The 144179-nt window shown below is 42.1% G+C and overlaps 1 protein-coding gene across 1 annotated transcript; it reads left to right on the plus strand.

Moving 5' to 3' along the window:
• The first annotated feature begins 2381 nt into the window (after positions 1-2381).
• Positions 2382-118236, plus strand: CPLX1 (complexin 1). The gene is made up of 4 exons (XM_037374377.1): positions 2382-2622; positions 3532-3634; positions 73970-74145; positions 113341-118236. Exons 2-4 carry the CDS (start codon positions 3604-3606, stop codon positions 113536-113538), a joined length of 405 nt encoding a protein of 134 aa, XP_037230274.1. The 5' UTR covers positions 2382-2622; positions 3532-3603; the 3' UTR covers positions 113539-118236.
• The last annotated feature ends 25943 nt before the right edge of the window (positions 118237-144179 follow it).

Consider the following 144179-nt stretch of genomic DNA (forward strand, 5'->3'; position numbering starts at 1 on the left):
ATTGTTTTGCCTTGCTTGTGAAAGCCCTGTGGATGACATTGCTTTATTCCCTGCACAAAAGGGAGGACATTTGCCATTGCAAAGCTTGTAAGTAGCTTATGGAGAGGAATGATTACATTTCTCAGCAATCCCACATGGCTGTGCTGACCTTTGACTGCTGCAGGAGTTCCTTGACATAGCATTCTCTAGGATCCCTAAAGCAGGAAGGAAAAACCTGGTCATAGGCATTTAGGTGTTTTAACTACTAGCCCACAACTCTCCGATCCTTGTGTTTGAGGGCATTTGAGTTGTTCTTTCCCAGACTCCAGGATATAAGAGCAAGGTGTGCACCTGGAGGTTTAGTAGCATGGAGCTGGCACAATGCCATCCTCCCCAGGAGCAATCACACAATGAAGAAAGAATGTGAGGTGCTGTATAACAGACTCAAACTACAAGTCCTGCTCAAAATTATATGTGCACTTGGGGAAGGAACACAGACCTGGAAATGGTGTATTAATTGCACAAGAACCTGGGCGCACAATTCCAGCAAGCTTCAATTTCTTGGGCACAGCCATCTATGCTGAGCTACTGCTATGGTATGTATGCAAGTAAGAGAATCAAAAAGCTACCAGTATGCCCTTTGGATTAGAAATGCTGGGGCGTGAGTCAAGGCTTAAAATAAAAGAGTTCCCCATCCCTTCTAGACATTATTTTTTCCTTTCTGAAGTTTGTAAAAATGCAGCACATGCCTACCCAGCTGAGCTTCTTAGGCTGATACTAGTGTATATTGGAAAAGAGGTGTTCTGGGAGCTGAATAGAATAGAATAGAATAGAATAGAATAGAATAGAATAGAATAGAATAGAATAGAATAGAATAGAATAGAATAGAATAGAATAGAATAGAATAGAATAGAATAGAATAGAATAGAATGGGATGGGATGAGATGAGATGAGATGAGATGAGATGAGATGAGATGAGATGAGATGAGATGAGATGAGATGAGATGAGATGAGATGAGATGAGATGAGATGGAACAGAACCGAACTGAACAGAACAGTGGAAAGGACCCACAATGATCATCTAGTCCAACTGCCTGACCACCTCCGGGCTGAAAAACATGTTATTAAGAGCATTGCCCAACTGCCTCTTAGACAGTGACTAGCACGGGGCACCGAGGCAGACCCGGGTGGACGCTCACTGTCCTGAGCACAGAAACACGCCCTCCCGCATCTGAGCTGGCACCCGAGGGCTCCGCAGGCTGCCCGGGCGCGGTGGCCGGCATCGCTGCCCGGGAGGGGCTGGTTCGAGCCCGCCGCGCCTGCTGGAGCTGCAGGACCCTCCCCGCGACGCCATCAGCCGAGGTGGCCCAGCGGGTCGTGCCGGCGCCACCCCGGGATGCCAGCGCCGCCGCTGCCCCACCCCCGGGGCAGCCACTTCTGCCGGCACGATTCCCCTCCTCCCTCCCCCCTCCTTTTAGCCCCGTATCTGTTGCTTTGCGGGCTGCTGTCCCACCTCATTCGCTGGCGACAGAAGGGCGGATCAGCAGTCACAGCCGGTCCCTTCCCCACGAAGCCTCCAGTGCTGCCGGCACCCCCGAGCCGGGTGCCAGTGCCGGTGCCGTCAGGGGTTCTGTTCCGCTTTGCCACGGAGCGCTCGCACCGCGCGTGGCTCCCTCCCCCTCCCCTGCAGACGCCGTCCCGAATCCCGGCTGGACACCGGAACGCTGCACGCGCGCCTTTCAACGGGCAATGGCAGGGAGGGGACTTTCCCCTTCGCCCCCACCCCCCACCCCCCCCCACCCCCCTCTTCCCGCCTCCTCCTGTGCTGAAACACCGCTGGATAGCGATCCGATAGCCGAACAGCTGGCGATCCTTCTCCGGCCACAGTTAAAATCCGAGGCGAAGGAGGAGGGAAGAGAAGGCTGTTCCCTTCCTACCTTCTTCATATGCCTCTCCAACTCCTTCCAGGACCTAGGGGATGAGAGGGGATCTGCGGGAAGGACCAGAACAGAGGACGCGGATAGCTCTCCCACCCTCCCCCCTTTTCAGGAAGCCGTATTTGCAGAGATTCCCCCTGGCACACGCACACACTGACTCCTGAGGAGATGCATGGAAGCAGTTGCAAAATGCAACAGAGGGCTGACAGACTCCCCTCCTTCCCCCAGGCAAAGGGCAAGGACACCTGGCTGCTGCAGACGGCTGGGGATGGGGTGGGGGACGTGCACGCAAAATACACGCACCCATCCGAGGGGCTGGGGACCGCAGGGGGCCTCCTCCGTGGCGAGCATCGGGGGGCGAGGGCGGCGCAGGGAAGGGGCGGGGGAGCCGGAGGCAGGGGGAGGGAGAGAGCCTAGCTCCCGCAACGAGGGGAGGAGGAAGGAGGGACCGTGTTGGTGGGATGGTCCGGAAATCCTGTGATAAAAAGAGGGGCGCGGGGGAAAAGTAGGGAGAAGCTCTGGACAAATTCTCTCTCTCCCACCCCGTACCTGCAACTTCCCCGGCAGCCCTCGGGCACATGGGCGCCGGCCGGAGCCTCTAGGAGCTGTGCGGAGCGGGGAGGAGCGGAGCAGCCGCAGCCACCTGCCGCCGGCCCGGCACAGCACAGACCGGCTCAGCTCAGCACCGCGCCCGCCGCCGAGCGAGGTACCGGCGCCGGGGCGGGCGGGCCGGGCCGAGCCGGCCGGCTTGCGGCGGGGCGGCGGCGTGCGGGCATTCAGGGACGGAGGACGCCCTCGTCCTCCGGGTGCTGGCGGGCCGCGCAGCCCCGCGGCGCGGCCGTGATCCTGTACGAGAGCCGGTACCGGGCGGAGGGCGGCAGCCTGCCCCGGAGCCGAGCCGCCGCTCCCCGCGGCCGGGGCCAGCAGAGGGAAGCAGCAGCCTGCGCGGCGGGGCTGCGGGTCTGCACCTGGGGCCGCCCGGTCTCAACCTTGAGCCATCCCGGGTTTTCCTGAGGAGGCGCAGCCCCCTCCGGCATTGCGCTGAGGGCTCCCCGGGTGAGGGTTCCGCGGGGCTGGCTGGGGGAGCTGGTCGCGCATCCGTGCTCTCCATCCAGCCGCCCCGGCTGCATCCGCACCCGAGTCTCCCGGCTTCCCCCGCTTGCCCGCACGGGCACTTGCGGAGCGCTTCACCTTCAAATGCCCCCTCAGCTGTCCCCAGCGGAGCTGCCGCTCCGGAGCTAGCTCTCCGAAAACCGAGAGGGCGAGAGGCAGGCGGGGAAACGAGAAAGTTCAAAGGTTTAACGCCTTCCTGCCCGCCTGCAGGAGACAAGCCGGGAGAAGCACCTCACTGCTCCCCCAGGCTCACTCCCGGCCACCTGCCCTGCCCGGGGGGGAACCACCGTGTCCCCTTACCTCCTCCTCCTCCCGCCCGTTCCCTGTTCACCAGCATACAGTTCTGCTCCCCAGGTGCCTTGTCCTGGCAGGGATGGGGGGTGGGAAACTTGCCTGCCCTCAGACAAGGGGAGGAAAGCTGCTGGAGAGAGAGCCGAGACCGGGCAGCAGCCTTTTCTGCTCCTGGAGGCACCATTCCTCTTTTGACTGTGCTTCTTTGCAGGCTGCACTCCAAGGATTCCTGGTCTCGGTGCATGTGAGGTGTGAAGGTGGGCAGCACCCCTAAGCCATCACCATGGATTTTGTTATGAAACAAGCTCTAGGAGGTAAGTGTGATTGGCACGTGAAGAGTCTTGCAGCCCTCCCTCCCCTGTGCACCTGGCAAGAGAGGGCATGGACTGCTATGAGGCTCTGGTAGGGTCTGTAGCTGGAAGAGCTGTTTGGGAACATGGAAGAGCACATCTGTTCACTGGCTCATGATCCCAGAGCCAAGTGTTTTGAAGAATCTGAGCGGGAGAGGGCAGCATCAAGCAGAGACCAAAGCCCCGTGTCAGGGGAGAGACCTCCCACACAAAGTGTGCAGGCCCTGGGTTATACCTAATCTTGCACCCTACCAGCTGGCTGCACATCCTGCTGTACAGTGCACAGGTCTTTGCTTTACTTATTGCAATGCTACTGAGGCAGGTATTACAAAGGCTGCAGACAGGTTTAGCTGGAGCAAACACAAAGAAAGAGTAGCATTTTGTGTATGTGTATGAGCCCCCTTTTCATCCTTCCCCCAAATGCTGGCCCGACCTTTACTAAAAACCAGCCAGTGCAGAAATGTTTGTATCTGGTATTTGGAGAGTTATTTTTAATATGAATATTGCTGCAATATGCAGGGAAACAGTAATAAAGAATCCTTCCCCCCGCTCCCCAGGATATGATGGCAACTTCTTACATGGTTTCAATACATTTCCTTCCATGTGTGATGAATTGTTTTAATGGTGGCAAATAGAAAAGGCAGTGGTGTGAGGGGGAGAAATTGAAAACAGTACAAAAGTATTTGGGAATGAGATTCGTTCGTTCTGCCACAGTTGTGCTGCCTTTCTGGGCTGCTTGACCTGAACATTCAGTCAAAACAAGGCTGTCACTGAGACTATACTGAATGCTGCCTACTATTGGGAACTGGAATAGTTGTCATCAGAAGAAGTCAGTGAGGTGGTTCTGCTCATTCTCTTTTGTACTATTATCTTATGTGTTCATTTTCCTTTGATGAAACTGTAGAATCATGGGAATGTAAGAATGTTTCATGCATAGTGTTATTGGTGTCTTATGCGGCTTCAGCATTTACTGCAGGACTCCCTCCCATGGCATGGAAATGTGATTTTCATCTCTGAAAGCAAAGGAACTCTTGTGTGTGTGTCTCTTTTTTTCACCAAAGGAGAAAAATTCTCACAGTTAAGAACAGAAAAAGCAACCCAAGTTTTAGTTGGGCTGTTCTGAATGGGAAGATTGAACTAAAGAAGAAAGAGTCTAATTTGATTGCACAAAATAGCAAGATATGAAGATAACTATGTGAGAAGCTAACATTCTTTATGGTAGTAGTGTTACTCTTCAGTGCCTCTTCTGAAGGACAAATAGATTTGAGAAGAGCAGGTTTTGCAGTTTGCTACAGTGATATAAGGTTGCTTGCACAGAAATGAGAAAGTTTACCTGCAAACTGGAAATACAGCCACTGCAGCTGGAGATCACTGAATCCACTAAAGGGAAATAACTGCTTAAAGACTGCAGTTAGAGGCAGGGGGAGGAAGGTTGCAGCAGAGGAGTAACAGTTGAGATGCATGCCTTTTCTTGCAGCTTAGTGACTAACCTGAGTTGGAAACTGTCTGCTGATGCTTAACAGCATTCACTCCGGGCAGACTTTCATTCTAACATAACGTTGCATGCCAGGGTCAGGGTTTGCGTTATAACAGCAGTTGATGAGAAGGCAAATTCAAGAAGCATCTTTTGGTGATATCTATCAAGATGCTGCCCAGGTCACCAGCTCTTCTCCCAGATGACTTAATGTGTCTGGAACTTGCCCGCTTACTCAATAAAGAAGTCACTGCAGAGTGATAAAATCCAGGAAATGTTAATTCATGGAGACTTATTTTTAAATCAGAAATAGTTTCAAAGAGGATAAACAAGATATCTCAGAGCAAATATAACATGGAAAGTAAAGGTGGTTTTGGATACTTGTTTCCCACTGGAGCTAAAGCTCAAGCTGATGCAAGCATGCCATCTGGCCACACTGGCGCAGCAAACCAAGGACTAAAGGTTACAGTTTGTTTCCTTAATTATGGAGCCAGAACCTTTTTTTGTCTGCCAGTTCTGACATCCAAAGGCAAATGCCCAAACTGAGTAAAGCATTAAAGTTCTGGTGGGTGACAGGCTTGCTTTGGCTAGGATGCAAGGTGTGATCTGCTAGTAAGCTTTTAAATTATTCCTACTTTCAGGGAGATTTTCTTGTGGTTTTCATTATTTTAGTTTAATGTGGCTTTTCTCAGAACACCTCTGAATTAATTCTGCTGTCTGCTTGGGATTTTTTGAATGGTACAAAAGTTCTGCTGGCTGTCATCCTGTTACTGGGATACTTGAGGGCCCAAGGGTCTTAGCCATTTTCATACGGAAAAGGAGAAGGAGAAAGCCCATGGGAAGGTGCAAGGGATTTGTCTGAGGTGGGATCATGATGTGGTTGAAGAGACAGATTTCTTACAGCAGAAACTAGCATTGTGCAGGCCAAAATGCTGTGAAGTTATGGATATACAGAACACACAATAGCTCTGATTCTGTACTACATGGTGTTGTGCAAGCCCCTTTTGATGTGCTTCTTTTATTACCATGCATAGAAGAAATGTCTAGCTGGGATGCCTGCCTTAAATAGTGACTTTTCCTAGTATCAGCCTGTGGATAAATCATGTAATTAATTTCATAAATAATCATAATATATAATTATATAAATAATCATATATAAATAATCAATAATTATGCATATGAATGGTACTGTCTAAATTTCTTCTTTCTGCTACCCCTTGAACTCATTGCACAATGCAAACCCCATCAGGAGGAAGGGTATGTTAGAGTTTCTGGATAGTTAATCACTGTGCTATATTACAGGCATGATTTTCTGTTGTATTGACAGCAGCTTAGAGTGAGGACTGCTGCTTGGCATTCACTTCTTTATCTGTCAAGATTCAGCGGAGACTTGTTTTTGTTCATAAGTATTCTTGAAATACTGTAGGCAGAAGGCAAATGCAACCAGATTGCCATCTGGAATATGTCAGCAGGGGGGGACTGCCTACTTAATGTCCCTTACTGGCAGCTTTGGTTCAGTGAGGTATACGACAAACACAGTCCAGAGGGAGTCCCCTTGTCCTTGAAGGTAGGCAGTGATTTAAACCCTCCTGAAGACAACGGGATATAAGTCACTATCCGTAAGCTCTGAAAAAGCAGCCCCTGTGCTAAGCTTACATTAGTGAAGATGTGTGTGTGAATGCTAGACAAGCCTGAATGGAAACAGTACCAGTGTTTAACAACATCTTAGCAGTGGCCTTCTGTGTGACTTACGGAGTGTGTATTTTGCTGCTGCATTTGCTTCATTTTACTTGCTTGTGATGTGAGGATTACATCCTTGATTTTCCCTGGGGCATTCAGTGAGACTGATTGCAGTTAGAGGAAATACAGACCTGTCCAGGATGGAACAGACAGTGAAATAACCAGTGTTTTCTGCTTCTTCCTTCTCCAATTCAGCCTCTTGTTTCTCACATTTGCAGTTCTCTGCTGAGCCTCTCTCCTGTTCTGGGACCTCATGCATCAGCTAGACTGTGCTCCTCTGGTTATGTTAATGTGTGAAGTCCTGGAGCAGTACAGAAACTGTAATGCAGAACAGCAAGTTGCACTGCCAACAAATAGCACTGGTGTACTTCTGGGGTCTCTTTAGCTTGTAATCCTTGAAACCTGTGACACGTAAGGTCTTTCATTTTGCAGTCAGGTGCTTCCAAATCACAAAGACTTAAGAATCTGAGATGAGACAGAGGTCTCCAGCCCACTGTAGCATGTGGTAGATCTTGCGAGCCTAGCTACCTTTGTTCTCAGATAACATCTGCCTATATGTTGTGCAGTTCTGGGCCCCACAATTTAAAAAGGATGTTAAGGTACTTGAATGCGTCCAGAGGAGGGCAACAAAGCTGGTGGAAGGGCTGAAAGGCATGCCCTGTGAGGAGCAGCAAAGGACTTGGTTTGTCTAGTTTGGAGAGAAGGAGGCTGAGGGTAACCCCATTGCTCCCTACAGCTGCCTGAGGGGGGGAAGTGGAGAGGGAGGTGCTGATCCCGTCACCCTGGGGTCCAGTGACAGGATGCATGGGAATGGCTCAAAGCTTCATTAGGGGAGGTTCAGACTTCTTTACTGGGGGGGCAGTCAAACACTGAAACAGGCTTTGTAGAGAGGTGGTTGATACCCTATGCCACCCATGTCAGTATTTGAGGTGTTTGGACAATGCCCTTAGTAACAGGCTTTAGCTTGTGGTCAGGCAGTTGGACTAGATGATCATTGTAGGTCCCTTCCACTGAACTATACTATTCTAGGCTATTCTATTCTATAAATTTTTGAGTAAGAGTATAAGATGAATTCTGCAGCCTGTTTGTAGTATGGTTGTGTTCTTGATGTTCTTCTGGATCCCTTTTTCCTTGTCTCATGCTTTGAGTATATGCATTTTAATGACATTTTGAAGATGAAGAGGTAGTGTTGGTGTCTGATGGATACATTTTTCACAAGGAATGGTTTTATAGGCCTTTTTTTTTTTTTTTTCCTAATGCATGCTGCTGGCAAAGCTATTTTCTTCAAGAAATTGGATTGAGTGCAGTCTTGATATCTGTTGCCAAGACAAGGATAGAAAGGAAAATCCCATGGAGGTGTCTTAGTGCTTCCAGAAAAACAAAACTAACATAGGTTCTATAGCTGTTCAAGGCTGATTAATCTATATCAGCCTTGGATTTTCCTTGTTAATTTATTTGATGCCAGATCTTCCAATGGAAGCCTATAGTGCTTAGTTTGTTCTTCAGGAATTCCCATTAAAGCCAAGGAGCAAGATATCTTCCAAGGAAGCAAATTGTTGATCGTGGAGATGATACCAGTGAAACAACTACATTGAGGGTCAGCTGATTTATTTCATCCATGATCCAAACCAGAAGGAGGAAAACTGGCCAGGTCCTTTCTTCCTGTGCCTTTCTTGAGAAACCTTCATTTTATGTTTGTTTGCCTCTGTTGGGCCTGTTGTTGGAACCCTACAAATACTCTCACTTGTGTCTGCTGGGATCTTACTTATGTTTGCCTTATTCGTAAGCAGGTGCTGAGAGCAGTATGCTTATTTAGTATTGTTGGAGGAAATGAGCAACCTTCAGCCTGCTGATTGTAAAGGTATGCCACAAAGAGCTTAACTAAGATTTCTCCTGCTGAGCATCTGCTTGCCAGGAGCCTGCTTGGAATAGAATGGCATGGATAAGCAGGAAGTTTTCCCTCTTGGAGAGGAGAGAGAGGAAGAAATAAGGAAGTTTCACATGCACTAAGGAGTTTGTCTAGGATTCCTTCATGACAGAACAAAAGATGCTTCTCTTTGATTCTTTGTTCACTTCAAAGGAAATTCTGCATACTTTTCATTTTGACATCTGTTGTTGTACACCTGAGTATTTCTGGCTTTTTTTTTTGTGTCTTTCATAATTGAAGTTGGTTCTCAAGGGGGGTAGAGTAGAGAAAAATTATGGTTTCTTGCCAGCTACATACTTTTGGCACAAATAGCATTTTTCAATGCTGAGTTTTGTTGTCCTGTGTTGACAGAAAACACTACCTGCAGCAGTGGATTTAGAGCTGGGCAGGAGACTAGTGCATTATGCATTACACTTATTCAGACCTTCCTGGTGAAATGAGACTCTGAAAATGTAAGCTGCTGGTTTGCCTTTGTGTTGGTCCTCAGAGACAGGGAAGTTCAGACTGTAGTTCAGCTGTTAGCTGTGGAGACCTATTCACTCGCTCATGTGCTGGCAAAAGGACAGCCATGAAAGAAGGCAGGTATATTTGAATGCTGGTATACATGGGAGAGCTTCGTGCTTCGATCAGAAGTGAAGATAAAGCTATGAAATCAAATACGTGCAGACCACACGGGTTTAGAAATCTTGCTGAGATAAGTTGAGAGTGAATGGACTGCTTGTGTTTGTTAGTGCTGCAGTAATGTACAGGGCTCCAAATGATCTAATTTATATCTGCAGAGGTTCTCCATTCTTAAGGGAAGAGAGGCACCCTGCCCTTGTGGAGGACAGGAATGACTGTCTCATTTTGGAGCACCTCCAAGGCCAACAGCAGGAAGATATTTGCATGGAAAATTGCAGTATGAATTCTCTGGAAGCTGCATGGAGAACAGAAATCCTCCAGCAGATTTTGAAGGTCACCAGATTGTTGAAGAGGCCTGGAAAAGAAGTGCTAGTAAACAGGAAAGGCTGGCATAAAGAAAGGGACAGATCTCCAGTGTGTGGCCACTGGCTTGTCTCAGGTCAGAGAGCTGCATGAAAATGCATGCTCTTCTGCTTGAATACCATGGTCACTTCTTCAAACCTGACATGATAGTGCTCAAAGGAAAGAGAGGCTGGTGCTGAGGCTGACGGATACAGGTTCTAGTATTTTCTAGGGTGGGAATCCATTGTTTTTCAGGCCCTTGGAAAATGGATATAGTTCATAAAGTGGTGACTATTGGATATTAGTCCCTCAAAGCTGCAGGATTTATACTCCCACTTCCAATAGCTGGAGATGTAGCATGCTGTGGCTCTTCCAGGTTCTCTGACTCTCCTCTTTCAGTGGTGGGACAGAGAACACTCTGCCTTAGCCTTGGGTACTCCTGTTTGAGAACTTGCAACTCTGCACTGCCTTTGTATAGTCATTGCATGTGCTGAAATCAAGTGCTCGCTCAAGGCTACACAGAACTGTAAGCATCTGCTAAGTTATGGCTTTGAGAACTATGTTGGTTGGCATCTTATTTTCCCCCCAACAGCTTGATTGTGAGAGCTTGGATACAGGCAGTTCTGTTTCTTGCAGATTGGCTTTAGTGGCTGGATGACATGTCTCAAAGGGTGTAAGGCTTTGCTGAGAATTTCTACAGGTTGCTGAGCAGATCGTCAGTGTGGTTTGCTAAAGGGTAACAGCTGCAGATACAGACATGGCAAAGGTTACTAGTGATCTTCCTAACACTCCTACAGATCATGGTGCATATTGCAAACAAAATACTTCAAACAAATTGTGTCTCTCTATTAGGGACAAATTGATCATGGTCTGCAATTCAAGAATTTATTAGTTTTTTTACACACATACAGTTTTAAATGAGTTGATTTCAAATTGGGTGGATGATGTCACTGCAGCAATGCATTAGTACAAACAATAAATTTAATCACTAACTTTGATGTGCATCTTTTTACAATTTGAATTTCTCGTTACCTACAGGAATGAAGCTGCTTAGCAGCTACTTACGGTTTTGCAGGATGATTTGAGTCTTGTGGCTTATTTGCAGTGATAGTGACCTTGAAGGAATGTCAAACGTGCAACACAAACAGAAATTCAGGATTCAAAGAGCTGTGAATTATCTTCTGTAGAAAATAAGGAAAGAAATAAAAAACCCTAAGTCTGGAATGGTGCAGCTGTTTTGATAACTCTTTGTCTCTGTAGAGAATAGGAGCAATGAAGAGGGAGGCAGACAACAATTAAAGGAAAAGGGATGGCAAAGATATGTGTGCCAATGCTTAGGCTGGCAGACAGCTGGAGTGCCATGGTTCTGTGTCCCTGGATCCACCTCTTCCTTTTTCCTGGTAAGCACAGGCAAAGCTGACCAGCAGAAAAGAAGTTTGAACCTTTGGTTTAAGGTAACTGGGAAATAATCTCAGCTGCTGGCCTTGTCTGTGGGAGAACCTTGGGCATGCTTGGGAAGGTGAGTTGCTCTCTGGTGTCTCTCCCAGTTCCCTTTGCATAGGAAGCAGTATGTGGCTCCATTACCCCAAGAGCAGGACACAGTTGCATATGACTCACAGGCATCTGAGCACTGCCCTTCTTTTCATGGGAAGGGAATAGCATTCCTTTTGCCTTCTGTCACTCCTTGTTCTGCTTTCAGCAGCTTGCCAGAGTTGAACTTGTGCACGTAATGGACTTGAATGTTTGTACTTGACTTAATATTGGCAATGAAACTTTCTTGTTCATTTTGCCTTCCTCCCACCATGTTATTGCATGCAGTGTAAGACTCTGCATGCCCAGTGAAGGGGCAGAAACTGTGTGGGACTGCCTGGTTTGTCCCTGTTCCAGTGCCTGTCTTAAGTGTACGTGTGCATTAAATTCCTTGAAAATGCAAGTATTAATTAAAATTTTAATTTGCAAGAGGGTTTTGTAAAGGTTTTACTAAAACATGTTTTTTTTCATGAAAAGCTTTTAAATACACAGTTTGCCTTTTCTCAGCAACCAAGAAGAGAAAGACTCATCACAAACCTGAAAGACTGCATGAGACTAAGACATCATATCAAAACAGATGTATTTTTAATCTGTGACAGCCATCTAATTTATGCTGTGGTTAAGTGGATGCATGCCACTCTTCCTTGAATCGATGTATGGCTCTTACTGAGTGCAATGTTTTGTTCTTTGTGAATGAACCAATTTCTCTTTGCGGTTTCCTTCAGATGTATTTTTTCATTAAATGAAAGTCTTTTTATTTAAAAAACCCAAACAAAAAAAATGAGGAGAATGAGAAAATATTCAGAGGTTTTGGTAACTGCCAGCATATCAACATAGCTCCTCCTGTGCACAGTTTTAGCTGGGAATAAAACTTTGGAGAGTGTTTAGAAAAACCTCAGTCCCTGTTAGAAATAGACAGTCTTTTTAATATTTTTTCATTCTGTATATTTAGAACACTTTTCTTGTGACAATTGCAACTTTCTCCTTGGTGTTTTTCTCAGTGCACAATCTAAATTAAATATCAGCAGTTCCTGTTCCATGTCAGCCAAGCTGCACAGTGACAGATTAAAAAGAGCATGAAAAAGTAAATTTATAATTACATGGAGATGCATTAAAATCATGAGGAAAAAGGTTAAGAAGGGACACAACTGCTTTCTCTAAATACATGAGAGAGGTAAACACTTCAGTGAAGGATGAGCTACTTAAAGTGAAGGACAATATTGGTAAAAGAATAATATGAATAAATTGGTCATGAGCATACTCAAGCCAGGAATTAGAAGTGTTTGTGGCTAGAAGAAGAGAAGTGCTGGGGCAGCCTGCTGTTGGGGGAAGCTGGGAGAAATGGAAGCTGAGTCTCAGGTCGGTTTCAAATAATGTATCAGTGTAATTGTGCATGCCCAGAGAGATAGAGCCAGAGAGTCAGGAAATTTCTGTTCTGAGTGCCTCTATAGAAAGCAGACATCTTTGGCTCTGCACTTGTGAGACTGTCCATAATAACAAAATCATCTTTAAAAGAGGCTTAGCTTGTTTGTTACAATATGTGTTACAACATGCCCAGGGGTCTGGCCCAGCTCAGTGGGAACTAGCAGCGTGCCCCTCTGGGTGAGGCTGAAACAGCTGTAGTTAATTTTCCCTTTTCTGAAAACTTTTTAGCCCTTTCATGTCTGTATGAGAGGAGGAGAGGTCTACCAGCTGTATTATCTCACTGCCTCAAGGATGATCTGAAATCAACTATAAGATTGAAAGTGATTTTATTTCAAAGGACTTTGTGGATTTGCAAAGTAATTTCTAGACTAGCTGACCAGATTGCTTCTGAGTAAAGCAAGCTCACAGCTACAGTGGATATTTTTCTACCTGTGGTGTTTAAACACGGGCAGAGGTTTTGAGTTTTGCATAACTTGAAATTCCCTCCATGCTGACTTTGACCTGCAGTTCAGATGGAAGCAGTTGTTTTCAATACATTTGTTCATTTGTTTGTTTTATGCTACAGTTGAGAAATAAATGATTTCAGAATTAGGTGTTTCCCTGGAATTTTCTCCCAGTTTTGAACAGTTGTCTGAGAACAAGCTATTGCTGTTATCTTCTTCAATACCAATATTTACTGTCTTATTTGTGATGGCAGATTACTAGACTCAGTTTATGCTCCTGCTTTCTACCCTGGCAATATCCTGGACTTAGGCTCACATTTTGATGTGGCTTAAATCTCTGCCTAGGAAGGCACTTTAAGAAGGTGCCTTATGCTATCTTAGTACTGAGGAAAAAAGACATGTTTTATATTCATATATGTAGATGTATGAATCCCTTGGGCTTAAATGTCCCCTGTAGCATTAAGAGGCTCTGCCCCCATGGCTGTTAACTTTCCACCCAAAGTCTCCTTAAAACTACCTGATTACTTCAGGAGTGCCTACCCAAACAAAACCTTCTGCAAGGGCACACACGCAGATGGTAGGACACCAGATCACTGCCATAGCAAGATATTGGCTGCTGGAAGAGAAGACGAATCGGCCATCCCTGTCTGCCGACTGTACATCTTCTTGTATTGCCAGCGAGCACTCTGCCAGACAGACATCCCAGTGCAATTCATATCTCTCTGAACACCATGTCAAGGTGCTCCCTTTTCTGGTCATGTGGCTCGAGTTCTCCATTAATGGAGACAATGACTTGCCTCCTGGCTAAGACATTCAATTGGGACTTTTGGTTTTGCCTTTTAACTGTTACCTAGTAAAACTTCTCAGGTGGTACTGCTTCTGCCTGGACTTCAGTTCCCCTGCTCCAAGACAGTGCACATGTGCTCCTGCTATGCTGGCAGCTGCTGTAAGAGTTGCTTAAAATAGATGGGTAAAATGCATCCTCTCGATCACCACCACAGACAAGAATGTTCTGCTTCCACAGCGGCTAAAGTGAAGGCAAAGCGCTACAGCTGTAACTCTGCTTCACATCTTGAATCCCCTCTCTGGGATAAATGCAGGATATGTCAGCTTCAATGTTGTTTTACCTCCAGCTAGCTACCGTGAATTGCCCACTCTGTGTTAAGAATACCAATTATTTTTTGTTTCAACTAATAGACATGCTGTCTTATTGCTAGTTCTTACATGGTTATCTGCCTGATATTTATTTAGGACTCGATTTAATGTGTATTGTGCTTTGTACTGTAGAAGACTAGGTCCTTTTTATGTGCTTAAAAAAGTAGTCCTAATTGAAAGACTGCAATTGACAAGAGGCAAACTCTGAACGGTCAGTGAAACCTGAGGCTTGATTTTGCACAACAGGGCCATGAGCCCTCACAGGCACTGTTCTGATACAGCATAATGTAATTTACAAGTTTCAACTGTTCTAAACATGTCAGTTTTGACAGAGATCTGTCACTCTACAGTAGCAGTTCTACTAATTTCTTGCAGCTGCAAGTAAAATAATCACAGGGGTTTTCTTCCCCTTCTTTTTAAAAACTTACAAAAATCTCCTCAACCTTATGGGTTGGGGTATTTCCTGTTTCCACACAGTCTGAAAATGGTGGGTTAGATCTAACATCTCCAGTGCTGGATGTGCATGGAAGAGGCATTTGTGGCACATAATTAGGGAGGGGCTGACTAAGCCAGAGATGATATTAGTTACATAAGATCTCAATCATATCCCAAGTGCAGTGTGGATGCTTTGGAGTGAAGCAATTATCTATTTTGTTGTCTTAAGAACAGAGTGACCTAGATTCTCTCTGCTTTTTACTCTTTTTTCTTTTTTCTTTTTTTTTTTTTCCTTTTTCCTCACGGGGTGGCCCACTTAGTTGATTAAACTGCAACTCAATTATAACTGGTTGTGTTATAGTTGGGAATAAAGCAGCTGTAAAGAGGCTGGGGTTGATAAAGTAATTCTTTGTTTTGCCTTGTTGGTTAGCTGGAAATTATAGCTGGGATTAAGTGACAAGCATTAGTTTTAGTAGCTTTTGGGTGACAGTCATCTCGCAATAGCCTTGGCTGGTAGTAGGGAATGCAAAAGTGATTCAATGAAAAGTTATGTATTTCATGGTAAGAAGAAAAGGTTATGATCCAATTTATAAAAGATTTGAAATAAGCTTTAAATCCAAAATAAGCCCAAAGTCAGGAAATGCATTAACAGCATGTTAATTAACAATGTGTTTGGGTTTTTTTATGTGAATACATAAAACACATTGACACTTGTACATTATTTATAATTTTAATGCACCTGCAGATTCTCTAATAAATCGTCAGAGACATCAGGAGGGCAAATAAGTCATCCAGGTAGAGTTTGCAAAGCAGGTGACCAAACTCCAGCTGAAAACAACCCATCCTATGCAGTCATTGGTAACCAAGTTATCCTTTAGGTTAAGGACATGACAGCCAGGTAGCATTGGCTCAGTGTCATATTTGTTTCCTCATCTATTTTCTTCTTTTAATTAAAGCTCAGAAAACAGAACAAAACCAAGTCTGTTCAGCACAGGACAACCTGGAAAATAAAATTCCTCTTCCCATGAAGTTCAGGGAGGGAAAGGATCCAATAAGAGGTCTTAATCCCTGAAGATATGTACATTCAAATTACACTCCTAGGTAGATGTCTCTAGGTAGATATCTGCAGCAGGGATGAAGCTGTGGATGGAACCTAGCACTAGATTTATGCATGGACTCCAAGTGGTAGGAGAAGTACCTTCTGTCTCTTTGGACTTGATGTATAGCATGGCTTCTTGCTGTATTACCACATCATCTGCAGCTGAGCAGCATGCCCTCACACTGTTGCCATCTGCACATTCAAGTGTGACAACTTCACCAGGTAAAAAAGCAGCTGGCATTCTGCTCTTGTTCCTGTCTCTGACACTGTGGAAAGCTGATGCTGTAAATATATTTCCTGATGGCAGGAGAGAGCAGGCATACCCATTCCTCCTCTGAAAATCCCATCACCCAGGTTCAGCTGGAGTGCATAGTCTTGCTGCTCACTTACTGCTTCGGTCTCCGGAAGGTGTCTCAGAGCTGCGAGGTCTGTTCTGTACAGTGTGAGGCAGATGGTCTCCTTACCAGCCTGGAGATACATTTGGTTTCAGCAACACATGAAAGAAGTATCCCTCTGTGCCAAAATCTGCCTTTGATACTTCAGGGCTTAAAGAAGTTCCTCGGGGATCAGGGGATATGCAGATGTTCAGGGGGACACTATACGAGGCTGATCGCTGAGCTTATCTGTTATGACATGAGCCAGATTTGCTCCAAGTGCAGCTTGGAGTTCACACTCTAATAATTTCAAACAGTTTGTAAGAAGGAAGTGCTATTCACCTTTGTAGGGAATTTTTTCTCCATTGGGAAGGATTATTCAGAGATACCAAGATACCACAGAAGATAAAGGCCAGTTGTGTAATTCGAGGGCTTTGAAGGCCCTAGAAGGCCTTAAATGTGACTGACATCAAGGGGAAAGGCCATACTTGATTTCAAGTAGTCTGAGTGCCATCTGAAATTTGAAAGCATATAAGACACACTTGCATATGATTTCAGATGCTTTTCCATATCTCCTCCAAGCTGTGCTTTTATATTGACTTTCATGGTTAATTTTCTGTTCTGTCTCAATAGCTAGCATACACAGATATGGACACTGGGCTATCTTACAGTCTTGGTTTTTCGCTCAGTTCATGAACCCTCCTGTCAGGATGTTATTTCTCTTTGTTTTACTTCAATCTTAACAGGGGTCTGAAACCACTTAACAGGAGAGCTTAGGAACCATTGGTTGGAGATGTATCCATCAGGAACAGATATGTGGTATTCCTCATCCGGTATGCGGTGCCTAGCAGAAGGATCTCATTGGCATCCTTTGTATCCTTTTGGCTAGTCCAGGACTGCTGCAGTGCCCCGAGGAGGCACAGAGAGGACCTGTTTGTTTAGTCAGTCCCACAGGGTCAGGAATGCTATACATAGTCCATGTGAGAAAGACAGGCAGGCCTCTGCCCTGATAATTCTTTCTTACCTGTATTCCTTGTCATGCAAGCTCCCATCTAGCTGCTTTGTCAAGGCATCTGATGATTCACACCCATGTTATCACCCTGCACAGAGCAGTAAATCACCCCTGTCTACCTGTATGGCACTGTTGGGGATCCCTTTCTCATATACTCCTTAGGAGCCTACATTTTTTAATAGTGCAGCTGATACAGGGTAACATCATAAATCTAATGACACTTTGCTAATGCTATTTGGTATGGCCAGAGCTGCTGTCAGTGTTTCATAGAAATGCTGGGGTCTATTCTTCCTGGTGACATCTTACCAGGACAAACATGGAAAGGTGAAAATGGAACAGCAAATCTTGTTCGAGGGCTCTGCACTCCAGCTACCCATCAATAAAACTCTTGCCTTTCTTCTTCAGTGCAACCATCTGCCTAGATTCTGGCACTTGCCATTATTTAAAGCCAGGTGCTTCTTGGGCCCAGCAGTGAAGATGAAGAAAACATAAACGATACCCTGTGAATTTACATAGCTCATCATTCTGGATTACAGAGCTAATATCCACATGGTGGTGCTGAAAGAGCTGGTGTGAACTGCTAGTGAAGCATACACCTAGGGGTTAATCTATCAGAGACTTTAGTCCAGTGAGCTTTTGTTCTCTCTGCTAGTGATGGCATGGTAATTTGGTGACAAACTGGACTCACAACAGAATTTAACAATTTGCACTGGGGCAATGTATATGCAGTTCTCCCCCAGAAAGACCTGGCCTTGGCTTGAATGAGAAAGCGTGGTGATCTTTGGCAGAAATTGCATCCTCACCTAGGATGGGGAGAGAATTAGCTCCTTCATGCATGGGGCAAGCTTTGGAGCTTCCAGTGGTAAGCACAGGACCTTATTCATATGTTGACAGGGTACCCTGTACTGCCTCTAGGTGTACTGCACCATGGACCACAGCTGATGGAGCCTGCTCACAATCTCAGTTCCAGCAGATATCTCCTTCCAGAAGGCCCATTGCACCCTTTGAAGCACCACTCTGTGCTAAGAGTACATTTCCTCTCCCTCTCCATCTGTTAGATATGTTCATTGCCACACAGAAAAAACACCAGGCTGGCTTTGCTAAACTGCTAGCCTTTCTGAGAAGGTGACCTCTATGTACCTCCCGCTAGTGCAGGGGTCCTCAAACTACAGCCTGCGGGCTGGATACGGCCCCCCAGGGTCCTCAATCCAGCCTCCGGTATTTACAGACCCACCCCGCCGGGGGTTGGGGGGGAAACGAAGCAGCCGCAGATGGCTGCCTGCCACTGCATCCGCGCCAGCCCCCTGGTTAAAAAGTGTGAGGACCCCTGCACTAGTGTGTACACACAGTTGCAGGGTGCCATTGTACAGGGCATTGAATATAAGCAAGAAGGAATCCTTCCTTGACAGCATTGATTATATAAGAACAGTAGGAGAACAACTCCAGTTATCCACCATTCCCCATTATTATCATTCCACGTTCAAGTTTGTACCAGGATTCCCTGGTACAAGCCGTGATTATATCTGTGACAGTCTCTGAGTAGTTAAATTCAGTTCAGGATTCAGAGAAACTTGGAAGTTCCTTGTGTTCTGGCAAATACTCACTGTGTTTGCTAACCTTTTAATTAGAAACAAACAAAGAAATTTGTAAGAGGTAACTGGCTTGAAACATGGCTGCTCGCAGCTTGGATGGGTGTAGTCTAGACTGGGTTAAAAGCTGGCTGGACAGCTAAGCACAAAGAGTGCTGGTAAATGCTGTTACATCCAGCTGTCAGCTGGTCACAAGTGGTGTTCCCCAGGGTTCAGTATTGGGGACAGTCCTGCTTAATACCTTTATTGACAATCTGGATGAGGGGATTGAGTGCACTCTCAGTCAGTTTGCAGATGACATCAAGTTGAGCACGAGTGTTGATCTGCTGGAGGGCAGGAAGGCTCTGCAAGAGGGATCTGAACAGGCTGGATCGATGGGCCAAGGCCAATTGTATGAGGTTCAACAAGGAGAAGTGCTGGGCCCTGCACTTGGGTCACACCAACCCCACACAGCGCTACAGGCTTGGGGTGGAGTGGCTGGAAAGCTGCCTGGTGGGAAAGGGCCTGGGGGTGCTGGTTGACAGCCAGCTGAATGTGAGCCAGCAGTGTGCCCAGGTGGCCAAGAAGGCCAACAGCATCCTGGCTTGTATCAGAAATGGTGTGGCCAGCAGGACAAGGGAAGTGATTATCCCCCTGTACTCAGCACTGGTGAGGTGTCACCTTGAATACCATGGTCAGTTTTGAGCCCCTCACTTCAAGAGGGATGTAGAGGTGCTGGAGCATGTCCAGAGAGGGTAACAAAACTCGTGAAGGGTCTGGAGCACAAATCTGATGAGGAACATCTGAGGGAACTGGGGTTGTTTATTCTGGAGAAAAAGAGAATCAGTGGGGACCTTATTACTCTCTACAACTGCCTGACAAGAAGCTGCAGGCAGGTGGGGGTAGGTCTCTTCTCCCAGAAACCAAGTGACAGGCCAAGAGGAAACAGCCTCAAGTTATGCCAGGGGAGGTTTCAATTGGATATTAGGAAAACTTTCTTCACTGAAAGGGTGGTGAAGCATTGGAACAGGCTGCTCAGGGAGGTGGTTGAATCACCATCCCTGGAGGTGTTTAAAAAACATGTTAGATGTGGTGCTCAGGGACATGGTGTAGTAATGGACTTGGCAGTCCTGGGTTAATGGTTGGACTTGGTGTTTTCCGAAGGTCTTTTCCAACCTAAATGATTCTATGATTCTATAATTCTACGAAATGTAGAACACTCAACAGCGCATTCATATTAACTAGGTCCATATTCCTATTCCTCTTAACTACAAAGCCTTTATAAGGGAGCCAGCTCAAGAGTCAGTGTTTATTAAGACATGTATTAAAACTGACAGTAACTGCTCTTTAAAAAATAAGAAATTAGTTGCGTTGGACAGATCAGGATTTGTTTGGGTTTTTTTTCTCTCATTCACATCCACTTCCATGCCCTCAAAAACAAGCCAAGACGCACCCTCTGGGGCAGTGAGAGGAGAGAGGAGTACTGGCATAATTTGTGTTCTCCTTGGAGAAGCTGCCCTACCCTTGCAGCCTTAGCTGCTCAAGGACAACTTGTAATCAGCCACTTGGAGACCTGGCTGACTTTTGGCTGACTTTGTGGTCATGAGCACATGCCAGTTTGATAAATGAGGCAGAATTGCCTATCCAGGGATTTTTCTCCCTTTCTGGCCTGTTGGATTACATAATTTTTCAAGGCAATGTGGGAAGTCCTATCAGTTTCACAGCATATTCTGGGGCTCCTGAGGGACACTGGGGAACAGAAACTCCGAGCAGAGAGCTTTCTTCTCCCTGTCCACCATCGCCTTAGCCTGCTATCAGAAGCACAGCTACTTCTCCAGTAGCTCTCGTTCCTGGCATGTCACTGACTTCTGGTCCCAAATGGCAGATAATTTTCAGACATTTTCTCAACACTGTCTATGTACTGTCAGCAGACCTTTGGGTTTTAGCAATCTCAGTCTGGCTTATAACTACACTGACCTTTATGTGTATCAGCATAGTTATATTTAGTCATTTGATGAGTGCAGAGTGTATGCCTGAACCCAATACGCATTTCTTCCAAGACTGTTTCTGTAGCCACAAATGTGTGAGACGAAACCAGCTGGACAGGCAGCGGTGCTGTTGCTGCTTTTTGGGGCATTACCTTTAGTTTTCCAGTGCAGTGTTGTGGCAGAAATAGGCTGGACTTCAGCTGTGATGGTCCATGTGAAAAACAATGGTCTGTGGTTTCACTGCTGCGCATCTGTATCAGACAGATAAGCACAAGCACAGATACACAGCGATGTGTTGCAAACTGGTCAGCCACCATGACATTGAAGGATGCAGAGTGTTGAACTGGTTTTGGCGGAAGAATATATTTGTCATGAAAAGCTCTCCATTGTTATCTAAACTTCAGCATAATTGTGACAGACTCATCTGTGTAACATTCCAGCTGAAGCATTGAGCTCATCACAGCGTTGAAATGGATACACCAGCTTGACAATGGAAGGTAACACAAATAATTTTAATTAGAGCCTGTTTCATTATTTAACACTTAAAAAATGTGCTTTCCTCAAGCAGATCTCAGCACCTCCGAGGAAGATACTACAAATTCTTCCTATGAGTAAGCATGTGTTCTTTCTCTGGTCCAAAAAGTGATAATGAAGTCTTTAACAGGATCTGTGGTAGTTCTTTGGTAGAGAAGGATGAAACACAGCATTGGCATATATGCTGAACACCAATAAAAGGAACGGGGTGAAGGTCATTTAAACATTTTCAGCAGAACACAATCACTTGGAACATTGGGACTATTTGCTGCCCGATACATTTACACTATGTCAGAATGAGAGAGCTGTATTTAGTAGCTCTTCTCTTTACTCTGCAATATGAGCTATTCCCTGGCACATTGCATTGATTTCCATCTCATCCTGATCTTGTAATAATTATAGAGGCAGGACAAAACCTAGTCTCATTTTTCTAGTGTCTTCCATGCCTTAACTGTGACAGTAGTTTAGATCTCTGTTGTCTCTTTTTCAGCAGAACTGCTGGTGAGTCCTCACTCCCTTGCGGGAAGTGTACTTGTGCTTGTGTACTTGAATATTCCTCTTTTGGTAGACAACTTCGGTTTTGCACTCCAAGCATCTGTTGCATGCCAATATTTGAGAGCACTTGTAATGTTAATTTTATTCTGTGTAGCAGCCCCTTTTAGCTTGCCATCATCTAGATAAAGAGCTGCAGAAAAGCTAATGTGCATGAAACCTGTCCTGTTTTTTCCCCTGGTAATGCAAAGTATTCTGTCTCCTAACAAGCTGTGCATCTCTTACTTCCTTACATTATCCAGTTTACACTTACACTACAGCAAAAATGAGATAGGTGTCCGTGTTGTCATTCAAGCAATTGATTAAAATGAGCGATAGACCTTGCAGAACACTCTCACAGCAGCGCATCCTTCCAACCTGACAGTAAATCAATTGTGCATCAGCTTCCAGACTAAACAAAGCAATACAAGTGGGCTTCAGGGGCATTTTCACTGCTTCTGCAAATGTACGGATGAATACAATTAACGCAGCTAACCAGCAGATTCTGAGGCCCCTTCAAAGAAGCAACATTAACTGACCTTCTAAGGGACCTTCCAGAGGCACTGCCTTCCATTTAGAAGAATGGAGAGAACACAGGCAATGTTCCTTTACCATATCTGCTGGATGCCCATATTAGCTGAGATGGATCCCATTAGGGATACCTTCCTGGGAGAAGGCATGGTCACAGCTATAGACCCAATTTACATTGGCTTGAAATGTTTGCAAAAAGAAGAAAGTCCGTCCTTGCTTTCATGTCTGCTAACCAGCAGTCAACTTCATAGCTTCTTTGCAACAATTTACTCTTTTTATTTCTTTGCTTGCCCCTTGGTAAACAAATGGAACAAGGAGAGGTGCTGTGAGACTAGAGAAGGTGTTAGGAGAGGCAAAGAGGTATTCTGCTGGTACAGTATTGAGTCTGTATTATTTGCATGTCATGTATTATTTGCAGCCTTGGAGCTGTAAGTATCCTGGAACTAAGACATGCCCCTAATCTTCTAGAATTTAGATAATAATGCTGGCAAAGCATCAATAAGGTGTGTGATCAGTGTTACACTCAAGCCAATCAACCAAGCTGTTACTTGTGTTATGTATTCTAATGTATTGCATCCTTTATAGGTGCAAGGAAAATGTTATTGCATGTTAGCACTGTTGCTATTACCTCTCTTTGTCTGCTCTTCAGTCTGGTTTGATGGATGTTGGTCTTCTTTTCTTGAGCAAACTAAAGCCTTCTATGAGTAATGCAGTCCTCTCAAAGGATTGCTGTGTTCATAAAGTGTAGCATTTAAAGCAGGAGGCATCTGAGCCTTAATTCAGTATGCAAGAGGCAGCATGAATGTGGTTTCACTTATTTCAGGGACATTGCTTTGTATTTTCATAGAAAGGAAGACATAACCAGCACGAGTAATTTCTATGTGCTGTGGTTCCTTGTAACTTTTTCAGTGCTGCATACATGCTAGTCACCTGGATAAATTACAGCAACAAGCAGGAGAGTTTTTGTTCTGAGACAGTACACAACGTTTCTGCAGTGGAGACATCTTAAGCTGAGGTAGGTGAAGTGGGAGGAAAAGATGTCTCACATAGTTTTCACTTCCAAAGTTGGGAGGAGGTCTTCAGAATGTTGGCCAGATACCAGACAAATCAGATACCACACAAATGCACTCTTTGTGAATAGACTTTTGTGAGGATTGTCTTCCAAAGCCACATCATTCTGCAAACCAGTGATAAAAGCACTGAGATGCAGCAGAATTCCTGCTCCATGACACAATGGAGTTAGAAATGAAGCTGTTAAACTGAATGCAATTCAAGGATATGTTTCCTATGAGTCTGTCTATGGTTTCATTATCCCCACTGCTCTTTCTGGGTACTTACACCTTCCCATTGAGAGTGCAGCCACACAAGGAGACAGTGCAGCACAACTAGAAACTCCGCGCTGGGGAGGAATGCAAATGTGATGTCATATGGTGGACTTCTTTTGGTTCTTTCAGCTCTGTGCATGCAAAGGCAAGTTATCTGGCAAGGTAAGCAGGGTTGATGTTCCTGTAGCTTGGCTGTGGGAGCAACAATGGTGATAGTTTTGGTTTTGCTTTGTCCTTCCCAACTGGATTATCAGTTGCACTTCTGACACAAATTCAGAACCCTTGTCAGAATCAACAAGGGGCTGATCTTATGCAGGGGCAACATTATGAACGTAGGAGGTGAGGATACAGGGGAAAGTAGCTGAGATGCCGTGTTGCCAAAAAAAGAAGTATGGTTTATAGGAGCTGAAAAAAAGAGTACAGTGGCTTGCATTGGGAGTAGGTCCCTTGAAAAGTTGCCTGAAGCTGCTGTGAATAAGATGTGCTGTCCCTCTTACTATCCATCACAGTTGCACTTTCTTTGAACAGGAGTAACTGACATAAATGTAAGTTACACTCATTTTGGTTATGCCCACCAGTCTAACAGCACTTCAAGTTCTGAGTCTAAAAAGGCAGGCAGCCCTTATTAATTCTGTCTTCCATTCTGCAAAAGCATCTAAACCCACAGCAATCTTTGGTGTGTGATGACTTGGGACCATGTTTGAGCTCTATTCTAGCAGCTTTGGCACTTAATCTCTCTTTTTATTATTTCTTCTTTTATTTTTTTTCCATGCTAGCTATTGGGAGGAGGTGTGATTTCGCAGCAGTTGTGGCCAACGTAGTGTCTCCTTGTGTGTAGGCTGCCTACATGGCAATGGGAGAAGAATTCTTTCTGTACTGGAGAACGTGCACTGAGTTCACAAAACAAGTGAACCTGTTTTGTTCTTTTAAAATTGGATAACTGGAAATTTGTTGTTGGTGTTTGCAAAAGAAAGAAACAGAATGGAATTGACTCAAGGATTAATCAGATTGTCCTGTTTGTGGTGGTAGTCATAGCTGAGGCATGGCACTCAACAAAGGCTTACCACAAGAGCATTCAAATTGTTCTCTGTTAGTGGTCTTCTCTTTTTTTCATTGTGTATGAAGCTGGAGCTTTGTTTTTGGCTCTAAGCAAAAAAATGACACTTCAAACAGCTATTTTGATGCTGCTACCTGTTCCCCAGCTCCCTCCTTCTCTCTAAGTCACTGTCTGTCAGCCTTGCCACAGACTTAAAAGGGGAAAAAAAAAGCATCTGCTTTTAGCAGTTGTGTTGGTTCTTGCCTTAACAGTGTAAACTTTAACTCAAGGCATGACTTTCTCTGTAAACAAAGTAGTTGGGATGTTTAGCACAAGAAGATGAAGATCAGTGGGATTCCTGTGATCCTGGCTGATGATTCGTGGCTTTAATCTGGAGATACTTTAAATTATGGTCTGTCAGAAACTATCCAAGTCCCTAGCTGAAAAAAGCATTTCAAAAATTCACCCTTGCCATCAGTAAGATAAAAAATATGGACTAAAATTTAAGCTATGTGTAACTCCTTTGCTAGGTTGGGGGTCTATCCTTTTCTGTACACAATGAGGAAACTAAAACTTGCCCAGCTTTTATAGCTGCACTCTCCTTGTTGTCTTGGTGTAGATTGAGATCTATGCATGGCAGAAAACTGAACATGGATACAGAATTATTAACAGCTGGCAAGGATATCAGTAAAAACCATGATGCGTTGAGACTTGTGAGGAGATCCAGGCTACAGTCATCAGTTGCTACCTTCCTTTATAAGACAGTCTTTAAGCCTTGGTTCTTGCAGCCACTGACATTTATTCTTCGCAGCAGAAAGCCCTGTTTGCCTCTCATTTCAAACATTTGGTGTTTGGCCCATTTGAAGAGTGTGCAGTCACAAATTTTTCCAGCCACTCTTGTAGGTCACATCCCATCTTTCTTTGCATCCAATTCTCTGTCTCCAATATTGCTTCAGATACAGCTGTGCTTCTGGGTTCTTTTGCATGGCAAAATGGTGATTTGAAATGGTGATAAGCAGCTGCTAGTTGGAAGTGAGGCTTAGGGGCTCATTAGCTCACAGAGACACATATATTTTCGTTTGCATTTTAGGGAAGCTTGTGCTACTCTGTAATTACAATGTCTGAAGGCTCTCCATCCTCCTGGGGCTGAGTAGCCACTGTTCTTCTTCTAATTTGATAAGTTGCTGCAAAATTAATCATTTGCTTAGGAAGCAGCTAAATTTCTTGACAGCCATGGAGATGGTACCCTCCCCATCCCTCCCGCATGCACTGGAACACCTCTTCAGTAACAACAAGGGGCCTTACTTCTCCAGAACCCAGATATTTTCCAAAGAATGGGAAGGTCTTTACTGCTTTTCACAGAAGAGAGAGCTAAGGCTTGAAGGTAAAGCCCACTCACTGGTATGTGAATAGGATGAACTTGCCTCCCTGACTAAGAACCAGCTGTGTCCCCCAGTGCTCATCTGTCCTGTGGTATGTGTGGAATGACAAAGGGCTGACACAGGCTTAGAAGATGGCTCTCTTCTGCTCCTATCTTCAGCCACAGCTGTTAGCCTTTGAAGCAGCAGCTGGTGGAGTGACTGTCTTTGAAATTAACTCAGTCACCAGGGCACCTGGGATAGCATCCCTATGATAGAAGAGCAGACTCTGCAGCAAGCAAAAAGGAGGGGGGAATGAAATTAGAACATCATGTGAGGGAAGGAGACAAGAATGGAGATATTTTGAAGTTTCTCTGGCTAGAAACTGAAATTCAGCAAATATGCTTGAAAGAGGATGCATCAGACCTGCTTTCAGCAGAGGTTGGACTAGAAAGCTCTTAATGTCCCTTCCCACTCAAGTGGTTCTGTGATCCTGTGGTGTGAGAAGTCTGCTCAGTGCTGGTTCATGTCAGTCCTCCTTGAGAGAACACTCAGTGAAGACACAAAAGAGCTGAGAACTTGTCTCTTGTCTGATGTGCTGCTTTACAGCCTGGGTAGAAATCCAGCATGCCCTTCTGTTAATCTCAAATCTTGTTGTGGGCACAAAGGAAACATACGTTACATATGTAAAGCCAAGAATGTATTATTAGTATAACTGAAAGCTGTCTAATCAAAATATAATTAGTTCAGATTTAGTTCTTACAGAAGATGAAAACCAGAAATGAACATTGCCATAATAATATGTAATAAACATGTAATATGTACATAAAATGTAATAATAATGTGTTTAACATTGTCATACACATGTTCTGGTGTCTATCTTCCTACCCCATTTCGTGATGGTATGTTTGCTGTTTCGCTGCTTATTGAGGTCCTAAGGAGGATAGCTTCAATCTGGATGAGGATGTGGTTGAGTCATCAGTACTGGAAGTCCTTTACCAGTAGAAACATGATGGTGATGTTAATGATTTCTTCTTCCTCACTTAAGGATCCAGCTATGGTCATTTTTATGTTTCCTAGCACACTTTGACACCTTGCTCTTTTAGTCTCTTTTCAGATAAACTATGTATGGTTCCATACATGTATATCCTTTGTTCTGTTATCTCTGCAATTGTTTTTGACCATCTTCAGGTCTGCATTTCTTTAACTGACTTTTAGTCTGTTGCAGGATCTCCAGGCCTAATCTGTGCCACATCTTCTATCCTGTGCTCCTGTAGCAGTCACAGGCATTACCTACAAGAGTGTACATACTGTGCAGGCATGTAAGATTGAGACTGTGGTGTTCTCAGGATTCTGTAACACACAAGGACATGAAGGTTTGGGTTTCAGTGAAATTCTTTATTGTAGATTATTACAAATTACTACTAGTAAAACAAGTATATATTACAGGTTGCTACAAAATGACCACTAATAAGTTTTATATATATATATATATGTATAAATATAAATTTTAGATATGTATAAGTGGAGTTCTTAGAGTCGTAGAATGTTTTGTGTTTGAAGGGAAGTTAAAAGATCATCTATCTTCAGCCACTCTGCTTCTTACTAGATCAGGTTGCTCAAAGCCCCATTCAACTTGACTTTGAACATTTCTAATGATGGGGCACCTGCATCTTCTCTGGGCAACCTGTTGTTATTACAGAATTACCAAAAGGAAGTATATACCTATGATCATTTACCTTTATGCTTACCTATATATGAGAAGTATTACCAATACAGTACTCACCAAACTGTTTCCAGGGGTGTGACTCATCAATGATAGAAAAGTGTCTCTTCATAGATGATCCATGTCACAGGGTTTGGAGTCAGCCAGGCATTCCCAGTGAGGGTCCAATCTGGGCAATGTCATGCAGAGTACCTTTCTCAGAGAAGTTCATGCAGAGAAGCTTCCACAGATCTTGGGCAGATAGTCGGTTAATTTTTATATGGCTTTGGCATAGACACATAAGTGGGCATAGGGCACAGTTCCCAGATTTTTTCATCATCACGGTTTCTTTGTTCTGCCAGTGGTACCTAACCAAGTGTGTCCTGGCTCCTGGAGAGCTTATCAGGGATAACCTGGGCTCTCTCTGAGCTCATTGGGAATATCTGGGACTCTTGCTGAGTTCACTAAAGCACTGAGTTCATCAGGGAGACCTCGAGGTGGGGGGAACCTGGCTAAGCAGGTATCTGTCTTTGTCAGCAGGTTTACTTGGTCACCTTTATGGCTGCTCACATCAGGTCTTCTTTACAACATCCTATGTCTCTACTTCTCTAGGCCCCTGATACATTTTTTTTTCCCTAAACTATACCAAATTATTCTAGAATCATACAACTACAGAGTATAGTTGCCTGCTGCTACTATTTTTTAAAAAAATTATGATTTTGCTGTAGGAAGGTAAGCAAGAGTAAGACAAATTAGCTATAGCTGCCCGGTCATTAGAAAAAAACTGTTAGAGCTAAACCAAGCACAGCTGTAACCCCAGGAGGGTCAAAACCAGTTCAAACAAAGCAGGCCTGGCAAGCCTTAGCTCTGAGGCCACGCAGACTCACTACACAATTTGTGCTGTGGTGTTTATACTGGCAGTTATTGCAGACTGCCTTGTCAGCACAAGTCTTCAGCTAGGGTGAGCTGGAATGCACGGTCTCTGGCTGTTGTGGCTGCCTACCTGACTCTCACCTTCCACCTAGATGGCTTAGGCCTGTTTGGTTTCTCAGGTTTACTGTCTCCAACTGCATTTAGTATAGCGTAATATACAATCCCGACATCACAGTGTTATTAACAGCTTTCTTGAGGGTAATTTTAGCTGTACCACAAATTTAATTTCATTTGCATTTTAATGACTTGAACTCTCCATGCTGACCTATCATTCATGCAGATGAGGATTACACCCATGGTACCAGTGATCTAGGGCTCAGATTTTTTTTTTTAATATCTTTTTATGTTGTTTGTTTGTTACATGTTTTTTAATGCTTAGAAAAGCTGCACTGGAAATGTTCCATGGCTGCCATAATCAACAGCAACCTGAATCTGCCAGGATTTGTTACCAAGATCTTGCTATGGAGAATTTTCTGGGGCAAGCACAAGGTGTTCTTTGGTGTAGCAAACTCTACACTGAATTCTGCCACAGGATCCTGGGTCTGCCATATTAATCAAAATGTGTGTGTTACATTGTTTTACTGTTGCAATTTGTCTTCATGTGAGATGTAGCAGAATCTCACCTCAGGCGACCCATAGTAGGAACACCTTCAGCAGTTTGCTATGGATCTGAGAGGGGGCCTAGCTCTCATGTGCAAACTTAGAGCACTGAAGAAGAAAATTTATGCATGAACAGGCAACATCCAAAATATAATTGGAAAGGATTAAAAAGAAGAAAGAAGTGGAGGGTAATATAAAGAATACAAATATCTTTACTGATAATGAATGGCCAGGAAGGCTATTCCAGGAAGGACGTACACAGCCTTTTGATCAAACACTAATTATGTTACTAGCCAGAACCAGTCCAGAGTTTTATGAAACAAGGACACGTCTGAAGACAGTTTCCATCTGAGCAGGAGCTACAATTTTGACTTTCACTGTGCATGTAGGTTACCCATCCTGCACTTCTTCTGACATGCACCAAAATAGATCGTAGGTCTCTAGTCACCAGGGCATATTCTCCATTGATGTTAACTTCACTTAATTGCAGGCTAGTTCACAGAATGTAAGAACTCAGCTTTTACCTGTAGCTCTCAGAAGCAGCAGTTTCTGTGTCCCCCTTACACACACTTACTGTGGTGCAAGCTGACTAACATGTGCGGGAGAAGGTTAGTGCAGTACCCACATTATATCTGAAGATGATGAAAGCTTGCAAATTGTTTGAATCTGTTCCGTACTCTAGGTTAGAGATGTAAAGACAGAATAAATTACACAGGGACAGAATTTCTGCCTTGCAGTGATTCGGAGCAAGTTTTGGTATTTGGCATAGCAGGCCTATAGGAAAGCATTTGTTATAAATAAATGCAGGATGAACACAGAGGGGATCCTGATAAGAACTGAAGAAGTGCTGAGCAAGAGAGATACTGCCTTCTGGAACTCAAGGCTGCTCAGTGTGTAGTGGGATTGGCCTGGATCACTGAAACCACAGTTGCAATTACGTAAGCTGAAAATCTTCACTACAAATCCAGCTGGAAGAAGTGCTGGGCAGGCAAATCTTGATACAGCAAAGTCTCTTTCTGTGCCTTTAGCTCTTGTTAGTTCCTAGCAGATACTCTGTGCCTACCATGACTAACATTCCCTCAAGATTCAGCTCCTATTGTTACTCCCTCAGGCTGTAAATTTAATCCTTACTTTTGAACAGTGGACAAACGAGAACTCAGTGGAATCAGCTTCACTGTTGTTTATAGTCAGTTCTAAAGAATATTAGATGGCATGGCTCCAGCAGATCAAATGAAAGAACCATCTAGCCCAGTGTTGCCTTCAATAGTGGATGTGTTGGGAATACAGCAAACCGCTTAAGTGTAGTGGAGATCTGCCCCAAAACACTGTCCAGCCTCCAGTAGCTGTAGCTTTCAGATACAGACATGTTACCTCTGTAGATATTTGATAAATGTGAGGATTCACTGTTTGGGTGCAAAGGAGGATTTATGTCAAAAATTAATGTGATATGGGATTTGAATTTAGAAAAAAAAGTTGTTATTCATTCGTCTTATAAAACTGGATCTCCATCCTCTGTTCTGTATTTTGCATTGAACTGGATTTGTCATTGAAACCAAAAAAAGCTGACATTTTATAGGCTGTCCAAAGGCTGTGAAAGTCATTGTGTGGAGCACTCTGTGCCTTTTGCTTCTGTAGGTCCCAATCAAAGACTCAAAGCCATTGGACAGAAAGCCTTGGTGTTGTATGGCTTGGGGTCAATAAAGAATTTTGACATATACTCTCTCATGGTAATGATAGAAGAGTGCCATCAACATAAAATTGCTAAAAGTATGCTCATTGTAAAGGTAAGTGGCCTGATTGCAGTCAGCACTGAAATCTCTAGTGTATTTCCTGAAAATTACTCACTTGAAAGGTGGAATTAAAAGATCTTGTGCTAGGCAGACTCTGCTAGGGAATTTGCAACTCATTGGCTGTCCATTTGTGTAACTAGGATACATAATATTTAGAAAATCTTACCAAAAAGCTGTTGCCTACTGTCATTTAGATGCCAGCTTTGGCTGTCCTTTTCTGCAAGGAGGTAGGCAGATTTCTGCCTACATCCTGCACCACTGAAGTTAATGTGGGGTTTTTTAAGTTCTGAAAAGGCTAAGCAAAGAAACACAGACCTTTCTGATCCTACTTGTGGTGTGGGAAGCTCACACTTTGTTTTACCAGTGTCTCACATTATCTGCTTACAGTAGGGCCTTTTTACTGTTCTGGGATCCATTATGCCAGAAATGTGTGTAGAAGGGCAGGTATACAGTGCCTCTGTCAGCATCCTGTCTCCAGTACTGGCCAAAGGTAGGTACTTTACGAAAGTGTAAGTAGAGGGCAGAATAATAACTTCCTCTAATATTCTTTCATCTCTCCCATTCTCTATTTTTAGTCCAGCTTCCTGGGCTATAAGTAGTTTCTCTGTATTTAATGATCCTCAGTGGAATTATCCATCATGAGCTTGTCCAACCTATCCTTTAAACTTTGGCACCTTCTAGTGTCCACAGCACTTCATGGAGGTGTTCCACCAGCCTGCAACTTGTAGCATGAAGATCCAGTTCTTTCTGGTGGTTTTGAATCTTGGTCCTTGTACTTTCATTTGCTCTCTCAACTGGTTTTCTGAATTTAAGTCCATGGATCAGGGAAAATGCATCATGCTTCCCTGCAGTGAGGAAGTGTATTGTTTCCTATGACACGACACCTAAAGGAATTCTGAGAGGCATGATTTCCAGTGCACATCTCAAGCATTCAAGAACTTCTTGATGAAGATGGTTGCATAATCAAAAGTGGAAATCACATCCTCAGTGACAAAATCCACTTTGTCTCCTAGCGGTTTGAGAAGAATTCTGAAAGGAACAGTGTACCTGGGGGCAGGGGGTAGCACTGTTGTGCCACTGAACCAGAGTTGCAAAGACTCTTGAAAGTCTTCCGTAGTAAAGGGACTTTTGAAAGTGTTAGCTCTGATCCTGGGCAGTAAGGGAATTTGATCAATTAAAAGCACAACCTCTGTACAGTTTTCTTGCTATACAAGAGCAAGCTCAGCCTTGGTAAACAAATGGAATTCTTTGTCTACCTGCCAGAAACATTTCTATTTCAGCAGAGGTGTCTCTACATATTCAATAGGTCAATTAAGGAGTGATAGAACATGCTGTGTGACCTAAGGAAATAATTATCTTTCTGGTGTAAAAAAGAAGCAGCAGACTAACTATGAATGAACAGTTCAGAAAGCTCCATCACTTGTCAATTCTCTGTCCATGGTTTGATGGCAATGTGAAGAATTAACAGCAGCACCCCCAGAAATTAGAAAGAAGATTGAGTGATACTGTGAAGCTTGCATCAAAAAGGATGTATTTGGAATAATTAGATTAGGGCTCACTTGTTTATTCTTTCCCTGACTTTCTCCTCAAGTTGCTCATCAAGTAGGATGACCTCATTTCATATAAGTCTAAGCCTGCCTTGAGACAGGAACCAAGATCATAGCCCCACCCATGTGGTTAGAAAGAAAGTGATTGAAGAAAAAAAAGAAAAAAAAAAAAAAGACGTTACATTAACTGTCTCCATCTTTTTTGCCTTTTGGAAGAAAGGGGGAGTTCTCTCTTGGTAATTTTAAACTAGTATTGCTGCTGTTATTATTATTGTTGTTGTTGTTACTTACTGTTTATAAGTTAGTCTGGGGAAATTAGCTTCAATGAAAAAATGGAGAAAAAGGATCAGCTGTTGTTCTGACAACAGATGGGTATATCAAATGATTGAGGCTGAAGAGCAGAAAATGGGCAGTTGCATCTTTCCTCTGCAGTCCTTAGCATGACAGCCACTTGTATAGAGCAAATTGCTTCTGTGTGAAGGGGTGCTTATGTTTTGTAGAGGTAGCAAGGGTTAACTGAAATTCCTTTTGTGCTGCGGGCATTTCGGGCGAGCGGGAGTCAGATTCAAATACTCACAGAGTTCAAGATCTGATCCGTTTATTGTACAAACCAGGTAGACTTTTATAAGGCATTCTATAAGCGTGCAATAATGTGATTGGCTATTTTACAAGCGTATAATAATATGATTGGTTAACAATTGTTTACTGGGAAGATTTCTGTTTCTGCTTTTTCTGGCACGTAGGCTCCTTTCTGCGGTTTCCCAGCTCCTCTTATCACGTCCCGTTGGCCTTGGTTTTGTGCAAACATCTGCAATTTGCTCCTTTTTCTTCATCCCACTGTTCTGGCCGTAACCTCGTCTTATTTCTTCAGTATTTTTCCACTTGCTTCAGAGTTCAGTATAATCATTCAATACAGCAAGAGCCCCAACACTTTTGATTTCCTATCCTATGCCCCAGTGCAAAGAAAGTGTGTGTTATCTTACCTGCAAACTGAAACTCTGGGCCATTCATAGTTTTGCAGCTAAGTGACTGCAGTGCTGAAGGTAGTAGCTGAGAAATATCTGGACCTCTGCTTTCAGAAAAAGACAATGGTGTAATACAACCCCCTACTTTTGCCAGCACAGATTTATTCATAACCTCCCTGGCTCAGATGGTAAACCAGACCCACTCATGACTATGCACAAATATCAATATGGAATGTGGGTGGCCATGAGACCTAAAGAAGTTCCAAGTGTCTCTCAGATTGGTGAAAACATTGCTTAAGCCACTAAGCACTTTCATGGGCTGGGAATTCAGGCTTCCTCTCCTGTCCAAGCTAGCATAGCAATTTTAGTGCAGAATATTTGTAAAACATTCAGTATAATGATGGTGTTTGGGACATGCCAAATCTTGGCTTTTTGCCTGAGCTAGCAGTAATAATACTTCTGATATTAAAAATGGAAACTGTGTCTATAAACATAATGTACATGTGCTTCCCTGCTCACCCACCCCCCACCCCCTCCCCCGGCCCGCACCCAAGTCTGTATTTTATGCAGGTTATAGAACCAGTTTCTCTTGCCTTCCTCTAGACAAAATGCATTAGAAAGGGTTTCCCGGGATGACAATACATCCTGCTATTGGGAACAGAAATATTTCAATGTAAATAAATTCAGGGAATTAAATTTGCCAGATGTGAGAGATGTTCCATGGAGAAGATGTTGCAAGATGAAATTTAGTTCATTAGAGGTGCTAGCATGCTTCTGTGGGGTAAGCGTAGATGGTGTTGGCCTATAAAACAGCCACAGTCTGTAGCCTACTCTTTTCAAACTGTTGCAGAGTGTCAAGGGCTCTGTGTTGGCTGTGCCTTTCAAGTTGGTATTCTCCCCCAGAGAAAATCTTAGTAGTGACATGTTCTGCAGGCCAGTGTCATGACTAAAAGCTTATTTTTTAGTATGCATGTCACAACCAGAAAGTAATTTCTGTGGGGAATAATACTAATATGGCTTCTGATTCTTTTGAAGCAGAGAGGTTCCAGCTTTGCCTTAATATTTTGTCTGTGCGTATCAGTTCTGGCAGATGATACTATTGGCAGCACTCTTTTAGCTGTTTCCCTCATCTGAGTAGTTTTGGTGGAGAACTGAGTTTCTCACTCCTGATGTGGTGATATAGCAGATTTGATAGGATGCCTTGATTGGATACAAAAGCATTAGTTTACAGTTCAATTACTGGTATGCAAGGGAAAGAAAACAGGAGCTAGATTTGATGTTTAGCAGGAGTGAGTGGGATCATGAAGAGGATAAGAGATTTGAGGAAACATAAGTATCCAACTTTCCATGCCTTCCTTGTGCACTAAAGTTATCCTGACTTGCAACTTTCAGTGTCATCCCTGAAGAAATTTTGTACATACAGAAAATAAAAATCTCTCTCTGATATTTAGGCAGTGAACTTGCTCATAAGTCACTGTAATGAGAGAAAAATATCTTACAGGAAGGCAAGCAATAAAGTAGAAATAGAAAAGAGAAATACTGATTTTCTTCTGCTTTTTACTTCTTTTTTTCATGCTAACTAGTCTGTCCTAAAGTGCTCTTGAAATCAGGAGAAAAACTTGGAGAATGTATGGCTTGGAAGCTTTAGTTGTTGTTGCAGACACACAGAAAACTGGCATTTATAAGAAAACCAACTGTCCAAAATTTCCTCAGCACTCAGGAAAAGGCTTTGTGAATCTTTCTTTGTTCTTCTGTGGCTCTTTTCTTTTTAGCTTTGAGCACAGTTGTCATCTGTTTTATGTGCTATGTTCATTTTGTGAGGTGAGGTATCATAGCAGTGACAGCACCAGTCCCTTGCTGCACAAAGTGGACATGGAGATGATGGTTGCATTTTAGAGCTCAGTTTTTGCTCACATACCATCACAATATCTTGTACTGAGGCAAATTCCTGGATGAGGTGTCTATGAATACATAGAGACAGACCTGTCTGACATTTGTCATAAGTGTGAGAGAATGAGAAGTAGTGAAGTCTCCAGTAGCTTCTTTCCACCCCAGAAAAGCACAACACTGTGTCTTGGACCAAATATTTACCTGAAGGATAGTGCCTACTGGTTTGGATCTTAATTCATACACTTAGTAGGAATACTCTCAGAAGCACAGAATAGTTGAATTTGAAAGAGACCTCTTGAGATCTTCCACTTAACTACCCTGCTCAAGCAGGGTCAACTTGAACTGCCCAGGACTGTGCACAGTCAGGTTTGGAATATCTCCATATATACGCTTGGAGGAAATGAAAAACTGTTCTCCATGCATGCTGTGGTGCCAAAGTACTGGTTTATACTGACTTAAAGGAGAGGGAAGGGGACAACGTTCAGGGTTCAGATACCTGGCAGAGAAAATCTAAATTCCTTCTTGGGGGTGGGCAGGGACTAGAGTTTCTTCCACCAAAAGATTAGCAACAAGTAAGAAAACAATCCATCAGATAAAGTGATGCAGAAACAGCTTCCTAGTCACAGTAGGAGGATGGAGCGTGTGATTATTTTGGGATCTTTCCAGCCCTATTTCCCATGGTTGTTTTTCCCTGATAAATTTCTACTGAATTATTGCTTTAATGAGGAGCAAAGATTTCTCATTTTAGGTTGTGATAAATTATTACAGTATTAATTAGAACTTGCATAGCCAATTTCATTTTTCAGAGGTTTTAAAAAAATGTTAATTACTTTATTAGTAGTAATTAACATGTTCTTTGGGAATTATAGTACTTTTTTTTCCTAGTTGTTTGTTTGTCATTGATTTCATTCCTTCAGATGTGTTTCTTGTTCTTACTGTGCAGCTTGGATGAAGCATTTTCACTTGGTACATTCAAGTTACACTGTTTCTTCCCCCTGGCCCTTTTGTTTCTGGTAAGACAGGTCATGGGTACGAGAAGGAGAATGGATCTATGATGGACTGACTGAAAATGAGCAATGACTTCCAAACATTGCTCTAAGAGCCCCATGAATGGGAGACCTCTAACCTTGAGTGTAGTTAGCCTGAGTCCTGCCATATGATGCATCTGGTATTGCAGGTTTTTTATCTTTAAATGTGTTTAAGGAGGAGTTTAGGGTTTCGGGGGAGAGGGTATGGGGGTGGTAGTTTTGTGGTTGGTTTTTTTTTCCCCAGTAGACTGCTGTTTTGCTGGAATGGTTGCAGTGTTCTGTGACTTGATTTGGCATGTTATCTCCAAGGCTCTTGATTGCCCAATATATAGATGCATGGCCAGGGTTATTCAGGTTATGCAGTGAAGTTTGGTAAGTTGTCATGATGTGATATTAGGACTCCAGCTTGGCTCCTACCGTAGTTGTTTCTGTGGCAGTGAGTGAAGTCAGCACCAGGTGCATAGCTCAGCTGATTACAAGGAGAGTGGAAATATCTCCTGGCTCCACTGCTGGACAGATTTCACACTACCTTATTTCCAGATGGGACGGAAATACCTAGCAGATAATTCCTTGACATTCTTAGGAAGTACTTGCTCATGAAAGTAAATTTGTTCAAAACAAGGCCTCCATGTCTTATAGGAATACTCAATTATGTCATTCTGAAATTTAGAAGACATAACTTGAGTTACCCCTCAGACATTTGCTGTTTGAACCAATTGCATGGGAGCATAAGCCATCACTGAGCACTGGGGTAAAGCAATGAGTATGTAACTACTTGCATCTTCAAGAATATTTCAGGTCCCTGCAGAGACTCATGAGGGAGTGCGTTGTGCTGCAAATGCTTTCTACTGGGAGTGGATTGTGGAAGGGTGTTGACTGGTAAATTATTCAGGGATTGTTCCGTCTTTTGAAAATATTGCTAAGGATGCACACTCTGAACTTCTGGTGTAAATCTTTCCCTTGTGCTTACAACTGTGGGTAGCACGTCTGTGGCTTTCTATAGGAAGGTAAAGCTATAGCCAGGCCACAAAGGCTGGCTAAGCAAGACAGCATCCTGGCATTGGGCAGAGTCTGACTTACCTGGAACAACTTTCCTACCTGCTTTGGCTTCTTTTCAGGTTTATGTTATGCCACAACTCCTTGCTGTAACACAAACTAAAATGTAACCACACTGAAGCTTATGGAAACAAGGGGATCTTGGTTACCTGTACTATGTCTTTGCGGGGGGTGGGGGGTGTACGGAAGCATGTAATGTATTTCAATAATCAAGCAATGTGCTTGCTGGAGTGAAAAAATAGTCACTTCTTATCACTGCCCACTGGCATAGGGAAAGTCATCATCTCTATCCCTGTGAATGGTAATTTCAGCTCATCAACCTTTCTCTATCTTACAATTTTTGTGTAACACATCAAGAGCTTTCAAGCTGGTCTGCTCCATCTAATCTATTTGCAACTGGAAAACAGGGCTGAAACTGTGCGTGTCCCTCTGTCAGTAGGAAAGCAGAGAGAGGATCAGTGTGGCATGTTTATATATTGCAGTGTGGTGGCATACAAATAATCTTCCAAGGAAGCAAACTTAAAAATCAGGAAAAAAAGCCCGAAACAATCCAAAAGATGCAGTAGGTAATATAGTGGGTAGTTTTCTGAGGAGATGATGATGTCCTGTCCAGCCCTGCTAAGGGAAGTCTTTCAGAGAAGTTTGGCAATGCTCCAGCAATTTCAGATATTTTTACTGAGTACCTACTGGGTTTTGATTGCTTCTCAGGATTCCCCCAGAAAGTAATGCTCTTATAGCAAGTAATCAATTGAAGATGTAGGAAAAAGCCTTTAGATGAATAAACCAGCTGGTTTGTGAATATCTTGTTAAGGAACAGTGATTGAAATATTATTTTTTGCGGGGGTTTGCTGTATTTTGGTAACCAGGGCCCTTGCCACAGTTCTTTGAACATCTGGATATATGTAAATATTTTATTATTAGTTTGCAAATTTTTCTTTATTAGTCTTGCTGCTCTCTTTCCAACTTCTTATCATTTAAAGCAGGCAAAGGGAAAGTCTCTCCAATAGTTTGAAAGAGGTTAGTCTTTTTTCTGGCCTGCTCAGATCTGATTTCCATAGTAAGAGACTGAAATCAAAGTAGGAAAATAATAAGAAAAGTGCTTCAGAGGATGAGGGCCTCACCAGGATATCAATTGAGCTTGCTCAAAACTTCAGGTTTGGTCAGTAGGTTCACTGAATCCTGGCCTTCCTGCCATAGAGAAATTTAAGGACTCTGCCAGACTATATATATATATATGTATATTTTATTTTATTTTTTATAAAGTTCAAAACAGACTACATTTCATGCAAAGGCTTGGTTCCCAGACTGTATGGTCAGGGAAATAAAGAATAATTTTTGCCACATAATTTTTGTCATAAAACTAGCAGAGTTCATCTTCTCAATAGTTTGTTTTTTTGTCACAGAAATTGAGTGAACTGTGGAAGAATGAGCTCCCAAGACAGGATTGGATTTGTCATAGCGCATGATGCTGTGCTCCTGTCTTCGTGATCCCTTCCAGGAGCACAAAATGGCACTTCGGTAAATAAATTCTTCCACTGCTGTGAAATAGGTTTTACTCCCAAATCCTCTGAAGACCTGGGCTGAAGGTCATTTGTCTGTTGGTGGGAAAGAGAAGATCTTTTGCCTAACACGTACTTGCTTGGTGTTGAAAATTAACACAAGCTGTTAGAAAAACAGCCACTTGAGCACACTGTTGTGCTTGAGCTGTAGAAGGTGGGAAGAGCAAATGCCTCATTTGAGAGGCATCTGTGACTTCTTTGTGACTTTTTGACAGAAAAAGAGAAATTGTCAGGTGTGTTGCCCAGATAATAAGCCAGGGAACAGGACTGGCAGTTATGAAGCCACCCGCTTGCATGTCAAAACAACATCACAGTCTGATCTGTCTGCGCTAATGAACAAATGAGATTCTACAAAAATTGTAACCTGCCTTCCACTTGCGTCTTCATTTTGAGTGTGCATTGCTTTACACATATAGAATGGCAATTTACTTTGCAGGGCCCTGTCAGCCTCCTGTGCTGGAAAAATTTGCAGAAGGTGCTTGCTGCAGCCTCCAGACAGTACACTGGCTCAAACTCTTAAGGCTGGTTTCTGCAATGATCCATAAGACCTGAAGTCAAACAGACAGTCTTATACCCAGGTCACTTCATTCTGTTTTGAACTAGAAGAAATTGGCAGTCTGGACTTGTCTGTGTGTAATATATCTGCATTCATTTTTACTCACACTACCATGGGCACTGCTCTACTCAACCACTTGTGCTGTTTTCTAGAGCTCAGGTGACCTCTGCCAATGCTGAGGACTTAAATGAATCCTAACTTCCTACTATTTTCTACTTTTTTGGAAAATACAAAGAATATCCCTTCTGGTTTTGGAGGGAAGCATGATGAATGAGAATGGAGCTGTTATGAACCTGCCTGCTTGGCAGCTAAGGGAACAATTAGGTTGCTGCTGCAAAATGCAAGTCCAATGCTCAGCTTGTCTTGACATCTTCTTGATAAACACAAGTCACTCCAAAGGTAGGCTTTTTCTGGAAAGCCTTTTTCTCCATATTAAACGTCCCATGAGATCTATGGATGGAAAAGCAGGTTCTTCTCCATTCTGTCCCTACCTCTATCTAGAATTTCACAGCTAGGATGTAAATTCCATGTATTTAGAAGACTAAGTGGTGCAAGAATGGGTAAGTCTACTGTGCTGACTTATGCCTTAAGCCAGTGCAGGCTTGAGTGGTCCACACTGTTTACTTAGTGTATAAGCGTATGAGACATTAACACAGTCCCACCTTACAGACTGGATGCTGAAGCTTGGACTTCAGGTATCCTCACCTTGGCCTTAATCCTTGCATCTTCTACCTGCTGAAAGGCCATTCTGTCATTATTTATGTAGCAAAGTCTGTATAGCCTCATGTCATGTCCTGACAACGTTCAAGATAAAGAAGAAATGAGAGCAGCAGAAGGAAAATATGTGGACATGAATGATTTAAGATAAAAGCTCTTCTGCTTAGGCAGGGCTCTCTCCACTGGGTGAACCCTGAGGGCTTCAAGACTTGCTTTTGCCTCTTTATTGCTGGTGTCCAAATTCAAGAAGCTAGAAAGTGTTGCATTAGTCATGTTCCTTGTCAGTAGATCTTCTGGTCTGGCAGAACTGAGATGAACCTTTCCATGGGTTATACCTGGCTGCAAAGCAGTCGGTGCAGAAGACTGAATGCTGTAAGCATGGGAGATGTCCTGATGAACACTTCCCCCATTAAACTCCTCATACAGAGCAGAAATCCTTTGTATTAAGCTTCACTCTAGCTGTGTTGGAAATGGTTTGCTGATGTCTACATTAGCTGGGGCTGCTCTGCAGCAGGAAGGATACATTTGTGATGGGGAAGGCAGCAATTCTGCCTGCTGCTGCCTCCCCAGCATTTTAAAAGCTTAGTCCTCTCTTTGAGTCCCACTGAAGCTGTGAAATAAGCTGTGACAGCAGCAGGGCAGGTGGCTCCTGATCTCTGGAGCCAAGTCACTCCAACAGACAGTTTAGGATTGCAGAGGGCTGAGTCATATGGCTCAGCCTATTGTGAAGGGAGTGTAGAAGTCATACTAAGGTCACTTTTTATTCACTGTGCTTACTAGTTACTGAGCCATTAAAGAGCTACTTGGAATATCTTTTTCCCAGTACACAATTAAAAAAAAAAATTCCATCTCCAACCACATGACTGCAGGAATGCTTTAGAAATAGCATCGAGATTATAGAAGACCTGCACTGAGCTTGTAAGAGCTTTCCTTTTCATGACCAGTATGATACAACATGAGGTTAACTGCTTGTTCAGACATTCCTTCTTGGAAACCATACAAGAAAACTGTAGCATTTCCAGCCACTGAGTCCCAGGGAAGGAGAATATGGGAGTGCACAGAATTGCTCTTGTGTGGACTGTGAAATAAGGAGAACTTTTTCACCAAGTAAATAAAACTTCAGCAAATTTCAGACGAAGAGACAGGAGTCTAACAGATTTCTGGTTTTTAAGGGTTAGTTCTTCAATGCCAGGTACGATTTTTGTTTCTAGAGCTCATGCCTATATGCTATGACAGAAAACCAAACCAAAACAAAAACAAAAGAACCTTGATAGTTCCTGAGAAAATCCTGTCTATTTAAACAGAATCAAGTCAAATAATCTTACTTTATCTTTCCAGGGTACACTGAATCTTAAAATGGGAAGCAAATCTGACTGTTCTGTTAAACACGAAATCAAAGGTCAGGTTGACTTTATGTTAGTGGACTAGCAGTATTTACACAAGGATGAAAGGAAAAGCCCACAAAGAAGGCAGAATCCTGGAGAAGGAGTGGGAGGCTCTCTTGCAGGGCTGAGACTTTTTGTCAGTTCCCAAACAAGTACTGCCTCTGAGACATTAATTAGTTCGCTGAATCTATGAGCATCATGGTACTTCTGGTGATGTGCTGTTATTTATCATGTTTTGGGGATAGCAGAATGCATATGCCAGCATCAAACAAGGTCTGATGGTAATAAGATGGTAAGCAAGGCAGAGACATAGAACATGGATATGGAATTTATGTTTTGAAAAAGGTTCACTTCTCAAAAGGCAGCAGAAAGTCAAGGAACTGCAGAGATTTCTCAGTACCAAACTGGAAAACCTTGATAGTCTGATCTGTCAGAGGCTGGATGCTTAGACTTACAAAATGGATGTATCAGTCTTTAGCTGAGCTTTTTAAAAGTGCCAATTCCATTAAAAAGCTCTGGGACATGGTAAGATTTTCTGCTAGTGTCTTCTTATTACCTCATGCTGAGTACTGACTGAAATTTCAGCCTCTGTTCTTGAGATGTGTGAGGAAAAATGGTTGAGCTGGGATATAGGTGAGAAATAACGCAATTAAAAGCAGTTCTGGGAGCTGATGAAGACCTCTTTCCAGCCTGTGTGACTCTGGCCATGCATGCAGCATAATCCCTTCTAGAGATGCCAAATGTTCAGGACAACTGTCTGTACCCACACCCAAAAGGTGCTAGACTAATGATTTAAGTGCCTCAGACCTAATTCCCTGAGCTAGTCATCCAGAATAGAAATTTACCAGCCACCCTGTGCACTGAGTATAACACAAAGGTAGGACAGATTAGAAGTGAATCCTGAGCCAGCAGTGTCCATTGGAAAGCTGGTCCTGGAGTTACTACCAAAGCTGTTGCCACCAAAATCCTGCTTCGGTGCCAGATGCTATCCAGTAGCCTGCTGCCTTTCCCTCCTTCTCTATCTATGGGGGGAAAGGAAGGAAAGAAAGAGAAAGAAGGTGAAAGGTGATAGACAAAATCATCTTCAAACACCAAGGTCTGGCACTGCTTCAATACATATTTTGCATCAGTCCTGCAGGCTTCATTTCCATCTGTCTTTGCCATCCCCCTCACCCAGTCCCAGGTTTTGTTCTTCTATTGGTCAGTGTATTGTGGTGTCCTGTGTCTACTGCTAAAAGATCACCCAGAAGGCTTTCTGTTGATTCCTTGTCAAGGATGTCACAATAGGAGCAGGAAGCATGATGGGCCCAGTCTTTCCTTTTTTGGGGAGTAATCTTTTAATTCTTGATTCAAATGTTCAGGTGGACATACACCAACAATCTGTGATGAAACATTTCTGTAGATTTGGCATAGGCTTGTATCTCCAGGTGATCTAGGCTTGAATTCATAAGATAGGAGACCTACAAGTCCTTTTTGCTTCCAGCTTGTGACGTTGTTTAGAATTGTGCTTTCAGTTCTGGAAATTTAGACTGGGGTTTTGCAGCTCCACTGATATTTTTAGTAGGTGTTACCATTCAGGTAGCTCTGTCATAAACCAAAATCTACAAATTATCAAAAAGAAATACAATCAAATACATCTTCTCTTAAGATTTATCTGTAAGTCCTATTTTAAGAACAGCTCATCTGGGAATATCTGCATGTCTGGACATGCCTGCCCAAATAATTTGGAGTCCAGGGTCACTTAATTCCCTTTTAAAGATACTGTACTTGAAACTTTACATTTCCCTTAACTTGAAGGAAGTTGTCAGTGAAATATCCCACACATGGAGCTGCATTTTGTAGAACTGTTGACCACAGTAGCACGCCATTCTCACTAGTGGTTAAAGGAAGAACTGTTTGTGACTGTCATCAGAATCAGCTGTGGAAAATGAAGGTAATAGATTTTGCCACTGTGGGCTTTTGCTTTTCTATTTTAATAGAGCCAGTCCTTGTTAATGATGGAAGCATGATATGTTTGCATTTTAAAGTGGTCCCTGTGCATATAACTATCTAAATATTGATAGAACTGTAAAAACAGTTATGCAAAGCAGTTCAGCAAATATTTTACCTTGGAAAACAAGTATTCCTTTTATTGTCAGCTTCATTTCTAGCCTAATCACATTGCACTTTTATTTTAAAAAATCGTATGTGTGTGCTTTAAGCATCCTTAAGCAAAAAATTCCAATGAAGAAATATTTGTGTGGCAATAAATTAGGGTGAATTACGTGGGTGTATGAGCAAAATGGAGCAAGCTGGCATAGAAAGGGAAACCCAACTCTTCTGACAAGGGAGGCATGAAGAATTAGCAAGTGGCCAAAGGCTTAGACCTAGTTTCTTTAATGACAGCTGAGCTTGCAGTGTTCTGCACAAAAAGGGATGCATTGAGTAAGTATTTCTAGGGGGACAAATGGTACAGCCACAATGTATAAAACTCGTGAAATCTTTCCATCCCGAAAGGATGAAGGCTTTAGCAAAATTTTAAAATTGCTGAAGAAGGAACTCTCTAAAAAAGTAAAATTGTGTTTTCCCAGTAAGTTGGTTTAATACTGCTGGAAGTCCAGAAGAATATTGATGTTACTTAAACAGCTAAATGTTGAAAGGGAAAGAGGATGACTGTACTTCATCGCTATGCTGAAAAAATCAAGGAAATATCTGACACAAGGAAGGTAGGTGCATGCTTCAGTGTGAGTGATTTAATTAATGCAAGTCAATATGTGTTTTCTTAAAAGTATGTCACGTCACACTAAGCCAATTCTTCTGGAAAGGAGATGATATGCCAGACAAGAGTTGCAGTATTGCTGATATAATGCCTTGGGTTCTGGAGGATGTGAAAGTAAGCACTGTGTACTGTCATTAAATACATTAGGATATTAACAAACAGCATACTGAATGGATTAAAGCTGAGTCCCAGGTCAGATTCAGAATGTCCTTTCAAACAGAAACCATAGGCTTAAAATGTGCACTGTTATGTGGCTGGCAAGGCAAGGGCTGGTGAGCTTATGCTCAACTGATGGGAAGTAGATGCTGGTCCAGATGTGGTCTAGATCACCGTGTTGCTGGGTGTCCAGTTGGCCCCATGACCCAGCAAAGTCCCGCAGAGACCACAAGGTTATCTGCGTTATTCTGGTGATGCCAGGTACTGAATAATGGTTTTCAGAGATAATGAAGGCTGTAATATATGGAGATTTGCTAAAACTGTGGCCATGTTATAGGCAATAATCTTTCCACAAGCATGATGGCAAATTGCTTTTTAATTAGTCTTTTTGGTGACTGATTTAGCCAGGAAAGTTTGTACAGCTTTGCTAGGGCGTTGGCAGTGAAAAGACACACAACTTGGGAATGGTGCATAGTGGAGTCCATAACAAAAGGCTCAGATTCTGTGTCCTTATTGACATGTTCAACTTGCTGTTGGTGGAGTGGACTGTTTGCCCAGCCTAGGAAAGAAGGGGGACCTGTACTGTAGCTCCGAAATGCTGCTTTGAGATTTGAGAGCAACAGCAAAATGATTACTCTCTAGAGATGGTTCAGGAAGGACTATGTACTTGATAATGATAGCTTAAACCAAGAAGGCCTTGCATTCTTCCCAAGGGCAGAACTGTAGCCAATGATCTGCCTGTACTTTGTGGTGAAAACAACTGAGTTCTGTACTGAGATTTAAGACAAGCATTTCATGGACCTCATTAGGAGTTAGACCGTACTTTCAGCGTGTTCAGGATAGATGCAAAAAAGCATTCCTCACCCTCTCCACCTCCTTGCTCACCTCTGTGCAACATTATCATAGAATCATTTGGGTTGGAAAAGAACCTTGAGATCATCAAGTTGATCCATTAACCCAGGACTGACAAGTCCATTGCTAAACCATGTACCTAAGTACCATATTTTTTGAACACCTCCAGGGATGAAGATTCCACCGCCTCCCTGGGCAGCCTGTTCCAATGCTTCACTACCCTTTCAGTGAAGTAGTTTTTCCCAATATCCAATTGAAACCTCCCTAGTGCAAATTGAGGCCATTTCCTCTTGTCTTGTCACCCGTTATCTGGGAGGAAAGACCAACCCCCACTTGCCTACAACCTCCTTTCAGGCAGTTGTAGAGAGCAATAAGGTCCCCCTGAGCCTCCTTTTCTCCAGACTTAACAACCCCAGTTCGCTCAGCTGCTCCTCAGAAGACTTGTGCTCCACACCATTTATCAGCTTTGTTACCCTTCTCTGGACATTCTTCAGCACCTCTATGCCCCCCTTGAAGCGAGGTGGTCAAAACTGACCATGGTATTTGAGGTACAGACTCACCAGTGCCCAGTACCAGGGGATAATCACTGTCCTTGTCCTGCTGCCCACACTGTTTCTGATACAACCAGAATGCTGCTGGGCTTCTTGGCCACCTGGGCACACTGCTGGCTCATGTTCAGCTGGCTGTCAACCAGCACTTCCAGGTCCTTTCCTACCAGGCAGCTTTCCAGCCACTCCACCCGAAGCCTGTAGTGCTGTGTGGGGTTGGTGTGACCCAAGTGCAGGGTCCAGCTCTTCTCTTTGTTGCACCTCATACAGTTGGCCTTAGCCCATTGATCCAGCCTGTTCAGATCGCTCTGCCAGAGCCTGCCTGCCCTCCAGCAGATCAGCATCCGTGCTCAACTTGTTGTTATCTCCAAACTGACTGAGGGTGCACTCAATCCCCTTTTTCAGGTTGTCAGTAAAGGTATTAAACAGGACTGTCCCCAGTACTGAGCCCTGGGGAGCACCACTTGTGACCAACCGCCAGCTGGATGTAACGACATTCACCGCCACTCTTTGGGGTCGGCCAGCCAGGCGGCTTTTTACCCATTGTATACTACACCCATCCACAATCCATGAAGAGCCAATTTCTGCGTCAGAATGCTGTGGAAGATGGTGTCAAAGGCTTTAATTTAATAAGGTCCAGGTGTCCGAGCCGGGAAGATTCTTTGTTATTCCCAGATTAAGATACAAACAAGGTCAAATGCTGCTAATCAAGGAAATTTAGTCTGCACTTACATAAACGAAACATTCATGTGATGTGGTAAGAAAACAGTGGTAGGAAAGAGAAGGAAAGATAGGAAAAAAGGTAATCTAGCAAGAAGTCAGGATAGAGTTGCAAGAGGTAGTCACCACCATGGATCCAGCAGCGTCCCATTGGTCCATAGTCTCTGTTCAATCAGTGACGGGCGGCTCTGGATCACCACTTATTGTTTGGTGGCAGTTTTTTATAGGGTATTCAGGGGGGCTGTTTCCCAAACAACAGCATGTACTGCATTCCTCTCTGGGGCACATGGGATTACTGCATAGGTAGGGGTGATCATCCATGTCTAGGCACATCCCTCACAGCAATGTGGCCTTTCCTTGACCCTGGCCAAAAACTGATGTCAGTCAGCTGCTGGCTCCTTATCTACCACAGCTGTTAAGTCTTGCAGGAGCTCAGCTAACAAGCTTTGTTAGCTAACAAGTCAGTTTGAGATATGGTCTCCATACCAGGCAGACAACATTCATAGCCTTTCCCTCACCTGCTAGGTGGGTCATCTTGTTGTAGGAGATTGGGTGCAAGACCTGCCTTTCATAAACCCATGATGGCTGTGTGTAAATATGTACTTGACCAGCATCACAGTAACTCTTAGCAGCTTCCTATGCTTTGAGCTAGCAATGAGGTGGGAGAATCCATGCAAGTGTGTAAGAAGGGATCTCCTTTCCTTGCTTATCCTCGGTACCACATCACAATCAACATTATGTTCAGGCCAGTGTTGTTGGCTGATGTTTTTCAAGGTACATGAAGAAGTATGCAAGAAAGGCTAGAAATATTGGTGGAGGCTAGGGATTCTGTGAAAAGAAACTGGGCCTTTGCACATTGTGAGCTACAACCCAGCTAGTGGTAGACCAGGCTGTGCCTGGCCATTGTAGTTCATTGGTTGATGCCTTGAATGCAGCCTAAAACCCAGTAAGACAGTTATGTTTAGAATTATTCTGACAGTTGATTTACAGTAATACATGTTGACAAGATTATTGCATGGATTTTTGAGAGTAAGATGTAGGCTGCTGTACCAATAAATTAGTTTTTAGCAACATCAGATTAATATTCAGAGTCGATTTCTCTGATGGTTGCATAAATGTCTTTACCTATACTGTAAATAAAGATGCTGCCAAGTCACACTGAGACCTTGTTCATGCACAAGGAAAAGTTAAACTTGTATGACAGAGGGAGAAAAGGAAAGCTGAAAATGCAGGGAGATCAGTAGAATGCTTGGTGGAGCTTGTCAGCTAAATGAAATGATCCAAAAATTATGTTTATTTAGTAAGAAAATGAGCTGGGTCATATCACAGGCAATCCCTTCATTAGAGAGTTTAGGCAAGAAGGAAGACTGTGATTTTTGTGAATTTGGTAAGAATAAATACATTTTGAGATGTGTCAGGGAATGACAGAGTCTGTATGTCAAGCCCAGAAGATATTCAAGGCTTTCTGTATTTTGGGAGCAGTAAAAGGGAAGGAACAGAAGAAAAGTGTTGTTGATCTGCTTGAAGGCTGAAAGGCCTTACAGAGCAGCATCCCAGCAGCATCCTGGTTGTATCAGAAATAGTGTGCTCAGCAGGACAAGGACAGTGATTGTCCCCTGGTACTGGGCACTGGTGAGGCTGCATTTCAAATTCTGTGTTCAGTTTTGGCCACCTCACTTCAAGAGGGATGCAGAGGTGCTGGAGTGTGTCCAGAGAAGGGTAACAAAGCTGATAAAGGGTGTGGAGCACAAGTCTTCTGAGGAGCAGCTGAGCGAACTGGGGTTGTTAAGTCTGGAGAAAAGGAGGCTCAGGGGGACCTTATTGCTCTCTACAAGAGCACTCCATGACCTGAAAGGGGGTTGTAGCAAGGTGGGGGTAGGTCTCTCCTCCCAGATAACGGGTGACAAGACAAGAGGAAATGGCCTCAATTTGCACTAGGGAGGTTTCAATTGGATATTAGAAAAAATTACTTCACTGAAAGGGTGGTGAAGCATTGGAACAGGCTGCCCAGGGAGGTGGTGGAACCCTCATCCCTGGAGGTATTTAAAAAATACGTAGATGTGGTGCTCAGGGACATGGTTTAGTGATGGACTTGACAGTCCTGGGTTAATGGTTGGACTTGATGATCTCAAAGTTCTTTTCCAACAAAATAATTCTAAAAGTCTGTTCAAAAAAGTTGTGGACAGACTGGAGTGTGTCCAGAGAAAGGCCACAAAGATGATCAAACTTCTGGGAATCTTGACGACACATGAGGAAAGGTGAGACAACTGTGTTTGTGCAGCTTTGAGAAAAGAAGACTTTGGGGAGAGCTTATTACGATATTCCAGTATTGAAAAGGTAGCTATAAAGAAGAAGGAGAGTCCCTTTTTACAAGGAGTCACATGGAAGGATGAGAGGTAATGGGTAAAATGTAATCTTGGAGAGATTCCAACTGGATACAAGTTGAAAATTTTTCATAATGAGATCAGTCATTGAAATAATCTCCTAGGGAAGTAGTGGGTCCCTCAGCAGTGGACACCTTTAGGATTCGGCTGGACAGGGTGCTGGGCCATCTTTTCTAAACTGTGCTTTTTTCCAGGAAAGGTTGGACCAGGTGATCCTTGAGGTCCTTTCAAACCTGGTATTCTATGATTCTGTGAAAAGCAAAAGCCAGAATAGTAAAAGGGATGCGTGCCATGGTAACCCAGAAGGCAGTCTGAAGAAACTCCTTCTCCGAGTAGACCTTTATGTTTCTTTGAAGATTGTCTTGCCCTCTGGTACATAGTGGTCTGGGGGACCTGTCAAGGGACAGTGTTCCCAAGGAAAGAGGCTGAGTTGTCCAAAAGGTTAGATAAAAAATTTAATATGTCAGCTTCTGGGCTGGAAAAATGATGTAGTAAACCCCAAAATGGTGGCAGGGGAAGACAGCAAATGAAACTGCAGTGATCTAAATGGAGCAGAGGTATCAACAGGTGGCACTTCAGACTGCAGAGCCACTATGGGGGTGGCTGCATTTTTTTCCCCCCAGAATTCCATTCAGCTTATAAGACATCATATGCATCAGGCCTCCTGCGATTAAGAAGTCCAAGCTTTTAATAGTGCTCACAGATGAAACCTGCTCCACCATGCACTGAAGTCAGTGGGTGTCTACTGTTTTCGGAACAACTTTTACTTCAGCATGATTCAGACTTTCATTACCCTGAATTCCCATTCTGGCCTGCATAAGCTGCATTGCTTCTTCTGAAGATTGTCGCAGTACATCACAAAAATCCTTGTCCTTCTGATGTCTGTTTCCCCAGTTCCCTTAAAGATCCTCTGTGAAAGACTATCTGTACAAATCCTACCATTTGTACAGACAGGTTTAAACTTTGTGCTGTTAATATTTCCCTGTTGGAACAGATTAAATATTTTCCCCTCATTTGGCCTGGCAGGGATAAGGACATAGCTAGTTGTGAAAAATCTTTGCTTGATAGTCCTTAATGGTTTAGGTAGAGCTGAGGAGAATATATTGCCAGGAATGGTATGTGATAGTACTGTCAATGGGACTGGAAACTCCATTGTGTATTACAGGAGCACTCTTCTGGAATAATTTGGCATCCTTTTGTGGCTGTTAATGCTGTTTATGGTGCCTGGGGCAGAAGGAAGTCACTATTTCTAGCGACAGTAACTGTTCTTGAGAATAGTCACTTATTACTAGGCTAGAATCTGTTATTGCTGTAGCCTGGGCTGTACAATAAAGGTAACTCAAAGCCTATTATTAGGCAACTGTATTTTGTATAGTCCTAATACTCTTGGCAGTGTGGTGTCAAATAAGAATTTGCTGAGGACTACGGGAAGCTACCAGTATGATTACCTAATTACATATTTGCACAGTTATGCTGGTATTATGACTAAACTCAAAGACACAAGGAGCCTTTGTATAAAAGTGTTTCATACTCTTTTAACCTGTTTTGGAACCACCTTTGTACTAGTGTCTGTTTCATGGTAAGAATCCTCAGACAGCTGAATATATTGAAGGTTCAGAAACGTGTTGCTCGGGCTGCTTTGTTGGCACTTGAGGCCTCCCACACCGATCAAATTGTCCGGTTTGGTTTGACACATTCATCTTGGATCACAGCCACATGACCGGAATTGAAGAACTTAGGAAGACAATTTCTGGTAGGAAAAAGAAGGGACAGGAATGACTGGCTGAATGTAGTGAGTCCTAGCAGCATATATGTCATCTGCACCCAGCCAGCAAAGCGGCTTGCTTTTTGAAAAGACACCAAGGGCTAATTTGCTGTGGGGTTCTTGAGGCTTTTGAAAAATGGCTGGTTTTACATTCAGCCTCACATTTTGTGAAGCAAATGGTGCAAGCTGTGGTTCCAGGAATGGTATAGACAGTGGCCGTCCTCAACACAGCAATTCCTTCTGGCATAGGTTCCCATCCATTTTCAGAGAAGCCATGCAAAGATTTACACAGGGACATTTGTGAGACACAGAGTAAGAGGAATGAAGTGGGAGGATGGAAACACTTCATTCAACTCTTGATTTAAGGCAAAATCTCTCCCTGGGTGTATAATTTGGAGGGTAACAGTGGAAACTTTTAGTCTGGCAGAAGGCTGTACCTGCTTCCAGAACAGAATGAAGGTTCTGGACACCAGGCCCTGTCATGGCAAGTGCTTCTGCACCCACACCTCAGCCACACTGCTGTGCAGTACTCAGCACAACAGCATGATCTGCAGCCAAGTGTCACACACATGCACATGGGAAGGACCTGGGACTTAAGCAGTTGCCTAAATAAAATATAACATTTCTGAGTATATATATTTCCTTTCTTCCCTCTCCAAGGAGGAATCTACTGGCTGTAAATGCCTCTTCAAAGAGAGTTTGTATTAGATAAATAGCTCCACAAAATTTGCAATTCAAAAGAAAAGTACTTGTGTCAGTGTTTGACAAAGCATGACCAGTTGGGTGCCCTGTAATTCTGTCACTGAGCAGATGGGGAGATGAGGGTTTATTGCTTGCTCTATTTCATACAGACAGCACATTGCACGTCACAGATGAACTTTCATAGCTGAAGTTTGACAACTGCTAATGGAAAAATACTGATGAAGTAAAATTAGCCTAAAGAAACAGTAGGCTTACATTACAAGACTTTTCGTTTTAAATGGAACTGTTTTCGAACTTCTGGACTTCTTGGGATTAAAGAAAATACATTTACGTTCTTGTTAAAGAATGAAGTTGTGATGAACAAGCAACTTATCTTTTTTCTGTTCAAGTATAAATTCTCTATGGACGTAGAAGGTGTTTGATGATGGGCTAGGAAGAATCTCCATGTGCTGCTGCAAAAATTGATGGCATTTTTAATTTATATTGTGACCTTCAATTTTTTGCTGAAGTGCAGTGTTAGACTGTGTACTGAACTCGAAAAGCCTGAAGCATGCTTGGATATCTATTTATTTCAAAGCTCCTAGCTCGATAGAAGCCCAGTCCTCAAGCAGCAGAGAAAGACAATGTGTTAATTCCCAAAGCAAGACAAAATTATGTGAACTTGTAAAATGGCTCTATTTGGCTTTAGGGATATTATCTCCCAAATGCCTTCTGAGTGAGTATGTTGCTTGTACCCTTAAATTACTAGCAGAAATAAATATCCAAATGCTTAATTTGAATGTCTGTAACCGAAGAGCTGTTGACCTTGAGCAGTATGCTCTATCTTGTTAAACTCAGAAACCAATACTTAGACGTGCTCCACCTTTTAAAGGACAATATTCTTTTTGGTCTAGCTCTATTTTCTCCTTCACTAACAGTTATGTGACTATTACATGGTTTACAGCCTGTTTCTCTGCTTAGTCATCCACACATGCTGTTCATTTATGTGAAAGAGAAAAAAAAGAAAGCTGGAAGATAATTCTTATCGTGCTGAAAAGATTAAGTCCATCACAGCTATGTAAAGTCAGGCTGTCAATACATCTTCCTTACATTGCATCCTTAGTGTTGGTTTATGGTTGGTTCCTGAACAGGAAGCACAAAACCATTTCATTAGAAGTGGGTGTATTTGGAGGGTGAGGAGGGCTATTCAGCTTCTAGTAAGGCACTTTTGTTACTGCACTCAGTTCATCTGTGAAAGTGATGGCAGCATGAGCTCGGGCATCCTTCCCTTGGCATACTCTATTCTTATGGCCTGAAGGAATTCTTCCTCAGCTAGGGAAGGAATGGAAGCGAGTGCAATAGTTTAGTATGTTATATTTAGTGATATCTTATTTTACTTACTAAAGAACATCATCGGTGGAACAAACTTCTTTTGTTTAAACCTTCTAATGGTAATAGCCTTTTTGAAACTTCCAAACACCAAAAAAATTATCCATACCATGTGGTAACACTGTAAAATACATACACAGATACCCATATGCTGCTTTCACTGTGGGGAATAAAGGAAATCATGTCTTGACGGCACATCAGGGAAGATGATGTGCCTTGGCCTCCAGAAAGTATAACAGAATTTGTAATGTCACGTTTTGTTTTCTTTTTTAAAGGGCTCTTGCACAAAGGCCTCCATTTCCATTCATTCCCCTGCCCCCAGACTAGTGCTGAAATTCAATAATCTATAGGTGTAAACTCTGGTTTTACCTTAATCCTAATCTAGGCTCAACATCATGCACTGCTGGAAGCGCAGTCCAACATGGTAAAAACACAGGTCACTTGAGCTCCCCATCCTGTTACTACTCATAGTGAAGGCTATAAGAATAGAGGAAGATTAGAATCATGTTGCCCCAGATATTTTCCCAACTTCCAAAAATTCTGATTAAGGAACTTCTTGAACAGAAAATAGTTTCTTAATATTTAGCAGCCCTCTTTTTCTTCTTGGTCTTTTCTTTTTTCCATGCCATGGAAATTTATAGGATTTGCAATGTCCTGTGTTGAAGAGTTTCACAGGTCAGTTACTTGCTTTATAAATAAAGGTATTTTTCTGTTTCTCTGGAGTTTTGAAACAACTAACCTTGTTTGAAACTTGCTTCCTCCGTAGTTCCTGCTTAGCTCTTATATTTACAGACAGTGATGAGTCGTTCCTTCTCCCAGCAGTTCTCAATTCTGCAGAGCTCCAGCAATGTGTCTTTTTACCTGCCTGGAAAGGTCCATACTATTAATAGTTTATTGGATTGAAGCTATCCCATGCCCACCATTGCTGATGACCTACTTTCACGTCATTTTACCTTGAAAATCTCTACAGACCTTTCCTGCAGTGCAAATGGAGTCTAAATCACACGTTTATGTGAACCTACACCTATTTGTGACAGATGCTGAGTGCATATACACACCACAAAATGCACTGTGCTTCTCCCAGGTTACCACTTCAGACTATTTCGTTTAGTGGATATTGATAAATTTTGTTTTACTGCTGGAAGATCTTTCTGACCTTTGATTAGTAAGTTTATTTTGACTTCGTTTAAAAGATGTTCACTTCCTATAACTGAGAATATATTCTCTTTATATCTTTTTTTATCCTTTTTTCCCCATGCATAGAGGGAATGGCGAGATCTCAGCTTTTCACAGGAAAAAATGGGCAGCTCCTCAGTATTGCAGCCCATCTGTCTGCAAAAATGAGACTGAATAGAGTTGCAGTTCAGGTTGCAGACGGATGGAAAACAGCAGTCCCTCCTATTAATTCTTCTGGAGTGCCTCTGTTAAACATCTCAATGCTGAAACTGTCCTTTTGATGTCCTTCCTTATGTCTGCAGTTCTGGGCTTTAAATGAAGATCCTAAACTTATTTAATTGGCTATTGAAGTGAACAGTATTTTTTTATGTAAAGCTTTTAATTGTGCCCTTCACTCCTTTCCCTTGCATATAGTCTGTGTTTGACTACAGTGTTATGGATCAGGAAGAACAGGGCCAAGTACAGCAGGCCACACATTGGATTATGTCTTTAACAGCAAGCAAGCTGTAGCTTTGAAAGGTTGCTGTTTGTGCTGTCATGTCAGCCTTGCTCCAGTGACTATTGATACCAGAGCAAGTACTAAGGGAACACAAGACCTAGACTGAACTAGTTTCCCCCTGACAAATCATGTATGTGCTTACCAGCACTAGGTTGCACTGCAGAACTGTGTCTTTACTGCGCTAGTGACAGTGGAGTTAAAACAGCCTCTTTCTCTATGCACGTTTATGCCAGTTGAAGCTTGAGGGCCTGGAGTTTCTATGTATCAGATTTTCTTGTTCGGTACTGAAAGCTTTATATGTGTTCCTCGAGCTCCCTTGGGTGTTGAGGCTTGTGGACATGGGGAATGGCAAAGTGGTATAACAGCAGCACTCCATCCAGGGATAAGGAGTTTTTATGAGATGCTAATTCCATGTTCTAGCATAGAATGTAGGTAGCAAAAAGTCAGTTGTTTTCTCTCTCAGCCTGGGGTAAGGAAAGACAGCACTCTTAACAGGTAGTAGGCACTCTTAACAGGTAGTAGACACTCTGTTTCTGGATCCTGAAGACATGTTGTAGGTAACAACAACAGGTATGTTGAGATGCTCTTAGGAATTCCCCTGCTCTCTCTTGGATGGCTCAGGTGGCCAGAGGGCTCCCAACTGGGTGGGAATCACCTGGGTTCAACAGCACTTCTAACATCACCAAGAGCTTGGAAAGGAATGTGCTGGAGGATCTACCTTGGAAACCTCCCAGCTGGGTTCATCCAGGTGCATGAGCTACTATTATGACACCACACCTAGGCATGTACAGGAGCTCCGCTGGACATCTGATGACAGTATACTCTTCTCTTACCTGTTGCAAATACTGGAATGCTTAGGTTCACAGCAAAGAGGGGTCAGTGTAATTAATGAGCTGTGTGTGGATTCTCTGTGAGCCTAGAGGAGAGAAGACAGGAGCACCAGGACCAAACTCAGAGCTGCAGAATTTTCCAATCAAGGTAATCTGTTGCTGAAGTCTCACGTTATCTTCCAATTACTCCATTCTTAAGTCTGCATCATGCTATTTCTGGTTCCATTTTGGCAGTAATGACATATTGAGTCATATTTGCATTCAGCATAGTCCATAGGGTTTGGACTGAGGAAAAAAAATGGAGTAAGAAAATTTACAAGTCATCTTTCCTCTAGGTAAGAGACCTCATTGTGATGTTTCCATGACAGGATTAAGCTGCTTGACAAACCATTGAATATTGCACACTTCTAATGTAAAACATTCAGTTTAGTAATAGTTCAGATGCAGATATGTGAGTACGAAGATCCAATGAAGAGACTGTGTATGCATAAAATACTTACCACAAGCAAAAAATACATCTTTTTATGTAAATTGGAATTTCAGATTATGAAGTAGTCATTTTATATACCAAGTGACTACGGTGGTCCTTTTTTTAAGGCTATGAGGTATAGCACTCTCCCTGCCTTAAATTGCTTCAAGGAGAGCAGGATGCAATCCCAGTTGATTGTGCTGGAATTGCTGCTAGGATGGTTAGAACCATATGCTATACTCCTTGCCTGGGGCAAACTTGTTACACAGTGCTGCAGCAAAATCAAGTTTTTGGGCATGGCTGTACCCTCAGAGTTTCTTTTAAACCCTGACTTTTCTATTGCTCAGATAAGGCAACAGAGGTGGCTGTGGCTCTTAAAGGAGAACTTGTGGAGGTCTCCTTTGTATCCTTCTGCTGTACTCTCCATTCTACAGGACAGCAAGAGGGACAGAGTGTCTCTGGAGAACAGGCTTAGTAGACAACAGCAGTTCCCAAAGGAAAAAGTGTTTCCATGAAGTATAGATGGTGTCTTAGCAGTTCTGACAACCATTTGTAATACCTTCTCTGGAGCGCAAAAGAAGGTAACATTCATACAAGTAATGAACACAGGATGAATGAAGCTGTGTTGCTTAGGTAGTAAACTGTTCCCATGTAAATCCAGATGAATTCAAGGAGTCAAAGCAACAGTCTCGTCTTTTTCACTAGGTAGGCATTTATATAAATAAATTTTGTTTTAGAGCTGCATTGTTGGCTCTTTAATTTATAGTATCTGTGAGTTGAGGCTTATCTAGAGCTGTGAGTCATTAAAATATTGCTTTCCTCATCTTCCATCCCTAAATGAGAATGTAAAATCTCAAATTGGGCAACATTTAAAAATCTTCTACAGACAAGTTTCAAAAAAACATTTTCTTCTGGTTCAAAAGTGTTCCATGCCCTTCAATTTTCTTTTGACTCTCCTGCAGTAAAAAGAAAGTACAGAAATTACATCAATTATATTTCTTGCCCAATTATATCCTGATCCCTTGAGCTTTTCTGAGTAATTCTACAGACTAAGGTAACTCCATACCATGCTGAAAAATGCATGGATCAATAGCAGGCATGGCCTATATATTAACAAGAGTGAGAGAAAGAGCTACTGATAGAAGACTAAAAATAGAACAAGCACATCTTGTACGATCAAGGCTGTAAGGTGACTTGAAAGAGGTCTTTGGTCCCGTGTTAGCAGCATTGTGGGCCTTTGTCTCCTGAAGTAAATTACTATAAAATTCTGCAACAAACGTTACCTTCCTTCTTTTAAGAATGTTTGTGCTGATATTTGCATGTTCTAGAAGCATTGTGCAGGTCTCACTATGATGGAGAGTGAAAAAGACATCAAGGTATGAAAGAGTACCAAAGTACTAAGAACAAAGCTATTTAGACTCTTCTAATCTGCTCTCTGTGTGTGTGGGTTCTATTCTGAGTGATGCGTGAACACTGCTGCTGAATTAGGATTTTACATGATTCAGGGTTATGCAGCCTGGCTATGTTGTATGAGACAGGGTTATGTAGCCTGGTCTTGATGGAAGGCCAACAGAAGTTGATGGCAGACTGGGCAGTCATTGTGGCCTCTCATCCTGATGGCCTTGGGATAGTTCAGTGAGTCCTTTGATGTTCTGCCTCCAGGAGGAAAATCCTGCCTTGTTCTTCCTTTCAGATTGGTTAAATGTTTAGATTAAATTATAAAAGAAAGTTCTTTTGAATATAGAAACAGTGCTACTGTATTTCCCTTACTTTTTTTGTGCTGTTTGGACAGGAAAGGACTGTTGTTGGTATTGGGTTAGTGTGTGGCCAAACTCTGGGTGGTGCTTCAGGTGGCCGTATGGATCTTTCTTACACAAGCTACGTTCATGACTCTTGCTTTGGAAAAGGGAGACGGCTTCATCTTGGCATCCTCAGAGCAGCCTATGGTACAAACTTCAGTACTGTCAGATAGCTGGAGTGTCCTTATATTTGTCAGCAAATTTGAAAACCTACCTTAGAGTCTGTCTTACAAATCTATTTCTTTAATATAAAAAGAAAGAGCAGCCTTTGTCTTGAGGGTGTTACTCATTGGGGTCTGCAGGGCCCAGAATCACATATGCTGGGATGAAAAAAGGCCTACCTCCAGGGTAGGAACGTGTGCAACAGAAATGCTACATTCATTGGTTTGGGAGTAGAAGATATTTCTTGCTCTTTCCAGATATTTGGAGGAAATGAACTTGCCTTGGGGTGTTCTAAGTCGTGAGAGAGGATGTTCTGGATGTCAGAGTAGATTTACTGCTCACAGTCAGCGAAAAATGGCAAAGCTTTTTTTGTTGAGGTGTTCAAATGCCTGAGTTGCAGACTGTGTATGAGAGTCTCGAAACACATAAAGTGTAAAGTCACCATGATAGAAAGGAAGATGATAGTGATGTGTAGTTCAGAGTTGTGTTAATCAACCCTAAAGAATAAACCAGAGCATGGTGCATGTGAAAAGAGACAACAGCCAGGTCATATGCAGAAGCTGTGTTTACTGAGCAAGGAGGCATAGAGATCCAGACTCCAACACTCTTTAGCTACATGCTGGTGAAGGCAACTTTTTCAGGTCTCTCTTCAATGAATACAGACTTCAAAGAACTTGCAGATCAGACTTTTCATACTGAATCTCCTCCTTGCCAGGACAAAAAATTTAAGATTTGTAGGAGAGATACAATCACCACAGAATAATCCTACAATGAGAGTTTTGAGAATAACCTCATACATCTTACCTAATTATTAGACTTGAAGCATGAACAACATGTTCAGTGAACTTTGTTAGACATTAAGAGAATTACTTCTCTTGTTTTATTTTTTTATTCTGTAGTTCTTAAAATGTATTTTCGGGCTTCCATTTGCACTTCCACTCTCTTAATATATGGAACAATGTAATACGTTAATGAATGCCTTGCTGTTGTGATTTTTTTATTACTTTTTTACAAATAAAGCCATATGTCTTAGGCTGAAAGAGACCAGTTCTTTATTTCTCATGACAGAGTTTTGGCATCTCAGGTCTCCTGAAAGCTTTCAGCTGAGCAGGTTCCAACTGCTCCAGCGTTGCTTCCTCTTCACCTTTTGGAGATATTTTTCATTTTTTCAGTTTTCTGAAGGTAGTGCTTTTAGTGACCTGCATGGAATTCTTGAAAAGGTCAGGCAACCATCTTGCTAAGTTCCATAGTAACAACCAGACCCAAGGCCGTTAGACAGGCTGCAGTGTTTAGAAAACATTGGGCAGAATGTGCTAGTTCTTTCATGGACTGATTCTGTCTACAGTTGCTAATAGCTCTAAATCATGGAGATATGTGCCTAGAAAAGCAAGTTTATCCGCTGCACGACTGTTTCAGCAGACTGGGATACCCAGTGCTGCTTTCTGAGCCTGCCTGCAGGTGGCAGCACGTTGTCAACCGTTTCGGAAATCCTTTGTCCTGCAGTTCCACGGTTGCCCCCCGGCAAGGCTGTGAGGCTGCAGGCCGTTCAGGCTGTGCTACTTCTGTAACACAACATTGTGAATCAAAGCCAGTGGGAAACAGGAGGTGAGAATGGGCTGTGAGCATCTTCAGGGTTTCCTTGCCAGGACAGCATATGCAGCCTAACACTAATATGGAGGTGGCTCCCTCAAGCCACAGCAATGGACAAGGCCAGGGATGAGTGGCAGGGAAAGGTCAGACTGGGCACGAGTGCTGGTGGGATGTAGGCAGGACTGCATGCTCAAGTGGAAGGAATGACCTAAAGCTCTGGAGCAGGTGACACAGAGACTCCTGGGTGAGAAGTCACTCAGTGCAGGTGCAGGGCTTCACCTCATGTGAAACTGAAAACACACTCCTTTGCCTCCATTTCACCAAAGGAAGCCCTTGCAGCCTGGGACTTCTCATTTGCACCTCTATGCAAAAGACACTGCAAATTATACTGTTCCTGTGCCGCAGGGATGTGTGTGTGCACCCTTTTGCTGACTCTGGGCCAGCTTTGGTAGTGCTCTGCAAGGATATGGATTGTGAAAGGTGCCACAGAACTCCTTTTGCCCAAGAAACTTTTCAGCATTACCAAAGAGTTACATCACCTCAAATGATGTCAAATCTGTTAATAAGCCTGTTGGGGTTATGACATGGATGACTGCAGAAGTCACATCTCTGAAGCAATTTCTTTTTTTAAAAAAATAAGAAAATATTGAGGGAAGGTAACAGCTTTTGATAGCTTCTGTTCTGAAAGTTCTGGAGGCACACTTCGCCTTTGACTGTTTAAATTTTTCCTTCCAGATAGATTTGTCTGTTTGGGGGTTTATTTATTTTTCATCAGTGCTGCATCCTAGATGAAACGCCCACATTGAGCTGAAATAGCCCAAGCTGCAGAGAGAAGAGAGAACTAGTCTGGCTAGCAGATACAATGTTTGTGTGTGTGTGAGCATATATGTTATGTTTCTGTCTGTGGGTGTATGAAGAAACTGCTGAGAGCAAACCAAATTTAAAGTTTCTTTCTGGGTGTAGTGTGTCTGCCATCGCTGTTATTTCTTGACTATGGAAGTTCCACAGCCTCTCATGAAAACTCTGTCTTTTCTACTCACAGCCTACCTACTGACCTTCAGGCTTGAGAAGGTGTGACAAATCACTGACAGAAAATATGTTAACATTTCTTCAAGCAGAACTTGATTGTATGCAATAAGCTGAGGTTTACAAGCACCTAATTTGAGTAACAGCCCATTCCACAGAACATGTTCCTCTGTTTGGTATAGTACCACCCCACTGCTAGCACTGTAGCTGCCAAGAAGCATCAAAGCACCAGTGCCTTGCTATGCTGCTGTTATCAAGCACCTACATTTCTTGAAGTACATTAAGAAAATACGTGAAGGTGCATTAATTATTTCTAAGGAGTTCCTATCTTTTCTGACAGGTAAGTAATTTCACTAATTAGAGTATATTACAGCTCTTTAAACACCTCTTGCTGCTATGAAGAGGTTCACAATGGTATCTCATCAGAAGAACTCAACTGTGTGGGAAAGGCTTGTAATGATTATTGAAGATTTGACTGCATTCCCTTTGGAACTTTTCTGTGGGAGGATGTTGTGTTTCAGTGATGGTTTAGCTCATGGTTAGTCCCAGTGCCAATTCTTCCTGCTGATAGGCTCCTACAGGGGTGTCCTTCAAGGAGACATACGTTCCTGAGAAATCTGCTGCGGGGAACAACAGTTAATAATCTCCCACCCAGCCACTGAGGAGGCAACTGAGGCAGCCATTACATCTTGCTAAAATATCTGGTCTTCTGGTTTGGTTTTATTTTGTGATTATTTTTTTTTTAAATGTTTTCTTGCCCTTAATACTATTAGACAAATGCATCTGAATTTGGTGCTAGCAAAATGTTTTGAAGGTAACTGGTATAATCTGAGTAACTTGGAACACAGAAGTCCACACAGGAAGTAGCATTTAATGCCCCTCCATGCCAGTAGCCTTTTGTTTTTTTCCTTCCGCTACCTGGATTTAACTGGCAAGAGCTAAGTTTTAAAAGGAAGCTCAGGAACCTGCCTGCTGTGTGTGTTGGTCTCAGGAACCAATGTATCTCCTCCTGGCCCCTTGCACAGCTGCAGGACCTTGAAGACTCATGACCTGGTACTCTTCAGCAGTGGACACAGGCATCAGTGTGGGATGGGAAAGGGAAAATGCTCCTTCAAGATAATCTGTGAAAATATCTGCTTGAAGCATGTGGGAGTGAAAGTCTAAATTTTAGCTTTAGAATTATCTGGGCCAGTAAGGTGATGAGCTAGCTGGGTTTGACTAATGTTATGTCCTCAACCCAAGGCATCTTTTTGGGTCAGGCTAACCTAGACACATTGGCCTTGCTTACACTGAGCTTTACCTATGCATCATGAGATGTTGCCTTGTATGTCAGGGTTAGAGTTGCAGGTGTGCTACTTGAACACATATGCACACCAAAGAAGAGCCTTTTATAAAAATGCTGGAATATAAATTATGTTTAAAATATTGCAGAAAAACTGTAATCTTTGAGACAGTTTTCTCATCTTCAATAGGACCTTCTTAAGTAAGCTCAGTGTTTATCCGGACAGTATTATTATAATATAATATAAAAATATATTTTATATTATATCATATATATATACACTATATATAATATAAAAGTAATAATCCAGCAGTATTACTTTTACCAGTGACTGAAGTAACAGTCAGCCTTTCATAAGGGCCTGTGTGTCTAAAGGCAATAGTAAAAGTGCTTCATTGTGGTTTGTGTGTTGAAGAACGATGCACTCAGATTAAAAAGAAACCAGTCTCGTGCAGAATGTGAGATGTGTATATATGTGGAACTGAGACTTTTTTAACCTTTCAAAACCAAAATGCAGCAGACTGTACCAAGACACCTCTACTAGTACAAGGTTTCTTTCTCCTGCAAAACCTTACCCCCACATCAGAGGCAGAAGATAACCTTCCCGCAGCTTCTGTCCTCCCACATTTACAATGCATGTTCCTCTCAATCATCTCGTCATGTGCCACCATCTTGTAGTTCCTGACATTAAATGGTGTCATCTTATGATGTTAGTAGCTGTTTGGCATACAATACACTTACGTATCAGAACATAATGGTTCATGCTGCCTTATAGGCTTCACAAGAGCCACAAAGCAGAAAGGGAATGAATGAACGTCCATCAGGGAGTATAAGCTATTTCAGCTAGGAAGTGCTTTTATTTTTTACAGCAGAGGAGGTCTGCAAGCTAATGAATCAACTGAAGTGAACCTTTCACTGCTTAAAAATATTAAGTATACTAAACTGAATGTGCACAGCACAATACAAGGTACGAACACTGACTCTGACGCATGCAAATGAGATACCACTGATAGGCCATCAACGGTGTTTGGCATCTTTCACAAATTGATTGTAAAATGCAGTACCTGCTTCAACCTGGAAAAAGCCTTATCAGGTCATTCTGAGTAACAAATAGGTATTAGCCCAGTGGTTGTTTCTAGTTTGTCATGAAATGGAAGTTCTTACTGGCAATTAAAAACCCCCAAACAAAACCAGTAACAAACAACAAGGATAAGTGCGGCGTCCCCCATGTAATGCTACAGACTTGGGGAAGAGTGGCCAGAAAGCTGCCTGCTGGAAAAGAGCCTGTGTCTATTCATCAACAGACAGCTGAATATGAGCCAGCAGTGTGCCCAGGTGGCCAAGAAGGTCAGTAGCATTCTGGCTTGTATCTGAAATAGTGTGGCCAGCAGGAAAAGGACATTGATCATTCCCCAGTGCTTGGCACTGGTGAGGCCACAGCTTGAATAGTGCGTTCAGTTTTTGGCCCCTCACTTCAAGAAGGACGTAGAGGTGCTGGAGCGTGTCCAGAGAAGAGCAACAAAGCTGGTGAATGGTGTGAAGTCTTTTGAGGAGCAGCTGAGGGAACCGGGGTTGTTTAGTCTGGAGAAAAGGACATTCAGGGGGACCTTATTGCTTTCAGGAACTACCAGAAAGGAGGTTGTAGCAAGGTGGGCATCAGCCTATTTTCCCAAATAGCAAGTGACAGAACAAGAGGAATTGGCCTCAAGTTATGCTAGAGGTGCTTTCTATTGGATATTAGGAAAAAATTGTCACTAAAAAGGTGGTGAAGCATTGAAAGAGGGTGCCCAGGGAAGTGGTGGGATTATCATCCCTGTAGGTGTTTAAAAGATGTGTAGACATTGCGCTTATGAACATGGTTTAGTGATGGACTTGGCAGTGTTAGGTTTAAGGTTAGACTCTATGATCTTAAAGGCCTTTTCCTACCTAAATGATTCTATGAAGAAGAAGAGAAAGCCTCATATGTCCAGGATAGTGCCACTCTGGGTCTGAGATCAGGTCAGATGAATGTCACCTGAAAATTATTTCTCTACATGCATTACATAGGCAACTTTATTGTTCTAGCTAAAGCAGTATAAAAAGGACTTAGCACCAGTGAAAGGAATAAATCATATATTAACTGAAGAATTCACTTAAATACATGAATTGATAATTGTAAGCTAGAAAGAGAAAACAGAAGAGGAACTTAACTACTTGTTGCAAAATCGCACAAGTACCATTCAGATTAGATGTTGTTTTGTGTGCAAGTACTGTACATCTCTACGTAGTTAGAGAAAAATCGTCACTGTGCAGACATGGAGACTTCACAGAGCAAGAACCATAGAGATTAAGATTTTAGCAAAAGAAATTATGCTGAAGAGGCTGGCAGGGTCTTGCTCCAAAAATAGTACTTTCTTTTGTCTGTCAAAGGAGGCTCTCCAGTAGCTTGTAAAGTAGGAAAATCGTTATGTTCTGTTAACATGGCTATCTATCTCACCTATTGGGCTTTAATACCCATCTGCAGGGTGAAACATTGCTCTTGCACATGTTAGAACCTACTGCTATCTCAGAAAAATGTGGGGAAAAATAGTTTCTAGGAAGTTCTGTGGGCCTCCACGTGGATTTGTACCAAGTTTGAAAAAGGCCGTTCGACATCAGCCTCTAAAGTCTGCCTTAGGGTGTGTAAAGGAAATGTAATATTACCATAGTGGTGAGAAGAGGCATTTGTTTCCAAATAGCTGGAATTCCAAATACCTTCAAATGTTCTTAAATATTTCAAGTACCTTTACACAGAGTTTCCTCAATTTACCAGTTTATTTCCCAACAAGATGACCTCTGAGCAATGCAGTTTGTCTGGCTGGATACAGTATGAGAGAGAGAAAGAAAGAAGTAAAATACCAGAGGCAGAGAAAGCTGGGGTCTGAGGAAGGGGAATGGCTGAAGTAAAGGTCCCCAAGGACAGTAAAATAAAGAGTTATATGTCTAAACATGGACAGCCAGAGCAAAACCTGCTTTTTTAGGACCCTTTTCTGAAGAAGGCACAGGGAATGGCAAGACTTGAAAGTTTATGGCATTAAAGCCTGAACACAGACTGAGGTGTGGTAAAAAATCCCAGAATCTGGAAGAAGGAAAGATGGAGAATAGATATTGTACTGATAATCACCCTAAAGTCTTGATCACCCAAATGATCACTTAGTGTCTTGTCATAGTGCTGATTCTGTGAATAACTTCTTATTATCACCTCGATCTGTTTGTCTTGCTATCTGTTACATAGGACGGGTCTCAGTGAAGCCTTTGTTCTAGGTACTGGGTATCCACAGACCGTATCTTTTCTGATTAGCTGATGGTAAGGAATATTTGAGATTCCAGCATAAGCACTCAGAGAACAGAAAGAACTGAGTCAGTGAATTCTACCAGGCCAAGGAATGGGAATTACTACAGATTCTGAGAAAAAAGCAAGCCAACCAACAACCTGGAAAAAGGAGATAGAGGAAAAACAAAAAGACTGAAAGCAGACCATGTCTGTATTGCTATGTGATGAGTATTACAGTGGCCACAGCTTTATTCACTGTTTTGTCTTCGATTCTACAATCCTTTGACAGCAGTCAGACAAAAGGCTGACAGGAATAGCATTAGACTGATCCTTGGGGCAAGGGATATACCAGGCTGGTGTCTTGCATTCTCGTTTATCTGGAAGGTAATCTAACAATTTAGTGTGTGGGGAAAAGGAACAAAATAAAAAAACCCAAATTTATACCTTCCTGTGCAACTTTTCCTCAACAGTGTTCATTTATAAACAAACTAAACTGAAGCTTTGAGTGTTCCTTTTCTGCTCCTTCGTCTTGGCCATTTGTGTTCTGCCACCACATAACTTGCACAGTACCTGTGATCCATGGCTCAACACTTAATATGTTCAGATGGACCTCACCAAGATCCTTCCAATATTATTTTTCTGTGGTATCTCGGAAGACTTGACACTGAAAGGGATAGGCATCCCACTGACCTGGAAATAAGCCTAAAACCATAGACTGGCTCAGGGAGCAGAAATGTGTATAAATGTGCACCTTCTCAGTTGTGCAAGACACTTGTGCTGCATGGATATGGAAAAGCAAACAGTGAAAGAGTTCCTGTCTGTTTTGAGCTTTGAACTTCATTAAGAATTTCTTCATTTAATACAATGCTAATAATCCTTCTCAGAGGTCCCCACTGTGCCAAAAAGACCAGAACAATGCCATTTTCTGTGCCATTTGTGATTTCTTAAGTGAGCTCCTCAAGTTAACTTGGCATCAGTTCTTTGTTTATGAAAGGGAAATTGGTAATGCACTTCAGTAGGTCTGTAGTTATAGTTAATTAATAAATTGTGGTTGTTCCTTTGGAGCTGTTCAGTACTAATGTATAAATACCCTATTTCATTCACGCAAGTACCACTTTGGAATATCATGTGATGCTCTCCTGAAGGGCTGTTGTATTTTTATTAAAATTAACAGGAGGAAGTCAGGGCTTTTTTTCACCTGAAAGGATTGATGTGGCATTTACTTTTTTGATGGAAAATAGCAATCTGGTGGCTAATAAAACTGCAGAAGGAAAAGACCCCACACCTTTATCTGCCAGTGGAAGGAGCAGGAGGCAGATAGTAGAGGCATCTGTGTTCTTATCACTGAAGAAATGTACAAACATTTGCAGGAAAACAGCTTTCTATAGCAAGCATGAAGCAGTACTCTTTAGTTTCCAAAACATTCCTAAAAGCATTGTTTTGTATTCATATAAGGAAGACTTTTGCTTCCAAAACAGGTATGATGGCCTATATTCCAGATCCCTCTCTGCCCTTCCCACTTTTGTCAATGGGATGGAAAGACCAGGCAGACAACCAAGCTGCCCCAGTGGTGTGGAAAAGCCAGCACCTTTATTCCAACCAGCTGACAGCATTTACTGGTTCTTTGTGGATGAGTTATTTTGATCTCATCCTTGACAAGAAAAAATTTTCCATGCAGTAAAGGGTCCTTGTGCTGGCCCTAGTCTGCCCTGTTCTGGATTTAGTGATTTTGGATTATGCAAAGTGTAACCTTGTTCGCTCATGTCAACTCTGATAACTCCCTATTGGGTTGTACCAAACCCTGCATTGAAACAGGCATCACCTGATGGAAACTAACTCAAAAAAAGTAAGAAAATAGGAGCAGCCTTACATTGTGTGTGGAACACAAAGTCTTGTGAGATTGTCAAAGTGAGATTGGCATCTAGGTTCATTGCTGCTTTACAGATGGGGACACTTAAGAAAGGAGAGGCAGCAGGGCATATCAGAAAAGCTCATAATATACAGACCATAAGACTTAGAAGAGAACGGAGCATAGGAGCTCTTCCTGGGCAGAGATCCTGAAAAGCTCAGTTTGCTTGTTCTTGCCTGGTCTTGTTTTCAAAGAAGAGTGATACAAAAAACTATGGGGAAGTGTAAGTCATCGAAGCCATCTTGTAATGTCAACAACTCTCAGAGTGAAAGACAAAAATAAGATTGTTCAGCCCATCCATCATTGACTGCTCTTTGCTCCTTCCTGTTTGGCCCATGTGGTTGCTAGAAATCTCAAAGCCATTGTTTCATTTTCACCCAGTCCTAAGAGGGAAAATTTACATTCCTGCTGGATTTAAACAAAGTTTCAGGAGTTATTTGTCTACAAGATAATGAGCTTTGGGTAGTAAGTTTGGGGCTGTTTCATTTTTGGGAGGCAGAAAAACTCATGGATGATTCAATTGATTTTGCAAGGCATTATAAAATGGAAGTGCATAGCACTGAAAAATCCGACTTCTAGAGATCGGTGGGTTAGGTCTCTCTGTAGAACACATACTCAGTACTTTCCATTTTATTTGAGACTGAACTAGCTTCTTTATAAAATACCTTTTAGTGATCATTCATCTATCACTTTGTCTTAGCTGCAGGGGAAGTTGGTGATGTGCTGGAAACACCTTTTTCTTGCTTAAAGGTGAAAGGAAGTGCATTAAAATGGGATTGCTGTCCAAACATAACGTGTTTGGGAGCCTGCTGTTTCTTGTCTGTATTTTATGCCAGGGAGAGTTACACTCATCCCTGCCCCCTTCAGTTCCTGTAGACTGTAGTTTGGGGGTTTTACTCTATTTCTGACTAAGATGTGTATATAAATCTGGATCTCAGCGTGACGTTTTGCTGACTGTTTGCTAGATCAGAATAGATGGAGATGAATCCTGCTGTATAAAACACATAGGCCAGGGAGTCTACATGAGGTATTGACACAGCAAATAGGTATGCAAACTCACCAAAACTCACCGGAGGTTGACTGTGCTTTACCTGAAGCTTGAGGCAGCTTTGGCCTTGATTTCCTGGGCTGTGATTCAGGCTCTGTAGGAAACCTGTCTCTTAAGCAGTAGACAGAGGCAATGGAAGGTTGCAGTGGGCTTCCAGTTGCTGTAATGGGAAGCCAGGTACCAATCACACATGGATACATCTCTGAGCAGAAACTTGAATCTAGCCATTGCTGTTGGGAACTGGATTTCACCCTGGTAGTGAGAACTGCTCTCGCAGCCAGTCTATTTGATTCAGGTGTAACCAGCAGATGTAATGACTTTGCTGGAAGAAGGTAGACATGTTGGAAATATAGCTCCACATTTTGAGGACAAGGGGAACGGAAGTTTAATTTGTATTTTGTCTAAAATAATCTCACCTATTGGTGTGTATTTTGGCTGCAACAGAGGACAAAGTTTATGTCACAGCAGCCAGGGGGAATAATTTGAAAGCATCTCTAGTATCTAAGGATTTTGGATAAAAACACTTGAACAAATCTGATTCTTTTAGATATGATTCATATTGGGGGAAAATTTCCATATGAAATTGCTTTGCTCAGTGAAGTCTTCATACAAACACCAGCTTAACCTTTCCTGACAAATTAGCAATTAAATGTCTTGACTTCTGGACAGAGTAAGGAGTCCCATAATGATTGTTATAAGGCTTTTTTCTTAATAGCAAATTCACCTTTTCATGTGCCTTAAAATGGGGAAAGGATTTCTTGTATACCAGACATAAGCTTTACATTATGGCCTTGATGAAAAAGGTCTCTCTCCATTGGTACCAATAAAACATTCTTAGTTCTAGTTCTGAAGTAATGCTGCAAAAATGAGTGACCCATTCCTGCTCCAGGACAGTGCTATCTGATTAGCTCCAAATTGTTATGACGAAGTGATAAAAATCATGCTGTGGTTTAGAAACTCTGAGAGATCAGTTATCCTGTCTGTTTGATCTAAATATGGCTCAGCCACGAATAGTAATACCAAAAAAACCCTGCAAAATTTCTTCAGGGCATGCCTGTTTCAGGTAAACTTCTTGTTCCTTCCTCTGACACCTGTGATTAAGAGGGCAAGCTTCTGCAACATCCTCTGAGATCTATGCACACACATATTCAGCCCTCCTGAAAGACAGGTATGGGATGCTATTTTTTTGCAATATGAAATGAGATTTGTGCAAAAGAAATTCTTCTGATTTCACTTAATTACCTTACCTGAAGCAATGATGTGTGCAAATTTCCATCATGCTTTGCTTAATTAAGAATGCCCAAGACGTTTCTACTAATCTTTTTCTGTAACTCATCCTTAAAAATCCTAATCCTTTTCTGTGTAGCTTTTGTGGCAAATAACTTTGCATGTTAATATTAAGCAGATTTTTTTTCAACAAGTAACAAATTGAGCATTGCTCCTGCAAGCTAATTCTGTGAGTTTTGTTTTCTGTGTGAAAGCTGGATTGATGTCAGTCAGCTATTGAAGACTTAGGTCATAGGAAGTGGTGCTCCTGTGACAGAGGTCAGGCAGTTTAAGAATTTACTTTCCTTCAGTTCAGATGTAGGATGTGTTTTGGTATGTGCTTTTCACCCTCTTCCTTGCCAAACTCACTTCAGTCACTTTCTGTTGCCATTTAAACCACTTATTTGTGAGGTCTCACAGAGTCACAAAATATCTGAGGTTGGCAGGGATGCACAGGGGCTATCTAGTCCAATCCCCTTCTCAAACAGAGCATCCTACAGCAGGCTGCTCAGGGTCTATGAAGTTTTGAGTATCTCCACAGACAGACTCCACAGCCTCTGTCTGCAACACTTTTTTTTTTTTTTTCTTGTATTAAATGGGATTCCCCATACACATTATCTCTTCTCCTGTCACTGGGCACCAGAAAGAAGAGTCTGACTCCCTCTCATTCATTCCCTTTTATCAGATATCTACACACACTTCTGAGACGTCCTGAACCTTCTCTTTTCTGGGTTAAGCAGTCCCAGCTCTCACCTTCTCCTCATATAAAAGATCCTGAAGTCTCCTAATTGTCTTCATGGCCCTTAAGTGGCTCACTCCAGTAGATTCATATCTCTCTTGTGTCTGGGAGCCCAGAACTGGACACATCACTCTGAAATTTGGTGTCATCAAGGCTAAGTAGAAGTGAGGGATCCCTCGTTCTGCTGGCAACACTCCTCCTAATACAGCCCAGGAGGCTGTTGACCTTCTTTGCTGCAAGGATGCATTGCCTTCTTATGGTCAGCTTTTCCACCAGGATCCCAAGGCCTTTACTGCAAAACTGCTTTCTGGACAGCTGACCTGCTTTCCAGCTGTTTCACTAGGGAATGTGTCCCACACGTTCCCAAACATCTAAAATACTGTTTTTCAGACGGCTGTTGACAGCTTAAACCAACAAGCCTCCCATGGAAATGTGTCTTAAGTGCACTCATAGTTACTTGTCTTAACACCTATATTGCCTCATTCTTCAGCCCATATGGATGAAGGGAATGAATACTAGTTTGAAATGCCTGCTGTGGCACTTGCCTTCTAAACAAACCATGTCTGAGATGTTTTCCCTTACCAAAGTTTTTTATCCTTCAGGGACAGGGCTGTTTATTATAGCCGGAAAGGTGAAAACTTGCACATGTTGTCCTAGAGCTTTAGCCACTTCTGTGTTCTTCCTGTGGCTTTGTCTAGAGATGTTGGAATTAATGTTGATTGAAGCTCGTTACTGATCAGTGATTACTTTGGCGTTGTCTGCCTTCTCTTCATGTCAAGGTAGGTGTTATGATTGGGGTGTGAAAGAAGACAAAAAGACCCAGGCATATCATATGAACAGATTCAGTAAGTGTGTCCTTCCCCTCTGCTTCCTTGGAAGCTTCAAAATTAGGCTTAAGGACAGAACTTCTGCTCTTCCCTTCTGCTTGTGCCTGTAACTGCAGCATCTCAGTTGCATGCAAATGAATTCTCTGGGGCCTCCACTGCTGAACTGTTAAAACCAGAAACTGTTATCCAGGGAACATTAAAAACAAAGCCTAAAATTTAGGATGAAGAACAAATGAGACAGAAAAAAAAAGCTTTTCTATACCAGAAGTAACACAAGAGATCAAAGTTAAAATGTAGTGTAAACTTTTGCTTCCAGTCAGTTAACAGTGATACCACAGTGCAGCTTTCTGCACATTTAGAAAGCAACTTTGAAATCAGTGGTGAGTTAAGAGAGTCTGTGAGATTCCTGAAACTGTGTTCTTGTGCTTGTAGGTGTCCTGTGTGCTGAATAGCTGCAAAATCAACTGCCTGAAGCACTCAAAATCTTGGTCTTGTCTAAGAGATAAAAGAAAGTCTACACAATTTCAATCCTTACATGATGAGCTGAGCTGATATTGTAACTCAGTGATAGCCTAGAAGTAGTGCTTACAGGGGAAGAAATAATCTCTTTCTGCTGCTGAATTCTGCTTCATAAGTAGCTAGTGTATTACACTGTCTGGATGGCTCTAAGTGGAGAGAAGCTACAAAGAGATTAACTTGATATATTGAACCCAAATAGGTTCTGCAATAAGGCTGCTTAGGGAGGTTCCTGCAATAGGGATGTGGTACTCAACTTGTCTGCATTCCCTTTCCACTTGCTATGAAATTCTAGATTGCTTACAATTTCAGTTAGCCTTCCATTAGCCTTCCTTGCATCCCAGGAAAGAAATCACCAGATGCTCTGAGTAAATTTGCCCTCAAAGTGCAAGACACTCTGTATTACTCTGACCCTGCAGAGGAAGGATGCAAAATGACAGTAGAGGAAGACTGACAGTAGCTGGGGACCATGAGTATTCCAGCTGGTTTTTTTTGGGGGGTCCCTATGTCCTTTTCTTATCCGCAGGTTTCCCAACAGGATGCAAGTGTCGAAAGGCTTGTGGTTAGCTAGCTGAATGGAGACAGTCATGTTTACTGTTATTATTTCCCAGCCGGCAAAAAAACCCCACCTATAATAGCCAGATCTTGGCAGGCTTAAAATGATTGTTTTCCCCATACTTCTTCATGGGAGATGGATTCAGAACTGCTTTCAATTTAGGACTCTGGAAGAACATGTGACCTGGAAAAGAAATGTGGAGGGGAAAAGCCACAGGATCTGCTCACCTCTCAACAAATTCCATGGTAGTTGTTAGAGGCAGTAGTTAGTCTGATAACTGTCATCTCTGGGGCAATTCAGGAGGAGTTATTCTGACAGGTTGCAGTTGTTTCTTCCTGTAACAATCAAGGTTCCACCATTGCCATCCCAAGTACTGATGTGGAAAGCCAGAGCAAACACAGTCCTCTGCACTGTTGCCGCACTGAAGAGCTAATTTAGAAGAGAGGGATAAGGGGGTTCTGAAAACCTTTTCCCTTCACTTAGCCTCTAATAATGCCAACAGTTATTTGGAAGAACTTTGACAGTGTGTCCTTCCAGCCTAGCCTTTGAAAAGACCAGATGACTTAGCTTTATGCAAGGCAAGAGTTGTTAAATGTGTATACACGTATGTGCATGTGAATGTGTGTTACAACAAGGCTATCTCGGATTAACTCCTCAGCAAGGAGCCAGTCTGAAGCTGTCCTGACCCAGGAACTAAAGACCTGGGTTCAGACTGGGTCAACCCATTCCTGGGTTAAACGTTGGACTTGATAAACTTAAAGGTCTTTTCCAACCTAAATGAATCCATGGTTGTATCATTCTGTGACAGTAACCAGCAACCTACGGTGTTCTGCCACAGTGAAGGTACTTTCTTTCATAAATGATGTAGACAAAGTCCGACACAACTCCCAAAGGATACATGTCTTCACTTCATCCATGTAACCATGCTTGATCCTGCTGCAGCCCTGCAGTGCCATGGTGATGATGCACCAGAGTAGATGCCCTACCCCTTTCCCTGGCACCTGCTTTCCTCCCCAGCTGGATGATTGCCAGCCATTTGCCAATAAAGGTTCCTCTGAAATACAGGGTAAATGGCTTTATGCGGCCCTGTGGGGACAAAGGGGCATAAGAAGCCTCCCCATTTGCGTGGTTGTGCAAGGGTTTTTCACAATAACAAAGAGCTGGCTCAGGAGTCACACATAGGCTGAAAATTTGGGACCACTATTCATGCAGCGGTATAAAGAGGGCAAAGCCAAGCCAGGGTCCCTCCTAGATACTAGGCATTAGAGGCAGTGGTGTCCAAGGGTAGACAAGAGACATGCAGAGATGCTGCTTCTTTCTGATCCGTGGTAGAAGCCTACAAATCATCAGCAACTCCAAATGTTTGCTAATGCTGTGTGCTCCTACCTGTCATGGGATGTGTAATTTCTGGCAACAATTAAGCCTGTGATTACTCATCCCTGCAATCAAAATTTCAAATTCCTTTCCTAGCCCTGGTGTCATTTCTCTCTGGATGCATCATCTACCTGTAACATTAAAGACCCTTCAAAATCAAGCTTCAGTTCACTTTACTGAGCTGATGGAGTGAAAACATTGTGTGGATGGCAGCTTGCCCCCCTCAGGACTGCAAACTAATTGTTTTGCCATCATGCAAGTGTACGGAGATGGTCTCTTCCTCTTACTTCTGTGCTTCTCCCACCATTGCCGGGTAACCCACCTGGTCAGGCAAGATACTTTGTCCACCTCCTTCCTCTGTGTGGAGTGTGCTTCCTTCTCAGTGGAAGGAGAAACCTTTGCAGATGCAGAAGTGAAATAAGGTCCTGAGTGTGGAAGGAGGACGCTGGCATTGTGGTGGTTTTCCCACATTCTTACAGGGCTGACTTTCTCATGTGCTTTCTCTAGGGGCTACCAAAGACATGGGGAAGATGCTGGGTGGGGATGAGGAGAAAGATCCAGATGCTGCCAAGAAAGAAGAGGAACGACAGGAAGCTCTCAGGCAAGAAGAAGAAGAAAGGAAAGCCAAATATGCCAAGATGGAGGCTGAAAGAGAAGTTATGAGACAAGGGATTCGAGACAAGGTAAGGATCTGGCTTTCAGCACAGACCAGGTAACTCATAATGCTCATGGAGAACTGCAGTTTTCAGCTGGTTTGTGACCAGTTCCCTGAGCACCTGGATAGAGCCAGGCAATTACTTTGCCACACTGAACTTTCTAATCTTGTGCACTGTCCCTCGAGCTCTGTTCCTGTTTAAACATACCTCCCACACAGATAAGTCCTCTGCAAAGATGAAAAAGAGAGTGAAGATAAGGGGACAAAAATGCCTGGTTTTCTCATCATCTGTTAATTACTTGCACTACTTTAAATGTTAGTGACATCTCTGTCCCCATGCAGGTGCTTTCTAAGCTTGCATTTGTGGTTTGTGAGAAAGGCATAATTCAGTGTTTCTGAGAGATACAGTCCAAGTATCTTCTGTATTGCTTCCAAAGCTTTCTTTGTGTTAACAGGTGACATGGGACAAATCTACTCTACTTTTCATATTTAGGCTTCTACTACTCACAGGCCGTTAATCTGAAAGAAACCACGTTTCGTTTACCCGAGGGACTTAACCATTGAGAAGCACTCTCTTCTACTTAAGTTGATTCTTGTAATCTTGTAATTTTGCACAAGGAAGAAAGGAATAATTGTGAGAGTTCAGAATGAGATTGAAAAGAAACATACAAAACAAACGTCTAGTAGAGAAATGAGCTTAATTTAAGATAGTTGAAGCTATTGTTACTATACTTTAGCTTTTAGGGATTGATGTGTGGAGGGAGAAGGTAGTTTTACTGCTTCACCCTCAAGACTGGGTCAAAACTGTCTGTTTAGAATAACTTAATTTTATAGGAAGAGGTCCTGGCACTCAGATAACTTTGAAAGAAATGTGGGTAATGGTTGGAGAAGGGGTTTCTGATAATGAAGGCCTGTATGCTGACTTACATCACATACCAAAGAACAATAGAAAATACCTGTAGACAGAATGAGGAAGTCTTGAGAGATCTTTCCTCTGCAGTGCCTACCTCTGAGCACGTTACAGTGCCCTAAGAATATGTCAGGGAGAAAGCTTCAAGATCTTATCACAGAGCTCAGAGCAACTGTCCATAAACAAAACTATGTTTGCACTGAGTCAGACTTCTGACCTAATCCTTATGGTTCAGGAGGGAAGCACAGATAAGGATGAATTGTTCCAGTGGGATAGTGCATCTTGTAAAGAGTATCAAGAATTGTTCTGCAAATAAAGAAATTTGGGAGTATGCTTCTAAGAAAAGACCGTACTTACAGGGAATTGTCAGCCTGTGACACTGCCAGAGAAAGGCATTCATATGATAATTTAAAAGAGGGTGTTAGTTAGCAGAGAGAGAGACAGATGAAGAACCCCTACCTGGTCAATATTTGTTGTTTTATAATGTATTTAATGAATACATATCTAGACAGTGTAATATATTAATATAAGCATATCAATGTGTGCGGTATATGTTTAATGTATATTTACAGGTGGAACTGTTTCAAAGCAATGACATAGGTCTGTATTAGACATTGGGGGTGCGGGAGAGATGATGAATTTCTGACTTGAAGGCAGATGGGCCTAATGCCCCGTTTTCATCTGTCACCATCTTTCTGCTAGACCATTGAAATGTTCCCAGAGGCAGACGGGGTTGCTGCATTTTTCTTGCTGTTGGGCAAACTGCTGTGAAAGTGTCTGAAAAATCCAAGATGCCCTCTGTTGCAAATCCAAGGTGATCTAGACTAGAATTCATGCATTCATGAGTAGGATGTATACAGCCTGAGTTTCAATGAAACAACCAGCCAACGAGGATTTCCCTGGGATATTGTCAGCTACCTAGATTTTGCTGAGTCAGGCTGGGTACTGGCTGCTTAAGTCTCTTGGAAATGCGTTGACTCCTGGATGATATAGCAAAGGGCTGGCTCTGCAGAGAGAGTAAACAGGAACACTTGGAGGAATGTTACTTGACCTCCATTGAAATTCTGGATTGCAGCTTTTCTAGTGATGTGCTGGGTTATCTTTCAGATTAGCAACAGGAAGTCCTGCTTTGGAGAGTGCACCCAGCTTGTGAAAACACAGGAGCTCAATTTCCTGTGGTTTTCTTTCTCCTGGGAATAATCCCAGGTAGTATGTGTTTGAAAGATAAAGCTGTTTTCTACAAAATCAGAAAAAATGGATAAAGCTGTAGAAAGGAGTTGGTTTTGGGATGTGGGTTTGGGGTGTGTGGTGTTTTTTTTTTATGTTTGAGAGTTCTGTGAAAGAGAGAGATTATTTTGTCCTGACAAGGAGGTGGATTTGATAATATACAAGACTTTGTCTTCAAGTATTGTGAATTTGGTGGCTGGAAATGTGGGAAAAAAATATTGAAACACTAGAAAAAAGGGCTGGATTATTTCATCCATTTCTTGTTTATTTAGAAGTTACCTTCATTTCTTCACCAACTCCAGTAAAAGCAGAAATGTAGAAAAGAAAACTGAAACAGGGGTTCTATCTCGTACATACACAAGTTATTGCTGGCAGGTAAAAATGAAATCCAAGAAGTTTTAGGTATTAGAGATCTCCATGATGATATTTGCTTATTTCTCACATAAAAAAGTGAGAAATGAGCACGTGACTTGAGTGAGTAGGAACAGGTTATTTATGCAGAATACAAGTTTGAAAGTGTGTGCATAGGTCATGAATCCACAGTTGCAAAGATACTACCTTAGTGCAGCTGCAGGATGTCAGGGAAACAAGCCAGGGAATGACGGTTTCATCAGTTAGTTAATATGGCTCTTTGGTGAGGCCCACAGAAAGGACAGGCTCATCATGTTTGTTTTGATCTTTTTGCCATGGCTTTGCAATGAGTGTGATAAATGCACTCTCTTGTTTAGGGCTTCAGAAAATGTGGGAGCTACGGCAGAGCTTGGAAGGGACAGATACCACAGATATGTTCCAGCATGTGCTAACTTCAGCTTTTAAATTCAATCTGTTAAATCGAGATGCATGTGCCCTGAGCCCAGCATGGCAGCTGGGCAGAGAAATGATTTAGGGAAAGGACAAAATGAATTATGCAACAATCAAGTATTTTTATAAAACTTACGCAGCATTTTCATATGGAAATGAATTTTTAAGGATGATGTTTGGACATGACATTTTGAAATAACTGGACCACCAGGCAGTTGTCTTCTAGCTCCTACTTAATGTCCAGCATCTGATACTGAAAATGGATTGCAAGAGTGTAAAGGACATAAACTGGGAATGCTCCAGCTTCCTGCTGCCCCAAGGTGCATGTATAGAGCTTGCTTTCTGATCTCATCTGGGCTTGATCTCAACACTACTGCCTCACAGATCTTCTGGGCCTTACCACAGCTGTGTCTGGACAGAGGTGCCTCACCTGACCAGCGCAGGCAAGGCTGTGAGAGGTCTTCAGTGCTCCTATGCCTGGTAGGTCAGGGTCTGTGTCCAGCACCCTGGTGGTGGGACTGGAGAGCTAATATCCCCGTTATCTTGCTAATACCGAGTTCTATCAACCTGCTGTGCTGGAGCAGCCATCTTATTTCCAATGCTTTTGGGTGAAATACTGCCTTCTATAGAGAGATGATCTTTTTCTGTGTTATATACTTGCACATCTCAGCAGTGAAAGCTAATTACTTTCTTCATGTAATAATCCATAATTACTTATTTACATGATTAATTATTTCCACCACTGTGGTAGAACCCAGGCCTCAGAGAGCCCTAGTACATGCTCTGTAATTAACACTACCTGTCTTGGCTGCCAGTGGGACGATGCCTGTAGCCTGCAGCTGCATGAGAAGTATGGAAAGGTGGCAAATGGAAAATTCAAATGCTGGAAGAATTAGATTTGTCTCTACCATTGTAATTGACCCTGTTGGGTGCTGTGCAAAGATTGTGGCATAGTGCTTAATTGCATGGTCATACAATTATGCTTCTAGGAACGTCAGCTCTCCTGGTGCACAAGCTGAGGGTCAGCTTTTCTTAGTAAGCAGAAGTTCAGTATTTCATCTCTGCCGTGAAGAGAACAGTGCGTATTCTCAAGCTCATATACTAAGCAGTATCCAAATTCTGACAGCAATATAACAAATTTCCTCATTTAAGCATTTAATTCAGTGTTGTTGTTATTATTATGCTTTCACGAATATAGTTGTTAAGTTCATCCCAAACACGGTTTCTTTGGAAATTTATCTGGGTGTAGAACAAAGAATTTTGTTGAGGTTTTTTTTGTTTGCAAAGTACAAAAGCAGAAGAGTTACGTGATTAAAGCCTTGGTGATAGTAGAATGTTAACATCTTGTGGCATGAGTGAGCCTCTATGGCACGTAGTAAGAAAAGCTCAGGGCTTCCCTGTCCCTTTGCTGGTGATAGGAAAATGGTGGAGTCTGGGGTTTGATGTTTGTTCCTGCAAGCACCATATCACACAGCAGGAGAATGTGCAGCCCTTGTTCTGTTTAAGTGTAAGTCCTTCTGTCTCTGGATGTGTGCCATTAATTCTTCCCATTTTCTCTACTGGGCCATCAAACACTCTCAGTGGTTAGGCAGTAAGAGTCTTTGCAGTATTTGGAATTGTCCATCTCCCAGGAGAGTCATGAAATCTATTCAGTACTTTGTAGATATTTAAGATGTGATCTTCAGGTCGTCCATGGTATAAGGTTGGTGGTTTTGGAATTCTAGAAAAGTGAGAACATTTGGATTACCAGCAATGTGAGAAGTCCTAAGTTAGAGCTTTTGTTCTCTCCAGTTGGGAATGTGTCCTCATAGTGCTGGGGTTTTATTCTTTGTTTTTATTTTAAATCTGATTGCTGAACTCACTTTTGGCATTAGATCACTCAGACAAAAAGGCAATCAGGATTTGTAGCTGCAGTACTAGATTCTCACATGAGATAATCAACATGCAACATCATACAATTATTTACTTCTACTATTTCATTTATTTATTTCCATATGTAACTGGTACATAGCTGCGAAAATCCCATCTTGGGACAGGAAAAATACCAGAATGTGGATTCACTCTGTTCTCCAGCAATATCAGACCATTAAAACTAAACTCCAAGCTCAGGAGTGCAAACTTAACTTTGATAAAACTTTGTTGCTATGAAACAGCTTTACATTGTTAGCTAAACTCTTTAGTATTAGTACATCTATGGGTTGTTTCATTCTTGTCTGACTTCAGATGCAGATATTGCCAAGGGCTTTAAAAATTCCTGTACAAAGGAATGAAATTTTGCTGTGTGAAAGTGCAGTCTTTCTTCAGAGGAAGAAATATAGCACATTTTTCATTGGAGACTATCCACAACAGAAAAAAGTGCAGAAATTGTATTCTTTGCATGTCAGAAGGTGAAGGATCTCAAACAAAGAAGATTGTCCTCTGCAATGAATCATCTTCTGTAATTCAAATGATAAAATTTGTATCTCCATAAACAGAAACATTCTGTCTCATCTCTTCCCTTTAAAATCACTGATATTAAACCAGCGATGTGAATTCTTATCCAGCACTTGTGATCTAATGAAGCTGTGGCTACTGTTCAGTGTGTGGGTCTTAAAATGATTTTCAGAATTGTGTATGTATTGCACAGATGGAAAAGTATCATTAACTTGACTCTTCTCCTGCTTCCACTGTAGCTTTTGATAATTCACAATAAAAAAGACAAACAAAGAAAAAAATTCCTTGCTTAGTTTAGTTCAGTACAGGTACTCTTTGTGCTATAGACCAAAGAGTGTTTACAACTGGCCCTCTGGCTATGAGAAAGCAATAGGCCTGGCTATGACACTCCCAGAGTGATGCTTTGCAAGACAGGGATTATATTGTGCTTTCCAAGAAGTGGGCACTGGGCTGGGTGGGAACAGTCATAACCCCAATAACAGCGACAACCAAGAAGAATTGCACTCATTGCAGCAATTAAATCATACGCTGATCTGGGTGAAGAAGGCTGCAAGGGCAATGTCCTGTGGTGCTTACTGTGTTCTGGACACGTTCCATTCACAGGCTGTTGAGGACAGTGGAAGGTGGAGTAAGCCCAAACAAAGTCAAGTTGTGGTTTAACCCCAGCTGGCCACTAAGCACCATGCAGCCACTTGCTCACACACACCTCCCCATGATCACCCCTGCCCCCTGAAGTGGGATGGGGGAGAGAATCAGAAGAGTAAGTAAACTTGTGGGTTGAGGTAAAGACAGTTTAATGGGTAAAGCAAAAGCTGTTCACACAAACAAAGCAAAACAAGGAATTCAGGTGTTTAGCCATCTCCACAAAAGCATGACTTCATCACACATAATGGTTACTTGGGAAGACAAGTGCCATCACTCCAAATGTCACCCCCTTCCTTCTTCTCCCAGCCTGATGTTCTGTGGTATGGAATATCTCTTTGGCTAGTTTGGGTCAGCTGTCCTGGCTGTGCTCCTTCCCAGCTTCTTGTACACCTGCTTGCTGGCAGAGCATAGGAAATTTGAAAAGCCCTTGATGTAGAGTAAGCATGACTCAGTAACAACTAAAACATCAGTTTATTATCAACATTAATATACTAAATCCAAAACACAAGACCTTACCAGCTGCTAATAAAAAAATTAACTCTATCCCAGCTGAAACCAGGACAATTCAGAAGAAGGAAAGAACATTTGCAGGGTGATTTAAGAGCACCATAACACTGCAGATCTTTGTCATATTGGTATTTGGAGGCATTCAAGGGGATAAAGTGATTTGATCTGGACTAGAGTTCTGACCTTCTGCCAGAACTTGTCCCCCAGTGATTGTTGCAAAGAAGTCCTGACTGACCTGTGTTGCCTCTGAGCCATACTCTTGAGTTTCTGAATCAGTTTTCTTCATAGCTTAGAGTACAGATCTTTAGCATCAAACTTGTTCCCAGACCACAGAACTTTTCAATATGATTTAGTTCACTTCTCACTTCTGGAAATTCTAGCCAGATTTGATTTTCTGTTTTGTATCTCAAAAAAAACCCAAACCCTTGTCTGTGATGCAGCAGCTGTCTTTTGTAAGAAGGCTAACAAACTGGTCTGCTTCAGTGAGAAGAAGCACAGCTGGAAAGCCAAAGGTTAACAAAGTTATCTGGGTATGCCTAAGTTCAGCAGTCTCTCTTGAAAGTTGAGAGAGAATTGTGCCTTCCCAGGTGTGCTTTTTAGCACAGAACAGGGATTGATGTACCTGTTAAGGACCTCCAAGGCCATTACTAAACATAGTCACCTTCAAAGTGATTTTAGGGCATGTGTTCCTACCCAACCCCTGTAGTTTCATCTTTATATTCCCTTGGAAGTGCCAGGATACACAACACGTCTGGGTCTTCGTTGTTGCAGCCACCTATGTATATAGAATTCTCTAGGTGGTCTGAATGAAAGTGTTTGTACCAGGTCTTATCTCTTGACATTAGACTAATAGAACTTATCTGATGGGAAAAGCTGTATGGATTCCTTCCTGCACTGTAGCTTTATGCCGTTTCTAAAATTCAGAAAAGGGAGCAAACCATTGGAGCTTGGAAGCAAAGTGGTATCTTTTTCGTCCTCAATCATAGTAGTTAGAGGTTTGATTATTTAGCAGAACTCAGCAGGATCAGTTTCCAGCTGCTGATTCCCCACTCATACCTTTTGGGGCTCATTAGTCCGCTTTTTTGTGCAGCTCTGCCTTTTTCTAACTTCGTTTCTACGTTTTACGCTAATCCAGATCTACACCAGTAGATGTCACTTTGGATACTTGCTAACGAGATCCCACTGGGCAATGCTTCTGGAGTTACTGAAATGTCTCTTGAAATGCAGCCTTTTTTTACTGTTATGCACTGATTAGGGTATCTTGTAAAGTAATTCAGCTGAAATCCTCACTTAACTTTTGTCTCACTGAGCTGGCTGGCAAAACCTATTATAATTGCTGGCTCAGGGCTAAGTAGATTCATCCACTCAGGACTGGGTGCAAAATAAACCCAAGCAGATGATGTACAGTGATCAGTGCTGGAATTTAGCTAGGAAGGATATCTGAATGGTGTGTCATGCCTTCTTGGGTGCGACCTATTTGGCTTACCTACTTGGAAAGGCAAGAAACAATTACCCCAAAAATTGGCCTTTTGCAAGTTCTCTTCCAGTACCATTGCAACTGAGCATCTTTGAACAGCCAGACACTACTACTCTGCTGTAGGTGCTGTTATACCACCTCACAGTCCAATCCACACTTCTGGCCCTCATATCAAGGTGCCCCATTACCAGAAGATCTGTTTGGAAACTAGTATCCAACAATTTTAATTGACAAATTATTCTGTATTCATAATAAGGAACTCTTCAGTACAGCACTCCCTAACCTGTCAGGTATTTACTTACATTACCATGCAGAGGATATGGAAGGTGGGAAGGCAGTAACTACTTGTAATTTATTGTCTGATAACACAATACATCCTCTCTTTCTTTTTCCCTTGTGCCTTTTTTTTTCCTGGTTGAACTGCTGGTTTAGGAGCTTTCCGTTTTTTCAGAGCAAGGATAGACTGACTACATTGCAGAGCAAGAATGTGTGATCTATGAGGAATTGCTTTATTTCTACAGAACAGTCTTACTATATGGAAACAATATACACAGCCATTGTATATTACCAAGTTTTTGTGTGTGTAGACACATAGAAATGTATATAAAGAAAGTTTGAATACATTTTCTTTAATCAGAAAGATTTTTTTCCTTTGTGTAAAGGAGAAGATGAATGCAAAGAGAATGTCTGCGTCATGGATAAAGCCTTACTTTATTCCAGTTTCAGTAACAGTCTGCATTCAGTCCCCACAATGTTTAGCCCACAGCTTGAGGAAGTCAGTGAGGAACCTGCCCTTCTTCAGTGGACTAGCAATGGTTAACACCTACATAAAGAGGTTATTAAGTTGGGTAGTAGCATTCACAGTCATATGTGACAGCAAATTACTACATGAAGAAGGTGGAGAGCTACCTACATGCATGCTGGATCCAGAGTTCTCTTTTTGCAAAGGCTGCAGACTTGTCTTAGCCTACTTCCCCAGCAGAGCAGGCACAGCCCACTGTCTACCTGAGTTTTGGCTGGAGTCATTCATGCTGACTATCCAGAATAGAAACTACTCAAGTCAGTGCAATTGGAAATAGCAACCTGAGAACCTGTACGCAGAAGACAATGGCAGGTCTCTGCAGTAGATTGCTATAACAAACACAAAGGTAACAGTATGCATTCACCTCTGAAATACCAGTTAGCTCAGTTTCTGCCTTTCTGATGCTTCTTTGTGATTCTAAGTGTCACCAAATGATACTTCTTTTTCACATCATCCAGCAAGACCAAGCTGCACAGAGGAAGGTCTTTTTCCCAAAAGATCTTGAAAATCCGATTTTTTATTATTATTTTATTTTATTGTATATGTCATAGTAATTATATAACATATACTGTATATTATATATTTTATAATATATTATATATTAAGTATACAATGTGATTAATAATTTTATTAATAATAATACTTTTTACTTAGCATTACTGTTTGTGATTCATGGGTGAAGAAATTGAGCAACTTGCCTAAAACTATGCAGTGGCTGAGTAGGGAATCAGTTTCCTGAGCCAGAGGCGTAGGCATAGTCTAACCCTTGTGCAAATGGGATTTCATCTCCTCCTGAAAGCCTGGACACCTTCACAGGCAGCAGTCCATAACAGACGGTAAGGACTTAGAAATGAACACCATCCCAGAGCCTGTATGACCTGCATCCTCATTGCTACTGGTCTATAGAAATGGTTGCCATGCCCAAACCCTTCCAATTCAAATTTCTTTAGCCAGTAGAGCCAAGACCACATGTAATAATTTCTTGGCTAAATCCAAACCAAAGGCATAAATGCATCCCTTTGCATTGAGAGGCAGAACAGCATAGTTGTTGCCTTGCTGCTCTAAGGAATAAAATACTCTTTCCTCATTGGTAAAAACCCCTTAGTCAGGATGATATAAAATTTGGCTGAGTGGCTGGAGTACCTCCGAGTTTTTTCCAAGACAACCTCTCTAAGTCTTTTGATTCATCTGACCTTTAAAGGTAGACAGTTCTATCATGGGTCATGCTGCTTACATCAGCCTCAAAATGCAGATAATGGCATGAAAGTAATTTAACGAGTACTGTTGCCTGTAACAAGCACAGCTACACCATTTTTTTCATGTAACTTATTTTTTTTTCACAGCTTACAAATCAGCTGTGAAAGTAAGGGAGAGCTTGTACAGTTGTTGGTTCTTTTTTATGTCAATCTAATTCAAGGACTGTGAAGGTCAGTGAAGAGGATTTAAAGGTCTTTTCCCTTTCTGCTGCAGCCAAAGAGCTCCCATTACTGTTTAAAATCAAGCATCAGCCACATTATGTCTCTTATATTGGCAGTTTGTTATCTGAGTCTTGAACAATCAGGTAATTCACCAGGAATTAATGAGACCAGCGGAGTTACACCTGCTTGAGAATGCAGCCTGATGCCTTCATGGCTCAGCTAATGGAGGCTCAGCCTTTGAAATTCTGCTGCTTCCTTGGAGCAAGACATGAGTGTATGCTGGCCTCATCATGAAGGTCTGCATCTGTTCTGACATTGCTCTTGGTTTCATCAGCCTGGGATTTAAGACTGTCAGGGACAATTAGTTCCCCCACATGCTTGAAAGAAGAAGGGCTGAAACCAGGCCAGATATGAGTTCATGCATGGGACAGGATGCCAAAGTTTGAGGCATGCCTGCCTTGCTTGCCTGATGTGTGTCCTTGCTCCCTATGGATGCTTGTTGCTTATGGTTAAGCTGGGAAAAGAAGAGAGGGTTTGCATCCCCGCTTCTGATGAGTGTCAATTCGTATGGCTTTCCTGAGGGTCTGAGACAGCCCTCAGGATTTCTCTTTCTCTCCCCTTCCTCACTGGCCAGCTTTGAGGCACTCACAAGCAGAGCTGAATTAATCTTCACCAGACTCCAGTGCAAGGTCCCCTTGCCTGGGCTCCAGGCCAGGGCAGCCCTCTTGCTGATGCAGGAGAAGGTCTGTGGCCTTCCTTTGACCATGTCAGAGTTTGAGGAAGACAGATTGGCTGCTGCTGGGGGAGAAATAGGATATCTTGCCCTTTCATCATTTCCATTGGCTGAGGTTTTTCAGGATTCCCTCCTTTTCCTTTCAGCACAATCTTTAGTGCTGTAGGCCTTCTGCTTTGCTAAAACAGCATGCAAGCATGCCTACACCTGCTGGGAAGCACAGAGTCACATTATTCATTACCTGCTGAGAGAGAGACTTCATGGAAGAATTGCTTTTCCTCAGGAAGAAGAGAGGAAGAATGCAGCCTGTCAGCTTCAAGCCACCATATTCAAATTACCCCGCATCTCCTGGAACTGTTGGCATGGTCTTCACAAGACCAAGTAGAGCAGGTACAGTGCTTTTATGCTCTTCATCCCAGCCAGAGCTCCAAGCAACCTTTCAGAAATTTAGGGTTATTATAGGGACTTTTTAAACTGGCACCATATCTATACAATCTTACTAGCCATTTTACAGCTGCTGGATTATTTCTGTCTTGCTCTGTAATAGGGATTCAGATTCTGTCTCTTTATTAAACAGATTGATGCTAAATTAGAGGAAGGATTCATCAATCAGAGATCAAACCAGAAAGACAGCCCAAGCAAAGGCCTGGTGTGGGAAAACCAGCTGACAAATTGTCCATTGAACAGAACTTTTCACACAAATGCAGAAAGAAAAATGGGGTTTGTGGGTGGTTTTTATTTGGAACTTGTATGCTTGATTTCCTTCCTGGAAGTTTCTTCCAGCTACTGCCATGGAGTTTGGGGCATAGAGATATCCCACTGTACCTCCCTGAAAGTCTCTAGAATGTTTTGTCACATTCTGGTGTTTCTGATGAATCCCTGGTTATTGACTAGTGGGTGGTGCTGAAAGTATTTCTTTCCTGTCTAATCAGTGGCTTGTGGTCGTGAAGATTGCTTGTGAAGATGCTGTAGGCAGAACCTACCAATTTAAATTATAATCCTGGCCAGCAAAGGCAAAAGTGGCAAGACAGTGTTGCAGCGCAGCAGAGATTCAACTTCATCATGTCTGTGTGCTTCGTCCAGCTGCATATCTGGCTAGAAAATTCTTGCTTGCTGTGTTCACATTTCCTGTGCTCTGATGTAGTAATCATGGATTTCCATGTACTGTAATTTGCAGTGGGTGTTAGCTTTGTTTAGGAAGGAAGGAAGTGTCTTCAGTAAGGTGAAGAACAGCAACTCCACTTGGCTTGAATTTAGTTGAGTTTTGATCTGGAGTTGAGGCTGGGAGTTTTAGGAGAGCAAGGCTTCTGGGAAATTCTCCATCCATACCTCAGTGGTTTTGCTCCTGGCCAGCTCTGATAGGAGAGATGGATGAGAAGATTTAAAACAAAAACAGAGAGAGATGTGTTTGAGGCATACTTAGATCCCCATGAAGCCTCGAACATGATGCAGAGCCTTCTGGAAATCTGAGAGAACAGCTTCCTGACTTCACAGAGGGCCCTGTCAGGCTGATGCTGTTTACCAGAAGCAGGCTTACTGTAGTTAACTTCTGAAAGTCTGACAGTGCTTTATCAGTCAGGAAGTACAACACCAATGTCTTCTATCCATGCACCAGCTGGTCTTCCAGCCTTTGCAAATCTGTCTTTCCTAATTTAGAGAGCCAACTCTCAGTCCTAACTATGCTGTCTCCTTCAATAAAAGAGGCAATAACCTGCATGTGCTCTTGAAACAGTCTCAGCCTTGATGTGTGCTTTCTGACTTCATTTGCCTGTCTCCCATGTCTTGAGAAGGGAGGCAGACTTCAGAGGAGGAGATGAGGACCACAGATCAAGCTGAAACCTGCAAGGGAGGCTCTGTGTTGTGTTCTTGCTGAGGAAGTCTGATTTGGACAGTGAGAGGACTGTGGACTTATCTCTTTACAGGCATTTGAAAAATGGTCAGCCCATCGCAAAACCAATCTTTTTTGATGTAGGGGTAGGGTGAGGGTATATGTTCTATCTCTGACAGGTTCGTGCAAAGGAAAGTAATGTGCTGTTGCTAAATTTTAATGCATGGTGAAAGAATCCTCCTCCAAGAGATTTGCTAGGGAAGGAAGATCTGCAAACAGGAACAAGTGGAAAAACACTGGTCTACTTTTGGATAAATGGCCATTCTTCTGTCATTCAGACTGCGTGTTTGGCAAGTGGTTTAAGCTGATTCTGTGCTGCCACATGCTTTAGGTGTGGATTTGGAGGTGGAGGGAGGTAGGGGATACTTCAGGGCTTCACTTTTGGCAGGTAGTGGGAGAATCTCAAATGAGAAACCGCCAAGCTATTCCCAGAAATAGGGATACCCCTGCTTCTGAAGGGCATCTGACACTGTGAGGGAAGCAGCAGGAATCTAACTGGCTCAGAACTGCTCTGGAGGCTCTTTCCCTTGACAGGTGTGTGTGGTCCCTTGTAAGCTTCCATTTTCTCAGAGATTTAGCAGTCAGCCTTGTTTGACAGGCCCAGTGAGTGTCAAGGAGAAAGGCCTGTCACTGTGTTAGTCATAATCTGCCTCTCACTCTGACATGTCACATCAGAGCCTGTGTAAAGGCACTCTGCACCCTCCAGGCCCTTCCAGAGACTGGAATCACAGGGCTGTTCACCAGCATTTTTGGCAAGAATCTCTGAGTGAATTTGGTTGGCAAAAGCAATCACAGATTATGGGAGAACTCAACACCCCAACATCTGCATTGATTTTTCTCTTCCACCTTCTGGCTGTTCACATAAAATGGTCAATTTATGTTCCCAGTACTGCTTTTTATCTCTGCTCGTCTCACAAATGCAAAATCACATCTTAAACCAAACACACAAGACTGTGTTCTTCTCCTTCCCCTAAGTTTCCAAAAGGCAGCTTCTCCTTGAAAAATACAGCTATTTCTTAAGAGCAAACCTGGGATTTTTGAATATTGAGAGCACTTACAGAGGCATGAGGCAAAGGAGAGAAGGCAGGGTGCTTTGCCTTAGATTCAGCACTCCCACACTCTGTCAGAACTGAGAACTGACCTGCTTAAATTTTTTTCTCTTCTTTTCAATTTAATGATCCACATGAACACATGAATGTTAGAGGTACTATATGACAGGTAACAAGAGCAAATATCTGACAGGAACACAGAATTTGAAGGCATTAAAATAATTTAAATCTGCTTAACAAAATTATGAAACTATACTCCTATTAAAACTTCTTTGGTGAAAGGTTATAGGCTCAGTGACATATTTTTTAAGAAGTCTCACTACATGGACAGTTATGAGACATCTTTGTTTCCAGTCTCAGTGATTTGGACACGTCTTGTGTTTTTCCTGTGCTGTTCATGTATGTTATTGAGGCAGGCAGAGACAATATTTGAAATCCTGGAGAAGGTAGTTCAAAGCTCTTCCCTGCCTATTTCTACAATATTTGTCTTGGGAAGTGTCTTAACCACAGAGCAGCATGAATAAGAGCACTGACATGACCACAGTAGCTCTATGAAAGATTGTCTGTGATTTGTTGTCTGCTTTTAGTAAGGGTGCCCAGAAATGAAAAAAGTATACTTTAGTTTCAGTGAAGTGATTTATTTGACTGACATAGACTGTTCCCCTCTAGTGGCTTGAAAAAAAGTTTAGAAATATATTTGAGTTTTTAGTTCAAAAGCTAAATGTAAAAATTCATCTATTCCTTCCAAGTCTGATGTGAAATGGAGTTGAGGAACTAACTATTGATTTACTGAAAGGGTGGGGGTAATTCAGGTGCAGTGAGACCACAAAAGGTGTTTTGTCTGTCTTGATATCACTGAACATGAAATCCATTCCCATATCTCAGACATATACACTGCAAAATTTTAACACAAAATATAACTTTGCTTTTTTAGAATTCCTTGACATTTGCTCAGTGATGACACAGAAACAATACAGTAATCCCTGCACTGTTGTGCACACGTAAGTTTGTACATGATTCTGACAGAAGCCTGAAATAAAAAGTTCAAAGCGTCAGTACCAGGTAAGCACAGCTAAGGAGTTTGGTAAGAATCCCACAGGACAAAACTACGGCTCTTCCCTAGTGCAGCTGTTTTGCAAAAGCATTGCACAGTTCCTGCTCCCGCAGTCTTTTGTAATCAGAGCATCATGATTATGAAATAAGGCTGTTGCTTAAAAAGTACTGAAAATGTCAGAGCTGCTCTAATTAAAATCAAACCTGAAAGCTCTGAAGTGTTGGCTAAGTGGACTAATAGTTATTAAAGCACCTGGGTCTTGCTAAGAGATACCAGGTCTCTCTGTCTTTACTGTACTCAAAGGCACACTGAACAACTTCACAATATGAATGAAAAACCAAAATGGAAGCTGCACAATAGGATTTCAGTAGAAATAGACTAATTTATAAGTTGGTGCAGAGCTAACAAAAGGCTTCATTGGATTGATTTATCACAATTTTGATTAATAAAACATAACACTGCCTTCACTCGTCTGATTAAGGCAGGTAGTCTATGAACTTTCCAGTGATCATGCTCTTAAATGCAGCTTCCCTCCTGTAAAATCCTCCAGTCTTACATGCAATACAGTCCTGATCACAGCAGCTAAAACTTCTGATGCTTCCTGATTTACAAAGGTGGAACTCAAAGGCAAGGACTTCCTTTGTAGTTATGGTTAGTGCTTGGGAAAACTCAAGAGTTGCAGTGGCTTTATAATCTACAAAATACAGTAAGTACCACCCCAGTAAGCAGCCTCGTGCTTTCTAAAACAGAAATTACAGTGGTGCTTTAGAGTGAAAGGTGAAGTAATACATAAGAATAGAGATAAATTCACCTCCATTGAGCCTAGAAAAGATGATCTCAGTCTCAAGAAGCAGCCTGGCTTCTGTTTCCAGCCATTGTCTGAGTCAGGGCTGTAAGATCGTTTGTTTTGCCTCTACAGTCCCACGTGGGAAGGACAGCATGCACTTGGTGTCAGGGTTATCCCTGTCCTAAGGGCGCTGCTAGACAGATGTGCCAAACTGAATGGAAAAGCAGATGCAGAGAGGGGTGTGGTGTAGGCTAGGCATATGACAGGGCCTGAATCACAGATTGGTGGGTGGTTTCCCCCATCCTACTTGAAAAATTCATTTTGTAATACTCTGGGTCCTTGTCCAGCTCCTTTAATCAGCCAGATGCCTTTAGATCAGAGGCAGAACATTTTAGGATAATGATATCATAGCTAAGAGAAAATACCCTGTGGCAGAAAAGCGTTGTTAATGTTTCTGCTATAGATTGCTATTTTAATGATGACAGCAGAACTTACATTTGTGATGCTTCCTACCACTTGTGCATTTAAGAACCAGTCTCACTGTGAAGACCATCACAGAGCATAGCAAAGACATGTGCAAGATTCTTTGCAGTCTATGTCCCTTACTGAATTCAAATTCCACATCACCCTCTGCCTCCTACTGCCAGAGCATAAAAAAAAAAAAAAAAGAAATGAAATTAATTCAAAGTCACAGTATGTGGCTGATTATAAGCTTCAATAAGATAATACATGCATGGATTTTTTTTTCCACTGAAAAAAGCTCTGAAAATATTAGCTACAAATTAAAGTAACTGATGATTTTATTTAGAACTTTTAAACTGCAAAGAAATGTCCTACAGTATTTAACTTGTTTAAATGCAAATGTACAGATTAATACAGGAATATGATATTATGTTAATCACAACTTTTTTCATCTTTTCAACTAAAGATTGATTTTCCCTTTCTTTTGCTTCTGTAAGAGCTGGTGTGCTCTGATTCTTTGTTCTGAACCAATCAGTAGAGTTGTTTTGCCATAGATACTGCACCTACTGTAAAGGAGGAAGGTTTGCAATGCTCTTTGTGTGGACAGTTAAACTTGTTTTGTTTGTGTATGTGTGCATCAGATGGTTGTTTATGGTTTATCTGATGCAAGATATCAGCCTTTCTGCTCCATGACTGCTTTTCACACAGCCTGTAGGTGTTTTTTCTTTCTTGAAACAGTATCACTAAATGTCAACTGATAAGAAAATGGCAGAACCTGATATTGTATCCAAGATCTTCTTACATGGTTAGAAACATTCACTATATATGAAGTGGAGTTGACAATATTTTCTCTGTCCTCTGACTTTTTAAGTCGTAACTTAAAATTTTGCTTAACTTAAGTCATTAACTTAAGCAAGTTAAAGAAGGAAAATCCAAAAGCCAAGGTTTAAAGGCATTCTCCCTATAAAAAAATAAATGAGTGTGCACATGGTGGTAGTTAATTGCCACCTGTTCCCAAGGTCATTTGTGCAGCTGCCAATCACTCCTAGTCCTCAGTACCTTTCTGGACAGCAGGCTTGTGTGTGATGTGAGCTGCTGGATTCTGTCAGGTACAAAGTGGAGTGCTATTGACAGAGCTTAAACACAAGAGAGGCTCTGGGGATACACCTCAGCCTTACAATCCTGAGATGTAAAGTACGCTATAGTTGTACTTCAGACCATGAGCATGATACTATAGTCTCCTTTACTCCATCTATGTAGAGTTAGGAGCATGAGCTGCTTCCATGTTGCTACAGTCTCCTGGCTGCTAGTCAGTAATTCCTCCCTCTCCTTTCTGATCTGAATAGAAACAGTATTAGTGCTTATAAATGAATGTAAAAACAGTGCTCTGCCAAACAGCTTTGTCCCTGATTAGCCAGAGTATTTCCACCCAGCTTGGCCCCTGTCTGGGCCTCTGTACATACAGATGTCCACACCACTCTGATGCAAGGAAACAGCTGGGATGCATGCCACCAACTTGCTATGCCTGTGGTCTAGACCGTCGAGGAACAGAAATGTTCTTTATTAGTGGTTGGAAAGACTGTAAGGTTAAACTCTGGTCAGCCCTTCCTTGGCACCATATGCTGAATTCCCCATCGCTCCTGTGATGTGGTGGGTTGCCTGTGCTTTCTGAGTCAGCTCCGAGGCAAATGATCCCAAATACTTCTGAACCGATACTCTCATGCTTCACATACAAGATGGGCTGTAAGTTGGTGTCTGGTATGGCTCACTATGTTGCAACAGAGAACTGCACAGCCAGCTTTTCTAGGATCTAAATTTTTTTTTTTCTGGGTACAGGAAACACAAAGAATGTATATGAGATGAAAAATGTAAAAAGTCATTCACAACCAAAGGTGGTGCTAGATAACAGGTCAGACATGAAAAGACCATACTTAGATGATTTATACAGCGGATACTAGAGACTGGGCCAGTTAGGTGGATACATCAGAAAAAGAAATACAGATAAGATAATACCAGTGAGACTACCTTTGACCATCTGAAGCTGGAAGACAGAATTGATTCTTGTGTGCAGTTAGAAGCTTGGTTCATAATGTAACAGGACATTCTTAGGCTTGGCACAATATCATTTCTGAATTGTTAGCTTCAAATACATACTAAATGGATAAAAGGTTTTGCAAACAGAATCCTTATCAAGAAAGTAGCTTCCAAGTCTTGTGAATTATTAGTCCTTGGCCCTGGACCTAATGAATGTTTTTGTTAAGGACATAAAGATGGTTGTATACAGAAAGAACAGAAAATCTGTTTCCTTTTCTGCACAACAGATTAAGAGCAAGAAATAACATCCCATGAAAAATTCAGGTGAATCATCATGTGACAATAACAATGCTGTGGGCAGAGTTCATTTCAGCCATCAAACCTGAGGTTTGGTGATGGAAATAAAGGCAGATCCAATTCTTTCAAAAATTGCAGCTTTACTCAGAACCATTGTTGAAATAATAAATTATTTATACATATATATATATATATAAATTATTTAAACAAGGAATAAAAGGGGGAAAATGCATTTGATGATAAAAATAAGTTTTCTGCAGTAGGAAATGTCTTTGTGTTCTCTCAGACAATTGAAGGCAAGAATGAAACAACTATTTGTGCTTTGAATGATGTTAGGGTAGATGTACAGCTCTGCTTGCTAATGACTCCAGTTCACTTAGCTGCCCTTAAGCCATTGATGCTGCCAGAATCCAATCACCAAGTTAGCTGAAATCTGAATGCTTTCTTTGCCCTTTCCTGGCGTGAGGGAGGAGAGGGAGGGGAGTAAGGGCTTGCAGCCTTCTTGGAAGAAATTCTTCCCGTCTCCCAGAGGAACAGACAGCTGCAGGATAAATTTTAGATAAATTTATGCTTATTTCCTAAAGTATATCTCTGTTACGGTCAATGGAGCATTATAGACCTGAAGCAAAATCTCTGTTAAGTGAGAAGAATGTGTGCTGTGGATAGTTCTGAAAATCTCATCAATGAGTTGTCAGAGAAGAAAATGTTGCTGAAAACACTGATGTTGAAGATCTTTGAAGAAAATACATCCATTTGAAAGACTTTGTCTAGTAACAGAAGAATGGAATGTTTCTGGCCTGATGAAACAGCTCTATCTCAGGAAATACTTTTCTTTAATATTGAAACTTCTCTTCAAACAAGTACTCATTGTCGAGATCAAGTGACAAGACCAGTATAAGTGGAATGTCTTAATGTTAGTAAAACAAATAAATTCAGCGTTTGTTTGGAACTCATTCTCATGTAGTACTTTTTTTTTTTTTTTTTAATAAGACGATTTCAATGAGGGAGAAGAAAATCAAACATGGAGAGTTTCTTCCAAAACAGCAAAAGTATCATGCCCTTTGAGTTTTGTTAAAGCATTGCAAAACTACCATTGACTTTTGTGGTGCAAAATAAGGTCTAAATAGCTGGTCATAAAGAGTTCAGGACAGCAGAGAAAAGACAAAGAATGAGAAGGCAAAATGGTTTTGGTGACGTCATCAGGATGACATGACAGTTTAGTGGCAAAGCTAAAAAAAATCCCATGTATCTGGAACTCCTGTATCTGTTTAACTGTATGGCTTTTCAGCCTGAGATGGTAATCCCACTGATTTCCAATATTGTAAGAAGAAAAGAAATCTGATTGAGAAATTATTCGTGTGGTGTCGAGAAAAGCAAAGCCCTTGTATAAGTTAGAACCTGGCAGACTAGGCAAAACAGACTCCCTTGTGCAAATGCAAATTACTGTGAAGTGATTAGCAGAGTAATATTTGTAAAATTTAATCAATTTAACAGAGATGAGGAGAAGAAATAACAGCCCCGAGCCTGATCCCCTGCTCAGAGAAATCATTGAAAGACTTTCATTACTGTTAATTGGAATGGATTGATCTTTTTAGGAGCATTAAGTTAGCTTGAAATCACAGCTGAAAAGGCAATCTTATATTAAGAATGTAAGTTTGTATTATGATGAGAGGACACAAAGTAATAGATAAAATATTGCCCCAGTGCCTTTAATATTTATAAAATGTACATTGGTAAAGGACATGGATGTGTTTAACTCAGAAAGGGGTAAGCATAGCAATTAGAATAAGTACATCTGGTACATTCAGAGAATGGAAAATTAGAAAGCCAGCTCTGACCTGTACTTTCACACCAGTGTAAGTAAGCTCAGTAAAGTCTCATTATGACCATAATGTTTAACTCAATCATAAAGACCAGCATGGTAAAATATAGGATATATTTAATGTTTATCTGATATGTATTTCGTGAAGTGCCAAGATCTCTTTTTTATCCTCTAATTATGCAGTCTCAAAACATAACAGAGAGCTGACACATTTCTGACCTTTTCATTTGCCAATTGTAAATTAACCAGTAGTCATGACATGCACACACTGTAGAAATAGTCATAGCACATTTCAGTTTTGCCTGGAGAAAAGACACAGACGCCAAATGCTGGATTGTAAAGAACTGATTTCACTAAATATTGAAGAGTCACTTGATTTTTAAAAAGCCTCTGAAGTTGAAAACATACAGAATGGAAAGATCATGCTCAAAAGTGTTTCTTTAAGCATATGCTGTCCCAAGTCAGCACTACGTCTTTGAGCAAGAGAAGCCAGTTAGCAGGCATGTTCTCTAGGACTCAAACTTCTTTGCTGACTCTGAATAAAGGTAGACCCCTGACTTCCATGTGATTGTAGATTTAGCTGTATGCATAAGTCTTTAAATATATGTAATGAACAATTAGCAGAGTATCTAACTGTGCTACATTTGGTTGAATAATAGCTTTTTAAGTGGATAAATGCTCCTTCAGATTAAAGAATGGTCACATGCACTCACAACACTCACTCTTTCTTCCATGCTTTCTGGAATTTTATCTTAATGCGGTAGCTCAGTCTCTAGCTGTGATTGAAAGAGCACCTGAATTGTGATGCTGCAACACGGAAACTCAGAAGAATGTGTGACACTTGCATCCATGTCAACAAATTATCACAGAGATCCCCAGTAAGGGTGGTATTAGGCAAATCATCAGTGAAGTAGGAGAAAGATAGGGTTTTGCAAGCGTTATTAACTTGTCACAGTTTCAGGTGTCTTGCACTGCTCTATGTGCATCCAGCTCCAAGCATCATGTCAGAAGTCTTTCAAGAGCATGGGAGATGCAAAAATATAACAGGATTAAAAAAGAAGAGACATTATATCCATTTATGGAGAAGCACTAGATGGTAGCCCAAATGCAAGCCTGTGCAGATGACACCAAGTTGGGCAGGAGCGTTGATCTGCTGAAGGGTAGGAATGCTGTGCTGAGGAATCTGGACAGGCTGGATCCATAGGCTGAGGCCAGTTGTATGAGGCTCAACAAGGAGAAGTGCTGGGTCCTGCACTTGGCTCACAACAACCCTATGCAGTGCTACAGGCTGGGGCAGAGCGGCTGGAAAGCTGCCTGGCAGAAAATGACCTGAGGGAACTGGTTGACAGGTGGCTGAACATGAGCCAGCAGTGTGCCCAGGTGGCCAAGAAGGCAAATAGCATCCTGGCTTGTATCAGAAATGGTGTGGCCAGCAGGTCTAGAGAAGTGATTGTCCTCCTGTAATCTGCACTGTTGAGGCTGCACCTCGAATCCTGAGTTCAGTTTTGGGCCCCTCATTTCAAGAGGGATGCAGAGGTGCTGGAGCGTTTCCTGAGAAGGGCAATGAAGCTGGTGAAGGATCTAGAGCAGAAGTCTTCTGAAAAGCAGCTGAAGAAACCGGCTGCTAAACAGGCAACTGTTTAGTCAGGAGAAGAGAAGGCTCAGTGGGGACTTTAATGCTCTCTTCAAGTACCTGACAGAAGGCTGTAGGCAGGTGGGGGTCGGTCTCTCCTCCCAGATAACAGGTGACAGGACAAGAGGAAATGGCCTCAAGTTGCACCAGGGGAGTTTTCTATTGGATATCAGGAAAAATTTCTTCACTGAAAGGATGGTGAAGCACTGGAACAGGCTGCCCAGGGAGGTAGTGGAGTCACCGTTCCTGGCAGTGTTTGAAAAATGTGGTGCTTAGGGACATGGTTTATTGACAGATTTGGCAGTCCTGGGTTGAAGGTTGGACTTGATGATCTCAGAGTTCTTTTCCAACCTAAATGATTCTATGATTCTGATTGTATGTCCCTGAACTGCTGACGGTTGAAAGTCCTTGATGCCAGAGGCAAGCTTACTTAATATTACTCTAATTCTTGCAATCCTTCTTAAAGCAGAAATTTCTGTCCTGCCAACAGGCCCCTTGATCTAACACAGTATTGCAGTTCTGCTCTACTATTGCATTCCTGCTGCTCATTTTTCTGTAGGTTTTTTCTTTCTTTCCCTTATAATCCCAGGCTGTGACTTAACGTCTACTACATATAAAGAAGAGAGCAAGTCTGGGCTGTTGGTTCTGGTGATTATGTCTTGTCTCCCCTCCCCCTCTTCCTCGCACTCCTTCTCCTCCCTGCTTAGTCCTGGCTTATACTAAGCATGGCACATTCTTAGTCTGGGATGTGAACTGCTTGTATTTTAAATTGTCCTCATTGGAAAAAATGTGTTAGTTTGTTTATGAAAAACTCAAAGACAGAAGCATGTTTGCTTTTGGTGGGCACAGAAATTACTGTACCACAAATCCATATGTTCTACTTCAGAATTCATCCTGATTCATCCCAACTCTAGGTGATGTGTCTGGGCTTTGTGTCATACTGGAGGGCATAAAGGAAAGTGCCTGATTAGGGTCCATTGTTCAAACCACAGCACAACTATTCTGCTCAAATCTCAACAGAAGGCTGTTTCTGGCGACGTACAATGTTCAGTTTCACAGACTGTCCCAACACACAACTACTGACATAATTTCTTCAGACAGTCATAAAGTGATACTTGATGAAAGCTCATTCTTGTAGAAAAATCTTAATTCTCCCCAGAAAACAAAAATGCTCTCCAGAACTTGACTGTTGATGAGATTTGAGTACCCTGCAACCATTCAAAGTTCAAGACCCACTAACTCCCTTCAAGGAGTCAGTCTGGGAGGGCCTCAGATTGCATGAGAGTAGTGGTGCCAGACCAGTACCCAAAGAAAGGAGATGAGCCTACTGCACTGTGGCCCAGGGTGTGCAGAGAAAAACAGCCAAAGCTTGTTCCCTGAACTTTTACTTGCAGGAACTCTCCAGTTACACAGCATGACTGGAAAAGGTCCACAGGTCACTGAGGGAAACAGGGATAAATAGTAAGTGGGTCATCAGGCCTGACATTTCAAGAGTTCATCTACTCCTGCTGCACATTCCCCAGCTGAAATAATAATTTTGTTTGTGATGTCTCAACTGAGGGGCAGGTAGTGAGTATTATCATCCTGACTGGGAAGCTGTTAACTCTGTGGAAGGTCTTTGATATTAGTCAGGGGAGACATATCTATCTTTTCCAAAAAAGGCCAAGAGCATGATTTAGTGAAGCTCATCTTAAGTTCCTCACAGGGATAGGCTCCACATTTGCAGAGAGCTAAGATCTGGCAAGCAACAGAAGTCTTGTAAGGAAATAAGAATTACAGAAAGACTATCCTGAAACTACATTAAATTGAATCCATGCCAGTAAACCGAGAGATATATTCAATCAAATAAAGGTAGTTTGACCTTCATTTTAAGACTTTTTCTTCATGCTAGCTGTTAGCTGTGAAATGATAGCGTGTGACTAATATACATTGGAACTTGTTGGGACATGCTATGGTGAATCTCACAGCTATTACCAGCTTTCATTAGCAACACCGAAATGTATTCCTAGGCTGTTTCCATTTCTGCAGAAGGAATTGATTATGCCTAAGGGAAGGGAGGTTGAGAGAGAGAGAAAAGGGAAGAGGAACCTTGCTGCTGAAGAGTAACCTCCTCTCGGGTAGTTGTAGAAAGCAATAAGGTCCCCACTGAGCCTCCTTTTCTCCATGAACAAACAACCCCACTTCTCTCAGCTACTCCTCAGAAGACTTGTGCTCCACATCCTTCGCCAGCTTTGTTACTCTTCTCAGGACACGCTCCCCTCTATGTCCCCCTTGAAGTGAGGGGCCCAAAACTGAACACGGGATTTGAGGTGTGGCCTCACCAGTTCCCAATACAGAAGGACGATTATGTCCCTTGTCCTGCTGGCCACACTTTTTTGGATAGAAGTCAGGGTGCTGTTGGCCTTCTTGGCCACCTGGGCACACCGATGTCTCCTTTTCTGCCAGGCAGCTTTCCAGCCTATTGTGGTTTAACCCTAGATGGTAATTCAGTACCACACAGCTGCTCAGCACTCCCCCCACCACCCAGGGGGATGGGGAGAAGTGTTGAAAAGGAATGTAAAACTCAGTTGAGATAAGAACAATTTCATAATTAAAATAGAATAAAAATTAAAAAAAACCCAACATAATAACAATGATGACAATAACAGTTATAATGAAAAGGGAGAGGGAAAGAATAAAATCCAAAGGGAAAGGAAGAATGAAACATGTGACACACACTGCAGCTGCTCACCACCTGCTGAACAATCCACAGCCCGTCCCTCAGCAATCATCTGCCTGCTCCAGCCAGCCCCCCAGGTATATATATCAAGCATGATGCCTCATGGTATGGAATACCTCTTTGGCTAATTTACGCCAGCTGTCCTGGCTGTGTCCCCTCCCAGTTCCTTGTGCCCCTCCATCCTTTTCACTAACAAGGCCCAAGGAACTGAAAAGTCTCACGTCAAAGCAAAAACACAGCACCGAACTAGCTCCTAAGGAGATAATTAACTCCGTCCCAGCTGAAACCAGGACACAGCCACGCTGCCCCAGCCTGTAGCATTGCATAGGGTTGTTGTGACCCAAGTGCAGGGCCCAGCACTTCTCCTTGTTGAACCTCATGCAACTGGCCTCAGCCCATCGATCCAGCCTGTCCAGATCCCTCAGCACAGCATTCCTACCCTCCAGTAGGGCAACAGTCCTGCTCAGCTTGGTGTCATCATGGCTCTGTTAGGCATGCACATATATTACGAAGGGAAGATTATGGAAAGGTGCTAAATAGTGGTCGGGGGCATGGAACAGCATGATCAGCTGAGTATGGTTTTGATGTGTATAGTCATATATATGTGCAGGCTCAATTACCAATGTGTTTCCTTCTGGCACTCCCCGCCACTTCACATCATCCAAGGCTCAATTTCAGTGTGATTGTAAGGGCTGTCTTTCATGCCACATACCCCTGCCCCTCATCAAGAGTACTAAAAATCTCATTAATGATGCCAAATCGCTCAGACAATATGAAATAGTCAGCCTTCATTTGCCCAGCTTGTGATGATAACATGAGCATGGCTGGATAACACTTATCATGTAAGTGAGTACTCAGAGTTGCTGCTCTTTGAAATGGACATAACAGAAAGCCAACATGGCACTGCAAAAGACACCATTCATTCCTGTGAAAGATAAAAAGCACCCAATCACATCCAGAGAGAAAGAAAATGGGCTTGTCACTCTTGTCCTGACTCATTGTCTGGAGCATGAATGACTCCACCCAACAAGATGTGAACATTTCAGCTGTTCTGTTCCCTCACATCTGAATTGCTATGAGGTCCTGCATATATGGAGAGAGCAAGAAAAACTGCAGGTCACAACCAAGAGCTCAAGTATCTTTGGAAACTATTATAGTAACTGCTTTCCCTTATCCTTTCCTTACTTCAGTAAATAGAAGCAGGTAGGGGCAAGATGAAACTCTTTTATCTTGCTGCCATAAAGCAAAGGCATGAGTATGAAAAATGTACAGTAGAGTTAGCAAGGTCTTCCATACCAGGTTTGTCTCTCCTCTTAGCTGTACAGCTCTTAGCTTGCTGTGAGTTGTGAGTTTCATGGAATCTGCCCCTGCTCACGTATCACCAACAAGGCTAAACATCTATTCTCTGACCACAGCCAGTCAACAGAAAGAATGCGAAAAGGTCAACAGCTGATTTCACCTGAAAGAAATGTGAAACATGCACTTCATGTCCAATGCAGATTTTGAGATATTAGCCCAGGGCTGGCTGCAGGCTGTTGCAATGGTGGGAGCTTTATTGTGTGTAGTGGCTGTTCACAGGTACAGCAGTTCTACAACCTTGTAATAGCAATCCAGCCTTGCAGCAGTATAGAGCCAGAGTGGGTCCCTCTAGCACTGTAACATCGTTAATGCTCTTCAGTTGGATTGTTAAGATGCACCAGATATTCTCCGCAATCAACTTTCATTCACTATAAACATGACTTGCACAACCTCTTGGGAAGAAGAGTACCTTGAATTGCAAAAGGGAGGGGCTGCTTTGCCAGATCAAAAAGGGCTAGAGAAAGGTAAGTGACTTACTCCTCATTTTTTCATATCCCTGTGCAGGGCTACAGCATGTGAATAAACACTCATGCTTCTTTACTTGCTTTTTTTGGGTGTCAAAAGTGTTCTCATTTTCAAAGTGTTTTGATGTTAGAGTTTTCCTCTCTGTTGCTGGCTAATGGGATTGAGAAGTACCTTTTGCACTGCAGAGGGAAGTGTATGTCAAAGGTTTGAGACTAATTGATTATCTGCCTTTGATTTTACTGAGTTTTGGCTCTGAGCTTGCGGCAGTGCCTTGGTCTCCACAGATGTACTGTCAGGGTGGGTGTGCTAATGAGATCCTAGCCACAATGGTGTATGGCAGCATTTATTCCACACAGAAGAATCACCAAGGAGTTGATGACAAAGATTAAATAGTCTCACAGCAAGGACTAAAGATAATCACCTAACTAATCTGTCCTGAGCTATTACTATTGCAGAATTACATTGTCCTGGGCTGTCAGCAAAGTCAGCACTGAAAACACTGGTGCAGGTTACTGAAGGGAAAAAAAGAAAAAAACTTAGAGAAAACTTTGAGGAAGGTTAATGTCCTGTCAAACTCATCCTACCAACCCACGTGAGTTACTGAGGACTCAATAACCTTATGAGAATGGTGTGGAAGCCACTTATTGTATTTCAGTGAGGCATCATTATAAGCAATGACTGTATTTCAGTGCGGAGTCTTTCATTGCAGCTCATTTGGAAGGGTAAATCTTACTTAAGTTCTCTGTCCATCAAGAAGAAATTAATTCTCTCCCATAGAGGTCACACAGAAAGCTGGCAAAAAAGTTGCAGATGCATACCCAGATGTGAATCTAGGGGACTATTTTCCTTCCATGTTAGGCCCCAGGACTCTCAGCAGTGGTGATATGAAGGCTTCTTGTATATCTAGGTCTGTTAGTTAGCTCTCTTCTAATATTTTGGATTTCTTTCCTTATGTAACAATTAAGCTATGTTTATAATCTGTTGTTATTGTTTAGATAGAATTTAATCTTTTTCATTTCCCTCAAATCTACTATCTAATAGAAGAGTATAATTGAATGGAAGTGCCCCTCACAGTGCTGAACTACAGCAAGGAGTATAAATTTAGTTGGAGCATGTTTTCAATCATGTAGAACAATATCACTTCCAGAATGCTTTCTAAATTCCTTTTTTGATCAGCCACGATGAGCTCTGTTACCTGCTGCTTTGCTGGTAACACATGCCTACATATTCAAGAGCACTTTTTAGTGTGCTACACTACTACAAAATGCCAAGGACAACCTAAAGTTCATAACAGCAAGAGCTGACATGCTCACAGAGAAATAGATGCACCATGCTAGAAACAAAACTGGCATTCAGCAACTGTTTTTTTCAAAAATCTGCTTTTAGTGGCTCCCAGAGATTTGCAATGAGATCAAATGCACAGAGATCACATAGTTTGTCTACTGAGAGCTGGACTTGAAATGAATCAGCCATTTAGGGTTCAGTCTGAATTTCAGCTGGCTTCAACCTACAGACTGTTAAAGTGCTTGTGATCAATAAGGCAATGAAACGATGAACCCTAGCAAGCACAAACCTAGCAATGCAGGATGATAATGATTTCTAAGCTTCATGAGCAGTCAGTGAGTTTCCTGTTCCCCTGGAGAGGGGGATTTCTGTTGGCAGTTATCTGCATCTTCACCATACTTTGCCCTGTAAGATAAAGCTGACTCTTCATCCTGCGGTGAACCACTCCTCATCCACTGGAGCATTTGTATTAGATTCTTGCTGAAACACAAGCCCAGACCTACACTGACTTGACTAGAGTTTTCAAAATAACACTAAATAAAGCAAAAATATTAATTAAAAAATAATTTTAAAAAAGCTTTTCACATATGGTAAAGAGAGGCTAAGGAAAATAAACAGTTATATCAAATCTAAATTACTGCAGCATCCTGGGAAATTAATTTTACCAGTGTTGTACTAAAAGGAAAGCTTTCATTTGGCAAAGGAACAAATTATAGGAGGCAGGAAGGAGGAGGAGCAGCTTATACTCCATGTTCTGATCTTCCAAAATGCACACATAAACACAGATATATCCTATGGATTTATTTATGCTGTCAGATACATAGCTGTAACCTAAATTCTTCTAAACTTATACAAGCAACTGCATTTGCACATTCCAGGGTCCCTCCCATTGGTTTCTGGGAAGTTTGTGGGGTTTTTTGTGAAAAACCTAAATGCAGACATTGGAAACCCAAGATATCATATCATACCTTGGCTAGGAGTGCACCTGCTCTGCGTCACTGGAAAATGCCTCTGTTCTTATGGGAACCTTCTGCAGCTTGACCTCATCTTAGTGATCATAGAGCAAATCTAAATTTTCGCTGTAACCTATACAATTAAGCTGTAATTGTTAGTGGGGAATATGCAACTTTTTTTATTATCCTGTCTCAACTGCTTTGAAGGATAGAATTGACCCAGACTTTCCTAATTGAAGCTGTGAGTTGGGTTCTAGGGGAGAGATTTTCCCAGTGCCCTAACAGGCTTCGGAGTACAATATGTACAGCACTTATCTTGGTTCCTGTGGTCATGAGTTACAGTAGTGATTTCAGTCAATACTCCAGGTACCTAAAATCAATATTTTGGAGACTCTGATCCTAAGGTCTTTCTTATGAGTCAGGTATTATTATTATTATCTGCTCACTTTAGAGATTTCTCCTCTATTTACAAGACAAAGTCTTTGCTATTCAGCAGTATTTTAATTACATCCACTCCTGAAACTTCCTAAACCACATTCCCTCTCACTGAGGCTGACCATTATGCATTAGGGTGTTGTTTTAATATGGATGCCTTGTACACAAGAGGAAGCAAATTAATATATTTGCAAACACAGATAAAACATGTTTTCTTCTCAGTATTCTGAAAAATTCATGATATGTGATACCTATGCCTGTTCTTTCTCATAGTCTTGCTTACCAAAGAGGAGTAAATTTGTTCACAAATTGTAGTTCACACCACCTGAATGTAGTAATGGGAAAGAAGCATTTTTGACTGGGACAGCTTAGCATAGTCCAAGCAGTTGAGCAGTGAGCAAAATGGAACTGGCTGGAACTCATAGAAAAAAGGAGAGTGGAGAGTTTACCCCTTTGGAAGAAGGGGCAGGCAACTAGGGAGGACCATAAGGACGTTGCAAGGTTATGCAGGGCAAGAGAGGCAAAAGCCTGACTAGAACTCAGGCTGGCCACTGACATAAAAGAATTTTTTTAGAAATATATGAGAAACAAAAGGATAATCTCCATCCTTTATTGGATGCAGTGCAGAACATTGCAACAAAAGGTGAGGAAGAGACAGGTACTTAATGCCTTCTTTGCCTTACTTTTTAACAGCCAGACCAGCTTCCCTCTGGGTACTCAGCCCCCTGAGCACCCAGCAGACAAGGACAAGGAGCAGAATGAAGTCCCCACAGTCCAGAAGGAAATGGTTAGTGACCTGCTGCTCCACTTAGACATGCACAAGTGTATGGGGCTGGATGGGATCCTCCTGAGAGTACTGAGGGAGCTGGTGGAGGAGCTCACTAAGCCACTTTCCATCATTTATCAACAGTCCTGGCTAACCAAGGAGTTGCCAGAAGGCTGGAGGTTACCCAGTGTGATACCCACCTACAAGAAGGGCAGGAAGGAGGATCCAGAGAACTACAGGCCTGTCAGTCTGACCTTCCCCAGGGCTCAGTACTGGGGCCAGTCTTGTTTAATATCTTTATCAATGACCTGGATAAGGGGTTTGTGTGCACTGTCAGTCAGTTTGCAGATGACACCAAGTTGAGCAGGACTGTTGCCCTACTGGAGGGCAGGAAGGCTCTGCAGAGGGATCTGGACAGGCTGGATCCATAGGCTGAGGCCAGTTGCATGAGGTTCAACAAGGAGAAGAGCTGGGCCCTGCACTTGGGTCACAACAACCCTATGCAATGCTACAGGCTGGGGCAGAGTGGCTGGAAAGCTGCCTGGTGGAAAAGGACCTGAGGGAGTGTGGTTGACAGGTGGCTGAACATGAGCCAGCAGTGTGCCCAGGTGGCCAAGAAGGCCAACAGCATCCTGGCTTGTGTCTGAAATGGTGCTCAGCAGGACAAGGGAAGTGATTGTCCCCCTGTATTGGGCACTGGTGAGACCATACCTCAAATCCTGAGTTCAGTTTTGGGCTACTTACTTCAAGGGGGACATATTGGTGCTGGAGTGTGGCCAGAGAAGGGTAACAAAGCTGATGAAGGGTGTAGAGCACAAGTCTTCTGAGTGGCAGCTGAGGGAACTGGGGTTGTTCAGTCAGAAGAGGAGACTCAGTGGGGACCTTAATGCTCTCTACAACTACCTGAAAGAGGCTGTAGGCAGGTGAGGGTCAGTCTCTTCTCCCAGATAACAAGCAACAGAACAGGAGGAAATGGCCTCAAGTTACGTCAGAGGAGGTTAGATTGGGTATTAGGAAACAATTTCTTCACTGAAAGGTGATGAAGCATTGGAACAGGCTGCCCAGGGAGGTGGTGGAATCACCATCCCTGGTGGTGTTTAAAAGATGCGTAGATGTGGTGCTTAGGGACATGGTGTAGTGATGGACGTGGCAGTCCTGGGTTGAAGGTTGGACTTGATGATCTCAAAGTTCTTTTCCAATCTAAATGATTCTATGATTACATTGAAATGGCCACTTTGCTTCAGCAACCATAGTAGATCAAGGCAAATCAAGTTTCCCATCTCTCTCTTTTAACCAGAAATGTCTGGTCCTACCTTCATTGAGACCAATGAAAAGATTCCCTTTAATCTGATCTTAGAGCAAATTCACAGTATCTTCTGTAACCAGGAACCAGATGCAGCTCTGTTTTCACTTACAGTTACATAAACAGTAAACATTAGACAGATGTGTGATTACTTCCAATCAAGGTAAAGTAGCAAGGCTTGTGGAGTACAGAACAGATCTGCTCAGGAGAGCAGGACTTTATGTTCTACGGTCTCTGTTGTGGGACCGCAGAAAAGCAACTTTTATGTCTATTGATCTGGGCAGCACTGCTCTTGGATGCTGGGGACAATGCGTATTCCCACAGGAACATGTTGCAAACCCACAGCTGATCAGCATGGAAAGCAAGTGTGTGGTTCTCAGGCAGCCACGTTGCCGTAGGAGAGAATGTAGTGACTGTCAGATTCCCCCGGTGTCACCAGACAATGCTGATGAGACGCTGATGAAGATCAGATGAGACCTTTGAAATCCACATCTGCATCTGGTCTGTTTGTGTTGCAAGTGGAAAGGCACATGTAGCCACAGGGAACTTGTGGGGAGATGGAGCCTTAGGTGAGGTAAAGGACTCAAAGGACAGCAGCCATGTCTACAAACAGCATCTGCAGGAAACCTGGCTGAAAAACTGACAGTCCCCAGTCAGATGGCTTGGGAAGGTCTGTTCCAGTAGAGATGAGGCACAAAGCAGAAGCTGCTCATATATCCATATGTCTGCCTTTGCACCTAATTGCCCGCTTCCCGAAGTTTTGTTGTCCTCTTTTCTCTCTGTCTGCCACCTGTCTCTTGAGTTGCATTCCTTCTCGGCTCACATGCAACTGAACAATGTAATTTAGGACTGCAGTTTCCTCGTTGCCTTGTTCTTCTCCATTATTAATCAGCCTTCTTCCACTAACACAGACCCCACACGCCACGCCCCAGACAGGGACTGGAGACACCCAGCACTCTCTCTCTGACCTTTTATTCTCTACCACAGCTGGAAAGTTGCACACTTCCCCATGTGGCATGTTGTGATTCTTTATTACTCTTCATAAAGCACAGAGACTATCCAGGATCAGCATGGCTGAGCTACCTGAGGCAGTCTGGGTAGTTCTAACTTTGTATCGCAGAACTTAAATGGATAAATTGAGGGACAAAAATAGTGTCCTCCTTTCAAATATCTTAAAAGCCCTCCACAGAAGTTTTCTTGGGACTAATCCGCTCCCCCTCTCCATAAGAACTCCTTGGACATCAAGCCAGGGATAAATGAACTGACCAGAAGGACAAGGAGACCCACAAAAACAAACAAACAAAAAAAGAGACATGAATGAAATCAAGAGATCCCTAATATTGGGGTGGAAGAAGACCCAGTGCACATTACTGGGACAAGTCCACATCCAAGCAGGTCTGTGTGCTCAGAACAGAGTCCTTGGGACTTTGGGTTTCAGCACTGTCATCTCCTGCAGCAAAACCCTTCTCTCACTCTGCAACATCCCCAACTCAGGGGTTTGAAGGGAATAGATGTAGGGGAAGAAAAATATGCTGTTTCCATTGCCACATAAACACACAGCAGCACTCTCACCACAGAAAGATCTGTGAGCAATGCTGTGGCATCAGTAAAAAGACAAAACCACAGTCCATCTCAATGGCAGATACTTTCCTAAGCCTCTAGCTGAACACTGCCTTATTGTCACCTAAAATTGAAGCCAAAAATGTGCTTGGCAGCCTGCTTAGTCACAGAGAGACCAATGAAATTGTGTAAAAGACTTCAGGCTTGTATATATTAAATACATATGGAGTCTTTTTCTGTACCACAGACTCTCACAGTTGTAGAGCTAAAGGTCAGAGCTAAACCCTGCTTGTTGCTCTCAATTTGTTTCAGTCCTACATATAGTTCTGGCAGAAGGTTCCATGAGGTAATGATGGAAAGATCTTAATTAGGCTGGTATTCTCTTTGGTAATGGAAGAGAAAAAAACCCCAACAAACCACCAACCGCAACTCAGCACATATAATAAATGAAGCCCAGAAGGACAAATGAAAGATAAATCTTTTTTGCAGTAGCTGTGTCTTTTCAGTTTTCCAGATTATTTTCTTTTAAAAAAGTCATTTCAGAAAGAATCAGGTTGGACATGAGGGGAAGTATATTATTGTAAAGGGTAATCAAGTTCCAGAGCAGGTAAGAGTCCTTCATCAGCTGAGGTCTCTAAGAAAAAGACTGGTTCGGGTCAAGTTAACCCTTGAGGTGGAAGGGTGGGCCAGTTGCTCTCTCAGTGTCTTCTCTAAGCATATGCTTTCAAGTCTGGCTGATAATTTTATTCTTTCTTTATTGTGTTGTGGATTGGAATGTGAATTAAATTTAATAGTCAGGGATGTTTAAGAAAAGAAAAGGTCTCCCCTTAATTAGTATATGAAGCAGGATAAGGAACAAGCACTGAAGTCTCTAGGTACCTTTTGAAAGCTCAGATGGTAAATAAAATAGTAATTCCAGAGATGGCTATATCTGCCACACCTGTTCAGTACTACCAGCAGCTACAAAAAACCACAGGGGAGAAAAGTTCTCTGAAGAGAAATGTAACCAACATCATTCATAAACCAACCTTTACCCAGAAACTAAAGCTCAGTGTTAGCTAACATGCAGTATTATTTCTTGGGATGCAGACTGAAAGCCAATTTTAAGCTCTCAGAGCATCTTGGGAGGGAAAAGCGTTTCCAAAGTGAAAGAAAAGCAATGTTTTCAGCTGTCCGCAATGAAAACAACCAGTCATGAGCAATGCCTAGCACCATGGGTGGTGCACAGCTGTGTGGCAGGGTTCCTGTATACATACCTCTAGATTTCCATCACCCAGATGCAGCCATAGAGGAAGAGACTTAGTTGACAGCTGTTAACAGCCACAGAAAGTGCTGGCCAGACAGGTCTACCTAGGGCGTGCTGTTGCATTATAAAATTCCTGCTATCCAAACCTGCATGAGTTTAAAATAACAAGGCACTACAACTTTTACTTGCACCCACTGCCTGCTGTAGGCTTCACATGCACACCCTAAGTCAGATGAACTTTGCATTAGTCAGACTTGTGAACACACCAAGCTGGCCAAGGGAACAGGTTTCCTTTCTCTGCTTCAAGGACCTTTGTTTATCTTCTTTACTTGCCCTGCAGCTGCAAGCCTGAGCTGCCAGGCAGCTGTGCAGTACTAAAAGCACCAGTCCTCATTCCATGTTTATCCAGGTATTAGGAAGGAAGAAAAGTGTGCAGTGAAAATACCCAGTCATGAAAGAAGCTTTGACTATGCAAGGTATATACATAGCTGTATTTAATACTTTATGGAGACTGTAAAATGTTGTAGTTCAATCATGACAATAGCAGATACAATTCTGTAAATAACAGTAATTATCTTAGCAAGTAACTATAATAAATTTAGCAGCATAAAATCATGGTAAATATTAGTAGCATAATGTTATGGTTATTGTGTTATGGTAAACCCAGCCTGCTAAGGTCAGGAAGACCACTCTGTTGGTCTTTTGAATCCCCAAACAGAGTATGGGAGTACCAGGGGCATCCTGCCTGGCACGTTAATGGAAAAGACGTTCACCTTGGAGGCAGTTCATTTTCACTCCAAGATCCTCTGCACTGATAATCTCCTGCTGGTCCCAGCCTGAAATCTTTGAATTGTCTTTGTAACCTCCACAAAACTCCTTCTGTATTTCCTTAGCTAGTCCAGATAAATCAGTTGTTGTTCCTAAGGAGTCAGTACTAAATCTGATCTAAAGGTAACCACTCACACCTTGATTGCAGCTGTCTTCCTGGACAATTTGTTCCACAACTGACCCATAGATCAGCAGTTATGTCTGCAAGTGCCTTAACTGAGGTGTTACTGCTTTAATCATTCTGTGGCCTAGATATTTACTAGATAGATAGGTTCAATTTTAGCAAACAATGGTTAGCTCATCATAAGAAATGTTAACCATATTTTTGGTGAGTTGACATTTTAGCTGCAGGTCCAGCTTCACTCAATAGTCCTTGACACTCTTACTGCCATTAGAGTTAGATTGAATTACCAGCATGTTTCTAGATCATGTACTTACTTTGGCTGCCGGTTGAAAGCAGAAGGAATAGGGAAGGGAAGAGATGGGGAGGAAGTCGATGGCATTGCGAGTCTAGTCTTTTCCTGACATGCAGTTGGTGAGCGTGGGGTATACCAAGGGCCATGGCATTTTTTTCCCTACTCTTTCCATCTAATGAATCAGGACTCCAGCCTGCTGGTATTTCACCAACATGTGGTCCAGTGAAAACAATCCTTATGTGACTGCATAGTAATGACTTTAGGACCAGCAAGGTGGCTCACGTACTTAAAATGTTTCAGTAACTTGTTGGGTTAGGTCCATGATTCTGCATTATTAACTATATGGTGGCATGAGCAAAGGCCAAGCAGATAATGATACAAATACAGCCTCTGATATTAAACTTTGGGGTGGACCTTAAAAAAAAATGAAAGTGTTCTCATGCTTCATATTTTTTGGAGGTAATGCAACATTTCCCATCCTCAGGAAAGCCAGAGTACCAAACCCATCATTTTTAGTTGTATTTTTTAAAAGTATTTGTTGACTTCATCTAAAAGGTTTCATGTGAAGACACTAAGATTTTTAAGATTTTGCTCATATTAAGACTTTTTGTTATATAATTTGATTTCCTCTGAAACAATTTCAAACATGAAAAATGCTATTTTATTCACCTATGAATCATCATAGCATTATATTTTCATTAATATAAAGCATTACAAAATAGCACAAAGTTTAAATGATAACACTGATTCCTCAAAACTGATCCTTTCTTGTAAAAATTGTTTTTGATGCAATGTCATATTTCTCCAAGAGAAGAATAATTCTGTCCAAAATAAATTTATGTTTGGGTTTTGCATATGTACTAGGGGGAAATGACTCATTTCCACATGTTGTAGCATCACTACAGGTAGGAACCACGAAAAATTAATATCTCTACTTGGCATTTGTAAGCTGGAACAATAGAGTCTGGTTTTCCTTAATACCCTTTTATAGTGAAAAATCTCTTCCCAGGCCATGTATTGCTCTGTTCTGCAGCTGTCCCGTAAGACTGGCCATGCCTAAGGTCTGTCTACAGCTGTGCAGAGGGCACTCAGCAGAGGCTTCCTAAGGAGATGTGTTAGCACATACTGACAAGTACAGTGCTAATTCCTCCATATAACCTTTGAGCTTCCCTCTGTCCTAGCACACAGGAGCACTTGAGTGATTGTTTTCCACAGTTTCCAGTGGCCTGGATGTTTGTTCAACAAGTTCATGAGCTAGAGAATCAACCCCCCAGGAACTGACACTTATTTTTGAGATGGAGAATTTGAGAGCATGAAGGGGACCTGTGTGCTACTATGATTTGTGTTGTCTCCACTACTGCTGTTCTCATCTAGCTGGAAAAGGAAGGTAAAGGCTGTAGATAAATTACACTAAGAATCACCTAGAGGAATCTACCTGTGACTTGAGAGGGAGAGACAGTATCACCCAGCCATACAGATTGTCCACAGCCTAGCAGTATATGTGATTCCCCGTGCAGTGGTTGCTGACCCTATGCTGGATCTTCTTTGTGGTTGATGTTCAGCCCTGTAACTACAAGTTGATTAAATATTTCCTTTGCCTCAGAGGTGAATGAAGACATCATTTGTTTGGAACATCTCTCCCATGAAATCTGGTGTGACTGGCATCCATTAGGTATAAAAATCTTAAGACAAATGTTCTTAATGAGCATTTTGGCTTGAAAGAATTGACTTACAGAACCAGGGATTTTTGAAGTTATTGGTTTCAACCTTGCAGGCTGTCATCCTAAATCTTAATGGTGATGGAGAAAGGAAGAAAAAATGCTGCCTTTGCTCAGAAATGTTTAGGATTTTCTTGTCAAACCCAAAAGCCCTTTGAAATCAGAAAGTCATGACAGCAACAATGCATTTTTTGCTTTAGTGGTAAACAGTTTGGTCTATTCTTAATGGAGAAAACAAAGAGAAAATAATGAAAAGAGCATCTACTTCATGTCTATTCGGCAGTACCATACTATCGATACTAGAAAATACTAATTATTTTGTACCAACATAATTCTTTGATACTTTTGAAATCATACATAATTTTCAAAGTTTTTTTCAAGCTTCTTTATGCAAGATATTTTTCTGGCCTTTGCATGAGTTTAAGTTAGTTACTTTATGGTTTTGATATTCTGAGAGCCATCTTAATTCCGTTTGGTGCTTTAATTAAAATTTAGGCATAAGTAAAGGAGTAGCTTTTACAGAGCAATAGTTTTGAAGTTGATGGCTGCTACAGCAAACCTGAATGCCTTTCCTCTTCCTCACAAAGGTCAAATACCTCTCTAATATAGCTGAAGTGAAACGATTTTAAGTAATTGTGCAGGTGCTTGTGAGGTCACTGGTGGCTGACGAGCTGATAAGCAGGAGCTGGCAGGTGCGAACAGACATAAAGGTGCCTGGCTAGAAATGATCGAGAGGAATGTTCCCGCCAGTCTGGGAAACGTAAGCTTGGGGACCAGAAGCATCCTTCCAATGTACAGCTGGACACTGAGAAATGGAACATCTCCTGAGACTGCACTGATGATCACAAAATCAAGAAAGTTTAACCTCCATTTGTCATCAAAGAAATGGAAACAGTCTGGGAAATTTGAATTGGTCTGAATAAACAAAGCAGACCTCTGAGCAACCTGATCTAGTTGAAAATGCCCCTGCTCATTGCAGGGCATTTGGACTAGATGATCTTTAAATGTCCCTTTCAACCCAAGTAATTTCATAATTCTGTAATATAGAGGGTAGTTTGCAGGTATCCTAGTTGCTGTAGATTTGCATGTGACAGTTTAAATTGATTTTTCTTATCATATATCACCATAATCTCCAAAGTTTCTGTGCAAATACTTATGGAAATTGCAGCAAAACCTGAGAATTACTGAAATGTTTGAAGGCTAAGGAATGATGAAGATCGGTGGTGCAGAAATTGTTTTCCTTGGACATGCCTTCAAACTAGCAGTTGGAAAGAAAGTCCCAATCATTGTGGGAGCTGAGATACTACAGCACTTCTGTCCCTAGTCTGATTCACTCATCCACATCTTTACTCCTCTATTAAATCTAGCATTATGAATATAAAATAATAAAATGAATTTTTGGCTACTCATGTAAAGTCTTAGTAGCATGCCTTTAATTCTTAACGGGCTAGGGAATTTCAATTATCTGAATTTCTACTCACAGGCTTAAGGGTGTTTCTCTTCAGACAGTATGAGTGAGCTTTACCCCCAGATGTACAGAGTTCAGTGTGCAAATACAGACAGTTTCTCATGAAGGTTTATTTTCACTAAGAGGTGTTCCTGTCCACCTATACCAAGAGAATGGGTATGAGGTTGTATAGGATATCTCCCACATGAGAATATCTAAACCAGTCCTTTTCATTGCAGTATGCTTGTCTGTCCTATCCTGTTTGCTTTCTTTTGTTCATAATTACTTTTTTTCTTGAAGTTTTGCCATATCCATTAACCTTTACTATAAAATGCTGCAGATGGAATTTCAAAATCATTTCACATGATGAATTTGAGCAGCAGACTTGTTAACAGAAAAAGAGAAGGATCAACACCAGTAGAATACCATGCCAAAACTTAAACTAACCCAGCTAGCATTGTCTTTGCTAGGCTCATGGCTGTATAGTCCCGAATTGTCTTCTGTGCTTGCTTCTGAATGATCTGAGCAACTGACCATCTTGTCTTGTGAAAGCTGTCCATCCACTGGGATGTACTTAGGAGTGAGTTGTTAGGATGGATAATTTGGGTGTCTGTGTAAAAGACCAAAAGCAGAATATTAACAGCGATGTTCATACTGCAGAATAGAAGGCACCATGTGTGGTGGCTGGCTTCATCAGTCATCCTGTTCAGTGGGTGACTGGCAATGTGTTCTCTCTCCCCTGCAGTATGGGATAAAGAAGAAGGAAGAAAAGGAAGCAGAGGCCCAGGCTGCACTGGAAGCTAATGCTGAAGGAAGTCTGACGCGCCCAAAGAAGGCAATCCCTCCTGGCTGTGGGGATGAGGAGGAAGAGGAAGAAGAGAGCATTCTAGACACAGTCATCAAATACCTACCAGGGCCTCTGCAGGACATGTTCAAGAAATAATACCTGCAGGCTGTTAGATGGGCATAAACAGTACTGCAAAGGATTTCTCTTTTGCCCAATGGGGATTTACAATCTTGCCATCCATCACGCAGCTCTCCCCACCTCTGCCCGTACTGCTCACTAGGAATCCCTTTGCTTCCCATTCCCTTCTGACTGCCTCTCCCTTCCCTCCACCCCAAGACTCATGCATTCCTTTTTTGTACATAGTCACATCCAGTAGATGCCTCTGAATGGATGTAAAGATTAAAAAGCTGCAGACTACACAACTTTTATTATAAGCCATAGTACTATGTATGTTAAATAAGGCAACTGTACATTAAGCATAGAAAAGGAACAACCTCACATGCATTTCCATCCAAAGCAGGAAGGAGTTCACTGAGTGTGAACAGTGGCCTCTTTAATTTTCTTTAATTCTCTTTTTATTATTATTGATAATAAAATCAGTCATCATAATTATAAATGTTCTTGTTGATTGGCTTACACTAGCCATTTGATGTTAGGCACATCTGCCCTTGGAAGGAATATCTCAGTTATCCCACGGAAGCAGAGCTTTTCTGTTTTAATTCCATGACTGGCATAAGTAAGAGATCATCTGTAAGGTAAATCATGCATGACTTAACTGACATCACTCAGACCTGTTCAAGAAGTGAGTCATCTGCCCTCAGATGGTGGTAGAAGTTAAATGCCTCAGAATCTAAGCAAGACTCATGTTACTTTGGGAATTAGCCATACACTTAGCTTGAAGGAGCAGATTTGGTCATACGGTTGCCATACAGAGAGCTGAAACCACAGGAGAGTGCATGTTGCTGTGGTAGAGGACCTCTTCAACCCCTTTGAAGCCAATGACCAACTACACAGGCTGCTCTGATTAACTAACTTTCCCCTTTCTGCCCAGTGCCATATTCAGCTGTCCCATTCCCAGCAGTGCTTACAGAATGGATATTTGGGTTCAGGTATATTGTTGCAACTGTGACACGCCCACCCCTTCCCGCAGTGTGTGGGAGAGTGCAGTGGTCTGAATGTTAGCCATGGCCCTGGAGATCCAGAAATCCTGAGTATGCCTGCTATGTATCATGCTAAATTGCTGCATTGCCTTGATGAAGACACTTATTTTTCTGCCCCACCCAGCTTCTCCAACTGTGAAAATGTGGGTTCCAATCTCTACCTACTATAAAGGCATAAAGTGAGGATGCTTCTCCATTGCTGTGCAGGAGCTAATTGATATTGTAACAGTGTGTTACATCCCTTGATGCTAGCAGGGTGGGAGGAAATCTCTCTCACTACTATCTTTGTTGCCTTTCCCAGACACAGATACAGAGGGCTTCTCAATACAGCACTGTAGGTATTGAGTAACTGCATAAGATAAGCCAAATTCCAAATTCTACTGGAGATCTTGGCTTGCTAGTACATACACAGACTCACATACATAGACTCATTTTGAACACAAAGCCTTGTGATCAGCTGTCTGGCTTGTCATATGAAGAGCTGATCCTGGAGTTTTTGCATTTGGCTAGGTCTCTGTAGTTGCTGTTGTGAGAGCATCATGCTATCTCAGTCTCACATAATCTTGTCAGAGAATCGGGGTTTGTGTGGCAGAACTAGCATAGCTTGTCATGGAACAAAATTTTCCTAAGGACATGGAAGAAATTTGGAAGCAAATACATGCTTTCTACTGACCACAGAAAGGAAAGCAATCTCAGACACTTCATTATGTACCTAAATTAAGCATCTAACTTCGGTGGAACTTCTTTCATGCACTAGTTCAGTGGAACTGAGTTAGGCAAACATCTCAGAATGAGAAATTTTTAAAGATAACTATCATCTTTTCAGGTAAGCAGAAGAAACCTGCACTATGGTTAAGGCAGTGAGCTTGTGAACTCTGTGCCTTTTAGCAGCATCTCTCATAACAGGGAAAAATATTATGAAAGAGAAGAAATATGTTTATTTTGCCCTCCTCATCCAGTTCTTGTTCAGGTATGATAGTCCTTGCTTCTTTACAAGTGATTTTAGCCAAGGTGGAGGCTGAGGAGGTTTGGCTGATCTACAAGTCAGAACCAGCTCATAAATGTGCAACTTATTTCCAGCTGGATCTACAAATAAGGCATGTTCATTCATGTACAAGCTGCCTAAACTTCCCAGAGGAAAAAGAAGCCAGGTTTTGCTTTTTTGGGTAATCTTCCCAGAGGAAAAAGAAGGCAGGTTTTGCTCTTTTGGGTAATGTCAGTGGTTTTTTTCCCTAACTTTTATTTAAAGCAAGATAAGTGTACCCCCCCTATGACTTTAATGGCCCAGAGTACTCTTTATTTCTGAATCAGTGCTTGGGTATAGCATAGCAGTGTTGAGCAATTTACCTTTTTCTAGGGAGAGTGTCCTACTCACCCCATGCAAATTCAGGAACTAGTAATCTGAGTCTATTCAAGTAAACCTCAAAAAACTGAAAACTCTTCTTCTGTCACAAAGGCGGCAGCTGTATTTGATGATCCTGCCACAAAGGGAATTAAATCCAACACCCCTGAAAGCTAAAAGGCAGAGGCTGGCTCTTTGCTTCAGCCACTTATTGGTAGTGAAATCTAACCCAGATCACACTGACACACTGACATCAATACTTTTGAAATGTTCTGACTAATCTCTGTGCCCTGCATCTCATAATACATAAGCAGAACCAGCAGAAATTGTCCCTACTAAAAAAAAACCACATCCATTCATATTTTCCCCTGGCCTTGTGCTGGAGAACTCTGCAAACAAACAAAGAGGATGAACTCATTTTGCTTTACATTGGCCTTTTTCTACCACTTGCCTACTGACCTTTCCCTAACCTCCATCATTGACTCACTTCCTCATCCATCCATATAGTGTTCCTGACACAGAATCAGAATTTTTCTGCCTGATGTCCTTGCAGAATTTTGCTGCCAATTGTTTATTTTCACACACCACCTCCCTGGCAGCCTGATATGCTGTGTGTGCACATATGTGGGGAAGACAAGGAAAAGGGAGAAAAGAGGGAGAACAGAGAAAAAGGATGAGTGATTGGTATTATTTTTGCTAACTGTGCTAACTGCCTTAGCAGCTGAGTGATTGAATTGGCAGATCTAAGTTGGATCTTGTGCTCAAATTTCATAAGCAAGTACTGCTACCCCTGGGCTCAAAGCATTAAAAATACTCCTTTTGTGAAATGAGCTTCATGAGCATCTTGATCCAAACCCTGAAGAGCGTCATAGGAATTCTGTGCTGAGTTTGTTAGGCTTCATGCCAGGCTCACAGAGCAGGAGGGAAAGGGAAGGTAATTTATTAGATGTTGTTTGCTGGGTCTTTTTCATTATGGGAGCTGCCCAGCCCAGCCATGTCTCCACTTCGTACCTCAGCACTCCATATCCACAGCAGCCCTTTCTCCATGGACAGCAGAGAGTTCAGCCAGGTGTAAGCTGGTATTCCCATTCTAATTTCCCTTTTCTTTCAATAAAGGAACATGACAGATCTACCACAGGTACTGCACAGGTTTTGCTTGGCTTTGCCTCACATAACTTTTGGCACCTTGCATGCATTCTGGACCTCTCCTCAAGTCATTCTACTGTCCCCAAAGTGCCTAAGCCATGCTGAACAGACTTGAGAGCAGGCACTCTCCCCTCCCTTCTACCCACCCATTTCTCTTTCCACTCTGAACTGGCAACATGGGACACAGACACCTCTGGCTCATGTATGGATGTGAGAAGCATTGTCTCAGACATTTTCCCCCTCAGCACTCAAGCAGATGTCAAAGCACTTAAACAAGACCAAAGAGAAGCATGGTTCATTGTTTAGATTCTGAATATCTCCTTGTCTTTCCACGCCATTGTTTTATTTGTATCACTGGTCTATTCAATCTCAGGTATATGAGGTCTTTTGTTTTTTTAACTATTTTTTATTTATACAGAAAGGTTGGTGGCTAGACACTGCAGCCAGTTTCCTTCACAGCTCCAGGACCTTACTGGTTAGTAAAAAAAAAAAGTCAAAGGGCCTCCGCATTTGGAGGGTAAATGATTTAGTTTGCCATTGACCTTGTGAACTCACATTTCTATTTAGAGAAAGCCATATGAAATCAGACTGCAATATTAATTATGAATGCTACTCTTGTGTTTAAAATAAATGAAACAAAATATAAAATCATGTGCTAAATCACTTTGGCATTCCTCTGTCTGTTTCTAGTACCATGCGTTGGCTTAGGTCCCTCCCAGACCCTCTCCTTCATCAAGAAAGACCATACCAATGCTGCTGAATACACCTTTTTGGCAAGCTTACTGTGCTAGAATAAGCATTGTTAGAATATAGCTGTTGTGACCTTCACATAATGTCTTATGTATCTGAAAGTTGTATCTGTTCGGAATATATGTTATCAAGGTAACTGTTTCTTCATGCATTCAGTTAGTAAAATGTTTTGGTACGGTCATTTAAAAATTGCTTGTTTTCTCTCTTTCTCTCTCACACACAGAGAAAAATTCAACTTAGCCATGCATTTTCTAGCAGAAATGCTCCCCAGCTTTCTTTCAGATGCATGCAGTACTCTCCAAGCAACTAGAAGATAATCTGAAGTAGAGACTTTGTGAATGTGGATTTCGTTTGTTATTTGCCTGTTACTTTTTCCTGCATGATGTGGGTAAATGGTATTATGTTCTTTTAAAATGGAATCACAGCCAATAAAAAAACCAGTGATTTCATACACATTTTTGTATTGCTTTCCTGTGAAATTCCTACCAAGCTACACTTGGAAATCAAAGAATGTATGCTGATACATAAATAGAGTGGTAGTAGAATCAAGGAGAAACATGGCTGTTATTTGAATGAATATGTTCTTTTTTGTCAAAAACAGTGGTGAGGTTTGACATCTACAGCTGATTCTCAAATTTGAAATAAGTTTTGCTATTACAAATTAGTTTTCCTTAGGAAGAGCAGAGCAACATTTCATTGAATGAAACACAGGAATCTAGCTATGGTTTAGTGAGAATATGTTTGGATCTTAAACCAAAAATGGTAAAAAGCTGATTTGCAATGACATCAAATATGTCTCTGGATCCAGAATTTGTGATATATACAAAACTGAGTGGCAAGCTACACACAGCTAAGCCTCTTGCTCAGGGATAAATCAGGAGTTGTTACATTCAGCATAAAAGCATTGCATCATGTTAGAAAAAGGAAGAGAAACAACCATACCTCCCATAGGAAATGCTGATACCCATTCCCCTCGGAAAGCTCTTCCTTATGCCACTGCATGGTGATATTTTGGGTTTTTTTTTTGATAACAGAAGCAGCCACAGGACTGTCACAGAGATCAACCCGTATTATTTACATCCCATAGCATCTACTCAGACTTTGAGCCTAGCACTGCTAAGGCCAACACATGCTAATGCTTCTGCAACCTGTAAGTTCAAAGGCAGGCTCTTCATTTACTCAGAGTTCCAGGTGACATCTGTGTTTGAGGAAGATAACTGGACAAGGAAGCATTTTTCATTGGATCTCCTAAGAACAGCCAGTTCAAGGGAACCAAATAATCATATCAGATCAGTGTGGTGGGGAGACAGGGTACAGATACCAAAGAAGGAAAGCAGGTGAGTTTGACAGTCTACATTTTGCAATGGAGGTAAATTATTCTTTGGAAACAGCTTCTGCCTTCTAATTAAAAAGATACAGAAGGATAATTCTAGTGGTTAACCTGGTGCAATCTACATTTTCCCACTTTAAAAGTATGCTTTGTCAAGTAAAACATTCTCCAGAGGAGAACAAAACAAAAAGAAGTCAGCAGGCACACCGTGAGTGGTTCTGCACTCCAGTTACAAAGGTGCATTACTGATCTACTTCTCACACAGAGAAGGCTCTCAGCCTTCACTAACAGCAATGGAGGCACAGACTACACGCTTGGGGCAGATAATAAACTTCTAAATGAAAAGATGAGTGCAATGATAATCACCATTGGTTGTGCTGAGTAAGTCCATTGTAATGGTTTAATTTCATTTTCTTCTATGGATGATCTAGGCCTCATAAAACTTCCTTTGCAATTGGGACTTGAATGAAGGCTACTGGACAATGCTGGCACAGCGTCGTCCTATGTAGGTCCCAGGAGGTATGTGGCAAACACCATCAGCCCCAGTTTAAAAATCTCAACCAATATTTTTTATTTTCCCTCTCCAACTGTTCCTCCTCTCTTCAGCAAAAACAAGGTTACAACTCTATTGGGATATTCCCTGTTGAAGACAGCTGTGCTACGGCATGTCTCTGGTGATTTTACAGACAGCTTGAGTTAAGTGCTGAAAGCACAGTTGAGAAAGACAAATGGCTGGAGCATGTGATGCCAAATACCCATGCTTTCTCGAGCCTTCAGTATTTAGAAGGAAGCAAAATTCTGCTACTAATGTGTGATGGAAGCAATTTTTTCATCTGAGATTTTCTTTCTTCCCAAACTGTATTTCAATACTAGAGGATCAGATATAGCAGTGTATTTGGCAAGATCTAGCTGCAGCAACCGAGGGTGTTTTGAGTCAGAAAATGACTTCTTTAAAACCTATGTGGTGAACATTTCAGTTGGGCTATGAGAGGGTTAGACAATGACAAGCAACAACTGCCTGACTGAAAATTCAGTTCAGTTCTATTACATTTTTAATGAAAAATTATTTTTAAATTTACACAAAATGGAACATCATCTTTCCAATTTGTCAGTACTGGTGAAAGAAGTCAAACCCAAGTAAAAGTCAGTCTGCGTGAGAAGGGAGAATGTGTACTGAAATAGAGTTAAAGTATTAACTCTATATTCTGTTTCAATTTTCACTTTATGGGTGCTGAAAATAGCCAAAGTATGTGTGCAGCCACCTCAAATTTGGTTATGTAAGCCATCATCCTGAAATCCGTGCATGGTTGGGCTGGGACTCTTTATTATACCAGTTTCATAGCTTGATAAGCTGTGAATTTTCTGCATACATGAACCCAATATCTAGCAGCTCTTTTTTAAACTGTTGAAAATAAGATACCTTTCCAGGTTTCCCTACCTTATCAACAACTGAACAGATGCTCATCAGATACTCACCCCTCAGCCACAAAGAATCCTTTTTTTTGTGAAGTCTGAGCATGGCAAATCTCAGACAAAATGTGAACATTTTGGCACTAATGCATTTACAAATAAATATGTTAATAGAGATTGACTCTCTGAAGAAATATCTTAGTGCTGAAACTCATCTGGGAGACTTGGGGAAAAAACCCACAACTATTATTTCTTTCTAAGTAATATCTGAAGAAAATCCAGCACATCCATTGCACGCAACATTGCAACTGTTAGCAGACCACCAGCTTACAGGTTGAAAGCCCTTCTTAAGTAGATGATTAAATAAAGAATTGGGTTTCACAGTACTAAGTGGGGATGAGAGGCAAGGCATTTGGAGGTTTTCACATCATGTTACAGTGTAGCATTAGGAAGCTCCCAACAATAATTTGTTTTTACGTTAAAAAAAAAAAAAAAAAAGCTCCTTCATTCTTTGTGGATTTACAGCCATTTTTAGTGTGCATATGAGCCAGATTAGCTTAATAGGCTATGACAAAGAAAGGAAAAATAAAATGTCCACTATGCAGTTAAAATCATGGGCTGGCAGATGGCGATCATGCATGTGTTTTTTAGGTCAGCTCAGCACAGCTCTGCACTACATTTGGGAGCAGAAAAATGAGAATAGAACATTTCAGTAGAAAATTCCTAGGCAGTTGACACAAGTCCTCTTACTCACCAAGGTTGTGAGGAATAGCCCAGCATGAACACTAGTCATGCACAAGAATAGGATGTGGAAAGTAATCCCTGTGCAAAAAGCGCAAGGGAGGGCACTGCCCGGTTATTAAAGTCTAGTTCACCTGCGTGAGAAGAAGCTAGAGCTACAGAGCTCTTTGTTTTCCCCCACTGGTGAAGTGAGGATAATGATAGTGACACTGACCCCTCTTTGAGATGTCCCAGTGAGACATGCCGTTCTTTACATAAGCAGCCTTCTCTGAGGACTCTGGCAACTCAGATGTCAACAATATCCAAGGAATGTGTGTCAGAAAGACTCTTGGGAATGATGAGGTGAAACAAATGGAAAAGTTCTGATGAACCAAATGTTACTTTAGGCTATGACCCCAAATAAAATTAGTTAGAGCAGCCTAGGTGATAGTCAGATTTTTAATTGCATATATTTTTCAAATGGAAATTTATTAATGTCCACTACATACTTACATAAAAGTGGAGCACAGAGTGCCACCTTAAAGATAACTACGCTTCATAAGCAGCTTAGCAAACGAGAGAGACATAGTCAGTTCACTACAAGTAAATGTTCATCGAGGATAAAGCTTACTTACCTGCTGTTGACCTGCCCCCCCCGCCCCCCCCCCCCCCGAACCAATCTAAGCCTCTTTAAAGCTCACCATAGAGTGGCCATTATTCACTTACGTTATTTTTTGTTTCTCAGAGACTGCAAGTGTTTTCAACTAAAAAAATTCCTTTGTGCCCTCATTTCCTTTCTCAAATGCTGAGACAAGACAGTCTGGCCTTAGGCAAGGCATTCAGTGGATGTTGCATGGGTGGTAAATTAACACTCAGCAGAAATGGAACGTGAAATATCTCACCATGAGCTTTTCTTCCAAGTCAAGAAGTTCTCTGAACTAAGAGTATTTACTCTAGTATTTTATTCACTTGTTATTATCATAGTATTCCCAGACCAAAGATCCGCCAGGAAAAGGAATGAAGACTAAATTCTTGGCTTGTTTAAAAAAAAACAACCAAACAAAAAAACAGATGAAGAATAAACTTCTTAAGACTTTCCATATTAATAAGTAATGTAAAAGGATTAATGAAGAGCAAAAATTTTGCAAGTCCTCTACCTGCCTTTCCCACCAGTAGCTCAGAGCAAGGGCTCAGGAGAGGTTGTAGTCATCATGGAAAGCAATGCTTAGGGCTGAACAAATGCAGAGTTCATTGTGAGTGATGTCCCATAGTCCCATGGCTGATAGTAGTCACTGTCAGGTACTGAAAGTCTCCATTTAAGACCAGGTTCCCCATGGAAGTAGGCTCGGCTACATCCAGGGTCTCAGATACAGTACCAGCTGCTGTCAGAAAAAGCACAGGCCTGCCAGTAGGAGCCTGCTTCCCAGAAGACCTCCTGTGCCATAACACTGTTGTCTGGTCAAGAGACCAGAAAGGAGAAAGCAAGAATTGTACTGAGAAAGTGAGTTAATGTGCTAAAACACACTTCCCCACTGATGACTGTAAAAGGCTTCTTAAACCCTGTCTGTTCTGACTTGTAAATCTCTGGCTTGGTTCTGTGCAAAGAAAGTACCCAGATTTTATGATTAAGATGACAAAAAAAAAAAAAGTGAGAAAAGGCAGAAACAGACTAGTAGTGATGTGGCATATGATGGGACAGGGAGTGGCTGCTCAGCAAGCCTGAAGGACTCTTGAGGTGCTCTGGAGAGACAAAGCTGGGGTAAACATTCATCCCTCTTTCCACAGTTTGTGAGTGTCTCTGCACGGCCACTCTTGACAGTGCTCCAGCTTGCTGCACAGTGAGGGACTTGCAGTGTTCCATAAGCCTGGGAACTCAGGGCTTGACTGTAGGCATATCGGAAGCACTGACCAGAGCCAAAGCATTATGTGTTCATTTCTCATGTCAACTAAACTCTGTCAGAAAACTGATTCACCTTCCTTGGCCAGCACAGAAGGCCCATTCCCAGCTCTGTCTAGTGACTGCAAAGCAACACATGGCCATGTCAAAAGCACAAGACTCTAGCTCCGACATACTTCCCTTTCCAAACTTATCTCCTTTTTCCTGGAAAGTGAAAATATGAAACATTTTGAAGTGAAAATATTTTTACCAGCTCCACCTTTACTTTAAATAGGTCTTACATTTCCATTGCCACATTTGCAGGGTTCATTCCTTCTGTGCCTCTCTGCTGATGTAGAACTGTGACCCCTACCCTCACAGTGCCCAGTTCATAAGATTAGTAGCTTCTTTGTTTCCTTGCCCCTTGTGCCAGCCATCTCAGGTATATTGATAGGCTTTTCCTGGCATGAGAAGAAGCTGATGATGAAGGAGTCTCAAGCAGTGGAGTAGACAGCTCTGCTTGGCCTTCTTCGACAGCTTTTCAAGCTGATGTCTGAATTTGTTCTGAAAGACCACCTCAGAAGCTGCACACTGCACCAGCAGGTTTCCCAAATGTCAGCAGAACACAGAAGGTCAGTGACAGCATGCAGGACTTTCATATTTTGCTTCCTGTTTCCTTATCTCCTTCCCTACTACCCTTCCACACCTCCTTCAGTGGTCTACCTAATGGTAGCCTGACTCTTTGGTTACCAATACATTTGGTGAGAATCTGGGACCTTGTTCAACTTTTGGGGACCAGAGGGCCAGGAAGGAGGTTTGAAATCCTTCCTAACAGATATGACAACTGAACTCTCACTGAGCTTCCACATTGTTGGGTAAAAATGCCAGGGCATTCCTTGTGCCTTGGGGCCTAGCTTTTGCTGGGTGGTAGGTTTAAGAAATATATTCCCAAGCCAGGTTAGCTCCAATTCTTTGCCAAGAGTGAGTGCCTCACCCAGGCTCATGCAGCATTTTTACGTGCAGTCACCATGGAGTGTTCAGAGAAGAAAGATAACAGCAACATCTATAAGCTTGTATTTGGAGATAATGCACAACTTTTCCCCTGTGTGTTGCTGTTTGGCAGAGTACAGCTGGCTCTGGTCCACCCTAAGTCTGTGCAGGCATTTAATGCCACTCTGGTTCATTAATTGATGGAGACTTAAGCTTACATCTTTCACAGACTGTTTTGCTACTGCCAAAAGACTTTGGCAGATGACAGTGAAGAAACTCTATTCATGCTTCTCCAAGGAAGACATCAATAATCTAGGGAGGGAAAAAAAAGCAACAACTCTCTTCTTCAAGAGAATTAATTATTCCTAAGCTTTCCATGGTATTAGGACAGTGTTATAAGAATGTGATAAAAAATGACAGACCAACATGAAATTTACTCATATTAATAAGCCTGAAGCTGGCTTGACTGTTGAGAAATTAATTTTAATTGATTCATCAAAGAATGGTCTTTCTCTACCATCTCCCAGTGGGTTCAAAGAGACACTGATCTGACAAAACCACCCAATGCATAGAAATCTGCTTTGCTTAAACAAAAAATGCACTACATAAAAAACCAGATCTGTAAGTTTAGAGCACCTCTGGGCAGCACTGGGACCATGTGAGCCGGCATGATCTCAACATGACTATGTTACTCTCTCACCATCTCAGATAAGCCTTTCTTCAGCAGGGTTTAATTGAAATGTGTCACAAGTTTCCTTAAGGCCCTCCCTGCTGTGGTCTCAGTGAAGGCCAGAATGACATCCTTATTGCTGATCATGGAGGAAAACTCTCCATCTCATCATGCTTGCAACAGCAGCTTGCAGACTGCCCTGCCCAATTTCTGCAGGAACACCTTTTGTCACTGTTGGAGCAACTGGAATGCCATCTTAGGGACACTACTAAGACCTATCAGTACTGTTAGGTGTCAGTGTAATGTAAGATGTCATACCTTTGGCTGACAAATAGCTTGATATAAGACAGTTCTGGAAAATCTCCCTTTACCTTCTCTGAAATTGACAGTCTCTGCTAGGGGCTTAACATAACTCCAAGCTGCATGCACAGCAGTTCCCCTGCAAGTGGTAGCCATCACATCAGCCGTCTACATGAGCATAACAGAAGCACTTGTGTGAGGATCAGCCTGATTCTCAAAAGCTTCCCACTTTCACTGATTCTTTGTGTTTATGGAGCAACCCATTCCCCTTCTGCCAAATAGAAGCTGTAATCCTGTAGCTGAACACCTGCCATCCTATGGCAGCAGGTGCATGGGCAGAATGAGATACAAATGACAGTGTGACTAGAAAAGAAAAGGGAGGACCAGACAGCACTGGGAGACTACTAGCTTTTGCAGGCTGGCTGCTAAGGACAAATTTCCTTCCAAGGACATGTTGGTAGTACTCCAGCTGTGTCATGCCAATATGCAGGAGGATGAGCTTGTGTGAATTGTTGAGGCAGAAGGTAAATGACTAAGGTACACCATTTAAACTGCATTCCATACAGTAGGTGTTCCCTCTGTAGCTCCCTGCTCTTAATCTCCCCTTGCGGCCAGGCTTGCTGTGGAAATGTAGTTTTAGGAAGAGAATACACTATTATATGTCTCTATGAGTCACCAGATGCAGCTTGGGGCTTCTTTGGCACAAAGTTTCCAAGGAAGCAGAGAAACAAACCTCCTCGTTTGGAGTAGTGCAAGGAGATACGGGACAGGATAGAGCAGAAGATGAGGACATTGAAGAGAACAAGGTTACTTCTATCCTTGGAGTCCTGCACATTTTCTGTGAACATATCCTCTAATGATAAGAAGTGAGAAACTCAAGCTCCAGTTAGCAAATACTTTCCCTGCCATCTTCCCAAAGATCAGATCTATCAATCTACTTGGCAGTTACTCAGTTCTTTTAAATTCAGGCTTAACTATAAAGCACAATCTAATTTCTAATAATATTACCTGTGAAACTGTAAAAATTGAACTAATCACCATTTTTTAACCTCTACCTTTGAAGTCTCCCACATGCAAACCCCACAGTGAAAAGCCAATGTTTGCTAACAGTGAGAGTGTTGGGTAATACACAATAACCAGACCATGTCCTCTCTACTTTAAAATAACTCACAAATGCAATAGCCACTATCAAGCACTGGCATTTTAATAACAATCACCACAGAAGAGTCCAGTGGGGCCACAACATTTGAGGCAGGCATTACTTTGAAGTGTGGCACTACAGCTCACCAGGACTTTTAATTCTGAGGCTAGACAACCTAAGATGTTAAAAAAAAAAAATAAAAAAATAAAGGCAGCACAGTCCAACAAACCAGGTCTGGTTTTAATCATAATCACAGCTTTTTAGATGAAAACCTGTAGGCAAGCATGGTTTTGTCACTGTCAAACGACTGCATGGAACTAACAATTACAGCTGTTGAGAGGAGTGGAGGAGCTAATCCCACAGCAATAAACACAGCCTTCAAAACTTCCCTCCCTTACTGAGGACAAGACTGCCTGAATGCTGGAGAGCTAACAGGAAGCTGCAGATGACTGCAATTGTCAGAGCTGGCTATAAGTGACTTTGACCTGTTGAAATTGCCCAGCAAGTCCACAAGGCATAAGGAGTTCTTGGGAGAAAAGGCATACACATACACACACACACCCCCCAGACACAATATCTCAGACCACAAAACCCCCACAAAGTTATGTCACAAACACTGTGTTCTTGGCTTGCAAAAGTCTGCTTTCACAGTAGCAAACCTGAGGTGAGTGCTTATTTTTCCACTAACATTTTCTTGGTTTTGAGACCTGGCTGGCAAAAGGTATTATTAGAATAAGGCAAAGATGCAGCATTTGCTGTCTCACCCAGCTCTCAGAATGCTATATGGCTGAGACCAAAAGAAACTGAATGATCACAGGAGTGAAAGAGGAGCAATACTCTCTTCTTCATGTCCTTGGGGAAGCACTGGCTTGTTTCAGTGGTGGTGAACTGGATCCTGAAGGAAGGATGCTGAAGTGTCACTGGCTTGGAGGGAAACAAGTGGACTGGGAGCTAGGTCACCAGACTGGGATTTAGGTTGGCTTTTCTCTGCCTCTTCTTTTTGTTACCTTCCACCTGGAAGCTATACACTTCACATCGATGTTTTGTTCAAGTGCTGGGTGCCACTGTGGTTTCAAATGAGATTCTCCCAGAATATAAATCGTGATATAGATCTATATTTAGATTGAAGAAGCAAACTGGCAAGAGAGCTGAACTTGATTTAAAAATAAAACAAATTAAAATCCACAGAAACTGGGATTTAAATCCTATGTAATGGATTAATTACTAGATTCCTTTTGCAAGAAAAAAACCAACCATCTGAGACTTCAAAGAGTTTTTCTTTTGCAGGAACTATCAGAAAGAGGCTGGTAATAGATTTCAGACCTAAATATGAAATTTGCATGAATTATAAATGAAAAATATATGAGGGTTTCAAACTTTTAGACCTAGCAAAATGTTCAAGGGGATGCTTCCAGATCTAGAGAAATGTTGTTCTCTCATCTTTATGTTACATGCTGGAAGACAAGATTTGTACAACAGAATAAAAGCATGAAATTTAGGTCTTTAATCAATAACACTAAAACTATTTAAAAAAAGAGATATTCACAGTCAGTAAAAAACTTCACTGCTAAAGGCAGTACTGAGTTTTAACCACAGGCTTATTGTGCGTTATAATGTGATGCGTACTGAAAAATGACAGTGCTATTTTAAATTGATGACAATACCAGAATACAGAGTTACAGAGCTAAGTGCAGCAGAACAAAGACAGGATCATGACTTAACAGGCTATAGAGTATGGGGTGGGAAAACAGATAAAGAAAAGCTCTTGCATTTCTAATGGTGCAGATAGACAGTAACTTACTGAAGTTTCCTCTTACTAATTCATTTCTATTTAATTTTTGTGTTAAATATTAATTTCAGGGGTGTGAAATAATTTACAAAGTTATGCATGTGGTACTAAGGCAAAATTATATAATCCTTGGATAAGTTCACTTCTACAGCTTTCCTAAAGTTGACCTATGTTATTAACAGACTCCATGGAGAAGGTTTAGTAGAAGAGTATTTTTCCATGTCTCTCTGTAAACATTAACTGAATTAATACAAGGCTGAAGAATGCTGTTAATATCTGTTGCTGCTAAGTGCTTGCTGTAAGCTTCTAATCAGTTAAAAAATCATATTTGTTCATTGCTTATCTGAGCTTGCTTTCTGCAAGAAAATTTGATGAAGGTTCATGTGATACCTGTCTTACTTGCCCGGTCTTGGCTGCAATGTTCTGAGCTGTCAGTGCCAGCACTTCCAGCAGACAACGGGGCATCCTATTTCCTCCCTCATCAACTCTCACCCTGCTCCCTTCAGGTCCACTATGTGCTCTTTCTGAACCCCTTTTCAGCCCTGCTTCCTCATGAGATAAAGCCTGGTGGCTTACTAGAGGTCCAGTTTCTGTCATTTGCTAGTCCTTCCTTCCCCCAATACTTGTTTGCTGGGGGGTTAACATTGCACTGGGATAACACTGGGCTAAGCAGTGGAGGCTAAGCAAATTCTGTCTCAAACAGCACCTGTGCTCAGTTCTCATCCCACAACAGAAGGAAGAAGAGGAAGCTCTTGCAAAGCAAATCAACACAGCATGCTGCCCAGGTCAGACCAGCATTGTGCCCAAGCTCATCTCACCTAGCTGAGAAAACTTTCTGAGGATACACTACACTCTAAGCATACGAAAAATAATTTCAAAGGCTGGGGCATTTACCTCTTAGAAAACTGAAAGACTGCAATGTCAGTCCCACAAAAATGTACTCTGGTACTTTAAAACTTTAGACTGGAGTTTAAAGGATTCTGTTTCATCACAGATGAGAACATTTTCTGAAGGTTCTGCTCTATCTTTGGAGGGCCCTTTTTTCTCATTGTACTTCTCAAGAAAATGGTTAGCAAAAGCTCACATCATTTAATTGTGTAATGGCTGAAAGTAACTTCATATCATTTAGGAAAGACATCGGTTTAATCTGTCTTTTTTTCTTTTTTAATTAAATATGTCACAGTGATGTATTTGCATTATTAAATAATCTGAAAATTGGAAGATGATTTTAAAAAAAATGTATTTTTAGAATGGCTCATTTTCAATCAGTCATCTGAATGGACCTGCCAGAAGAAAGTAGGCTGCAGAAGGCACAGCAGGGGCAGCATTCTTGCAAGAGAGGGATTCAGGCCTGTATGGTTATCTGCGGTGTGCACTGCACTAATCCTCCACCTGAGCTACATTATGGGCAAAAGGTAAAGGTAAGAAGCAACATAAAGTGTCTTAACGCCATCAGAGGGAAGGATATTTTCATTGTCTGATAAAGGTAATTATTTTTTTTGTTTTAGAAAAGCACAGTGAAGGCTTGGATTAGCACTGACAAGGACCTTATGCCTAGAAGGGGTGAGCATGATCTGCTCTAGCTTATTACCTGCACCCAGCTGTGCACAAACCCCATGCTTGGAAAAGTTAGAGCTGAAATTGTGTTCTGTGCTTGAAAACTCAGACAAACAAGATTTGGTTTAGAAGATCCTTGCTTTGTTCATTGCTTAACAAAGTCCCCACTCCTGGCTTATCTATCCTGCCACTCCCACTCTTCTCCTGATAGTTTTACAGCAGCCAAAACAATGCTCAAGAAAAGCTGGTATATTTGTGCTACAGAATCCACTGAATCTAGATATTTCTTAGAATAATGGACAGACCCCTTTGCTTTCCAGGGTCTTGGCCTCAGACTCCTGCAGCCGGAAAGTGAAAATTGATTGAGGATGGGTTTTGGAAGGAGTTCAGTAGCCACAAATGAATGGGTTGCCCAAGAACTCTGAAAAACTGTTCCCCATGGTGAGTCACTTGTTTCTGAAAAATGGAGATCACTGCATACTGTACACCTGTTAACTTGTCCTTCAGGGACTGCATGTTAAAAAAAAAAATGGATCTAGCTACTACTTTGTGAAAAAAATAATCCTCTTGAATTTCCTTAGAAACATAGAATCATAGAATTATTTAGGCTGGAAAAGAACTTTGAGATCGTCAGGTCCAACTGTTAACCCAGGACTGCCAAGTCCATCACTACACCATGTCCCTAAACACCACATTTTTCAAACACCACCAGGGATGGTGACTCTACCACCTCCCTGGGCAGCCTGTTCCGATGCTTCACCACCCTCTCAGTGAAGACATTTTTCCTAATACCCAATCCAAGCCTTCCCTGGCATAACTTGAAGCCATTTCCTCTTGTCCTGTCACTTGTTATCTGGGAGGAGAGACCTACCTGCACCTGCCTACAGCCTCCTTTCAGGCAGTTGTTGAATCTCCTTTTTTCCAGACTAAACCCCAGTTCTCTCAGCTGCCTCTCATCAGACTTGTGCTCCATCCCCTTCACCAGCTTCATTGCCCTTCTCCAGGCATGCTTAAGCACCTCTACATCCCTCTTGAAGAGAGGAGCCCAAAACTGAACACAGGATTCGAGGTGCAGCCTCACCAGTGCCAAGCACAGGGGGACAATCACTGTCCTTGTCCTGCTGAGCTCACCATCTCAGATACAAACCAAAATGTATTGGCCTTCTTGGCCACCTGGGCACGCTGCTGGCTCACGTTCAGCCAGCTGTCAACCAGCACCCCCAGTTCCTTTTCTAACAGGCAGCTTTCCAGCCACTCTGCCCCAAGCCTGTAGTGGTATGTGGGGTTGTTGTGACCCAAGTGCAGCACTTCTCCTTGTCCTTGTCCAGCCTGTCCAGATCCCTCTGCAGAGCATTCCTACCCTCCAGCAAATCAACACTGGCCCTCAGCTTGGTGTCATCCATCAATCCCCTTATTCAGCTCATTGATAAAGATATTAAACAGAATTGATATAACCCAATACTGAGCCCTGGGGAGCACTACTTGTGACCAGTCACCAGGTGGATGTAATTCCATTCGCCAGCACTCTTTGGGGTTGGCCAGCCAGCCAGATTTTCACCCAGCTACACCCATCCAAGCCACGAACAGCCAGTATCTCCAGGACAACGCTGCGGGAGACAGTGTCAATGGCTTTAATAAGGTCCAGGTAGACAACATCCACAGCCTTTCCCTTATCCACTAGGCAGGTTATCTTGTCACTGAGGGAGATCAGGTTTGTCAAGCAGGACCTGCCTTTGATAAACCCATGCTGGCTGGGCCTGATCCCCTGGTTGTCCTGTATGTGCCACATGATGGCACTCAGGATGACCTGCTCCACAACCTTGCCCAGCACCAAGTCCGACTGACAGGCCTGTAGTTCTCCACACCCTCCTTCCTGCCCTCCTTGTAGATGGGTGTCACACTGGCCAACCTCCAGTCTTCTGGGACCTCCCCAGTTAGCCAGGACTGTTGACAAATGACAGAAAAATGGCTTAGCCATGTCCTCCACCAGTTCCGTCACTACCCTCAGGTGGATCACATCGAGCCCCATACACTTGTGCACATCTAAGTGGAGCAGCAGTTTCCTTGTTCTACTTTCTTTCCATAACCAGAAGAAATTTTTATTTGTCCCTTCAGACTTTCACATGACAAAACTCTACTTCCTATTTACAGATGTGGAGAAAGAATGACAACCCACCTGTCTTACAGTGGTGTTCAGCTTCATTTTCACCTTGTTTCATGTCTTTTCTCTGAATGACAGCACTGAGATTTTGAATGAAGTTTAATAGATTTTTCAGGCCAAGTAATCAGGACAAAAGCTTCACCTTTTCTTGAGAAGCCTTGAAAATTACAGCCTTGAAATGGTATTCTGAATGGGTTTTACTGCCTTCAGATATTTTTATAGTTACAGGAAGTTACCTGTTCATGTTAGTGCTTCCTTTATAACTTTAAGGTATATTTGGACATCATAGGCAAGGTGAAACAATTAGTATGTTTCAGAACTAACAGAATAAGTGCACTTCCCTTGAAGACATGAAATATTCAAAGGACCATTAAGTTTTGCCAGCGAGAAGAAAACTCAGTTTTGACAAAATCACCTTGTAAAACAAACCTCCTATTTGTGAAGTCTTCATTTGACCTTGAGTTGTGCTCTTGCTGAATTAAAGCTTTGATTGTAGTGTTCTTTGATTCTTTCACTTGCTGAGTCCTTTTCAGTACCTCCAGGCAACAGATAAACTTGCAAATGGATATGAAAGTATACCTGAATCTGATGATTCTTCATAGAGATTTTTGCAATGACAGAGATACCTATGCCAAATACTCCTCTTCTCATCAACCACTATGGTCATTTGCTCTGTTTGACAGCACTCTAAATTACGAGTAAAATTTCCAGAAGGCACAGTAAATTCACCGAGCCAATGATGGAATCTATTCCTAGATTTTATGTACCCTAGCCTCGGTTAATTTCAAATTCAGAAAGTAACAAGATCAGCTTCAGGAAAATGTTTTCTACTTTTGTGATCTACTATCAGCAATTATGTTACTATCGTACTGTCATGGTTAAAGATACATTTGTGTGCTTCAGGAGGGGAATTTCTTTGGGTTTTTTATTGCAAGTAGGGAAACAAATCTTGCCATATTTCAGACCATTATCTGTGAATAAAACTTGAATTGTCCAAGGAGTTTCAAGAAAAAAAACTAGTTAATTGCTTTCCAAGGGTTGACCAATTAAGATCTGTCACCAAGAAATGTTTCTGTAGTGAGCTTTGTGTTTTATGAAGCCTGACTTACTTAAAAACATCCACTGCAAAAAAATCATAGCCTGTGAGAAGTTAGCTGAAACATTCGTGTGAAAATGTCTTCACTCACTAACAGAAAAACAGTATTTGCTTTATTTGGCTTACGTCATAGTCTGCCAGCACACTCACAGTGAATCAACTGTTTGAAGATTAATTATCCTCAAGATCTCCAGAAAATCACTACTTCTTGGCCTGCTGTTGTATTTCACCTGTATGATACAGGGAAGTGAGTTCCGGAGCAACTGTTCCTCACCCAGCTGGTTCCAGACAAAGCAATTCTGCCTTCAGAAAGCTCAGGAATTATTTGAGATGGATCAACTGGCTCAAGGATTATCAATCATATTTCTGAACCAAACAGCTTATCCCCTTTCCACCTTCTTTCACTTGTGTTCCACTCCAACCGTTTCTCCACTCCCTGATGCTCCCTTTGGCACAGCTTAGCTGTTCTCCTGATGTGGGTGCTCATTAGTGCTCTATCTGTGAGTCAGTGCCAATCACTGGAGCTGACTCCTGCCACCTTCAAGCTGCTATCATAATAGTTTCCCTGGTATTCTGGCAGCTGGTACTCTTTCCAGCATGTTGGAGCACCAGTCATATTAAAGGGAATTGCATTTCTGCAACAGAAGGAACTCTTGGCACTCAAAGTACAAGTGCATTTAACAGGAGGTTGCAAAAAACTAGTAGCTTTAAGGATTCAGAACCACTTTGTGCTGTTTCCAATTTCTTTGTCCTGTTAACAGCTCTCTGGCTTTTTCCTGATCTTTGCTGCCCCTCACAAGGCTTAGGCATAACAGATACTTGTTCCTTGAGGAATAAAGGTAGGGTTTGCCTCACTGCATGCTGTCTAATTTTTTGAACATTTTTCTTTTCATTCTTCAGGGAAGCCTCCAACCATCTTTCAGAAAGGCTGTAGTGAACAAATTCAGCTGGTTCTGAACTCCACTCCTGGCATGGCTGAGCAGCAGAACAGGGAATCAAGTCAGGAACTCTTGCCTACTGTTGAAGGTTGACTAATGTGGTTTAACCCCAGTAGGCATATAAGCACAACACAGTCACTTGCTGACTCCCTGCCCAGTGGAACAGGGGGAAGGATTTAGCAAAAGCAGTTCATGAGCCAGGTTAGACAACCCTGCATGCAAATAGTTTGGATGTGGAACATGGAGAACGGGCCTCGCTTCTATCCAAGAACTGCAGCATCTCTAGATACCAGGGATATCAAAATTAGTGATCACATTTGAGTCACAACAGGCTCTTCAGTAGCCCTGAAATTTTAGGCTTTGTAACTTGCTATGGTCAAATAAGAAATCAAATGGTAAGGTCTGGTCTGAACACATGTTCTTTCAAGCACAGACACTGACAGACTTTTTTAGCACTAAAATCCATTGTCAAGGAGACCATGAAAAGCTTCTGAAGAGAAAATTCTGCTGAAGGAAACCATTCTGTAGTGGCGGATATTGAGCCACAGACAGTGTGGTCTTCCCAAGGCGGAAAGAAGTTCTGACAAGCTTCTGATGAGGGTCAAGGCCTCTGTGAGTACTTGAAATGGAAGGCCCTCATTTTGGAACAGCCAAAGTGATGACCACAGTGCATTTCTATGATGGCTGTGTTGTTTTTGTTTTTGTTTTGTTTTGTTCTTCTTGCTAATGTGTATGCTTGTATTCCTGTCAGACTGGGAGCTTCTTAGGAGAGACAGGTGTTTTGACCCATCAGCCACTTAACAAGTAGAACCACAAACAGGCAGGCTGCGAGAAGGCTGTGACCAAAAGCTGACTGTATGGCGCAGAGACTGAAGGTGAACCCCCCTCACAGGTAAGCACAGCCACAGAGACTAGAGGGAAATAAGGCACTCACATAATCCCTAGGCCAGTACTCTGGGCAGAAAGCTATCTGCGTGGATGGTAAAATCAAGCTCTTGGCCATGTGATGCAGATCTAAACAGACAAGGGTTCTTGTGATGTGGTCTGAAAATCAAGATGGTCTTTCTGTTTTATAGGAGCTTTGCCAAATTCCTCCTGACATAATTTTGAAAACATCTTCTCATAGTACAGTGCTGATCAACTGATGTCTTGTGTAGAGGGATTTTTAAGGGACTGAGGACATATGTTGCCATTGTCTGGGTTGGACAACCCAGGCCTGTTAGTTGAAGCTGCAGAGCAGTTTTAAATTGTCCCGGGGACAAGCAGTGGGAGAAAGAAAACAAGCTATGCACAAACAAGCAGCTAGGTGCGGAGCAAGTCCTGGGAACCGCGAAATCAACACACTGTCATTGGCACACTCAGATCAGGCGCCTGCAGCATGCCCACCGGTCAGCCACACGGACGCCCGCGTGGCCCAGAGACTTTTATCCAATCACCTGTGTGTAAAGTCGGGTGAGCGATCAGTTTAAGTTATAAATATGACCTGTTTGTTTAATAAAGTGAGCATGGCATGTAGCCATATTGGTGTGATTGTCGGGACTTGGCCAATTTTCCACAGGGGAACCCTCTTCGGTCTTGGACCTTCCTTATCCCTGTGCCCCTACCCCCTCTCCCTACCCCCTGTCTTCATAATATGAAAAATACACCTAGCAATGGAAAAGATGGGCATGCTAGGCTGTCCACAGGGAGAAGGTCACTCCAGATTCAAGCAGGAAATCAGAACCAGTTGTGACTGGTGACAGATTTTCATAACCATGAACTGGGAGTAAGGACCCACGTCTACATATAGGCAGCACACAGCTCATTGCAAGGCTGATGCTGTCTGAGATGAAGCACTCAGTATCTTCTTTGATACCAGGGCAAAGCCCTTTGGATATTGTGAAATTACAGCTGTCAAGTGAATCAGTTTGTTTTGCCATTTTCATGCAAAACAGGAGCTTTCACAAAAAAATCCCGATGAACTCCACTGAAGGATGTCAATATTGATTTTTCTGGATGCATGCAGGGTTCTCCTGAATCACAATACCATACTCAGCAGCAAAACTGCAATGAGAACAAAGGGTTTGCATTCTTCCAGAAGATAAAGACATGGGGGTCAGACATCCTTTGGTGAGAAACTTAAGATAATTTGGACAGGCAGACTTGGAAACCCTGAACAGGAAACTGCATGCCCAATATACCACAACCTGTTTATATAACCTGTGTTTGGGGAAGTTTGGGAGATTTGGAACACTTTGATGTCAGGTCACTGGAATGATAAATCATTGTTGTACCATGAGGACAGAAAAAGCTACTTTATTTTGAGTGAACCTACTGAATGGGAGGGAGGGAGGGAGGGAGGGAGGGAGGCAGGAAGGAAGGAAGGAAGGAAGGAAGGAAGGAAGGAAGGAAGGAAGGAAGAAAGGAAGTAGGGAAGGAAGGAAGGAAGGAAGGAAGGAAGGAAGGAAGGAAGGAAGGGAGGGAGGAAGGAAGGAAGGAAGGAAGGAAGGAAGGAAGGAAGGAAGGAAGCAGAAATGTAACAAATAGTTGCTGTTGGAAAAGAGGTTATGAGTCATGCACCAGAATCCTGGGAACAAAAGGAAAAAGCATGCAAGATTAGCAGTGGATGAATGAGCAAGAACAGGATGCTGGTTAAGGTAGAAGGAAATCAGGGATTTTCTTGGAAGACAGGAAGGCAAGGGCAGGTGCTACAGATGTAATGGAGAACTCTGAGGTGTGTCCACAGCTTGCAAAGAAGTTGAGGGTGTACAGCACAGGGAAGAAGAAATTGTAGATGAAAGGAAAAATTTCAGGAATAAAAACAATAATGACACATACGCAGAGTGCATGCTGGAGCCTTGGGGCTCACAGAGCACGGAGAGGGACAGCTCAGCCCCTCCACACCTCTTCAGTCTGCCTTTTACTCTTCAGGGCAGGGTTAATCTGTTGCTGTAACCACTAGCAGGGCTGTAGGGAATGAGTGAGACCCATTTTCAGCACAGAGCTTGCCACAAATCCCTCTTTTGCTTCAAGTCATGTATTTTTCCCCAGTTAATTTTGCCCACTATAGGGATTCAACCCACAGAGAATAATCCTGTGAGCAGGATTACAGCGCATGGACCTTCCCAGCTGACAGCTAAGTAAAACAGTTCCCTTAGTCTTAGTTTAGCATTGGCTACTAACCAGGCCAGTTCTTCAGGCAGCTGAAGTTTCTTCCTTTTCATGCAGAGGTCTCTGGTACTTCTGCTCCCATTCTTTGTTCCTATTCATTAATTCAGTCACTTTTCAACTAACAAGGATGAACACCATCACAACCAAAGCCTGATGCAAGAGTGCAGTTTTTGCACATCTTTTAATAGGTGTACAGAGGATACAGATTAATCACTGCGCAGGAAATAAAATCACAAAAATAATTTTAAAATACCAGCTTCTATAATAGTTGCTACTTAGAAAACACTCATGGGAAATCCATTGCTTAGTTCATCTTGTACAGTATATAATTAATCCTTTGATCGTTACAGCTTTACATGTACCAGTGACAGATCCAGCAAAGTCACTGAAGTGTAAGTCTGTCCTCGGCAGTGACATTACTTGCTGACAGCATATTTTCACATCAGTATCACTGTAGCTTGCCTCATCTTTCAGTACAGGGAAGTAGAATTGCAGCAAAAGGCAGCTCCCTTCCTTGAGCAAACATTACTGCTTTGTTCTCTGGAAACATTAAGATGTAGCCCTTGATAAATTAAGGAAACTGTTTTGATGAAATTGCAAACAAAATGAAAAAAAGTGAAACAGTTGGTGTAAAGCATTGTTGAGCTTAACTGCTCAAAAGGGGAACTTGAGAGGGGCTTGTCCAGATATTTTTTGTTTGTGATGAAGTTAGCCCAACCTGTCAAATTAACTGAAAGTTCTCACTGACACAGAAAAATGACTGACCTTGATCTGAAATTGGTTTAGGCCCGTGTGAACTGAGCTTAGTGGCGACTGTAGCTATCATTTGTCTGTGAGCACAACCCACTGCAAAAGTACTAGGGAAATGTTTTAAGCACAGACAGTCCCCCAGCTCCTTTCCATAGTTCCTACTGCAGCACAGACCTCTTAAGCTGTGCAGGAAGGGTGCACAGCACAAACAGCTCCTAGTCAATTTCTCATCAGTGTTTCAGGAGCAGGGAACACATCTGGTCATGGTGCTGCTTACTCCCATGCTGGCTCGTCCCCTGCACTGGGGTGACAGCAGAATGTAAGCACAGTGCCAGACATTTTGGGTTCTACAGTCAGTGCTCTGACAGGCTTTTGGGCTTTAATAATTTCCATGTCAGCCTGGGAAGTCTGACACCTTCCTGTTTGCAATACTGTTGTTTCAAAGGGTATGTACAGTTGTCAGTCTGTCACCATCCACCAAGGTTGTGACAATAATCTAAATGGGTACCTTTTTCTTCAAACCCAAATGTTTTCTTCAGTTTCAGTTTCTGAGCTGGAACTGCTCAGGTATGAGGTTTCTGAAAGCACTCACCAAGTGCAGCTTGCCATATATTTCTTAAAATTAATAGACAAAAAGGAACAACCAGCTACATCAAAGTAATGTTAAACAGAAATATTCTGAAAGTACAGCTTAAAGCAAGGAACTGTTGCCTCTACCTGCTCCTGCTAGATTCCAGAGTGACTCACCATCACAGAGTTTCACAGAAAAGAGGTCTTTAAGATGTTGGCCTCAGAGGACCTGCGCCAGGCTTAATAGAGAACAAATGAATTAATCACATTAGCTCACACAAAAGACTCCATCAGGTATTTGTCCTTGTAAATCCCAGCTGGAGTGGATAATAAACTGTCTCAGGAATGCTGCAGTGCTCAACACGGGCACTGCAGAACAAGTGAGGTGTGTGCTCCCTGATTCAAAGTTATGCCACATCCTTTACTGCTTCAGTTCAGGGTTCCTGCTTGCGAAGGCTTCTGCCTAAAGCAGATCTGTGGGCATGGAGATGTGGCTTGGAGATAAAACTCCTTCACGCCTGGGTAGCCTGTTTAATTTTCCACTTCCAGAGTGGAAGAAGATGAATTTGGTGAGCCTGTGTTGAATGACATCACTCTAGGCATTAATTTTCATGCAGGAAAAAAGAAGCATTAAGTAATTATCCCCTGATTCCTGCATGGGATACTGCTGGACCTTGTAAACCTGAAACATCAAAGGTATCTGGATAGGCCATCTCCCAGACTCCAGCATAAGGGCATGTGCTATGGGCAATATCAAGCACAAGAAGCAAGGCCTTGGATGGTTCTCTCCAGATATGGAATGACTGAACAACCACATGTACCTTTCTAAGTGAAGCTTGACCCTGGGGACAAGAGAAGTCCCCAAGGCATATTGATCTAAATACCTTTCAAGTCTCCTTCAATTGGACTCTATGAGGTTGAGGCAAATCAGAGAACTACATGGTGAGCTGCAGGCACACACACATTGTTTCCTGAACTCTCCTGTGGCATCTACAGGTGTTGTTCACCTTTTCAAAAGATGGATATTCTCCTTAGAACTCATTCTGCTGAAATAAACTGGGGTCTGCACTCTTTCAAAGAATCAGATTAAGACTGTTGGGTATGTGTGTTATTGGTTGGTTTAACACCACAGGTAGTTTGGCTTAGTTCAACAAAGTAAACCCTAGTGCAGGTCCTTTCACTTTGGCAGATTTATTCCAGAAAAAAAAATATCTTTGGAATGCTTTGACCTCATTAAAAATACTGACTTCAGAATGAAAGAATCTTTTGGATTTTAGACTAAGGAGAAAGAAACTTACTAAAGCCAGTGAGAATTCTTTCAGAATACTTCTCATTCCTTTCTAAGTCTTCTAACAACATGAAAGAATATGAAAAGATAATGTGGTTGTTGCAGTATCTCAGTAAAAGCATCAAAAGTGTTCTTGTTCTTTTGGTAAATACTTCAGCTTTATTTTGGTAAATATTTCTTGTCATTTCAGGGTTTTCTGTGTTCTCATTAGTGAGGAAACTTGCCAGTCAGAAGTTTATTTTTCCCATATGCTGGAGCAAAATGAAATTCCCTACTAGAAACTGACAGGTAAAAAAAAAAAACCAACAAAATGAAACACCCAAACTAATATCATCAAGACATGATTAAAAAAGAACCTAGTATTTTGTTCTGTACCATTGAGAAGAAAATACTCTTCTTCTTCTTCCAGGCAGCTTCATTAACAAGCAAAATTCACAGCAAACACCAAAAAACCCAAACAGAAATGGCCCTCGCAGTGTCTTATAAGGCAAATGACCCAAAGGCCAGAGTCTGCCTTTTCCCATGTGAGAGTTGACACCAGTAGTGATATGAGAAAAAGAAAATAATTTCTCATTTTTTCCAAAGTTTTCCAGCTGTTATGATACACAACACATAAACTGGTACACTGTTTCACAGCACAGAGGGGTCAGCCTGCTCCAAGTTAGTTTTCATACTTTTTGTTTCACTCATATCCAGAAAATAAGGTACTGGTTGCAGAGTATCTGGTGATCAGTTCTCTCTTACTCTTGCCAACAGCGCCTAGCTTAAAAATTGATAATTTATGGCAGTGTCATTGACATAACTGTTACCCATTATTATCACAATCAGATAGCAAGACTCAACTGCATATCCAGTATAACCCAACCTCTTTATATAAGCCGGGTTGTGCATCGTTCCCTGATTAAATGTATGTCAGCTCTTTGCTCTCTTGTATCAACTTTTCTGGCTGGAAAGCAAGCTTCCTTACTGTCTTGAGGTGATGATACTAACATGCTGCCTGGTAACCTCTCATTTTCTCTGCTTCTGTACCTTTGAGAGACATGGGAATTATAGTGACTTATGCTGTTAGCAGGAGAAGTGCAATATTCAAAAGACACAGTTGCATGAATAGCATCCTAATATTATACAAGAGAAGAAGAAATCAATCTCACTGTTTTTTAACAATATCTGGTCAGGAATTTGTCAATGACATATTTGTTCCCCAGGAAAAGGTAGGAACAAATTCTGAAGTTGTTTGTTCAAAATGTTTGCCATAAAATGAAACTGGCTTTTCATTCAAAACCCATTTTCATTAGGAAATATAACCACTGCTGCTGCAAAACTGAGTTCCTGAAATGTCTTAAGTTTTCAAATTCTTTCATCTCAAATATACTAATACTTCATCCCATTTCATGGCAAAGCTGTGAAGCCTTTTTTTTCCTGTGTGTCAGCCGAAGCACAGCATCGAGTTAGAGGTGGTTTAATTACCTTCTTGTTAATATCTTCCCAAGGATATTCTCAAACTCCCTTTTAATTTTACTTATTTATGGATGTATTCATTAGTGCTAATAAATGAATGGCTGTAAAATTAATGAAGTTTTCATGACCAGGTTATTCCATTCCATAGGAAATGCTGATTCTTCTAGACCTGCCCGCTTCAGAACTCAGTATTTCAAGCCCTTCCTCATCTCTTTATCCCTGAGAGCTCCTTCATCACTGTCCAAAGCTGTCCCCAGAGTCCTGCCATTTCACTTTCTTTCCTAGAAAGCATCTGCAGTATTGTGTTCACTATTCACCCTAAATTAGTATCATTCCCTAATGGCATCAGCGCATTGAAGTGTCTTCCTAATGTTAACTATAAATAGCCCAGTATAATCTGAACTCTGTGCCAAAGTGCATACAAAGATGCAACCTATTTGTTATGAAAGGTGAAGCCTCCACAAGCTGGAAGTGCTGGATGTCTGCATATGTTGATATAATGCACCCAGCGATGTGCCTTCTCACTGTGTTAGTTCAGTTGCAGTTAGGGTAGAACTGCAGAACTATTCGAATTCCCTTAATTTTTCCACCCTTTATGGCAAAAGATGTCTGGGTTTTTGATGTGTGGGGAGCCTGAAAAAGAAACAAACAACTTTAATTCTTTTTTTGTTTTGTTACCTTTTAACATTGAAGTTAAACTTGAAAAAACTCCAAAAACTAAAAATAATGTTTCAGGTCTTACACATTTTCCCTTAATATTTGTTTTCTAAACAATATTTGTCAATTAAGGGCAAATTTATTAATGTGTTTTTCTCCCTTGGCAACTGCACTTTTCTTCCAATAGGACTTATTGTTCAACAGTAATAACAAGGCCTTACCTCTAGTCTGATGCTAAAGACCTTCTAATAGTCCCATATGGACCTAATCTGTAAGGCAGGACTCTGCAATTCCAAAACTCGCTTCTCAACTTCTTTACTCAAGTGAAGCACACTTGGTAAATTTGTCCTTGAGGAACCTGGAACGAATACTATCTTCACAGATACTATGAAGAAACACAGTGAAAGGGGAACATTTCCATAATAACTTCTTTTTTCTTCTCTTATGATATTGTCATCGATATCTGGTTTTCCTTCTTGGCACTTACCCATCCAATTGCTTTGGTGTGAATGGAACTGCAGTTCCTCTGCATAAGTTCTTGGTAATAACTAAGGTCTTAATGGAAGAAAAGGAGAAAAAAAAAAAAAAAGGAAGAACACAAACCCTTCAGAGCTGTGGGCTGGAGGAAGAGGAGAGTCCTAGAGTCCTGTTGGCAGCAAGCATAAGAAAAAAGTTTTTCTTAGTCTTGCTTCACTTTGACCTTGGTCTCGCCTTGAGCAACTGCCTAAAGATGAAGTCAGGACCAGAGGCTCGGGTTGCCTGTTTCTTTGACAGAAGGGACAAAAGAAGGTGCCTACTCACTGAGCAGGAAGAGACAGAAGTTACAGGCTATAATTCTTCATCATACCCTCCAGACTAAAAACAAATAGTTTGGAACTTGCTGAAAGCAGATGCACCAGCTGTGGTGACACATGCTGGAGGAAATAGAGAGATTCCCCAGGACGGCAGACTGCCTATTCCAATGGAAAGGAACTTCTAGGAGAGGAGACATGAAGCTTTCCAGGAACATGAGGCAAAACGGAATGGATTCCTATCTTGCCTCTTAGCTCAATATTCCTGTGCACACAATCCAGATCCCATTAAACAAGTAAGAGCGGGCTTCATGTTCAAAACAATGCTGTCATATGTGGATGAGGCCTTCCTAGCTCATACTTAAGAGCATTTTTAACAAGCAAACATGCTGTATATGCCTAACAAATTGCAATGACAGCAAAAGGTATCCCATGCATAATATTACTTCACAGCAAGCAGCATTGTAGGAGAACATAAAATTTAATGATTTCTGTACTAACATAGATAGGTTTCATTTACTGCTGAACTAACTCCTGACTGTTCCTGGGGTGTCAGTTATGACTAGTTTCTCATATTATCTACAAAGAAATTAATTCTTCAGAGAAATAGCTTCTTACAATAAAAGCAAATATTTCCAAACATGCTTAAACCAACTAAACCACACCACAAAAGGCAGCTAAGTATATACACGCATCTGCTGCCTATTGCCTACTCAACACAGATGTCTGATACCCATAATCTCAATAAAAATCCACGAGGGAGCCCTCTTGACTAATCCCCATACTTACATCCAAGATATGAAAGGGTCAGTTTACCAGCTCTGTAGGCAAGCAGACATGACCCTGCTGGATATGACCACAACTGTCTCTGTATTCTTATTCACATGAGAAGTTGACCTGATTGAAGAAGCTTTCTTATGTGCAACCATTCCCGCTCAACACCACACTATGTGCTGTGCCAGGCCATTAGGTCATCATTCCCAAACAGAGAAGCACATAACACAGGAAGCTATGCCAGTCACGTGCACTAAGGAAAAACTAGTTTTCTATTGTTTGATGCACCCGTAGCATCTGAAGATGTGATGATAGCTGGGAAATTAGCACTGTAATGGTCAGGTAGCATCACTCATGCCTCTGCCCACTGGTTACCAAGCCAATGAAAACTTATTGCACATCCAGTAAGATGTGTAATGAGTCATCATGCAGTAAGAAACCCCTGCTGAACAGTAAGCGTCTTAGACTGTTTCTCCAGCTCAACCTTGCAATTAATTACAGCCCTCTCACACATGACTTGCAAGCCATCTGTGCTTTTACTGTGTGGGTGTTTACTTTTTAACTCTGGGCCACCAAGACTGGCATTTGATTTGCTTTAATTCATCCCACAAACTGCAGTATTACTTCTCCATCAATGTCACAGTCCTAAACTGCTTCCAGTTACTCTTCTTAACAATTTGTGCTTGAAGTTCCATAGTCTGCAATTATGTATTAGACTCAATTACCATCATTCAGAGAGACATATAGAATGCTTATGCCATCAAACCATTTAAGATAGTCAGCTGTCTTTAGAGAGCAACAGCATGTGATTATTCCTAATGAACCAGTTGGACTAGAGTTTGCAGCTTAGAAACAAGATGCTGGAAGAAGAACAACATCAGAAAAATAAGTGCCCTGTCCAAATTCCCCAGGTTCTGTTATTTTCTTGTCTAGTCCCTAATTATACTAGCCCACATCTTAATCAGAGGGAAGTAATACAGCAA

This window comes from Falco rusticolus, chromosome Z, assembly GCF_015220075.1.
Source record: "Falco rusticolus isolate bFalRus1 chromosome Z, bFalRus1.pri, whole genome shotgun sequence".
NCBI lineage: Eukaryota > Metazoa > Chordata > Aves > Falconiformes > Falconidae > Falco > Falco rusticolus.

What these genes read in the sequence shown, in the direction of transcription:
- CPLX1 (XM_037374377.1), top strand. Translation starts at nt 3,604, where the DNA reads ATGGATTTTGTTATGAAACAAGCTCTAGGAG. An exon ending in TATGAAACAAGCTCTAGGAG is followed by an intron (nt 3,635 to 73,969) that starts GTAAGTGTGATT and finishes TGCTTTCTCTAG; the next exon opens with GGGCTACCAAAGACATGGGG. An exon ending in GACAAGGGATTCGAGACAAG is followed by an intron (nt 74,146 to 113,340) that starts GTAAGGATCTGG and finishes TCTCCCCTGCAG; the next exon opens with TATGGGATAAAGAAGAAGGA.